Source organism: Lagenorhynchus albirostris, chromosome 8, assembly GCF_949774975.1.
Source record: "Lagenorhynchus albirostris chromosome 8, mLagAlb1.1, whole genome shotgun sequence".
NCBI lineage: Eukaryota > Metazoa > Chordata > Mammalia > Artiodactyla > Delphinidae > Lagenorhynchus > Lagenorhynchus albirostris.
Genome location: NC_083102.1, coordinates 22,118,340 through 22,245,488, shown reverse-complemented (window position 1 = coordinate 22,245,488; position 127,149 = coordinate 22,118,340). Strand labels below are relative to the sequence as shown.

Here is a 127,149-nt window from a genome sequence, read left to right as displayed (position 1 = left end):
GGGGACCCCTTCTAAGCACTCCAGGGTTGACTGATGATCCAAGGGAGTGGAATGCATCTCTGGAACAACTGGTGTCGAACTTCTCTCCAATCTAGGTGGGTGGGCTTGAGGTGGTTCTAGTTAATGTCAAGAACATGTTTTAAGTAATATAATTGGTGTCCTCGTTGTTGTTGAACAGTTCATACCTGCTACATATGTGGGAGGCTTAGTCTGGACACCTACCCCAAAGTGAGGACTTAAGGGAGGGCTTCCTGGAGGAGGCGACCCTTTACTAGAGACCTAAGAACAGATAAGTGAGCCAGCCAGGTTAAGGCATGATTTGGGGCATGGGAAGTGGTATTTGGGAAGAAGGAGAAGAAGAAGCACAATTAAAGTGCGGGGGGGGGAGGGATAAATTGGGAGATTGGGATTGACATATACTCACTACTATATATAAAACAGATAACTAATGGGGACCTACTGTATGGCACAGGGAACTCTACTCAATACTCTGTAATGACCTATATGGGAAAAGAATCCAAAAAAGAGTGGATACATGTATATGTATAACTGATTCACTTTGCTGTACAGCAGAAACTAACACAACATTGTAAATCAACTACACTCCAATAAACATTAGTTTTAAAAATATATATACACATTAAAAAAGGTGGGGGTGCAGGAGGGAGACCTAAAGAGCACAGCACGTTAGATGAATTCCTGATAGTTTGATGCGGCTGGAGTACAGGGAAGGAGGAGAGAGGAGGTTCCGCATCCCATATTCCAGCGTCTGCATGTAGGTCAGGTGACCTCAGGACTGCTGCCATAAGAGTATCTCAAAGTTCACTATGAGCTCTCTCTGTGAACTCAGACCCAAACCCTGACAGTCATTCTTTGTTGAATGAAGAAGGGTAAGAAAGTCCTCTGGACTTTTCCACCCTGGAAAATCCCAGCCCTGAAGCCAGGTGAGGTCTGCCCATGTGTCTCTGCTTCCGTCCCTCATTCTCCCTGTCTCTCTGTCTCTGTCTCTCTTAGGCTCCAGCCAAACAGTAGACAAGCTGGTATGGCTTTGGATCACTAGCAAGCTGAGAAAATAGGCAAACAGACACTCTGGACAGAGTCAGGAGCTAAGTCACACAGAGTAACCATATAATCTTATCTATTTAGAACCCCTTTATCTATCTGTAGAACTCTTGCCTTTCCAGTGCCCCAGATAATAATCACAATATCTCACGTTGTATAGGATTTTTCACACTTTACAAAGGGTTTTTACAAGTGTTTCCATATTTAATTTTCACAGGAATCCTGTAAAAAAAAATGCAGGACAGGTGTTATTTATTCTAATTTTTTAGAGGAGAGAAAGTGGATTGCCCACCACATACAGTGAGTGGGAGAGCTGATCTGAACCTCTATCTTCTCACTGTAGACCACCCCTGCTCAGCAAGGCAAGCAAGGCCATGACCCCAGATTTCCATCCACTTAGATGTTGAGGTTCCCATAGAGAGATGACTGTGTACCAGGCTCTTGAAATGTATTTAATTTAGACATATTACCTGTGTTCAAGGAGTTTCCAATCTAGTGATGACCAATCAAAGGAAGGCAGGTCATTATATGGTTTTAGAAACATGTGCAGAGATAAAATTCTGAAGTAGAATGTGACAGGGTCAAAAATATTAGAGCACTGGTATTTGAAACCCTACTCTTCTCCCACGCTCAATCTAAGAGCCTGTGTACTAGGAGCTGAATGTTTGTGTTCACCCCAAATTCATGTTGAAAACCTAACCCCCAATGTGATGGTGTTTGGAGGTGGGACCATTGGGTGGTAACTATGTTTAGATGAGGTCATGAGAGTAAAGCCCCCATGCTGGGATTAGTGCCCTTATAAGAAGATAAAGAGACCAGAGCCTTTTCTCCCCATCATGTGAGGACACAGCAAGAAGGGGACCAGGAAGAGGGCCCTCACCGACGCCTAATATGCCAGTGTCTTGATCTTGGACTTCCCAGCCTCTAAAACTGTGAGAAATGAATGTAGTTTAAACCACCTAGTCTATGTATCTTGTTATAGCAGCCTGAGCTGACTAAGACACCAACCTCTTCAGTTGTGTGGGATGGAGCTCTAGGGCCGGAAGAAGCTTAGAGAAGGCATGGAAAGAGGGGAGGATTAGGGAGGTGATGGGAGGAGGGGCGGTATCTGCCACAGGGAGGCACCAAAGGTAGAAGCAATAGAAGCAGAGACTTAATAGTTAGCGGGGGGGTGGGGGGGTGGGTGAGAGCAATACTTGTTTCCATCTCCCATACTTGACGGGAGAACCTGATCTAAGTGCCGCTATAACCTCTTTCCAGGTCCTGTGTGTGCGTGCGTGTGTGTGTGTGTGTGTGTGTGTGTGTGTGTGTGTGTGTATGTGAAATTCTTGGGGGCAGGGGAGGTGGTAGAGTAAAGCTTTCCAAGGTGGAACTTCTACCGAAGCATCAGAGACATCCCCACTATGGGCCTAAGGAAGGCAAGGGAATCCACATACATGTTTCAAGACCAGCTAGAGGGAGAGTAAAGCTGCGGCCACTCCCACTGCTACCCTCTACACCTGCTCCTTCCTTTCCTTTCTCCAGAGGGCTGAGAGAAACTCATCCTCTGGGCTCTTCACCCAGGCTGCAGGACTGTTACTGAAGAAAAGGGTCACAGAAAGGAGAGGCACTCAGGTAACTTGGAAGGATAAGAGGAAGTGCTATGAGTTGACTGAACAGAAAAAACTCAAATGTTGGGGTAGATTTTGAAGGATAAGATACAGAATCACAATCCCTCCTGGGCAGAGACCACAGTTCCAGATCCAGACATCAGCTTGAGTGAAGGATCTGAAGGACATCAAAACCAGCTGTGGTTATATTGATGGAGCACATAACTTTAACATGTTTACTGAACACGTAGAATAGATTGAAGTGGGGAGGGGGTGTGCAAAGGTGAAGACTTTTCTCTTGAACTCCAGGTCCACATTTTCAACTGCCTGTTAGAAATCTCCGGACAACATGCTCAAAACCTCATACAACCTCTTCCTCCCAAGCCTGCTCATTCTCCAGGGTCCCCTGTGTGTGTTCTAGCACCCTTCTCTTCCCACTCACCCAGGTTAGATGCCTCTTCTCTCTGCCTCACCCTCACCTCAGCAGTTATCAAGTGCCATGGGTCCCACCTGGAGAATGTCTCTCATGCCACACTCCCTCTCCTGCTAGCCTGGGTTAGGTCTTCCTTACCTATTGGTTGGATTTCGCCGATTAGAGCAGCTGCCTAACTGACCCCTCTTCTTCCAAGCTCCCCTCTAATCTAAGCCTTTACACTGCTACCGAACTTACTGTCTTCTTAAATATGGGGTGCCCATCCCTTGGGTCAAAAACCCCATGAAACCCCTGGATATCTACTAGAACCCCATTCACAATTGGAGACATGTATAGATATTTCTGGTGGGTTTGGGAGTGGGGGGACAGAAGGCCCCCATCACAAAAGAAAGACCATTCCCCCATGGGATAAGGAGCCCAGTGCAGTAGCCTTGATGTTGTATCAGAGCCCAACCATGGCAGGAAGTGGTGATCCTATGAGCAACCTGGAACCTACTTCCAGAAAACAATGGATCATGTTACCTCCCTGCTTAATAAACATACACTGGCTCCCATTGTCTATGGGATAAAACCCCAACTCCCTAGCTCAGTGTACATACAAAGTCATTTGCAGTCTGATCCCACCTGTCTTCCCAGCTTCGCTCCCATTTTTGCCACCCACTCTCACTCCAGTCTCCCTGCACTTGCCTCCGTGCTCTGAACAGGTCACGACCTTTGACAACAGCTTCCATTTGCCCATACATTCCTCCATCGGGAACGCCCTCCTTTCCATATTTCTCTGGCAAACCCCTGCTCCTCCTTCACGTGATCTTTTCCTCTGCAAAGCTTTCCCTGACTCTCAGGCCCGGGTTCACCTAGGCCTCGGCTCATTGTTTGGCACCAACTATAGTCTACTATAATTTATGTGTTTACTCGTTTACGTCTACACTTGGTATATTTGACGGACCCACCCTTCCATGTGGGTCTGGGAAGAAGCCTATTCTCATAGGCACTGAAGGGGCCATAATTCGTTCTTTTTTTTTTAATTGAAGTATAGTTGATTTACAATGTTGTGTTAGTTTCTTGTGTACAACAAAGTGATTCAATTATATATATATATTCTTTTTCATTATGATTTATTACAGGATATTGAATATAGTTCCCTGTGCTTTACAGTAGGACCTTGTTGTTTATCCATTCTATATTTAATAGTTTGTATCTGCTAATCCCAAACCCTTTTTTAAAAAATTTATTTATTTATCTTTGGCTACATTGGGTCTTTGTTGCTGTGTGCAGGCTTTCTCTAGCTGCGGCAAGCGGGGGCTAGTCTTCGTTTCAGTGCACGGGCTTCTCATTGCAGTGGCTTCTCTTGTTGTGGAGCATGGGCTCTAGGCACACAGGCTTCAGTAGTTGTGACACGCAGACTCAGTAGTTGTGGCTCCCGGGCTTAGTTGCTCCACGGCATGTGGGATCTTCCCAGACCAGGGCTTGAACCCATGTCCCCTGCATTGGCAGGCAGATTCTTAACCACTGCACCACCAGGGAAACCCCTAATCCCAAACTCTTAATTTATCCCTCCCCCTACCCTTTTCCCCTTTGGTAACCGTAAGTTTGTTTTCTATGTCTGTGAGCTGGTTTCTGTTTTGTAAATGAGTTCATTTGTATCATATTTTAGATTCCAGATGTAAGTGATATCATATGATATTTGTCTTTCTAACTTCGCGTGGTATGATAATCTCTAGGTTCATCCATGTTGCTGCAAATGGCATTATTTGCATACATATATATATATATATATATACACACACATGTGCCACATGTTCTTTATCCATTCATCTGTCGATGGACATTTAGGTTGCTTCCATGTCTTAGCTATTGTAAATAGTGCTGCTGTGCCTCATGGCACAGGGATATCGGCTCGGTGCTTTGTGACCACCTGGAGGGATGGGATAGGGAGGGTGGGAGGGAGGGAGACGCAAGAGGGAAGAGATATGGGAACATATGTATATGTATAACTGATTCACTTTGTTATAAAGCAGAAACTAACACACCATTGTAAAGCAATTATACCCCAATAAAGATGTTAAAAAAAATAGTGCTGCTGTGAACATTGGGGTGCATGTATCTTTTTGAATTAGAGTTTCTAAGAAGCCATATTTCGGACAAGACTCTGCTACCCGTGCCCACAATTAATTGGACTGGAGCTGCATACTGAACAATCCATAAGCTGCCCAGCAACTTGTCACTGGCAGCTGCCTCAAAAAGGTAAACTGAGCCACTCTGATTTCTTTGTTGGAAATTGGAAGTTGGAAAATTGAGAGACTGAGGCAGTTAGCAGCAGGGACAGAGATGAGACATGAAGACTGTGCCAAGAACTGCTGTCACGTAGAGCAGCTGTGGAGTGGGAGGGCCACTGCCGTCATGTTCAAGCCGGGACTGTGCAAAGGTGCAGGGCACTGGGCTGCGGGTGCGGCAAGAAAGAGCAGGCTGGCCGAGACACAGGGATGCCGTGAGATCTAGGAGAAAAAAAGAGGGCTCCGTCAGTTTCTGGCCTGGTCCAGTTTCTCCTGGGTTCCTCTTTCAGCAACACCCCACCTTTCCTCTCTCTTGAAAGAATCTCTGTCTCTTGTAACCAAAAGAACCTGGAACATTCTCCTCCTGCAGACTGTGAGAGCATCAGTTTTTTCTGCAGCACTGCACTGGAGTAGCAGTTATTATCTGGCGAGTTTTCTGTCTTGCTGGGCTGTCCCTTTCCTGGTCTTTTGGATAGGGAGAGCACGGTGTGCTGGGGCTTTTTTTGTCTGTGCCCATTCACGATTCTGGTTGCTGGCTCCTTTAGCTCCACCTCTGGGGTACAGGAGGCAACAGAAAATCCAGGGAGCACACGAGCGTGTCCTTCTTGGAGGTCTGATGTCCCCAACTGGCTGGGCTTCTTGCCTCCACCTTTCAAAGTCTTCTTATATTTCTCTTTATTTAATGTCCAGGCCTTTTAGTTATAGTGGTGGGAGGATAGGGAAAAGTTTGTCTACTCCATCTTTACAGAAGCAGAAGTTCCTTAAAGAACAATTTTACAAAATGACCACCAATGCACCTTCCATCCCACCTAATGAAGGGCACACCACCAATGTCTTTGTGCTCCTTTTCCTCCAACCAATGGGAACCTCTTCCCTCCACTTTCTTTAGTTTCCCATATATGTATGTATGCTTAAACATTACTTGATTTTTTTTTTTTTTTTTTTTTTTGCAGTACGCGGGCCTCTCACTGTTGTGGTCTCTCCCGTTGCGGAACACAGGCTCCAGACACGCAGGCTCAGCGGCCATGGTTCACGGGCCCAGCCGCTCCACGGCATGTGGGATCCTCCCGTACCGGGGCACGAACCCATGTCCCCTGCATCGGCAGGCGGACTCTCAACCACTGCGCCACGAGGGAAGCCCTACTTGATTGTTTTTGAACTTTATATAATTAGAACCATTGGAATCATGCTGTATTGTCGGACTAGTTTTATCACTCAATAGTGTTGTAAGTTTCACCCATGTTGATGAGTGCAGCTATCATTCATTCATTTTACTGAGGTATCGTAAACTTGGATATACCACCATTTACAGAGGTATTCTATTTTGGATGGCCTTTGCATGGTTGCCGGTTTTGCACTCCTACCAGCAACGCCACCACGAGCATCCTTGCACCCATCTTCTGGTGCAAGCACATGAGTTTCTCTGGGTATGTACCTAGGAGTGAGATTGCTGGGCCACGGGATATGGGCCTGACCAACTTGACGAGGTAAGGTTAATTCCAAAGTGGCTGTATCGATGTGCCCGTGGGACTTTACCTTTTTGACTCTATTTATGACTGCTTTCTGCTCACTGTTTAAGAATGAGAATATAAAAACATATTATTAAGTGAAAAAAGAAAAATAGTAGATGAAGCAGGCAGACAGATAATCCTGGACATCCCTTCCAGCCTGACATCCGGTGAGACCATACATTTTCCCTGATGCTGGATGCACCCTCCTGAGTTCTGAGAGACTGGGATCTGCTCTCTACACTCTCCCCGCCTCTCCCTGCCCAGGCAGAAGTGATGTGAATGAGTTGGAGGGGGATGTGGACAGTTGGCATGTGAAATTTACTTTCTCGGAGGACCTGCACACACGTTTCTCAAAGTATATGTCTTTTTCTTCATCAAACTGCAAATTCTGCCCCTGAAGGAAAGCTCAAAGCTCCAGGTACTTGCTCACCAGGACCCTTGGACTGACTTCCATTTGGAGTTTTCCCATCCTTCTTGGAAGAGAACACCTGCTTGGTTGTTCCAGGGCTTTCTGCCCTTGTGACATTGTTGTGGAAGCAGCCAGACTGGTGTCCACCCTGGTGATGGCTCAGGCACATGGAGATGCCTGACAACCTTCACTAAACCCCCTTTTCAGGTAGGTAGACTGAGGCAGAGAGGGAGGAGAGGAGGGAAGGGAAGGTCTTGTTGGAGGTAGTATAGTTCTACTTCTTTCTGACGCTGGAATACAGCCAGCTTGTTTCTACCTCCAGGCCTTTACAGTTCCACTGCCTGGAATGTTTTGAGCCCCAGTTTTTGCTTGCTGGCTCCTTCCTGTCAATCGGGGATCAGCTGAAACATCATCTCAGAGAGGCCTTGCCCGACCTCCTGGTCTAACCCTGTCAACTTCACCCCGCCTCTATCGCTCTTTATCACATCAGCCTGCATTTATTTTCTGCAGAACACTTCATAGCAGACACAGTTAGCTGCCTCCCCAAAGCCTGTTTCCCCTTCTGCCTTGCCCACAGAACTCTAATTTTGTTCAGGTGATGTTTCCTACACCCCCATTCATCTCAGGAGTGAATCCTAATTCATCTAACGTGCTTCCAGTCCCATTGCCAGTGCTTGGTTTGGGACTAAACACAGGATGACATTCTGGCAAATGAAATATAAGGAGAATCTATTGGGGGCCTGCTGGAAAAGGCTTTATTTTTCTGCAGAGGAGATACATGGCATGGAACGGTGCCTCTTTCCTTCCAGGGAGAGTGTTGTCCTGTCTGAGTTTGATGCCTGGAACTTTACCAGACAACTTATAGCCAAGTGAGGAGCTGAGGGCCAGGCAGAGGATGGCAGAGCAGAAGGGTGGAAGGAATGAAAGGGATGAAGCCCCTGAGCCCCTGAATTTCTCAAGCCGGGAGCCGTCTGACCTCAGCAGGTGTATTAGTCTGTCAGGGCTGCCATTACAAAGTAGCACAGATTGGATGGCTTAAACAACAGAAATTTATTTGTTCACCCTTCTGGAGACTTGAAGCCTGAGATCAAAGTGTCAGGGTTGCTTCCTTCTTAGGCCTCTCTCCTCGACGTGCAGATGATGTCTTCTCCCTGTGTCCTCACATGGTCTTCCCTCTGCACTTGTCTGTGTCATAACCTCCTCTTCTGAAAGGGACCCCAGTCACATTGGATCAGGGCCCACCCTGAAGACCTCACTTTAACTCAGTCACCTCTTTAAAGGCCCTGTCTCCAAATATAGTCATATTCTGAGGTACTGGGTGTTAGGACCGCAACATAAGGATTTGGGTCAGGGGCCAATTCAGTCCATAATGTAAGGTAAGAAATCACCCTTATCATTTAAGCCTGGTTAGTTGGGATCTTCTGTTACTTGTGCTGGAGATCAACCTGATTCAACTGCAGCCTGACATTGTCTTATTTATTTATTTGCTCATTTATTGACTGTCTCTCTCACTAGGATGTCAGCTTCATGAGGGTAGGGACCTGGTCTGGCCTGTTCAATGCTGGACCCCTAGTGCCTAGAATCATGTCTGGCTTACAATAACTGCTCAAGCAATACTTCTTGTATAAATGAACCAGATCAGGCCACCTCTCCTGACTCTGTTACTCTTGCTAATAACCCTCACGTTTTATATTTAAAAAGCAGAGTCTGATATTCAGAAAAAGCCAATCCTAGGCAGTTAGGAAGTTCTTCATGTTGGGGATCTGGTGTCTGCATAATTTCAACAGAAAACTTCACTTGTTAGAGAGGCAGAAATTACATGTGGCTCCAGTCCGAGCCTCAGGGGTTTCCAGTTTCAATCAAACAAGGAAGCGAGGATCAAAGAGAACCGGACTGATGAGGGCACTGACTCTGAGTCTGGTGTGAATCAGAATCACCTGGAACTTTGCTTAAGTAATTCAGACACCTGCCTCCACCACAGAGACTCTGATTTAATGGGTTTAACATGGGGCCCAGGCATCTGGATTGTTAACAAGCTGCCCAGGTGATTGATTTTAACAAGCCACCTGTGTTTTGAGAACGGCGTGACCAGGGCCTGCAGGAGGAATCTGAATTGAGGAAGGCCGGGAAGGGCCAGACTCAGCTGCTCTGAGGCCTGGACCTGTGAGGGGCAGAGGCTTGGGAGACTGTGGCCACTTCTCTGTTTGGGTATAGTTGGGCCAGATCAAGCATGAAGAGCAAACAGTCACCACAAGTCAAGACCTGTGCCCTCCAAGAGGCAGCTGGACATTTGACCTTCCACCCTGTACTGTAATCTTTATGTTTTTTGATTTCTGGTCATTTCTGGGGAAGAGACAGACATGGCCTGAGTTGCGGTAAGTTCTGCTGTGCCTTGGGAGTCTGTTCAGGACTGGAGATAATCCAACCTACTGTGTCTAAAAATAGAACCAAGCCAGTGAGAAGCCAGCTGGTTAGGGATCCGGAGGCCCTCCGGGGTGATGGAGAGGCCTCGAGGCATTGCAGCTCTCTGGGAGCCACAGCCTTCTTTCTAGCTCTGCCCCTGGCAGCTCCCACCGTGGCAGGTAGCTCTACCACCTGACCCCAAAACAAAGCCACTCTTCTTCGGAGCAGCTAGTCAGGCCGGCAGGATGCAGGGTTCCGTCTCACTGCCATGATGGGTCAGTTGGGCCCCAGTGGGCCTTGAGAGCCTGCCCTGGCCACCTGGAGGGCCCTATTTTAAATTGTGATGGGATGGTCCCCTTGGAACAGCTGAAGCAAGTGCTTAAAATAGAGGGCCCTGTTTCCTGCTCCCACCCCACCCCTGGCTCACCCTGCTTCCAGCCCCCCACTGCTGTCCACCTGCCAGGGAGCAGACAACTGACTGCACCTAGGCAGAAGGGGAGACATCAGAGGGAAAGTACCCAAGATGAAGGGAGCTTAAACAGATGTGTATGTCAGGACACGGAGCTCTTGGAAGTGTGTGTGTGTGTGTGTGTGTGTGTGTGTGTGTGTGTGTGTGTGTGCACTTTATCCTGGAATAAGTTTTTACTGACCATGTACCATATTGATAGCTCCATGGTAGGAACAGTGAGACCCAAAGAGCATGCCTGGTCCCTGCTCCCAAAGAACTAACATCATTGGAAATCACTCATTCACTTACTGAGCCTGACCGTGTGCCAGGCACTGTTCTCAATGCCTTACAATGTCCTAACTCATTTCATTTTCACAACTATCTTATGCAATTGGTACAAGGCAGTCCCAAATTTTTAAAAAATTTTATTTATTTTTGGCTGTGCTGGGTCTTCGTTGCTGTGCATGGGCTTTCTCTAGTTGAGGTGAGCAGGGGCTACTCTTCGTTGCAGTGCACAGGCTTCTCACTGCGGTGGCTTCTCTTAGTGTGGAGCACGGGCTCTAGGGTGTGTGGGCTTCAGTAGTTGTGGCACGGGGGCTTCAGTAGTTGCGGTGTGCAGGCTTCAGTAGTTGTGGCACGTGGGCTCAGTAGTTGTGGCTCGCAGGCTCTAGATCGCCGGCTCAGTAGTTGTGACCCATGGGCTTAGTTGCTCCGTGACATATGGGATCATCCCTGACCAGGGATTGAACCCGTGTCCCCTGCATTGGCAGGCAGATTCTTAACCACTGAGCCACCAGGGAAACCCGGTCCCAATTATTATTATTCCTATTCTAAAGATGACACTGGGGCAGAGAGAGGCTAAGCTATTTGCCTTAAGTCGCAACTAGCAAGGGACTGAGCTGAGATTTGAATCTGGCACCTGAGGCTGGGCCATCACCCTGGCACTAAACTGTCCTCAATGTGCTTGGCACAGACTGGGGGCTGGGAAGATGCTGCTTAAGGCCCCTTCCTCCTCCTGGGAGTTCATAACAACAAAATAATGAGATTGTTTTTGATACAAAAATAGAGCCATAGGCACTCAACTTTAAAAAGAACTCAAAGGTTGTGGAGTGAACAACCCAGCCATTCTCCGGAACTTCACATACAAATAACTGTCGCCCTTTTCACCTTTGGAGGGCCGAACAGTGATGCCATTGTGCCTCCAAACATGCTTGGCTTTCCAGCTTTGGAGATGCTTCCAGAGGCAGTTTTTGAGCATGACAAGAATCAGTCACCAGAGAGTTACATTTAAAACAAATTTGTTTTCTACCCACAATGTTATTACCTACTTTATCACACAAATTATTTGCCAGACTTAACTCTTCATGCCTTTTAACTATTTCTGAAAGTCAGATCTGCTGTAAACCATTTAGGCCTTTGCCACCACTGAGGTTATTCAAAAGAATACACCAGAGGCTCTAAAAGCTATTTCATGGGAAAAGTTAGACAAAAACCAAACAAAACAAAACCAACCAACCCTTCTGAGCAGCGGTAGCTTTGTTAGAGGTGGGCGGGAGGGGGCTCATCTCCTGCTGGGGCAGTTGGAAGAGAGCTGATGTCTCAATTCTGCATGTTGGTTAGAAAGTCAATCTCACAGCCTTATGGTCATCTTTTGTCCAGTAGGTTGTCTGCTCTGGAGGGCACATGTCTGTTTTGCCAACTATTGTATTTCTAGCACCTAGCACAGTGCCTGACGCATAGTAGATGCTCAATAAATGCTTGTTAAATGAGTGAATGAAATGATACACCAAGTAATAATAGGAGCTGTAATGAGTAAAGGAAGATTGTAGGCAGTGTATGTCTGTGGGGTATCCTCAGAATTTGGAGATGGTTACCTACCCAGAGAAATGAAAATGAACACATTCCCCAGATGCAAAGTATTTCCCTTCAAAATGGGTTGTGTTGCAGATGAAGACTTGGGAAACCCTCAAGGCCATTCAAAGGTGTCAGATCTAGAACTAAAAGGGTTTGTAAGTGAGTTAATGGTTTTGTAAACTTGGCTAAAGACAGACTGTCCTATCAGGGTGTAGGTGTGGGGAAATCTACCTGCAGTTTGGAAAAAAGGAAGTTGAAGGGCAAAAACACTAGTTGTTGTGATCTCTAGTGACAGGTCCCAGGGAGAGGGTGCCCTGAGCAATATAACTGGCAGCAAAAGCCATCCCTGCAGAGGGTGATGGAACCCTAAGCTACCAGTCCTAATGCCACCAGTGGTTAAATGCTCCTGACCCCTGATCTCTGATTCCACATGGTAAGGAATTTTTAGACAACAGATTGTTTTTCTAGGAGGCTTTCCTAGAATGTGCCTCTGAAGATCTAGTTGATCAGTTTCTAGGGAATTGACTTAACGAGTCAATTTTCCTGAGCCTGATCAACCCCAGAGGCACTGACAATGTCATACTTTTGGATCTGTGTGGTCCAGCCTTGGAGGACTGTGATCTCCAAACCACTCTCTTTGCCATCTATTAAGCTTTAACAAAGGCAGTAATATGAGAGATGATAATAATAGCTTACAACTATTAAACACTTATATATGCCAAGAATTGTTCTAAGCACTTTGTGTGTGTGTGGGGGGGGTTAAATTGTGGTAAAATATGCATAACAGAAAATTTTCTGGGACTTCCCTGGTGGCGCAGTGGTTAAGAATCCATCTGGCAGTGCAGGGGGACGTGGGTTCGAGCCCTGGTCCGGGAAGATCCCACATGCCACGGAGCAACTAAGCCCGAGCACCACAACTACTGAGCCTGCGCTCTAGAGCCGCAAGCCACAGCTACTGAAGCCCACGCACCTAGATCCCGTGCCCCGTAACAAGAGAAGCCACCGCGATGAGAAGCCCGCGCACCGCAATGAAGAGTAGCCTCCGCTCACCGCAACTAGAGAAAGCCCACGCACAGCAACAAAGACCGGATGCAGCCAAAAATGAATAAATAAAATAAATTTATAAAAAGAAATAAATAAAGGACATCATTGAGACTACTGACAAAATTAGGATATGGACTGTAGCTTAAATAAAAGTATTGCATCAATGTAAACTTTTCTGAATTTGATAACTGGACCGTAGCTATGTAGGGGAATATCCTTGTTCTTAGGAAATACACTGAAGAAGTACAGGTCTAATGTATAAAGGGACACAAGACATGTAGTTCACTCTAGTATAGTTCAGAAAACAAGTGTGTGTGTACACTCACACACACAATATTAAAAATTGGTGACTCTGGGCTTCCCTGGTGGCGCAGTGGTTGAGAGTCCGCCTGCCGATGCAGGGGACATGGGTTCGTGCCCGGGTCCGGGAAGATCCCACATGCTGCGGAGGGGCTGGGCCCGTGAGCCATGGCTGCTGAGGTTGCGCGTCCGGAGCCTGTGCTCAGCAACGGGAGAGGCCACAACAGTGAGAGGCCCGCGTACCGCAAAAAAAAAAAAAAAAAATTGGTGACTCTGGGGAAAGTATATGGGTGTTTTCTTTACTAATATTGCAACTTTTCTCTAAGTAATATTATCACAAAATAAAGTTAAAACAACAACCACCACCTGACTTGAGCCCGCTTAAACAATGATGTCGTTTACCATCTCATGTGACAGCAGGTCCTGGGGCAGGGCAAGCTGCAGGTTAGTGGTCCAGGGACCCCTCCACATGAGAGCATTTCGGTTCTTTTTATCTCTCTGGTCTCCAGTCTTCAGCACAGACTTCATCCTCAGGCAGCCGCAAATGGTCCCAGCAGCTCTAGGGCTCACAAGCAGACCCGAGCTCCATGAAGGAAGGAGAGAGCCGCTTGCCCCCTGCTGCTCTCTTTTGCTTGGACGCTGTTCCCTCCTTTCTACTCAAACACCTTGCTCCGGCACTTAACTCTCTCCCTTTTGTAGCAGCACTTTTCATCGTCAGTTTTTCCACCCCTACTGGATCATTCCTATCAGCATAAAGACATTCGGTAATGTCTTAATCTTGCAACAAAAAGCAAGCAGAGTCCTCTTCTGGCTACCGCTCCACTTCTCTTTACAGCAAAACCCCATCATGGTGTTACCTGTATCTGTCTCGCTTTCTCACCTCCCCCCATTGGTCTTTCTAATACTTTCCAGTCAGGACTTTGTCCCCATCACTCTGCTTGCCTAGGCCATGGCCAATTCTCAGTCCTCATCTTATTCAAATGGTCAGGAGCATTCGATATTGTTGATCATTCCCTCCTTAAGACTGCTTTGTCACCTGTCTTTCAGGACACACCCTCTTCATTTCTGTGTCCGTCCATCTCTTATCTTCTTGACTTTTAAATATCAGAGTTCCCAGGGCTTGATTCCTTAATTCTTCTAGGTGTCTTCCTGCAGGCCCATGATTAAATACTAAGTGTATTCAGATGACCTCCAAGTTTACATCGTCTTGTAAGAAGTTTCCAGCTCTTCCTGGAGTTCCAGACTCATATGCTGAACTGTTTTCTTTTTTATTGTTATGGAAAAATGCAAATATATAGAAAAGTAAGGAGAACAGAATGGTGAACCCCATGGTCCTAGGTGCTCTCACGCTGTCTTGCCATGGATTTCTAATGAGCATCTCAAAGTTACCTATGGTCAAATTAAAACTCTTGACTCCCCCTCAGATATGCTCGTTTCTCAGTCTTCTCCTCTCTGAGCTCAGACCCAAACTCTGATTGTCATCTTTGTTGAATGAAGAGTAAGCAAGGCCCAGACCATAAAGGTCCTCAGAGACCCACCTTGCAAAATCCCAGCCCTGAAGCCAGCAAGGTCTGCACATTCAGCTCTGCCCACAGGGTAAGTACACACCCTTAAAAGACATGAGGCTGTAGAGCCCTTACCTTCCAATGCCGGGGGGTAGACACACAAGCCAACCCCTGGATCCAAGAAAAGCTGAGTCCTTTTAGGAAGGAAGAAAGGGAAATGTGTTCTGGGTGGATGATGACTAGTCCACTATCCTGGAATACTAAGGGGAAATATGCACATCCCCAGCACCCCCTCCCCCATAAAACAAAATAAGATCAAAAGGCAAAAAACAGTTGTAGTTTTTATATCTATCTATAGTTATAGATATATAGATATATGCATACATATACATACAGACTGGGACAAGTCTTTCCTCATCTGTAAAACAACATTCCTGTAGTATCTTAACTCACTTAAATCTCATAATACTGTGATAAAGGTAACAGCATAATTAATATCTAAGTTTTATAGATGTAGAAACTGAAGTTCAGTGAGCCAAAATGACCTGTTTACTGGTGCAAAGCTAATAGGGGAAGAATTGGAACTAAACCCCCAGAGTCTGCGACTTCACATCCCTTACTACCTTCCCCCATATCCCAAAGATACATCATGTACTGCTGGGCAGGTTGTTCACCATACAAACAGCTCATACTCTGCTAGAAAGACTTCATATGGACCAGCAGTAGCCCTGATAATATGCTGTATTACAACTAAAAAAACATTTTGTGTATACATAAAGCTTTGTTTTACAAGGAGTTTTCAAAAAGATCTTTTTGTTTAATTGCCTTTCGTAGAGTTGTAATGCAATCAGTACAAAGTAAAATACATATAGTAGAAAGAGGACAGGGCTCTGAGCTGGATAGACCCTTTACTGACTCTGCAATTCTCACTTTTCTCATCTGTAAAAGGAAGGTGAGACTAATATATGCTTACCTAATTCTATGAAGTTTTTGTAGGGTCAGATGAGACAATTGTATGGGTTAGGGTTTTGTGAAAGGTAAAGTTCATTGCAAGGTTAGTTACCCTTATTTTAATTAAAACAAACAAACAAACAAAAACCCAAGCACTTCCACGTCAGTTCTCTCATTTACCTGTGCCATTTTGAACCTATTAAATGAGATGGTGAGGAGCTATAGAAGTGCACATTGCGTCAAATTTTTCCTAATGTTATCAAAGTCAGGCTGCGTACTTGGTGGTGCACATGGTTCCCCTCTTCATTTCTCAGCCTAAACATAGCCCCGAATTTCCCCTTTCCAGCCCTTGGGTAATTTCCCCTCCCACTTCGTAGACCAGTCTGACTTCTTCTCATCAGGAGGAGGGCAAATCATGTCTTCCAGACCCCTTTCAAAGTAGCTTCTTCAAGGGACCAGAATGGGACCCCTCAACCCACACCAGGGTTGCAATATAAAGTTCTGCCTTCAAATACCTACACCAACTATAAACGTTCATTTATGCAAAAAATCCTTCCTGAGCACTTTCTCTGTGCCAATCACTGGGAAGATAGCACTGGGGAAGATCCACGTGGCAGAGGGTGGATGAAACAGCTGAGAATTTCTGGGAGATCAGCATGATCTTACACATGGTTTCACATCTTTCAACACTCAATGCGTGCCTCGTCTTGTTTGTTCCTCCTACCATTATGTAATGTTGTGCCCTGCTGAAACTCAGTCCTGAGATTTTCAGAGCCCAGGGGAACAATCCAAACCAATTTCTCATTGGAAAGCTGTTCTTGTATACATTGAGGGCACCCAGATTTTGTTTCAGGAAAAAGCACTAAAATCAATCTTGTAGATATAGAAACATAAAGAACAGCTTCTTCTGAAATGGAGCTGTTTTTGTGTCCTGGCTCTAAGAAGCGACAACAGCCTTGGGGTGCCAAAGGAAGAGGGCAGAGGGAGGATCTCGGTGGAGAGAAGGAGGGCTGACCAGGTAGGTGTCCCCTCCCCGTCAGACCCTTGGTCTCGGATTAGGCCCTCATGTTTGAGGGCTAAGAGCCAGAAGCTAACCAAACCGATAACAAAGGGCTTTGAGATTGGACCGTGCACTGCAGCTTTGGGGTGCACTGACAATGTTGGCGCTGAATTGGGGAGGGGGTTATCGTCCCCACAAAGACAGGGAACTCAACTTCTTGGGGTGCCCGAAGCATGGCAGCTTTGGCTCCCTCAAGTGGCTTAGGGGTCTGTGAGGTTGGCCAGTGGGAGCCGAAGCCAGAGACAAAGATCTTGACGGAAGATGCCCCGTGACAGACTGGCTTGTGGACACGTGTGAAGCACCCCTTCGGGACTCCCCAAAAGATCTGAGGATCCTGGGTGGCACTAATTTCTGGCTTGGGCAGTCGAGGGGGCAAAAATCAGAATTTTCTCAAAGGCTTGTCTTACTTGCCTAGGATGGGCCCAAAACCTGGGCTTTGTGAGCTGTTCCGCAGAGGTGGTGTCAGTTCTGGCATTCACGGCAGTCTGTTGGCCTCTGCTGCTTGCTTCTGGCTCAGCAGGCAGCAACTCTGAGGCCCGCACGGCCTGGGACCCCAAATATCTTGTTCCTCAGTTGGCAGGCGGGGCCCTGACTGCAGGCCTGCAGGCACCCCAGAAGGTGCAGGAAAGAATGTCCTCTGCCCAGGCCACCACCTCATTCACTTCTTTCTTTCAACCCATAGCCCCAGGGCTGCTCGGTCTCGTTTCTCAGGGCTTTCTCCCTGGTCCTTGACTTTCCACCACCATCTCTCACTTCTGGTCTTTTCCTGTTCTTGACACAGCTGTCCCCCAGCTGCTGTCCCCTACCCCCTCCCATGGTAGCACTTCCCATGCCCAAATTAAGTCCTTATTTTTTAACAAACTTGCAACTAGTAGATATAAAAATTCTGGAGATCTAATGCACAGTGTAATGATTATAGTCGACAATACTGTATTATATACTTCAAAATTGCTGAGAGACTAGATCTTAATTATTCTCACCACAAAAAAAGTGCAAAGTAATGATAATTAGATAATTACGTGAAGTGATCGAGGTGTTAGCAAACTCAAAGGTGGTAATTGTATTGCAATATATAAATGTATCAAATCAACACATTCTACTGCTTAAACTTACACAGTGTTATGTCAATTATATATCAATTTTAAAAGTACTTTGGTTTGGGGCTTCCCTGGTGGCGCAGTGGTTGAGAATCTGCCTCCTAATGCAGGGGACACGGGTTCGAGCCCTGGTCTGGGAGGATCCCACATGCTGCGGAGCAACTAGGCCCCTGAGCCACAACTACTGAACCTGCGCGCCTGGAGCCTGTGCTCCGCAACAAGAGAGGCCGCAATAGTGAGAGGCCCGCGCACTGCGATGAAGAGTGGCCCCCGCTTGCCACAACTAGAGAAAGCCCTCGCATAGAAACGAAGACCCAACACAGCAAAAATAAATAAATTAATTAATAAACTCCTACCCTCAACATCTAAAAAAAAAGAAAAAAAAAGTACATTGGTTTTGATAAAGTTGATAATTATTGACTAAGAATTGGTGGAAATATATAGTATGAAGAAAAGAAAAAATATATAGATCAAATTTTTCTGAGGATTAAGAAATATTTCATAATTCTCTAATTCTTTCATTCTTAAGAATTCATGTGGCTTCCCTGGTGACTCAGCGGTTAAGAATCCGCCTGCTGGGCTTCCCTGGTGGCGCAGTGGTTGGGAGTCCGCCTGCCGATGCAGGGGACACGGGTTCTTGCCCCGGTCCGGGAAGATCCCACATGCCGCGGAGCGGCTGGGCTCGTGAGCCATGGCCGCTGAGCCTGCGCGTCCGGAGCCTGTGCTCCGCAACGGGAGAGGCCACAACAGTAAGAGGCCCGCGTAACGCAAAAAAAAAAAAAAAAAAAAAGAATCCGCCTGCCAATGCAGGGGACATGGGTTCGAGCCCTGGTCCGGGAAGATCCCACATGCTGCGGAGCAACTAAGCCCGTGCACCACAACTACTGAGCCTGCGCTCTAGAGTCCATGTGCCACAACTACTGAAGCCCACACTCCTAGAGCCCATGCTCCGCAGCAAGAGAAGCCACCACAATGAGAAGCCCGCGCACCGCAACAAAGAGTAGCCCCCACTCGTCGCAACTAGGGAAAACCCGCGCACAGCAACAAAGACCCAATGCAGCCAAAAATAAATAAATAAAATAAATAAATTTATTTTAAAAAATTCATAATTCTTTAGAAGAGTCAATATAGATTAAAATTTTGGACATATCAGAGAGAAGAAATAGAAAAGTTATTTAACGAGATATCAGAGGAAATCAAGGACCTATGTGGAGGAGATAGTTTTGAACAACAAAATAACAATATTTGAACCTGAGTTGGACAAGAGAAGTGGGTTTCAGTGTAGGATACAAGTCTCAATTTGAAAAAGAAGTGGAATGTGCACACACACTGCAGACGCACCCACACATAGAATGGGGACAGGAGGAGTTTAAGGTATATTCTACACAGCTCTTAGCATTTCAAATGTTTAATTACAGTTTTTAATTTTTATATAGTTTTAATTATCTAAAAAGCTATAATAAAAATAATATTACAAAAAATTTAAAATATCAAAAGACATGTCAATGTATATTCCCCAATTTAAATCTGCTGGAGATAATTGCTGCAGTACTATGTGCTACTGATTTAATTTTTTGGGGAGGACACCTTGGAATAAAATCTCTCTGCATACCTTTGTTAAATTGAAGTGTATTCTGAGATTGCAAGTTGAATTGTTAATTAAAAAAACGGCTATCGTTTGAAGCTAAAAAAGAAAGAAAAAGAAGTGGAGGTTGGTGTTGGTTTGGTATTTATCTATCTATCTCTCTATCTATATGTATATGTATATATTTATTTATGGGAAAGGGTACAATGACCTGATGCATCTGGGGCCCCATATATAGCTATAGCGACACTTCTTTTAACATGCACAAACATGTATGAACTTTTCTCAAGATTCGGGAAATATAACAGGATAACCACAACAGCACAAAGAGTACTAAATAAATTTAAGCCAATTGACAATGTAACCCATCCCCCAAAGACATGGAACTATGAAAGAAATGGTAAGAATGTCATATCATGGCTAGAAAATTCCTTTGTGTACATTATTCTGACCCAGATGTATTACCTTTCCCAACGTCCTGAGGCCAAAGTCTCTGGGAACAATTTTTATTTTTAGTTGTTGACTCAATTTTGTTTCCTTTGGACATAAACTGTTATTGGCTCCAACTCTAATTTTGAGTAGACAACTCCAGACCCAGTTTCTTAAATCATAGATGTCCTGTTTGGCATCTGATCTTTAAAAAGCTTGTGAGTGGACTTCCCTGGTGGCGCAGTGGTTGAGAGTCTGCCTGCCGACGCAGGGGACACGGGTTCGTGCCCCGGTCCGGAAAGATCCCACATGCCACGGAGCGGCTGGGCCCGTGAGCCATGGCCGCTGAGCCTGCGCGTCCAGAGCCTGTGCTTCGCGACGGGAGAGGCCACAACAGTGAGAGGCCCGTGTACTGCAAAAAAAAAAAAAAAAAAAAAGCTCGTGAGTGAGCCATGAGTTCAGTGCTTGTTTTATGGTGAGATATGTAGAATAAGAGACTCATCTGCTTTTTTTAAAAAAAAATTCTATTTGAAATAAAAAGCAAAACAGAAACAGTTCACCTGTTTCTCCCATCCCCCAAGCCCCACCTCTGGCAACCACCAATCTGTTCTCTGTGTCTATGAACTTCGTTTTTTAAGTTTTATTTATTTATATTCCACATGTAAGAGTGATAATATGGTATTTGTCTTTCACTGTCTGACTTATTTCACTTAGCATAAGGCCCTCAAGATCCATCCATGTTGTCACAAATGGCAAGATTTCATTATTTTTAATGGCTGAATAAGATTCTATTTTATATATATCCATTCATCCCTCTATGGACACAGGTTGTCTCCATACCTTGACTATTGTAAATAATGCTGCAATGAACATGGGAGTGCATATACCTTTTCAAATTAGTGTTTGTTTTCTTTGGATAAATACCCAGAAGTGGAATTGCTGGATAATATAGTAGTCCTAGTTTTTATTTTTTGAGAAACCTCCATACTAATTTCCATATTTTCCATAGTGGTGGCACCAATTTACACTCCCACCAACAGTGAACAAGGGTTCCCTTTTCTCCACACCCTTGCCATCACTTGCTGTTTCTTGTCTTTTTGATGATGGCCATTCTGACAGGTGTGAGGTGATACCTCACTGTGGTTTTGATTTGCATTTCCCTGATGATTAAGGATGTTGAGCATCTTTTCATGTACTTGTTGGCCATCTGTATGCCTTCTTTGGAAAAATGTCTATTCAGATCTACTGCCTATTTTTATTTATTTATTTATTTTTTGTGGTACGCAGACCTCTCACTACTGTGGCCTCTCGCGTTGCTGAGCACAGTCTCCGGACGCGCAGGCTCAGCGGCCATGGCTCACGGGCCCAGCCGCTCCATGGCATGTGGGATCTTCCCGGACCGGGGTACAAACCCGTGTCCCCTGCATCGGCAGGCGGACTCTCAACCACTGTGCCACCAGGGAAACCCTATTGCCTATTTTTTAATTGGATTATTTGGTTTTTTGCTATTGAGTTGTATAGGTTCTTTATATGTTTTAAATATTAATCCCTTATCAGATATATGATTTGCAAATATTCTCTCCCATTCAGTAGGTTGCCTTGGATGAATCTTGACTAAGTTGATGGTATTCAAGCCTGAGTTCTATCCTTGAGCTCCTTAGATGTCCTGTTTGAACTCACATAGATGATCCCACTGCATTCCAAGACTTCGCATATCCCTTTACCTTCAGGAAGTTGGCCTCTCTCTCTCATACCTTTGTTCTAATTGAAGGATTCACTTACATCCTTAACCTTTAAGGTTTTCATCCCAGAGAAGTTGACAAGGGAGGTGTAGTGTTTTAAAAGATGTCCTCAAATTGTGTGACATTTCTCTCTTTGAAAGGTGGGGATCCTTGTCTTTGGATTTGAGTTGACCTTCATGACTTGCTTGTAGCCAATACAATACAGAGGAAGTGATTCTATGTAATTTCTGGGGCTGGTTCCGAAAAGACCATGCAGCTTTCACTTGGTGTTCATGGCAAACTTGCTCTGGGGAAGGCCTCAATATTCTTTATAAGGGTGTCGAAAAGGTCAGGGCTGGGAGTCACCCTAGGTTGGCAGGTTAACCAGAAAGCCAGTTATTAGGAGACTGAGGTCATGTTCTAGGCCGCCAGGTCAGAACTAGGTCTTCCCCCTCCCTCCTGCCTCTCCCTTCCCTCAGGGGACAGTCAGTCAGCCTCACTTCCTGCCAAACTAGAAAGCTGAGGGGCAATGGGTAGCAATGGAAATGCGGAGGCTTTAAGTTCTCACGGATTGCACAGCAGGGGGCGCCACCACCAAGCCTCCAGTTTCTTGGGGAGAAGGAGCCCAGCAATAGCCACAGCTGTGGGGAGTGAGCCTGACGCAATCCCCACCTCAGGTCCCCCAGGGCCCAGGGAAGCTGGCCTCTTGACCAGTGCTTTGTTTTATGGGGTTTTTAGCTCTCCTTCCTGGAGGAGAGCCGCATACCTAGGCCCACGGGATTACTGCCTTCACGCATTACTTCCTGTGACTCCTGTCCCATCCATAGGTGTCTTCACTAGGCCGTTTCAGGTTTCCCTTCACCAGCTGTGCCACAGATGGTCCCCACTATGGAAATCACCTCAAGGCTGTAAACTTCTTCCTCCTGGTCCCACAGAAGGGGCCCACACCTTTTCTCCTTTGTCATGTCCTTCTTGTCTCCCCCACCCGCTGAGTCAGAGAGAGAACAGGGGACTTTCATTCTCATTTATCATACCTTCTGAAAAAGTATTATCTGATTCTATTGTAATTAAATGTGTGTGTGTGTGAAATATAGCTCCTATTTTCTTCCTCATTTTACTTTGCAAAAACCCCAGATTGAGCTAGTGGGAGGTGACTCAGATCACTGCGGATCTGTGGGGTTGGCCTGGGGAGTGCTGGGGCTTGGCAAGAGTGCCTGCCCGCCCCACTCCCCGCCCAGGGCCAGTGGAGCACAGAAGTGGCTCAGTGGTGTAAAGGGTGGCATGGAGGGAGGAGGAAGCTGCCGCCCCATCCGTTTTCTACTTTTTGGTTTCATCTCTGGTCCCTGGAAGTGATTTTCCGAAGGCTCTGAGGCCTCAGGTCTGGTTCTGCTCATCCCAGGATGGGTCCTGGGGCCTTTGGCATGTTGTCAAGGACCCTCTAGGCTCTTCGCTCAGTTTGAAGCTGTGTCTCTGAGGCCAAACTGCCTTGACTTGCTTTCTGAAGGGAGAACAAGCAGAAAGTGCTGGCACTCGCCAGCGCAGGAGGCAGAAGGTGTTCCAGCCTCCCAGCAGCCTGCTGGTCCAGCTCCAGGCCCAGGTGGCTACAGGCTACAGGATGGATGACTCAGGTAAGCTGCGCTGGACCAACAAGCTAGTATTCTTACCCCAGCACGGTGATGACTGTAATTAGCTCTCCTGTCATCACTGCACCACCACTTTCTGAGGGTGGGCTTGCCAGGCCCAGAGCTAGGACCCGAGGAGACTGGCAGGAATGTGGTTTTCTTGGTCTGTGTCTTCTTGCCCAAGATGCTTCCTGATGCGTCTAGAGCGGGGCTTGGAGCTGACTCACCAGCACCTGCATTGTCTGATGATGTCACAGAGGCTGCTGGGCTAAGAGCCCTACTCAGAGCAAGGACCGTGTGGTGCAGAGGCTCTGGTATGTCTCATCCTCTTGACCCCAACACCTGTTGTTTCAGTGCTCTCTGCCCTCAGGAGACCCAAGAGACCAGGCGAACTGGAGAAACTTCGCCAGAGAGAGCATTGAGCTGAAGCCAGTAGGGTGGCTGAGTGGCTAGGTGTGCAGCTAAGGATTGTCATGCCTGCCTTATCGAAATAATATTTTTTTAAAAAGCTAGTATTTACTGAGCACTTACCACATGCCAGACACTATTCTAAACACTTCACATATCTCACTTAATTCTCAAACATCCCTATGACATAGCAACTAGCATTATTACCTTTTTACAGATGAAGAAACTGAAGCACGGAGTCACTGGCGCAGAAGCACACAGGTAACCTGGGGGATCCAGGATTTGAACACAGCCTACTGTATCTGGAGCCAGTGCTCTTACACTCCATGTTACTGCCTCTTCTGCTGACAGTGGGGCTGTAGTGCAAGAGGACTGAGCATGGATCCTCAGGATTCCAGGCCTGGTGCAGCCACAACACCCAGTGTGCGACCTTGGCCCTCACCCCCCAACTCTGGCCTTCAAATTCCCCACTGTAGAAGCAGCAGGTGAGGCTCCTTGTTGTTTTACATAACACTGTCGAGTTGTATGGCTCTGCTCCACGTGGAAGTAGCTCGAAGAAAATGTCCCTCTCTCCTCCTCCTCCTCTGTACCGCCCTCTGGGAAGTATTTGCTCCTGATTTTCAAGGGCAGCTTCATGGGCATTTGATCAGGGCCTGGTGCCACTAATGGAGCAAAGCTGCTTCCCCACTCCACACCTCAGTTTCCCCACTCAATTCAGTGGAGACAATAACCTCGTTGTGCTCAGTGCTATAGCGAGCCAGGGTTAATTAGCAGAGTCACAGCCTTTGGAATCCTCACAAGGGTCATCTCCTGAGTCCAGCTGCTCTGTGGCCTTGGTGACACACCACTCTGGCCCGTGCTTCGAAGAACATGTCCTCAAAGCTTCATTAGTGGCTTGCCTAACTTTGTGGGTTGGCCCTGGGGTGACCCAGCCCCTAGTCCCAGTGCTGAGATGGGACACAAAGATGCCACCTCAGAAGGGCTGCCTCATGTGTGCCAATGTGCCCCGCCAATGGCTTATCTTGCCTTGGGTTTCCTCTTGCTGTTGAATTCTCATTCAATCAGCTTCTTGTCCTTGCTACTTGTTCCCCTAATCCTGGACACAGGGTCCTAACCCTGACCTTGGAACTTTTTTCCTTCTGTGGCTCCATTTTCTCCCTTTATCTCTGTCCCACCCATCTCAGTGCTTTCAGTCTGTCTCTCTCGCTCCACTATATAAGCCTACGGTAGAAACAAGGCAGCTTCAGCCTTCAAAGAAGTTTGGTTAGGAGAAGACCTGTAACCAAATAAGGACAAAGTAGGAATGATGCTGAAAATGAGAATAAGTCATTTGAAAAAGTAAGTGCTGTACTGTCCCCCACTGTTGATCTGCTAGTGATTAGCAATGAAGTGCGGAGGCCAGGTATCCCGTCTCTGCAATGTCACTCAGTAGGGAAGTCAGGTGTGGAGCACGGCAGCCACCTAGTGGCTCTGGTAGGTACTGCTGCGTTACTGCTCAGCATACCTGATCTTGACTCTGTGCAGCTACTTTGTGCGACTTACTCTTCCTTATGTGGCATGATAATTAGGGAGGGGAGATGGCTCCTAGTCACATCTCATTTCTTTGGATCTACAGAAGAAAGCTCTCACATCTGGTTTCACATCAATTTTCTTCCCATATTAGAGAAAGAGCAACTTCAAGCTCATGGAAAACCAGGACCATGGCACAGCTGGAGAGCCTCAAAGCAAAGACATACCCAAACATGTCAACAGAAGGAAAAGGGATGATGAACGATGCTGCCCAAACTTAGACTGGGAGGATGAAAGGGACAGAGTTCAAGTTGTGATCCTGCTCTGTACATATAAAAGGTTGGTGGCAGTAGAAGTGGCCATTTCTTTTTAATGTGGTTAAAAAAACACATAACAAAATTTACCATCTGAACCATTTTTGAGAGTAAGTAGTGTTAACTACATGCATATTGTTGTGTACAGATCTTTAGAACTTTTTCTTCTTGCAAAACTAAAACTCTAAACCCAATGGACAACTCTCCCTTTCCCCCTCCCTCCCAGCACCTGGTAACCACATTCCACTTTGTGTTTCTAGGAGTCTGACTCCTTTAGATACCTCTTTTAGATGTAAGTGGAACCTTGCAGTATTCATCTTTTCTCGACTGGCTTATTTCACTTAGGAGAATGTCCTCAAGGCTCATCCATGCTGTAGAGTATGACAGGATTTTCTTCTTTTAAATTTTTATTCATGCTGAATGTTCCATTACATATTTCCTATATTTTCTTTCTTTCATTTTTTATAACTTTATTTATTTATTTTTGGCTGCATTGGGTCTTTGTTGCTGCATGCGGCTTTCTCTAGTTGTGGCGAGCTGGGGCTGCTCTTCATTGTGGTGCTTGGACTTCTCATTGTGGTGGCTTCTCGTTGCAGAGCACGGGCTCTAGGTACGTGGGCTTCAATAGTTGTGGCACGTGGCTCAGTAGTTGTGGCACACGGGCTTAGTTGCTCCGTGGCATGTGGGATCTTCCCGGACCAGGGCTCGAACCCGTGTCCCCTGCATTGGCAGGCGGATCTTATCCACGGTGCCACCAGGGAAGCCCCACATTTTCTTTATCGACTCACCCTCCATGGACACTTAGGCTTCCACCTCTTTGCTATGGTGAATAATGCTGCATTGAACATGGGTGTGCCCCCATTTCTTTTTTAACAGCTATGAAGATACTCAGCTCAGAAAGGATTAACTAGATTCTGCACTCGAGAGAAGGTGGATTGAAGGTGAATAGAGGAAGGGAGGAAAGGAGGGCATGTCTCCTCTATTACTACAGTAAGTCCCCTACATACAAACCTTCAAGCTGCAAACTTTCAAAGATGCGAATGTGCATTCGCCTGTCCAATCACACAAGTTAGTTCACGTGTCCCGCGTACATTGTCACATGCGTGCATCCTCTACAAGTGGTTGTGCTTTTGTGTACTTTACTGTACAGTACTGTATAGAGAACAGAAGTACCCTTCTTTATTTCAAGCCCAGGATGTCCAGAAGCAAGTGTAAAAGCAGCAGTGATGTCGCTGGTACTGCTAAGGAGCGCCAAGCAATAACGATGGAAACATAAGTGAAAATAATTGAGAGAGTGGATCGAAGCAAAAAAATGGAATCGGAGGCCCAGAGAAAGGACAAAGAGAGACAAAAGGAAGAAGAAGTAACTGAAGAGCCAAAGAGATTCATGATGCAGGAAGTGGCAAGAGGATTTTCTTCTTTTGAGGAGGCAATGTTAGTTTTTGAGGCACAGGACCAGAACGTAGAATGGAACACGAAGGTTGCAGCAGCCATTCAGAATGCGATACAGTGCTACCGTGTAATCTATGGTGAGAAAAAAAGAGCTACTACCCAGATATCATTGGATCGTTCTTTTCGAGAGGGTAGATAGAATCGAATCTAGAAAGGAACCAGAACCTGTGCCATCAAAGTCAGGCGTGATTGAAATTGCAGCTCGCCCTCCGTCTCCTATTGCTGACGGTCCTTCAGCTCTACCATCTCCCGCCTTCTCTCCCTCCTCGTCAGTAACTCTTCTTGCTGTTCACTCGATGCCAGTTCCTGTATGCCAGCTGTTGTACTGTACGACTGTACTTTTCAAGGTAATGTACTGTAAGATTAAAAATGTGTTTATTTTTTGTTTGTTTTTTATGTATTATTTGTGTGAAAAGTATTATAAACCTATGACAGTACAGTACTATATAGCCAATTGTGTTAGTTGGGTACCTAGGCTAACTTTGTTGGACGTATGAACAAATTGGACTTACGAACGTGCTCTCAGAACTGAACTCGTTCATATGTAGGGGACTTACTCTATATGATATAGAACAGGTAGCTTTCCTGCCCAGTCTATAAACTGTGTAAAATGATATCCAGTATGAACTAATAAATTACCAAGAATGGTTTTTTTTTACTTGTTTGCATAAAAACATTTACCAAAACTAGGCAATATATTTGGCAGCTTTCAAGCTAAATTCAAGCTATTAGTTACTTCTATTGTTTCTCACCTATCCTATATCGAATGCATACAAAAAGTACAGAAGAGAGCTTCCCTGGTGGCGCAGTTGTTGAGTTGTTGCAGGGGACATGGGTTCGTGCACCGGTTTGGGAAGATCCCACATGCCGCGGAGCAGCTGGGCCCGTGAGCCATGGCCGCTGAGCCTGCGCGTCCGGATCCTGGGCTCCGCAACGGGAGAGGTCACAACAGTGAGAGGCCCGTGTACCGCAAAAAAAAAAAAAAAAAAAAAAGTACAGGAGAAACAAAATATAAAAACTTCTAGATTTGGATTAAGGAGGGAACAAAAACTTTACCAGAAATCTTTGCTAGGCCACAGACTACTGGTTATAGAATTAAAAAGATTAAGGACACAAAAAATTTTTCATTGCACTGAAGTCTGTATGACCAAAAAATCCAAAGAAAATTACATAATCCCATTTTAATAATTTGGCTTTTCATTTTCTCAAGTTGTCTTCTAGTCATGGGTATATAAATCACAGTGGAGATATATGCTCCGGCATTGTTTTTCCTGTGTATTGCAAACAACTTTCCACATCAACGGAATCATTACAATCACCATTTTAATAGCTTAAATTATATTCCACCAATTTAAACTCTATGTAGTTAATCACCCTCCAATTGTTAGATGTTTAGGTTATTGTCAACTTCTTATTATAAGTAACTATGTATCGAACATCTTTCATGTATGTAACTTTTTTTTTTTGGCTGTGTTGGGTCTTCGTTGCTGCCTGCAGGCTTTCTCTAGTTGTGGTGAGCGGGGGCTACACTTCAGTGCACAGGCTTCTCATTGTGGTGGCTTCTCTTGTTGTGGAGCACGGGCTCTAGGCGTGCAGGCTTCAGCAGTTGCAGCACGTGGGCTCAGTAGTTGTGGTGCATGGGTTTAGCTGCTCTGCAGCATGTGGGATCTTCCCGGACCAGGGATCGAACCCGTGTCCCCTGCATTGGCAGGCGGATTCTTAAACACTGTGCCACCAGGGAAGTCCAACTTTCCCTCTTTTGAACTAGGTTCCTGGTTAGGAGACAGACAGTACAGTGTTGGGAACACAGGCTTTAGAGGCAGTGTTAGAACAGTGCTTGGTTAAACACTAAGCAGTGTTTAATATATACTTGGAGTGACAGCTTTTTGTCGTAGTAGTAAAATCAATTTTCAGAGGTTCTCTAGACTGTTCCTCTCTCCTCTCTCAGGTCTAAGATGCAGACTCCACCTGCAGTATTTGCCTATCACTTCAAAATGGCTCAAAATCCATCCTGCCACCCAAGATTTCTTTCTCCTCCTTTGGTTTTGTTAAGCTGGACAAGACCAGCTAGGAAATGGATGGGGAGGCTAAAAATGATTTTGCCTTTGTGACCTTGGCTTCCTCATGAGAACAGTGAGGGACCTGGAAGTAAACCTAGAATTCCTTCCAGGTCTAACATTTTATGTCCTTACTTTAACTCTTTTGAGGGCTTTTATTGACCTACCTGGGAAATAGTCCATCTTTTCCCCATATCTCATCCTAGGATATTGCTAGGTAGCTGACAGAAGTAAGGACAAAAAGCTGAAAAGTATACTAAGGTGGTCTGAATCTTTGGATAATCTTCGGATACACGACCAATCTCCATGGCCTACCAGTCCTCCCCAGAGGCCTTCATACATGTTCCCCTTTCCCTCTCTTCCTAACTGGCTTCAGCAACACGACAGTCAAGTCAACCAGAGAGGCTCTGTGGAGAGAAAAATAGTAACCACCACCAACACTTCAGCCACGAAGCAATGAGAGTAAAGAGAGCGTGGGATAAAGATAGACTGATGGTCTCTAATTAAAGGGCTCGGGTGATGCATTCACTTCCAAGGGCATGGGTCACTCGACCCAGATAACAGCTATATAAAGCCAAAGAAAACCCAGAATAGGAATAAAACTAAAAATAGCAAGGAAAACTGAGGAGGAAGAAGTGTTTGTACTTTTGCCCTTGGTCAAGCTGTACATGCAGCTGTTTCTGTTCCAAAGATGGAAAAGGGTGCAAGGGATTTAAAAGCTGGCTCTGAAGCAGCCACAGCTGGTCTAGGAGTTTGATGAGTAAATGAGGAAAGCCCCCAAAGAGAATGTTCCCCCTGGTAAGTCTATTCAAGTTGGCTAAAATCTAAAAAGAGCCAGATAAGAAACTCATTCTGGATACTGGTGTCCTATGAATGGTTGTAAGAGATTCCTTTCTGCTGTGAGAGGCAGATCTCGACTTTATGTTCAGGAAAGGAAAATCTTAGACTCACTGTGCTGAAAGGTATTCCAAGCTGTATTATAATGGAAGGAACAGAAGGCTGGGGAACATGGGTTTAAGTGTGGCTCTGCCACATTCTATCTGTATGACAGAGCTTGTTATTAAATGTCTTTGAGCTCCAGTCTTAACCTCTGAGAAGACATAGTCTACTTGGATGGGAAATGCAACTTTTGTGAAAACAAAACATAGAATCCAAGAGGTCTCAGTAAAGAAAAATAATACATGGAGAATCTGAAGGTTGGCAGGACTGGATAGTCTTGAACAGCTGGGGGTCTTCAAGGCACCACCTGCCTTGATCCCTGGGACCAAGACTGCAAAAGGAGGTTCTGACCTGGGAGGTAGAAAGGAAGGCATTGGAAATTCTATTTACCAGCGAGAGAGCCAGCAGGAGACAGATTACACAGTATCCCCATAAGCTACCTGGTCTGGCTAGGTACAAGTGGGAAAATTCCTTATAATGATGATTTATAATGCTATCTTTAAGATAGTAAACTAGCAAAATAAAAATTTTAGGCAATTTCCTTCTTTAAAAGAGTCTGCCGAAAGAAAAAAAATATTTTTCAAATAATCAAATCAGGAAAAGTGGGTTACCAGAAAGGTCAAACCAAACACTTCTAGAGGAACAACCCACAAGAAGAATGAATAACAGCCTCGGGTTGAAGTGATGTCCTAGTGTGTGGAAGAGAACAAACACTTTGGGAAATGAAGCTCATGAGCTCAATCCCATCTGTATTAGTCAGGATTCTCCAGAGAAATAGAACCAGTAGGATACATATAAAGAAACGTGTATTATATGAATTGGCTCAAGTGATTACGAAGCTGAGAAGTCCCATTATCCACCATATGCAAGCTTGGAGGCCCAGGAAACCAATGGTTCAGTCCCAGTCCAACTCCAAAGGCCCAAAAACCAGGAGCTCCGATGTCCCAGGGCAGGAGAAGATGAAGGTCCCAGCTCAAGAAGAGAGCAAATTTGCCCTTCCTCAGCCTTTCTGTTCTATTCAGGCTCGCAGTGGATTGGATCATGCCCACTTGCATTGTTGAGGGTGATCTTTTTTTTTTTTTGTCTGCATTGGGTCTTCGTTGCTGCACATGGGCTTTCTCTAGTTGCGGCGAGCAGGGGCTGCTTTTCATTGCAGTGCGAGGGCTCCTCATTTTGGTGGCTTCTCTCCTTGCGGAGCACAGGCTGTATGCATGGAGGCTTCAATAGTTGTGGTGCATAGGCTCAGTAGTTGTGGCTCACGGGCTCTAGAGTGCAGGCTCAGTAGTTGTGGCACATGTGCTTAGTTGCTCCACAGCATGTGGGATCTTCCTGGACCAGGGCTTGAACCCACGTCTCCTGCATTGACAGGTGGGTTCTTAACCACTGTGCCACCAGGGAAGTCCAAGGGTGATCTTCTTTACTAAGTTTACCAACTCAAATGCTAATCTCTTCTGGAAACATGCTCACAGACATATCCAGAAATAATGTTTTACCAGCTATCTGGTCATATTTAACCCAGTTAAACTGACACACAAAGTTAATCATCACCCCATCTGAGACCACCCATTGCTATTTGAAAGTATACTCAGTCCAGCCTCGTAGTATATTCACCATAAACTTGACAGGTAGTGTGGAGCCCTCAGGTACACTGTTAAACAGGCTGGCATTAAGATCCTTGCGAGATGCTGAGGTTGACAGCATCACTCTCTGTGGCTTTAGATTCTATAGGTTCTCAGCATTTGAAACAATGATCCTTGACTTTAATGCAATGAACCCTCCTCTCCTGACCTCTAAAACACCATTTCTAGACAGATATTTTTACATAACTGAACTCAAAATGTTAAAAATAAAACTACTATCTTCCCTCCCCACCTGAGTTCTCAATTTTTTTTTTTTGCGGTACGCGGGCCTCTCACTGCTGTGGCCTCTCCCACTGCGGAGCACAGGCCCCGGACGCGCAGGCTCAGCGGCCATGGCTCACGGGCCCAGCTGCTCCGCGGCACGCGGGATCCTCCCAGACCGGGGCACGAACCCCCATCCCCTGCATCGGCAGGCGGACTCTCAACCACTGCGCCACCAGGGAAGCCCTGAGTTCTCTATCTTGATTGGGCAGGCCACAAACCTCAAGACCATCCATGACTCCTCCATTCTTCCTCACGCCCAAACTGACGTTGAAGTCACCACTGACATTTCTATCAAGGCATCCATTTTTCCTGCCATCACACCTCACTCAGACTCCTGTCTCCCCTACTGCATGCTATATAGACAGCAGGATTATCTTCCTGAGCCTGAATGTCATTTCCCTGCTCAAAAATTCTTCAACGGCTTCCCTTTTCCCACAGATTCAAGACCAAAGTCCTCAGACTCCAAAGTCGCCCAACTTGTATTCTTTTATCCTTTCTCTTCTACTCAATGGAAAGCTCTAGCCACAGCAGAATACCTGCTCTTTAAAGAACATACGAAATTCTGCTCATTTGCTCAATGTTCCTTCAGCCTCAAATATCCTTGTATTTAGTGTCTACCATGTGCAGGGCAGTTTTAAGTGTTGAGATGATGAACAAGACAGACAAGGTCCCTGTCCTCATGGAGCATATATCTCCAGCTCATCTCCAAGGCCCAGGCCAAATCCACACCTTCCCCCCAGTTCTCTACAATTCCTTATATTCAAAAGATGAGAATTCTTTTATACTCCTGGAGTATTTAGCACTGTTTGTCTTGTGTAACATTTATGTACAAACATATCTTCCAGCCTGGACTATAAACACTTTCTTTTTTTTTTTAACTTACTTTTGGCTGTGTTGGGTCTTCGTTGCTGCGTGTAGGCTTTCTCTAGTTGTGGTGAGCGGCGGCTACTCTTTGTTGCGGTGCATGGGCTTCTCAATGCGGAGCACAGCCTCTAGGCTTCACTAGCTGTGGAATGCGGGTTTAGTTGCTCTGCGGCATGTGGGATCTTCCCGGACCAGGGGTCAAACCCATGTCCCCTGCATTGGCAGGTGGTTTCTTAACCACTGCGCCACCAGGGAAACCCCTGGACTATATACTTCTTGAGGGTGAAAACCAGGTGGTCACTCAACTTTGCATTATATAAGGGCTTGGACAGTGCCACACACATGGAAGAAACTTAATGTTTCTTGAGTCACATCAAGTCTATCCCAATCTGCTTCCATTTATGATTGAAAAAACACAAAACCAAAAAAAGTGTGGAACTTTGCCTATTTTAAAGAAAAGTAAAAACATCTTTTGGAGGGAGGTCAAAATCAAAAATTGTAATGGAAAGACAAAAGAAACAACCCCACATTATTATAAACTGAAACTTAGGCTTGTAGTCCATTTGAATACCTTGTGTTAATGATTTTACACTACTCCTTAAGAAATCGTGATCTAGAGGCTATGAGCTTCTAGTGAGCAGACTTCTACATAGTCACTTGTCAGCAAATGGCTTCCCACCCTGGGCCAGAAGTCTCATTCCTGTAACATTAGAGAGCTGCCCATTAACCAGCCTCTAAGGGGACCATGGAGACTGGAGAATGAACAGTCAAGCCTTTCATTAGTGCCAAAGGCAAAAGAGCACCCCTAGAAAAATAACTTGGAAGCAGCCTCTAACAGGCTTATCCACGGAGGAAGGCTTGATTTAGGAAAGATATCAACACTATTTACCCTTTTAAAAAGTCAGGATTGAAAAATGACAAATTTAAAATCTGACATATATGAGAAAAAGGGACTGTCCTTTAGACTAAAGAGATTTATGCAACCCATGATCTTGAATTGGATCCTGGTTTGGACAAATCAAATGTAAAGGACAGGGGCTTCCCTGGTGGTGCAGTGGTTGAGAGTCCACCTGCCGATGCAGGGGACACAGGTTCGTGCCCCGGTTTGGGAAGATCCCACATGCCGCGGAGCGGCTGGGCCCACGAGCCATAGCCGCTGAGCCTGCGTGTCCGGAGCCTGTGCTCCGCAACAGGAGAGGCCCGCGTACCACAAAAAAAAAAAAAAAAGAAAAAAAAATGTAAAGGCTATTTTTGGAACAATTGGGAATTTTGTATATGGACTGGGTATGAGATGATATTAAGGGATTATTAATTTTTGTTGGCTGTAGTACATAGAAAAAATGGTCTGTTTTTTAGAGATATAACCTAAAGTTTAGCATGGGTGGAATATTATATTACCTATGTTCTTTAAAATACTTCAGTATAAAAGAAGTTATAAAACCAACCAACCACAGTCACTAAAAGAAAGTACAACATTCTGGAGAATAGCTAGTTTCCTTCATGCTCACTTTCTCAATGGGTAGTCTATTCAGTTGGGGCAGGTCAGGGTCAGCTTCTCCACCATGGACACCAATGCTCTCCACCAGCAGTGAAAGAGCCTTGGGGAGCCCCACTCAGGGGAGCCTTGCATTAGAAGGCACATGGAGAGGGGTCTCTTCTGAAGAGTCTCTTATTCTGTTATTATCAAAGTGAAGAGAGAAAATTATCAGCTTACCATTCACTATAACACATCAGGAGATCTCCTGGTGATATAATGAACAATGTCTTGCCTCTGGTTTAGGAATACTTCTTCGACTAGAATCACAAATAAATTCCAGGCTTTGCAGCCAATCTGAAAACTGAAATTTTGCCTTTGTTTACTGCTCCACTGTAGTTTTCTCAGTCTCAGCTTCCTTTATGTCAGCCCATTAGACAAGGAGGAAAACAGTTCTCCAGCTGTGAGAATCTTAACAAATATTTTATTAACACATACTGATGTATTCCTGGGATATAAGAGTCCTCAAAACACTGCCCCCACTAAAGACACTAAAAATGCTCAAGTCCTGGGTCCTCAGTTGAGTTTTGTAACCACGCACTCCTTGAACAGAGCCAGGGTCGCCCTACCTCTCCCAGCCCACATCCCTGTGTTGCAAACAGGTTTTCCCCTCAGTCAGATGCAGATGATGACATACATGCCTTTGCAAGGGCAGGGGCTCCTTATGATTAAACCAGAATGGAGAAAAACTTAGCATCAGCTGCTCAAAAGGGAATTCAGGCTTCATTTTTCAAAGCCACTCATTCCACTTCTCTGCAGGAAGGGCTGGAATATCTTCAGGATGAGGATAAAGATTCCCACTGCCGGAATATTCGGAACACCTTCCTTGATTTCTCAGAGAGACTCTATAAATAGAAAAGCTCATTATTAGAGATTAAATTCTTTTATAGAGACAAAGGATGGGTAATAGCTTTAAGGTGTGGTCTGTAAATTTCTCCCACAATGATCTACATATGTCTAGGAGTGAGTAAAACCAGTTAATCTTATATTGTGCTACATATAATATACACCTAAAGCCAGACTAAAAATCAAGAAGCTTGAGTCTACTGTTAGATTACTGCTAACATACTCTGGAGCCTCTAAAATACGGCTTATGTCCTCCTCCAAGCATCCCTATGTGTCCTAATCTTTGAATGTGAGGATGACACTTGTGACCCAGCATCAGTGCAGCACACATTTTGCACTGATTTCGCGTCCGTGATGCTGAATTGGCCCTATTCATCATCTCTTGTGAACAAGGATTCATATTTACAAGATGCCGAGCTGGTGCTAATAGTATAATCTAAGGCCAAGGAATGAAACAAAATTAAATGACCCTTAAGAGTTTAAACTATGACCTTGGCCTTCTCAGACTCATGACTTAGCCAGCAGAGCTAATAATAGGAAGAATCTCACTGCCACTTGATCACGTCTGTGAAGTGACCTGAGATTCTGAGAAATGGTGTTACAGGAAGACAAAACAGTTCACTAAAAGATAAAAGTTCTCAGTGAAGCAGAACATGTGGTTCTCTCTGCCTTTGAGAGTCATAGTGAAAAGCACAGGGTCTCAGTGAGAGCACAAACATATCTAGCAAGATAATCCATAAAGTTCACTCTAATTTCTAACAGAAGATGACATTTTCACTGTTTTCTTATACTCTTTGTGGCTGAATGTCTCAATAAAATAAAGTTCCAGGAGGGAAGTTTGAACTCTTACTTGTGACTGAGGGCAATTTAGTTAGTTAATACAGTGACACAATTGAGAGATTTAAGTTGAAAAATAGTATAAACTTTTTTCTAACTTCAAGATCCTTTACTGCAGAGCTTCTAAGTTTTGTACTTCCCAGTCACAGCAGCTGTGGGGAATCTTAAAAGACAAGTTGTTAAAATGGACCTTCAAAGGTCCCGCGTGCCACGCAGTACGGCCAAAAAATAAATAAATAAATAAATAAATAAAATTAAATTAATTAATTTATCTTTGGCTGCAATGGGTCTTCGTTGCTGCATGTGGGCTTTCTCTAGTTGCGGCGAGTGGGGGCTACTCTTCGTTGCGGTGTGTGGGCTTCTCATTGCGGGCTTCTCTTGTTGCAGCGCATGGGCTCTAGGCATGCGGGCTTCAGTAGTTGTGGCTTGCAGGCTCTAGACCGCAGGCTCAGTAGTTGTGGCGCACGGCCTTAGCTGCTCTGCAGCATGTGGGATCTTCCCAGACCAGGGCTTGAACCCATGTCCCCTGCATTGGCAGGCAGATTCTTAACCACTGAGCCACCAGGGAAGCCCCTGAATGCACATTCTTGGGCGTCTAGCATCACTATAGCTCCCTCCAGTGGAATTCTGTGACCCTACAAAACCATGAATCTGGGAATGCTTCTGATAAACATCTGCTGGCAAGTATTATTTTACTTTGTCCTTGGAGGGAACAGAGGTCAGAAATTATTATATTTACACTAAGCAAGTTACATGGCAAATTTGGGAATGAGCCAGTAAAGGAAAGAGAATGCAGTTTTTGTGATTCCTTAATGCCCACCCTCCTCTCACTTCCGTCCTTTGCACAGAGCAAACACTTGAGTTGTTTTCTCAGCTGTCATGACGGGTTTGCATTTACCCACAAGTGTCACCAGCAGCAGTCATTACTGTGATGGCAGCTGAGGGTCAGTGCACAGGGGGCCGCGGAACACAGCAAAGTAACGTGCCCACCATAAGGAATGAAATCAAGGTCGTGGTGGCGGAGCACAGTGCTCCATCCTGACAGCTAAGTTAACTGGCCAGGCTCCAAGTGCAAGTGACAGTAACTCAGATGGAAAAAGCAGCTGCTCTGCAACACTAGCAGCAGCCTGTTATCCCTTTCTGTTTCTGTATTCCTTTTCTACTTCGAGTCATTTGAGTGGAGAAGACAAAGAATTTATCAGAATTCGGTGGAATGCCATATGCTAAACTGCAGAAAGAATGAACCAGTCCCATGCCTGTTCTCTAGGATGAACCCAGACTGTGTCTACCTTGACTTATGAAAGCTGTGGGCAGGCAGGGTGCTAATTATAGGACCAGCCTCCTCTCCTCATCCCATAAACAGGAAGTGCTGCACATGGTCAGGGCAATGGCTTATCTCACCATGGAGTCGGTTTCAGTTGGCTGGTTAGACTCTTTGTGGGCCAAGAGGATGTTCAGCACTGCCTTCCAGCCTGGCTCTGCCGGGGTGCTGGCATCTACCTCAGTTCCACCATTCTCCCTGGTTTCTTTTCCAAATGTGATATTCACCCAAGGACACCAGTCTCTATGCTGAGAAGTGGGATCAAAGAAGCTTCGGGAAGATGTGTCCTGAGAGAGGAGGAAGAGGAATCCGTGTTAATGAAGGGCAGATACTATGTAAGTTCAGGGAGGCATTGCTATAAATTGTCAACTCTAGAATCTCACAATGCCCACGTTTCTAGTCTTACGTTCTCCTTTAAACTTCGCCTATGTATTTCCCTCTCACTTTTAAAATTCTTTTACTCCCTTTGTGTTAAACCATCCCTTATCAGGTCTATCCTCTTTTCTCACTACTGTCCCTTGGGCAAGACAAATTTATTACATTGCCAGAAGATGTCCCAAAGAAACAAATGGCAAAACCATTAAATTTTTTTTCCCTCTGGTCACCCAACTGTCCCACCTTTAAACTTATTCTCATGGCCTCCTTATAGCCACAGGACCAGTCTCAGCTCATGCCTGCTTCTCTGTGCTGCATGGTGAGGGCTTGGGTGCTGCTGTGCTCAGGGGCCTCCACACATGCAGGCAGACTCACCGAGCTGCTGGAAGAGCAGAGGCGAGCCCGCTTGGCTCTCCGAAGAGGACTAGATGGCACTTCTAGGCCAGTGGCGTCTCCTGTTCCCATGCTTCGTGTCACTGGGCGGGTTCTGGGGGTGGGGCTAGCGGCCTCTGGCTCAGGACGGTCAACAGGACTGGAAGAGTCCAAGCTTCGAGTTCTAGAGACAATGGGACCTGGGCTCCTTTCAGCCTGAAGGAAAGGGGAGATGATGGAAGTACCCTAATGACATTAATGACTATGGTCAGGAGAAATATTTCTAGAAGCATGTGAAAGCTAATATTTTTAAAACTATAAGAATTTAGTTTCTGAACTGTTTACATAACTAAACTCTTCAAAGAATATTAGATTTCTATACAAAATAATGAATTTAGCATCTCCATTGCAACTGGTGATAAAGCCACTCTGTAATATTCTTGTCAATGCGGTTATAAGTGAAGTTTAACCTAAGTTAATTATACAACCTAAGTTAATTTCCAACTTTTCTGCCAACAACACTTTTGGTAAGAATGCTGTTTTTAAAAAGTCCACCCTGAGCGCTTCCCTAGTGGCGCGGTGGTTGAAAGTCCGCCTGCCGATGCAGGTCACATGGGTTCGTGCCCCGGTTCGGGAAGATCCCACATGCCGTGGAGTGGTTAGGCCCGTGAGGCCGCTGAGCCTCCGCGTCCGGAGCCTGTGCTCCACAATGGGAGAGGCCACAACAGTGAAAGGCCTGTGTACTGCAAAAAAAAAAAAGTCCACCCTAGGACTTCCCTGGTGGTCCAGTGGTAGTGCTTAAGACTCCACGTTCCCAATGCAGGGGGCCCGGGTTTGCTCCCTGGTTAGGGAATTAGATCCCACATGCTGCAACTAAGAGCCCGCATGCCGCAACTAAAAGATCCCACACACCTCAACGAAGATCCCATGTGCTGCAACTAAGACCCGGCACAGCCAAATAAATAAATATTTTTTAAAAAACAGAATAAAATTTGAAAAAATAAATAAAAAGTCCCCCCCAAACAAGCCAACTAAGTCTATACCTGCTCTGATCCTGGGGAAAACGTGGCATCCTGGCTCCGAGTCATCATCCTCCGAGGAGACTCAGGCACCAGAGAGAAGCGCTCTGGCCGGCACTCAGAGCCTGGGATGGGGGAGCTGGTCAGACCAAAGGACGCATCCAGGTCGGTCATGGATGACTCGATCTGCTGGAAGCCCCAGAGCCCCACCTTCCTCATACACTGTGAACATGTTATCAGGGAGAGCTGCATGGGTTCCAGCGAAGAACTAGGTAGGAATAGAAAAAAAAGTGCGTTTTCTCAGAGGATAACATTTTCAAGGGACTAAGCATAATGATCTGTGAGTATGCTTCATCTCATCAAACAAATCTCTGAAACAGGCCAGGGGACTGGGAACCACCTCCTCTCAGGGCCCCGTCCTCCGATCCTAGGACCCAGCTTCATCATCTCTCACGTATTTCCTACAGAAAGATCTAGGGGTCTTAGCATGCTCTCTATGGCAAGCCTATTTTAAAGGTAAGTTTTATAAATTTCTCATGTCCCTTTTAAAGTTTTTCTGTGTAAATGAAAAGTATTGCTTAATCTACCAAAGAAAGCATATTTAAAGTAAATCAAAATTGGTCTGACAGTCTTCTGTCTCAGAGGGAGTCTGCTGAACTGAGCAGCTGGAATGCAGACACCAACTTGGGGCCTAGAGGATTCCAGCTGGTGCTTCCTTCCGTACTTCCTATCAATTAAACTGATTTTTCCTTTCTAAAACTAGAAAGGAGCTTCACTGTTTATAGGAACACGAATTCCCAGCTGGGAAGTGATAGTAAAAGAAACAAAGTTCAGGCGTGTTCAAGAATTCCTGAGTTCTAATTCTGGTTTTGTTGCTAATTCTTTCTATCCCTCCTCCACCCCCTTAGTTTTTCTTTGTCACTGTTTTTCTCACAGGAAACACAACGTGATCTCCAAATGCTAAGAGTAACTGCTGTGTGTGGGTATATAATGTTGTCACAGTTTATGTCCCCAGGCAAATTCACTAACCTACACGCCCAGCCACACATGGAGAGAATACAGGCAGTGACATGGATTTGGATGATGTCTGAACCTAGTTTGGTTGCAGTTTTTCTCTCATCAGTTCCGTGATCAAGTTCATCTTCAAGCAGGTTCAGGAGAAGACTGATCTTGTCTTCTGTCAAGCACTACAAAGGAATCAAGAGAAAAGACTTAAAGTTTCAACCACCATGAAAAGTCATAGATAATGATGTACCTAGGTGATACAAGGCAAAAATCATGAAAAAAATGACAAACACGAAGACAATTCTCTTCATTGGAGAAGACTTACTTCCAGCACAGGCTAAGGTATCACACAGGAGCTTTCTGAACTGCCCTGGATCTGCTGATTGAGAAAGGGAGCAGTGTTTCTGGAACTACCACATCTTCTCTTAGTACTAACTTGTTTTCAAATTACCAATTGCATATTTTCCCTGAAACCTGTAAACTTCAAACCCAAATAATCACAACAGACTACTACTAATTTCTTGGCCTGGCAATGAATTTACTTTTGACACCACAAAAGACCTTGCCACAGTCTTTACTTTTGTTCTAAGAATAAGAAAGCATTATGACAGGGTGAAAAAACTTTCATTGACTAGAGACAGGAGGACATTTATAATAGGCATCAGAGGCTAACAGTTTGGTGCTAAAATCCATAATAGCTTCTCAACTTGAAGAAGCAAAATAATAGCTTCTATTTCCTACAGTAAAGTCTGTCTTGACAGAATACCCACAGGATGATGAAATGGGACAGTAAATATTCAGTTTCAAAGTGCAGATAGGACAGAGCATTTCAAAATTTCTATTTACAAGGGAAAAGGGAGTTTATAACTTCTCCAGCGCTTTCTTTTGGAAAATAGTATGCGATAAACCATATGAAGCCACATTTCAGTATCTTCTGTTAAATGTTTCAGTAACAAATTGAGATAAAATTGAATTTACGCCACTTAAAGAATCATATCTAAAAGTTTAAATGGAACTCACTTATTTAAACCCTCAAGTCCTCTTTACGGTAGAGATTGAAAAAGGTCAGTTAAGAGACAAACAAGTAGTTCTCTTCTTAGCTATCTGTAGCCTCTTGTCATTAAAAGAAATGCTTCATACTGGCGACAACTGAAGGCCACTGTATGCTAGTCAAGAAAAACTCACCATAGTTTTTAAGTCCTCTGGCCTCAGGGAAGGAAGCTGGAAGTCCAAGTGACAAAGGCTTTGAAAACGATCTAGGAATTCACTAACAAGAACCGCAGGTTCATCCAATGGCAACATCCCAAATCGATCTGTGGAAAAAGTAAACTGGGAGATTATATTGGTACAAATTATAAAAAATAAAAAGCATGTATAGAACAACAGGGGAAATGTAAATTGATGATATTCAATGATATTAAGAAATTAACAATAACACCTAGACTTGTGATAATCAATTAAAATAATGTAACTGAAGTGCTAAAAATAGTTCCCAGTGTACAGTAAGTGCTATGTATCACAGTAACTTCATCATTATTAATCACTTGTTTTTTAGGATTGTTTTAGGTATTGTTTTTAGGTTTAATCTCAGTAATGTTTTATTTTCCTTAAGGGCAGAGACAATATCTCACATAATTTACAGATTTCTCATTACTCCTACCAATAGATATATATATATATATATTTAAATTTATTTATTCTTTTTGGCTGTGTTGGGTCTTCGTTTCTGTGCGAGGGCTTTCTCTAGTTGCGGCGAACGGGGGCCACTCTTCATTGCGGTGCGTGGGGCCTCTCACTGTCGCGGCCTCTCTTGTTGTGGAGCACAAGCTCCAGATGCGCAGGCTCAGTAGTTGTGGCTCACAGGCCTAGTTGCTCCGCGGCATGTGGGATCCTCCCAGACCAGGGCTCAAACCCGTGTCCCCTGCATTAGCAGGCAGACTCTCAACCACTGTGCCACCACGGAAGCACCCAACAGATATTTGCTATTATTAAATAATATTAATTTTCTGATGCTAAAAGATCAGTTATCAGAGTACTGATTTTTATTTCTCAACAACAAAATGATTACAGTATGGTTTTTAACATCATTTGATAGAGCTAAACTTCTAGTACTTTTGGTCTTAAAATGATTACAATTTCTTGGGTCCCAGAATCAAATGCCCTAATATTTAAAATCCTTATCATCTCACTCTAATACTACACTTTGGTTCCTAGAAGCCCCATAATGCAATTTTCAAAAAAGAATTAATTTACTTGATGGGGGCAGGGAAATCCTTTCACAGTGTATATGTATATCAGATCACCACATTGCATACTTTTTAATAAATAAATTAATTAATTTATTTATTTTTGGCTGCGTTGGGTCTTTGCTGCTGCGCGTGGGCTTTCTTTAGTTGCGGCAAGCGGGGGCTACTCTTCGTTGTGCCGTGCGAGCTTCTCATTGCAGTGGCTTCTGTTGTTGCAGAGCATAGGCTCTAGGCGCACAGGCTTCAGTAGTTGTGGCACACGGGCTTCAGCAGTTGTGGCGCACGGGCTTAGTTGCTCCGCGGCATGTGGGATCTTTCCCAACCAGGGCTCGAACCCGTGTCCCCTGCATTGGCAGGCAGATTCTTAACCGCTGTGCTACCAGGGAAGCCCCCTGCATACTTTAAATATCTTACAATTTTGTCAATTATACTTCAATAAAGCTGGAAAAATAAACAATAAAAGAAAAAGAAATTACTGATTTTTTTGGATAGAGCTGTGATAGTACTTTTGTGATTATGTTTATTTTTTGGCCACACTGTGCAGCATGCGGGATCTTAGTTCCCAGACCAGGGATCAAACCCGTGCCCCTGCATTGGGAGCATGGAGTCTTAATCACTGGACCACCAGGGAAGTCCCTGTGATTATGTTTAAAAAGCAGAGTCTCAGGAAAGGTTTCTCAGAAGAAGTCAGGTCTAAGCTGAATTGGAAAGACCAACAACAGTGTGTAAAAGTAAAGCCCTAGAGGATAGCACATGTGGGGAATTCTAAATAGTCTCACAGGGTTGGAACACAGTATTCCTGTGGGGAGACTAGTCGGAGAGAAGGTTAAAGTATAGACAGCAGCCAGACCATGATTTTATTAATGTATGTGATGAGAAACTACTGGAAGATTTTTTTAAAAGGAAGAAGTGAAAGTGATATTATAGACAATATGTATTAGTTTAGAGCAGAGACTAAGGGGTCAGTCTGGATGCAAAGAAATAAGCTTAGCAGACATGAAGGTGATTTAAAATAGTAATCCCTCTAAGATATGAATGGCATAAGGATGGAGAGAAGGAGCATCAATTTTGAATGAAGGAACACTATCAAGCACACCAACATCTGCATAATGGGAGACACAGAAGAAGGGCAGGGAAAGGGGCAGAAAGAGTATTTGAAGACATACTAACTGAAAACTTCCCAAATTTTATGAAAAACAGTAATCTATACATCTAAAAGCTCAAAATCTGTGTAAGCAGAGAAGGGAAGAGCGAATATGCTAAATAGAATCAGAGTAGGTAGGAAGTGTACCAAGTACAGGAAGGATTGATTAGCACTTGTGATGACACATAACTTGGGGAAAAGGGTGTTCGAGTTACAGTCACACACAACAATCATGTACAAAGATGGTTTGACAGGAGGTTCTAAAATGAATAAGCTAGTTTTCCCAAATGGAAAGTTAACTAGATAAACACTATCCCTCATCTCCTAGAAGACTAAAATTTTAGATGGCCCTACTTATTATAAAGCTTCAAACATGCTACATGTGACAACATGGATTAATTAAAAAAAAGTTGACTCCCCCTACAAAAGTAGGTTGCAGAATATATATAGAATGATAACATTCATAGAAAATTTTAAAACAAATAAATAGTGCCATATATATTGCTTCTAGATACATGTAAATGTTGTAGACATAGAAACCATGTAAGCAAATCATGGACACCAAATTCAGGATAGTAGTTATTACAGGACAGGGAGGCAGGGAATGAGATTGGGGAAGACTACACAGCTGTATCTGTAATTCTTCCTGATTAACAGAAAGAAAGCAGGGGGGGTGGTTTTGCAAGGATAGCAAAATGTTAGTATTAGGTGGGGTTGGGTGGTAGATACAGAGATGTTTCTTATATTATTATTATCTACAATTTTTTCTATACTTGAAACACTCCACAATCTTAGAAATTACTCAAGAAGTTAAAAATAAAACAAAGAGACACTTTCTATATTCAAGGGTAACAAAATATTCCTTAAGAGTTTATCAAATTATTTAAAGTTGGGACTTCCCTGGTGGTGCAGTGGTTAAGAATCCGCCTCCCAATGCAGGGGACACAGGTTCGATTCCTGGTCTGGGAAGATCCCACATGCCACAGAGCAACTAAGACCGTGTGCCACAACTACTGAGCCTGCGCTTTAGAGCCCGTGAGCCACAACTACTGAGCCCTCGTGCCACAACTACTGAAGCCCGCGTGCCTAGAGCCCGTGCTCTGCAACAAGACAAGACACCGTGATGAGAAGCCCGCGCACCACAACAAAGAGTAGCCCCCGCTCGCCGCAACTAGAGAACGCTTGCGCACAGCAATGAAGACCAAACGCAGACAAAAATAAACAAATAAATTTTAAAAAATTATTTAAAGTTGTTGCAAGCAACCAAATACGTCAAAAAAGTCATTAATTTTAAAAGATGCATCATTTTACTAGAAAAGTCAGGTAATAAAAAACTGAAATCAATGAGAAAGGTGTGGACTTTAAAAAAGTGAGGTTTAATAATAAAACGGAAACACGTCCTGATGACCAGTGGCTTTGGTTTAACAAAACTTGGGAGAAGAAACCAGGTCCCAACACCTATCTGATCATCTTCTAATTCAGGATTTGGTCTGATTGCTACAACCCTAAGAAAGTACCACTAAAAACCTATGAAGGGAAAAGAGTGAACAGAGAAGAAATTAATCCCATCATGAAAATGTCTTCACATAAGTTTAAATATGTGTTTTACAATTAATGTATGTGTGTATTTTGTCTACTTTAAAGTATATGATATGCTCAAAATAATCAGTCCTAATAAATTAGTAATTGCAATTTAAAATGTTTACAGTGATTTAATTTAGTTTGTAATTATTGGTAAATGTTAGAAAAAAATTACCTTCACAATTTTATTAGATATGCTTAATAAATGCAAGCATTAAAGTATAAATAGTTGAGGTTTTCTTTTCTCCACACAAAAGTCTCTTGAATGTTAAAAAAACAAATCAAGGGGGCTTCCCTGGTGGCGCAGTTGAGAGTCCACCTGCTGATGCAGGGGACACGGGTTCGTGCCCCAGTTCGGGAAGATCCCACATGCCGCGGAGCGGCTAGGCCTGTGAGCCATGGCCGCTGAGCCTGCGCGTCCGGAGCCTGTGCTCTGCAATGGGAGAGGCCACAACAGTGAGAGGCCCGCGTACCGCAAAAAAAAAAACAAAAAACAAATCAAGGGATGATATAATTGGAAGGTCATATTTGAGATCTATTTAGGAGGTAGAATGGATAGGACCAGCTGGTGATGATAAGGAGGGGCATCTAAGGTGACTTTCAGGTTTTTGGGTAGCATAACTGGAGGGGGAGGTAAGTAACATCTACCAAGATGGAGACAACATAAGAAGTGAATAAAGTTTTAAGCATAAGATGAAGAAATCAGTTTTGTATATTTTGAGTTCTAGGTACCTGTAAGATTTTAAGTGGAAATGTTTAGAAGGTAGTTGAAAATATGAGTCAAGTTCTAAAGAGAGATCTGAATAGAAGTCAGAAGTCTTCAAGTAGGTGGTAGCTGAAGTCACAAATGGGACCAAGAAAGTAGAGTGTATTGTACAACATGGGAAATACAGCCAATATTTTGTAATAACTATAAATGGAAAGTAACCTTTAAAAATTGTACAAAAAAATTAAAATGCAAAAAAAAAAAGAAAGTAGAGTGCATGGTAGCAAGAGTTCGCAACCACCAACATAGGCCTTAGCAGATAGAGAATCTATCTCTGCCCTGGGTGCACTGGACAGAGAAGATTCAAATACGCATAGGACTGAGTTTTGTTATACTACACCGTGAAACAGCTAGGCCAACAGCAGGAAATCCTTGTTATACAGTCATTTTCACTTTAAAAATTTTATTTCTTAATAATTCCTTTTCTATCACCTCTTCATATATCAGTAGATGGCACTCTACGGTCACTTCCCAACTATTTTTTCCTCTTAGTGGTCACTCATGGAATATTCCTGGGCATCAGTGACCCTGGAATTAGCCTGAGCTGTCCTACTGAAATAAAAAACATACCTACATGGAGCTGGTCCTGTCAAGCATGAAATATATGAATTAATAGTGCTGCACTGTAAACATGGGTCCAAAGAGTTTTGTCCCTGGTCTTGGTGAGCCCCCTGGCGGGCTCGGCTGTTGAAGCTGGTTACTCAGCAGGAATATGCCAACATGGCCAACAAAATAAAAGCAAATCCCACTTGAGACTACGTCTTGGGCTCCCTTGTTCTGAAGCATTTTGTGCACACATCAGTGGTTTCTGATTCGAGAGAGAGTGCGTACTGCCACAGCCCTTACACGAGAAGGACAAGAGGAGCCTGCACCTGGCCTCTCCAGACCCCTTACCATGGGGCAGTCTTTGGCTGTGATGATATCCTTACTTCAGTGCTACTGATATATTGTGCTGTTTTACTGTAATAAACTGTAGATTTGTAATCACTCTCATGTGGGGTCCTGTGAGTCTTCTTTAGCAACTGAACCATATTTAACTGCCACCGTTAGTGCCATTAGTGTACCAGGAAGCCTGGGTAGAACATGGGGCTGTTTGCTCTGGTGGGAAAAGCAGAGAGTCTGAGATCAGATAAAACCATGGTCATGGCTCCTCACTAGCTGGTTTTAAGACTTCTGATTCTTGGGACTTCCCTGGTGGCACAGTGGTTAAGAATCTGCCAGTCAATGCAGGGGACACGGGTTTGAGCCCTGGTCCGGGAAGATCCCACATGCCGTGGAGCAACTAAGCCCGTGCGCCACAGCTACTGAGCCTGTGCTCTAGAACCTGCGAGCCACAACTACTGAGCCTGCGCGCCTAGAACCCGTGCTCCACAACAAGAGAAGCCACCGCAATGAGAAGACTGCGTACCACAACACAGAGTAGCCCCTGCTTGCCACAACTAGAGAAAGCCCGCGCGCAGCAACTAAGACCCAATGCAGCAATAAGCAAGCAAACAAACAAATAAATAAATAAAATAGTAAAAAAAGAAAGATTTCTGATTCTCAGTTTCCTCACCTAAAAATCAGGTTGATATCTACCTCCCAGGGCCCCTGAGAGGATTAAATTGGATAATGTATGTATGATTAAACCTTTGGCATGTCAAATGCACTTAATAAATAACACAATAAGTGAATGAATATTAGTTCTCTTGTAAAGCACAAATAGACAGGAGGAAAAAGAAACTTCAAAGGCTAGATTTTCTCAAAGAAATAGACAATATGAGAAACGCAATGACCAGGGGTGGGGATGAACTGGGAGATTGGGATTGACATATATACACTAATATGTATAAAATAGATAACCAATGAGAACCTGCTGTATAGCACAGGGAACTCTACCCAATGCTCTGTGGTTACCTAAATGGGAAGGAAATCCAAAAGAGGGGATATATGTACACATATAGCTGATTCACTTCGCTGTACAGCAGAAACTAACACAACATTGTAAAGCAACTATACCCCAATTAAAAACAAATAAACAAACAAGCAAAAAAACAAAACAAAAGAACCCCGCATTGACCAAGAAGAGATGGTAAATGGGAAATTTTGTAAATAAGTACCTGGAGAGGGGCTGTCTGGCCAGAAACAGAACTTCTCATGGGCAGTACACAAGGCTTTCTTCAGCTCAGCACATCGTTCCTTATCTGAAACCCGAATAGATAACAATGCCTTAAAAACAATGTCTTATATAGATTCAAAATCCAATGACCAAAAGCCTTTAAGAGTATAGATACAACTAAGAATTAAAATAACTCAGAAAAATTTTAAAGATATGAAATATTAGCAACTGAATCATCTTAATATTTTTCACAAAACAAGTTCTAAATCAAGATTCTGAAAGCAATAACAAAGGAGATATCATGTATCTTATAAGGCAGGCATTCCAAAATGTGAGCCTTCATAAAAGTCCTGTGTCTCTTAGCCTAAGTATAAATTTCGGAACTATAAAATAAACATACTGCTGTTAGTTTCCCAGAATACACAAAGTCAGGTTCACTCTAAAGTAGCTGAGCTTTAAAAAAAAAAAAGTAATGACTAAAGCTAGTAATTAGGGTGAAGACAATCACAAATTCACCTTGTTATATACAGAAGTACACATTCTTTGATCAAACACAAGTGACTGGTCATTTCAGAAAAACTAGTATAGGGCTTCCCTGGTGGCGCAGTGGTTGAGAGTCCGCCTGCCGATGCAGGGGACACGGGTTCGTGCCCCGGTCCGGGAAGATCCCACATGCCGCAGAGCAGCTGGGCCCGTGAGCCATGGCCCCGAGCCTGTGCGTCCGGAGCCTGTGCTCCGCAACGGGAGAGGCCACAACAGTGAGAGGCCCGCGTACCACAAAAAAAAAAAAAAAAAGAACCTAGTATAGATGTCTTTTGAATATGGAGAAAAATGTAATTTGTACTTTATACTTACATCTGTCAAAATCAAAAGCTGGTTGTAAAGTGGCACAGAGAAAAGCTTGACAGCTGGAACACTTCAGCATATCACATTCAACTGTGATCCAGCCATATTTTGCACAGACCAGTGGAGACAGCTCAGGGGGCTTACCTGCCCATTTCAAAGAGTATTCACATTAAGAAAAACAACATGCATGTACATTAAAATGAACAAGTCAGAAATGAAAACTTTAACTCAATGTATATAGGAATAAACACATTAAGAGGAAAAGCAACAGGAAGCCCTATGTATTTTATATGTTTAAAATGTTTATTTTATTACTGGTTGTGGGGTACAGTAGAAAAGCCATTCGCTTTTGCTTAATATGAAATACTAGGGATTTGAAAACACTAGTGAAAGCACTGGGATTTGCCTAAGCAGTAAGGGATGGTGAAGGTCAAACAAGCTGAAATATTTTATCACTCATCTCTGCTCTCCTATTGTATCACATCCACTTTTGCCTTCTGAAGAATAAAGTCAGTAAAATTAATAATATTCATTATTCCTCCCTACCCCAAATTTGATTGTTATATACTAACGTGTGTGTGGTATGTGTGTTTTAAGTAAGCTGAGAGCATCAAGAGCATCTGTAAGTATGTGCATGGGAAATATGTCCTAAAATATTTATTGATCTTTAATATTCAACACTCAGCTTTTTCTATTTTACCTATAAAGCTCTTGTTTTACAGAGCACAGGAAAAAAAAAGGATAAAACATAAAAGATGCAGGAAAGTTCTATATTTTTACAAGGGATATAGGAACTTGAAAACATTCTAATAGCAGCAAAAGGAGGACTGAAGGCTAGAAACAGAATCTAAATATAAATGTTAAAGGAGTTTGGATTATGTAGAATAAAAGTAATAGAATCACTTAACTAGCTTAAGTTAAATAAATAATTATTATATCAAAGTGGCAATCAATTTATATCCAATGGGAACAAAAAAACAACAAAAGAAAATGATTTTAAATGCTTTGTCAATATCAGGAATTAATCCAAGGAACAGGAGTAGAAGCATGGTTAAAATACTTTCCCCTTCCTGAACAATTCAGTCCTAAAGCCACCAGGTGGTGAGCAAGGAAGAGGATTAAGCCAGGAGGTGGGAAGACAGCTCATCGCATGGTGTCAAAAGCCAAAAAAAAAAAAGCCAAGTCGGGTAAAGAGGGAGTCCATACAGAGGAGGGCCTACCTTGGGGTGCTGTAGCCAAGTGGGGTGTAAAGAGCATCTACATGGGGCTCCCACTCACCAAATCAGGGGCAACTGGAATCTCAAAATATATAATAGTAATGGATTATGACCCATTGAATAAAAAAGGAAATCATGAGCGCATGCTGCTACAATAAGTTACATAAAGTTTGATGAGGAATGTGATATTTACATGGTTTCAAAGCACATCCCCACAAAAGTTTAATTACAAAGGAGGAAAACGCTACTTTACAATGGAAAACACGACAGACACTCCCTTAATCAATTGATCAAAATGATGATCGAGGGTAAAGGGACAGATCAAAATCATGTGCCACCTGACAGGATGCAATGAGAACACAGCGTTACTTCTGTGATATTCCTACATAACCTGAATCTAATCATAATGAAACATCAGACAAATGCAAGTTGAGATACACTCTATAAAATAACTGGCCTATAATCTTCAAAAGTATCAAGGTCATGAAATTCAAGGAAAAACTGAGGATTCTCAACTGGATCCTTTTGCTATAAAGAACATTATTACTACAATTGATGGAATGATTATGATGTAAGGGTTATATGGCAGTAATTTATTATGTGAATTTCCCAATTTTGATGGTTTCATTGTGGTTATGTAAGAGAAAGTCCTTGTTTGTGGGAAATATTTGGGGGTAATGAGGTGTCACTTTGGCAACTTACTTTCAAGTACTCACATGGAAGTTCTTTGTAACCTGTGCAATCTTTCTATAAGTCTGTAATTGCTTTAAATTAAAAACACTCTAGCAAATAGAAAATGGCAAAAGTGATGTGATGTCAGTTGAGACCTAGCTTCTATCTTGCTCTCTCTTGCTTGCTCACTCTGACTGAAGCCCGCTGCCATGTTGTGAACTATCCCTGTGAAGAGCCCATGGAACTCCAGCCAAATTTCTTACCAAGTTTAATTCTAAAAATTAAAAACATCAGAGAAAGTGGTGTTACTCATAGAAGAATAATTCCAGAAGCAGGCAGAAAGTGCAACTCACTCAAACCAAAAAGGATATAGAAAAGGTTTCCACTCTGCTAAAGAAGGCTTCTTTGCTTCTAGATTCCAATGGAGGTTCTTCTGCTCGGGGTGATCCATTAACTGACTGGAGTGTGGCAGATGTGTCCTTCCTAAAATAAAGTGGCAGAACTATTGGTAATCCTTTCAAGGTATCACTTTGCCTAAACGTTTTTTATCTAGCTTCTCTGCACATTGCATCATCAATCACGCCACTGTGGATTTTAACGTTTCTAAATATCATTTCAGTCAGGTAATTTTTCTGTTTAACACTGTCAATAGTTTCACAATACTTACTAAGCAGAATCCAAATTCTTCAGACTGGCATTCAAATCTCTACAGTTTGGCCATAACTAAGTTTCAAGCAATTTCTACCTTGACCATGCTCCACTAATCCTATACTGGCAAACTATGCTACCTCACTCATTGCTCTCCAACAGTATTTTGCATAATTTTTGTAAACACAAAACAAGACTCAAGGCTTCTGTGCATTATCCAATTTGAACCATTTAGAAATTTAACTATTTTAACAGCAGAAAATGACAATTTTGATATTTCTACCTGGATTGATCCTTGCTATGCACTTCTTCCCCAAAGGAACTAATTTGAAAATTTAAATCAAAGTAAAGAATTTTAGCTATTTCATGAAAAAATTCAAGGAGAAAAAAAGCAGCAAAACAATTCTTTTATATTCAGTGAAAGGCATTTCAACAGCACCTGGGAAGTTTAGAGGGAGGAACTGCTGAAGACAAAAGTAATTTTAATAAAAGTAAGATTACACCAAGTATTATAACTCAAAATAAAGTAATTTATTCTAAGAATCCTTCTGAGAGTGACAGCCTCAGGGAGGTGTGGATCTTGCAAAAAATTCAAAGCTTCCATAAACTTGGATAGAAAAAAATGACATTTATTTTGGTAACCTCTAACTGAAATGTAGCATTTCCCTCCATTATGAATGAAGATAATTTAAAAAACCACACTAGCATCAGCAGTACCTGTAAATTTGTCATCAATGGAAATCACAGGTATTTTGTCACCACATTATGGTTGTTGCACATGTTTTGAAATACCGTTTATGCTCTCGCTACTTCAAAATTATGGTAGATAACAGACCTATTACTAGATATTATTTAACTCTTAAATAATGAAGCGTTTTACTGCATCACTTTTTTCTTTTACTTCTTGATAACTGCATTCCAACGTAATTGGTATCCTTTATAATCCTATGTAATTTACCTTATGCATTTAAAAATATAATTCTCAGAAGGTGTTCATAAACTTTACCAGGCTGCCAAAGGTGTCCAGGACTTAAAAAGGTTAAGAAGTCTAAGAGAAATCAGGTGCGCATATTCAGTTCGCGGTCCTGTCTTTTTCCTTCCTCCCAAAACCTGTCTTAAGGCAAAATTGCGCCCAGTACCTCCCGAGCAGAAGATTAAAGCCGACTGAGCGAAGGAACCCCAGTCTCTTCAAGATCCCGAGTCGCAGCCATTCCCATCGTCCGAGTTACAGACCCAGGGTATCCTACCCTGGCCTGAGTCCCCCAAACCCTGTCCAATCCGCCGTCGCTAGACCCAGGGTGGACTCGCGGACTCACGTTTCGGCGCCTCCCTCTTCCGGGGCAATCCCCTCATCTATCAGCTGCCGGACTTTCTGGGGAGTCTCTTCTGGAGAGCGAACAACCGCACTACAATTCTTTTCGACCCCCGCGGCAAACGTTGGCCCCTCAGTGGGCGCCGCCATCTTGGTCCGTTTCCGAGTTGCTTCCCCGCGCGTATGAAGGCTCAGGAACTTCCGTTCTGAGCTGTTAGGATCCTCTTTTGGCTTCCCACGCGTTGGCCCAAGCAACCTGCCGGGCGTCAGCGCCGGGCCCAGCCCTTCCTGGCCATTTTAGAACGAGGTAGGGACTTCCCTGGCGGTCCAGTGATTAAGACTTGCATTGCAGGGGGTGTGGGTTCCATCCCCTGGTCGGGGAGCTTAGATCCCGCATGCCCTGCGGCGTGGCCCAAACAAACAAACCCGAGGTAGACCCTCGCGGGAGGGCTCTGGTTAAACACCAAGATTAGTCGTTTCCTTTATGTACGAGCATACTTGGCTTGATAAGAGGTTTTTAGAGCGCTGTCTCTCCGAGTTCAGCAGGGTTGAGGGGCCCAATTTAGTCTTAAAGTAATTAACTGATAAGACTCTGCTAAGTTTATCTTTTTACATGTGAGGGAATGGCGACAGTCACTTGAGAGTAAATAATTTAGAATCCTTAGAAACCGTGTTACGGGTGGGTTTAGAAGTCTGGCGTTTGCCGTTATCGAACACTTCTTCCCTGCTTTGTCCAAAAATTATTTATTGAGGGTGTCCTACTGACGCTGTCCTCGGCGCTGGCAATGACAGCAGTGAATAAAGGAGACGTAATTTTTAGTGGAGTTAGACATTAAAAAAATACGTTTTCCTGAACTTTTGAAATTACAAGTGCTCCAAAGAAATCCCAAGGGTTAGGGTTAGGGTAAAGGAGGACCTAATTCAGTCTACAGATTCTCCTGAGAGCATCTGTGCTGGAGTTAAAATAGATGAGATTGTGGGAAAGAGATCTACACAGACTCTAACAGCATCCCAAACTGGAAGGAGTTTGCCTCATATAATAAACAGAAAAAAGAGACTGATGTGACTGAGCAATGGGCAAAGGTAAAAGTGGGGCCACCCCCCCAACCCCCCCCACACACACCCCGCCAGCTCACTCTCTGTGGGCTCCTAACTTCAGTAGTTGTTCCCGCCCACCAGGACTTTCAGCCTATTGATCTCAGCCTTTCCATTGTTCCGAACAACACCACCTTATTTCTTCTCTCCTTAGCCAGCTTCAGTTCGATGCCAATCATTATCATCATTCCTTTGCAAAATTTGCATATGGACAGAGAATTAGTTAATATTAAAGACTTATTTAGTTTTGTTATATGTGATAATGGCACTGTGATTATGGTTTTTAAAAGTCCTTACTTTTAGGGGTTAGGACTGGTGGTTTAGGGGTTAGGACTCGGTACTGTTACTGCTGAGGACTCGGTACTGTTACTGCTGGTGGACCCAGGTTCCATCCCTGGTTGTGTAACTAAGATCCCACAAGCCTCTTGTCATGGCCAAAAAAAATCCTTACTTATAAGAGATACGTCTTGAGGTGTTTATGGGTGAACTAGTATGATGTCTGGGATTTGCTTTAAAGTTCTGGAGGAAAAGAAAATGTGAGGAGAATAGATGAAAAAAAAATTTTTTAATGTTTATTTATTTACTTATTTGGCTGCTCCAGGTCTTAGTTGCAGCACTTGGGATCTTTACTTGCGGCATGCATGCAGGATCTAGTTCCCTGAACGGGGATCCAACCTGTGCCCCCTGCATTGGGAACGTGGAGTCTTAACCATTGGACCACAGGGGAAATCCCATGATGAAAAATGTTTTTAATTGTTGGATTTGGGTGATAGACTCATGGGGGTTCATTATATTATTCTTTCTATTACTGAGTATTTTTGACAATGTCATAAAAAAGCAAAATATATAGCTGAAAATAATACATCCTCTAGAATGTACTCTCAATTTCTTTGGACCTTTCTTGCTTTGTAGTACTCGTTTGGCAAAACCTCAATCACAGTAGAGTTCAGCGTTCCACCACTCTGCTCCTGCACCCTGTCAGCTGAATACGGTTAAAGAAAAAATGCATGGCATTCTGACTTGTCTCTCTTTGTACTGTCGACCTCAAGTGGGCCCTTAATTCTGCCCAGTAATCATACTACATTTCCCTAGTGTACCTCCTCTCCTACTTTCATAGATGACTTTCATATTTCTCTCCTCAAATCTTCAGTGTCTCTTCGAATCCATCCTCCCTGTCTGCTGATGTCCTTGTTTCCTATTTCACTTAAAAAATTTAAGCAATCAGAAGAAAACTTCCACAAATTAACACCACCGCATCTACCCACTAGCATGTGGAATACTGAGAATTTTTTAAGTTCCCACATTCCCATGGTAGTAGCCAGAAATCAGAGCCAGTTTTTTTTTTTTTTTTTTTTTTTTTCTCCGTACGCGGGCCTCTCACTGTTGTGGCCTCTCCCATTGCGGAGCACAGGCTCCGGACGCTCAGGCTCAGCGGCCATGGCTCACAAGCCTAGCTGCTCCGCGGCATGTGGGATCTTCCGGGACCGGGGCACGAACCCGTGTCCCCTGCATCGGCAGGCGGACTCTCAACCACTGCGCCACCAGGGAAGCCCCAGAGCCAGTTTTAAGTTCAGTCTATTGATAACTCACCCCAGTGAACATGCTTTTGCAAGACCAGAGACAACCCATTGATTCTGAAAATCAGCCAATCACAGACTCATTTCAGTACACACACCTCCAAGTGCCAACCAATCAACAATATTCTCATGCAAGTTATCACTTCTGCAGAGAATGTCAACACACTTAGACCTCTGAAAGGTCACCAATCCCTGAACTCCCCACTTTCTCTAAATCCAATATAAGATTAGCAGTTTGGTCTTCTCTAAACATGTGCCTGACAAGTATGACTCTCACTGCCTATAGTAAGCAATAAATGCAGCTTTGTCTTTTCATTTCATATATTGAGTGGTTGTCTTATCCTCTGATAGTACTTTACCTTTCCTCCTGTTACTATAGATCAGTGGCTCTCAAATAGGTGCAGTTTTGCCTCCCAGGGGACATTTGGCAATTTCTAGAGACATTTTTGGTTATTACAGATGGGGTGATGGTAGAGGCTGATGTTGCTGCTAAACATCTTACAGTGCACAGGACAGCCCCTCACAACAAAGAATTAGCTCACCCAAAAATGTCAAACGTGTAGAGATTGAGAAAACTTGCTGTAGTCTGTGCTCCTACATAAGGCCAACCTTGTACACTCGGCCTAGTCCCCTCTTGCCTACTCAAGGACATTGCCCAGTGATTCTCCCCTCTACTGAACATTCACGTCAGCATTAAGATATTATTTCTCCCGTCTTCAAAATGAGACAAAACAAAAACCTCTGATTGCAGTTCCTCGTCCAGATACCACTCCATTGTTCTGCTCTTCTTTACAGCAAAACTCCTTGAAAAAAATTACCTATTCTCACTGATTCCAATATCTTCCATTCTCCCCCTCATTCCCTCTGCTTCAGCTACACTGGCCTCCTTACTAGGCCTTGAACTTACCAGATGTAGTCCTGCCTTGAGACATTTGCACTCCCTGTTCCCTCTGCCTGGAAGGCTCTTCCAGACACCCACGTGACTTTCTTCCTTGCCTCCTTCAATTCTTTGTGACTTCTTTATTCAAATGTCACCTTCTCAGTGAGACCTACCCACATCACTCTATAGACACTTGCAACTCCTCCCCTCCCAAAACAGACACCTGGAATTCCTCTTCCACTTACCCTGCTCTGTTCTTCTCTATAGTGCTTATCTTCTTATAGCATATGTAATTTTCTTATTATATTTACTTCTGTCTTTCCCCATCCCCACTAGAGTATAATCTTTATAATTCTCACAAGAGTAGGAGTTTTTGTGGGTTTTTGTTGTTGTTCATTGCTGTATTCCCATTGTTTACAACAGTGCCTGGACCAGAGTACTCAATTAATAATTGTTAAGTAAATGTATGTTAACCTTCTAAAGGATTTAGACTTTATCCTAAAAGCCAAATGTAGCCATTGAAAGACTTTAAGCAACAAAGTAGCATGCACAGTTGTGCATTTTGGGAAAAATCACTCTGAAGACTAGGTGATGAATGGATTGGAGCCAAGAGAGGATACAGAAAGACCATTAGGGTGTTGCTAAAGAAACCCCAGCAAAAGATGATGATGGGCAAAAAAAAAAAAAAAAAAAAAAGATGATGATGGGCAAAGATAGCTGAAAGTGGGCAGATTCAAGGTACATTTTGGAGCTAGAAACAACAGGACGTGGTGATGGGTTATACATAGCATATGAGGAAATAGATTTCAAGGAGGACTCCAAGATTTTGGGCTGAACAAGTATGTGTGTATATATATACATATATATATACGCATATATATATGTATGTATATATACACACACACATATATGTTTACATATTTACATGTGTATTTCCACACATACATATATATGTATATTTGTGTGCATGTTTGTGTATGGCAGACATTTTGTCTTTTTTCTATAATTTCCCAGTGCCTGGACATAATAGATGCTCAGAAAATGCCAATTTTAAGTCATGAGTCAATAAATACTTTTGAAACTTACAATTGTCAAAGAGTCACTTGGAAAATGTGATGTGGAAGAAAGAGTTTTAGAATCAGAGATGGCCCCTCCTCCCACTTCCATCACTCACCTTGTGACCTTGTGTTTGAGGGACCTGTGGTTATGAGATTAAATGGGATAACGTCTATGAAAGTGGTTGGCACATATCAGTAGGTTCTTGGTAAGTCCTAGTTTTCTTCTCAAGCATTTTAGTATAGGTGGTGGAGGCAGTGATGCACCACCCAGATCCCCCTTCAGGAATGAGGAACTATTTCCTCCAGCCACTGGGAGTACCACCAACAGGAAACCCTTGGCTATCAGTTCCCTTAGGAGTTATTGACTGGAGAGGGCCATTTTGCCTGAGGTCGCCACCCCGCTTTCTCAAGGATATCCTTCATCCAGTGATTGATCAAGACAGAGGTATAAAAGGCCTAGCCCCTTGCCCCAACTCTGGACAATGCTAAAGGGCCATTAGCTTTAGAGTTTCCAGTAGGGTCTCCTGGGGCCTTCCTTGAGACTGCATCACAGTCCAGCCTCTCCACCTGCCCAATCCTGCTTCCTTCCCCTCCTTTCCATGGTCTTGGTCCCATGTGCCCTCCCCCAAAACTTTCATCATGTTAATCGCCCTCTCAGGGTCACCTTATCCATTTTGTTTGTCCCTGTGAAGCAGACAGCTCTGCTGATAGCTCCAGTTGTCAGACTGTCTTTATTGTGTTTTTTTTCAGGTGAGAATATAAAAAAATGTATGTGGATAAGCTTTTTATGCTATGTAGGACCTCTCCTCTTAAGTCAAACATACGATGTTTGCTAGTATAATCCCTTCATGAAGTAGAAAAATTATCAAACAGCAAAATTTATATTTGTAGTGAAAATTTAGTTTCTATAAAACATGATACTTAATAGGCTTTTAATTGGGCACACATTTATCAAACATTTTGAATTCTTATGGGCTACTTTTTATTGATATATAACTAAAATAACATAAAATTCACCCTTTAATAAAGTGTACCTGTCAGTGACTTTTAGGATATTCACAGGTTTGTGCGACCATTATCACTATCCGATTCCAGGACATTTCATCACTTCAAAAAGAAACCCTGTCTGTACCCATTAGCAGTCACTCTCCATTCCTCCCTTCCCCCAGCCCTTGGCAACCACTAATCTTTTAATCACTATGGATTTGCCTGTTCTGAACATTTCATATAAATGGAGTCATACAATATGTGGCTTTTTGTGTCTGGCTGCTTTCACTGAGCACGATGTTTTCAAGGTTCATCTATGTTGTAGCATGTATTTGTACTTCATTCTTTTTCATGACTGAATAATATCACATTGTATGGATATATCATATTTTGTTTATCTTTTCATCTGTTGATGGACATTTGGGTTGTTTACACTTTTGGGCTATTGTGAATAATGCTGCTATGAATGTGTACAAGTTTTTTGTGTAGACATATGTTTTCAGTTCTCTTACATATAAATCAAGGAGTAAAATTTCTGGGTCATATAGTAACTATGTTGTTTTTTGTTTTTTGGGTTTTTTTTGACCGTGCTGCGTGGCATGTGGGATCACAGTTCCCAGGCCAGGGGTCGAACCCACGCCCCCTGCATTGGAGGTGTGGAGTCTTAACCACTGGACCACCAGGGAAGCCCAGTAACTCTATGTTTCACTCTCAAACTATTTTCCAAAGTGGCTGTACCATTTTACAATCCCATTAGCAATGTATGAGTGTTCTAAACTCTCTGCATCCTCACTGATATTTATTATTGTCTATCTTTCTGATTTTAGATATCCTAGGGAATGTGGAGTGGTATCTCAGGTGTTTTTTTTTTTATTTATTTATTTTTGGCTGTGTTGGGTCTTTGTTGCTGCCCGTGGGCTTTCTCTAGTTGCGTCGAGTGGGGACTCCTCTTCGTTGTTGTGCGCGGGCTTCTCATTGAGGTGGCTTCTCTTGTTGCAGAACACGGGCTCTAGGCGCGCGAGCTTCAGTAGTTGTGGTGCGTGGGTTCTAGAGCACAGGCTCAGTAGTTATGGTGCATGGGCTTCGTAGCTCCGCGGCATGTGGGATCTTCCCGGACCAGGGCTCGAACCCGTGTCCCCTGCATTGGCAGACGGATTCTTAACCACTGTGCCACCAGGGAAGCCCCTCAGGTGGTTTTGATTTGCATTTCCCTAATGACTAATGATGTTGAACGTCTTTTCATGTGCTTATTGGCCATTTGTATACCTCCTTTGGAGAAATGTCTATTCAAATCCTTTGCCCATTTTTAAATTGGGTTTTTTTTGTTGTTGTTGCTGAGTTTTAGGAGTTCTTTATGTATTCTTGATATTAAACCCTTATCAAATGTATGATTTGCAAATATGTTCTTCTATTCTGTAGGTTGTCTTTTCACTTTTCTGATAATGTCCTTTGATTCATAAAATTTTAAAATTTTGATGAAATCCTATTTATCTATTTTTTCTTTTGTTGCTCATGCTTTTGGTGTCATATCTGAGAATCTATTGCCAAATCCAAGATAATGAAGATTCACCTCTATGTTTTCTTCTAATAGTTTTATGGTTTTAGCACTTATATGTAGGTCATTGATACACTGAGGATTAATTTTTATATATGGTGTGAGTTAGGGGTCTAGCTTCATTCTGGAAATCCAGTTATTGCAGCACCATTTGTTGAAGAGATTATTTCCCCATTCAATGTACTTGACACACATGTCAAAAGTTCATTGGCCAGGGCTTCCCCGGTGGCGCAGTGGTTGAGAGTCCACTTGCCGATGCAGGGGACACAGGTTCGTGCCCCGGTCCGGGAGGATCCCACATTCCGCGGAGCGGCTGGGCCCGTGAGCCATGGCCGCTGGGCCTGCGCGTCAGGAGCCTGTGCTCTGCAACGCGAGAGGCCACAGCAGTGAGAGGCCCGCGTACCGAAAAAAAAAAAAAAAAAAAAAGTTGGCATGCTATAAAGCACAGGAAGCTCAGCTCGGTGCTCTGCTTCAACCTAGATAGGTGGGATGGGGGGTGTGGGGTGGGAGGGAGGTCCAAGAGGGAGGAGATATAGTATACATATAGCTGATTCACTTCATTGTACAGCAGAAACTAACACAACATTATAAAGCAACTATACTCCAATAAAAAAAAATTTGGCTTATTCTAATCAAAATGCAAACAAGGCTCAAACACTACGTTTGGTTGATATGTCTCTTAAAACTCTGTTAATCTGTGGGTTTCCTTTTTCTCCTTCTCCTTGAAATGTAATGGTGAAGAAAACAGGCTATTTGTTCTGTAGAGTTTTCCACATTATATATTTTCCAGGTTACATCCCTAAGATATCATTTAACATATTCTCTGTCCTTTTATTTCCTGTGAACTGGTAGTTAGAGCTAAAACTTTGACTTTATTCAGATTCTGGGTTTTTTTTGTTTTTTTTTTTGTAAGAATACTTCATCGACATAATGTCTGCTGGTTTCTTTTTGCTGTGCTAGCAGCCATTGATTATCATTGCTTAGATCTATTATGTCATTAGGGGTTACCACCCTCGCATTTTGTTTTTGTGTTATTTCATTTTGTTTTTTATGACATTGACTTATTGGCAAGATCAGTCTAGCTATTATGGAGACTGTCCCTCTGGATTTGTTAGATCATTTCACATGCCTTTGTCCCCTGAAAGTTCCTATAAACTGGACATTAGCACTTATATCTTCATTAATTCAAGTTAATGTTTTTGGCATAATTACTCCATAGGTGATATTGTGTACTTCATATTATATCATGTTAGTGGGTATATATTGTCTGCATGCACTTATTTTGAAGGCCCCTCTCCAAAGCATGTTGATACCCATCAGTGTACCCACACTGCATGTTAAAAATCAGCTGTAACCTTTTTAAAAGGATTTAAAAAAAAATTTATTTATTTATTTACTTTTGGCTGCATTGGGTCTTCATTGCTGCGCAAGGGCTTTCTCTAGTTGCGTCAAGCGGGGGCTACTCTTCGTTGTGGTGCGCAGTCTTCTCATTGTGGTGGCTTCTCTTGTTGTGGAGCACGGCCTTTAGGCACGCGGGCTTCAATAGTTGTGGCTTGCGGGCTCTAGAGTGCAGGCTCAGTAGTTGTGGCGCATGGGTTTAGTTGCTCCGCAGCATGTGGAATCTTCCTGGACCAGGGCTCGAACCCGTGTCCCCTGCATTGGCAGACAGATTCTTAACCACTGGGCCACCAGGAAGTCCTAAAAGGCTTTTAAAATAATTTAATAATTTTAAATTTAGTTCAGAATAAATCTTTCATTTTGTTCTTGGAATTTAAAATGGTTATATATTTATGTAACTATATGAGATGGTTTTCAGTTGATTGGTTAATATCATCTTATTTTTGTAGATTTTTTTCCTTCTTATTATGAAGAATTTTTAACATATACAAAGGTGGGCTAGCTCCCCATCCACTTCTCCCTCCTTACCAAAAGGATTGATAAAGATTGTGTTATCAAAAATTGTTTTTAATGAGATATAATTCATGTACCATAAAATTCACTTTTCCAAGTGTACAATTCAGTGGTTTTTAATATATTCACAAAATTGTGTAACCATCACCACTATCTAATTTCAGAATATTTTCGTCACCCTAAAAAGAATCCCTGGGCTTCCCTGGTGGTGCAGTGGTTGAGGGTCTGCCTGCTGATGCAGGGGACACGGGTTCGTGCCGCGGTCCGGGAAGATCCCACATGCGGCGGAGCGGCTGGGCCCGTGAGCCATGGCCGCTGAGCCTGCGCATCTGGAGCCTGTGCTCTGCAGCAGGAGAGGCCACAGCAGTGAGAGACCCACGTACCGCACACACAGAAAAAGAATCCCTGTACTCCTCCTTCTCTCCCCCAGCTCCTGGCAACCACCAATCTCCTTCTCTATGGATTTGTCTATTCTGGACATTTTTGAATAAACAGAATCATATAATATGTGGTCTTTTGTGATTGGCTTCTTTCACGTAGCATAATTTTTCAACATTTATCCATGTATCAGTATTCCACTTTTTTATTGCCAAATAATATTCCGTTGTATGGACATACCATATTTTGTTTATTCGTCAGCCCATGGACATTTGGGTTTTTTCTATTTTTGGGCTGTTGTGAATAATACTGCTATAAGCAGCAATGTACACATCTTTGTGTGGACGTATGTTTTCATTTCTCTTGGGTATACACTTAGGAGTGGAATTGCTGGTTCCTATATTATTTTGAAGCAAATAAGTGACTTATATAATTTTATCCACACATATTTCAGTATGTATATCTAAAAGATAAGGACTCTTGGGGAGTTCCCTGGTCCAGTGGTTAGGACTTGGTGCTTTCACTGTCATGGCTGGGGTTCAATCCCTGGTCGGGGAACTAAGATTCCACAAGCCATGTGGCATGGCCAAAAAAAAAAAGAAAAGAAAAGGATTCTTGTTAACATAGCCACAATAATATTATTCCACCTAAAAATTAACAATTCTTTATGCCATAAAATATTCAGTGTTCAGATTTCTAGTGGTCTCATCCATGCTTTTTGCCCCAGTTTTTATGAATCAGTATTCACATAAGGCTTACTATTGCACCCTAGGGGTCTTCCCAGGACAGACCCCCCTGACCCCCACACCATGTCCTCTGCCTGCTGCTTGTTTGTAGAAAAGCTTTAGTCTCTCAGGCCTCCCCTAAGTCACAAAAGGCTGGCTCAAGAGTTAATATCTGGAAGAATGTGAACATGTAACAAAAGATAGCAGTTGGGCCAGGAGAACTGGTGACAACTTAAACAATAGATCAGCCATATAGTGTAGTCACAGAACCTTTAGTTCCTCCCTGAAGGACATAGACGACAGTGTCTGATGTGCATTCCTGAGTTGTTTTACAGATACTGTAAACCCCACCAGATGGAAGAAGCTAACTGCATGATGACCATGAACACTTAGCCCCCAGACAGGCTGGAGCCTGAAGACTGATGATGTTAACCCCTGTGACATCCCCCTGTTACCTCACCATCAACCAATCAGAGAATTATGCACAAGCTGATCACACACCCTGTGACTCTCCCTCACCTTGCCTTTAAAAACCCTTATCTAAAATCCATCTGGGAGTTCAGGTCTTTTGAGCATTAGCTGCCCCTACTCCTTGTTCGGCATCTGCAGTAAACGCTGCACATTCCTTCCTTGGCTTTACTGTGCATGGGTGAGTGGACCCAAGTTTGGTTTGGTAATGCTACTAAAGAGTGAATGTTATTGCAATTCGTTGGTATACCTCTTAAGTTGCTCTCTTTTAAAACAGCTTTATTGAGATATAATTCACATAACATATAATTTACTGATTTAAGATGAAGTCAGTGTTGTTTCATCTATCTCACCATCCACTCCTCCCATGTTATTTAAATTTTTTTGAGATATAATTCACATAACATAAAATTCTCCCTTTTCAAGTGTACAATTCAGTGGTTTTTAATATGTTAACAAAGTTGTGTAACCAATGCCAGTCAAGATTTTTAATATATTCACAGAGTTATACAATCATCACAAGTCTCTTTTTAATCTATAGATTTTATTTCCCTTCAAATCTTTTTCCTCTGGAATTTTTGTTGAAGAAATTTGCTTGTTTATCCTGTAGAATATCCATAGTCTGGATTTTGCTTTTTGCATCTCTGTAGTATTTTTTAATGTTCCTCTGTCCTCCATATTTCCTATAAATTGGTGGTTAGATATAGACCTCTGATGGGATTCAGGTTCAATTTTTTTCCTACAAGACTACTTCATAGTCATGTTTACATTCTAGAGGCATGTATGTTTCAACTTTCTTTTTGTGATAACAGCACTGGTTGATGCTCAGTGGGTTGATCTCTGAATTCATTAGAGATTGCAAAATGGTGATAGTCTATCACTCATTATTTATTACTTGGAATACTCCTATAAAAAGAAAATTTTCTTCATCTATTATTTGGTTAATGCTACAGTTTCTTTATAAAAATTAATATTGATTAATTTTGATTTTCATATTTTAGAGCCATAGACTTTTTTTTTCAGGTCTCAAACATTTTTGTAAGCAGTGCTTTCTAATGCTTCATGGGTAAAATACCTGCTCACAGGGCCTGAAAGTAGCAAAATAAGGAGGCGGGGCCAGTGGGACATGAAATTTGCACCAAGAGGATACGCATCCTCAGCTCCAGCAGATTTTCTTTTTTCTTTTCATCACGTAAGGTTCTCCTACATGAAACGTCACGCAAAAAAAAAAAAAAAAAAAAAATCCACCAGATCTAAGAATCTTGAAAAGTTTTGTTTCCCTTGAGGAATTAATATGGTTTTCCCTTACCACTCATAAACGTCAGTGAACAATCTATTTTCCCACTTTGCACTGTGCCCAGTAAGTTCAAAGCCAAATTTTCTGTTTAATTTTGGAACAATAGGAATTCCTGATCTGTACATCTACATTTTTCTTTGATCTTGATCCTCCGTACCTGTTCCTGTCTTCCACCTAATTCAAATTTTCTATGAGCAAAAAGGAATTTGAACAAAAACATTTACATAGCCATCAGTCATCTATGAAAGAACATTTTTCTTGGGACTCTTAATTCACTGCTGGGTGTTATTTTAACAATCCTTCTAACGTAATAAGCCTGAAACGGCTTCTCATTGGGGTCTTAATTTGTAGTCTATGATTACTGGTGAGCTTGAACATCTTCCCATGTTTGTTAACCAGGTTTAAAACTGTTTGCCTGGGACGTGGCTTATATTGAATTAGGGAGGAGTTCCGCCAGTCGACTGAAAGACAAATGAAACCTCATTCTTACAGTTAAGCTTTGACTCCGTCCCCTGTTTTTTTCCCCTCGAAGAGAGCTCTTTGTGTAGTGTGGGAAAGGGATCTCAACCTGTAAAGCTGGCAGAACACAGTACTGCCTCAAAATATCTGTATTATGTGCGCGTCCCGTTCCTGAATCCTGACACGCCTGGAGTCGCCACTGGGACTGTCTGCAGGCGTGGCCTCTCTCACTCGGCCTTCGATTGGCTCGCCTGATCCCGCAGGAGTCACCACGACGCGGTCTTGCTTAGCGCGGTGGATGCGAGTGATGAGTGGCTGCTTCTGCCTTTCTCTCCCCCCACTTTTTTTTTAGCCATAGCTATGGTTACCACGTCTCTCCCCGCCTCCCTCCACCTACCAAGAAGACGACTGGCCATTGGTTCTCTGTCACCAAGTCCGTCAGTCATTGGCCGCTGGTGAGACAGGGCGCTCCCCCTTCCCCTGTCTCCCGGGTCTCTTGAGGAGCCCAGGAAGGAGCCTCAGCTAGTGCCGCCGGGCCACGGGCTGCCGCGATCGGATTGCAGCCGTCGTTAGCGGGTCATGTCGGCCGCCCAGGGCTGGGACAGGAACCGCCGGAGGGGAGGAGGCGCCGCAGGCGGTGGCGGCGGCGGCGGAGGTAGCGGGGCCGGCGGGGGCAGTGGGGGCAGCGGGGGTCGGGGGACCGGCCAGCTCAACCGCTTCGTGCAACTCTCCGGGCGGCCGCACCTGCCAGGTGAGTCGTAGGGCACGATCCTGACAGCTCGCGGGCGCGGCGGGAAGGTGATTGCTACCTTTCCTTTTCTCCCTGTCTTTCTTTTCCTTGGGAGGAGGAAAGGCAGGCCCCACGCATAGCAAAGCGACTGGGGCTTAGAGAAAAGGAAAGGTGTCTTTGAGGTCGGGGAGGGAACAGGAACACAGCGGAAAATAAAAAGTATTTTTGCTCTGTTGAAAGGTCTGTGCTGAGAGTTGTGTTTTCTTTTCAAAGGAGAGGCCGCTGTCTCATTGACATTCTCAGATGTTTCGCTTACTCGATTCCCAGTCTCGTCCTCTTCCGCAGTTTGATCTTGTAAAAGAAAGACATTGGCGCCTAGCTGTGGGAAATATTTTTAAGGAGAGAAAAGGGAAGAGCATCCCAAAGAGTGATTTTTGTAAAAAAAAAAACCACCTCGAGTGTGTAAGAGTTAGGCATTCTGAAACAAGAAAGGAGGAGGAAGTGGGGTGGGTGGGAGGTGGGTGGGAAACAGAACCAAGAGAATTAGGGAAAACTAGTTGAATTATTAATATTTTGGAAGGTACAGAGACAGAATAGATAGTGTGTATGGATTTTAATGGGAGAAAATGAAGATCAGGAATATACTCAGTGACAAAATTATGCAGTGTCTACCATATGAAAACAGCTGATTGAGAACTGGAAAAATGTACCCAGTGTGATTATTTCACGTTTTTGCCTACGATTTCCTATCCTTGTGTCCTTGTGTTCAAATGACTTGAAAGACAGACAAATCAAATCGATGTGTGTGTGCAGCAAATTTAAAGAACTACATTTGTAAGTGAATATTCAGTATAGTAGAATAAAGGTGTACTGCCCAGAATGTCAGGTATTATATTGGGCAAGCTTATTTTTACCATGACGAGAACTATCAAGAATGTGTGTTAATCTTTCACCATGTTTTTTGTGAATAAGATTGAAGTTGATTTTACCAGTGATATATTTGTTTAGTTGATGAGTTTTGAGAATATGAGGGTTTTTGAATTGTGTTTACTACCATGCCTTGTACTTCCAAGTAGTAAAAAATTATTATTTGATTAATTTGAAGATAAAGAGAATTTTGCATATTCAATGAGACAATTGCTTGTGTTTGTGATAAGGTTATTGATGTATACTAGAAATGCACCATTTATATGTGCCATTAAAATTAACAGTGAAGCAGTTTTAGTCAAATATATAATACACCAAGAGTTGGATTTGAGATGATAGTATCAGACTGGGTATTCTTAAAATTGCTAAATATATGCTCTTTAACATGAAAAAAAGGAGAAATCTTTTTTTCTTACCCCAAATTAATAGCAAAAAATTTCATTTTTGTGTATTGACAGGTTAGAAGATAAATCTGTTACCAAAGACTATAACCAGTTTGTCCTCTACTACTGCAATCTTAGGTCTTTGATCTTAGATTAATTATACCATATAGGCATTCATATAGGCTCGAAGAAACTGGTTGGTGCACTTCCTCACTGCCACCACCTGATGGCAGTGGAGGCCATAATTTCTGAAAAGGGGGTTAGGTGTGGAGCTATCTCTGCATTCTCTTAGCACACAAGGCCAAGAACACCCATTTGCCCAGAGGTAAAGATAAATGTGTTTAAACTGTGAAAATTCATGCACTGGAACCATCAGCTCTTCTTTTCTGCTTTCTTTTCTCCTTGACTGGCACTTAATTCTTCCTTTCCCAAGTAGGAAGCCTCTGTCTTCTCTTCACTCTCAGAATTAAGAACATCTGATGTTTAAGTATATACTTTGAAATTCTTTCACACCAATTCTTTATTTTTACAAGTATTGCAGTTTAAGCCTTACCTCTCCCCTTGATTGAAAGATTTTATTTTGATATGTTTAAAAAGATTTTAGGTGATGGGGAGGGGTAGAAATCTCTAGGCCTGTTTTATGGTTGACCATGGAGGTTAAAAAATAATAAGTTTTTGAGCTAACTTTCTCCCGCCTTTGAATTCTAATCCCATTTTCCATTTTTCATCCTTCTCTAGCAAGATTTTCAGATACTGGGCACTCAGAACCCTTTCTTACTTTTTTGCACATCTACCCTCTCTCTAGCCCCCAAAGAAACAAAACAATAAAATCAAAACAACCTGGTCTTGGAGTGTTCTCTCTTTCAGTGATAGCATCTTTATTCCTGCAGTTATACACACCTGAAACTTGGGCATCCTCCTTAAGGGTTTCCTCTTCCTTGCATTTCAGGTGTAATCAGTCACCAAGTCCTATTTATTTTATTTGTGGCAGTCCATGCTGCCATCATCCCTGATTTAGGTCTCCTGCACCAGCTTTCTAAGCAGTCTTCCTGCTTCTACTCTTACCCTGCAGTGTGTACAGCACACTAATCTTTTGCAAGCACAAGTCTGTTCTCATCTCAGCTTACAACCCTTTACTAGCTTTTCATCGCTCTTAAGATGAGGCAAAAGTCCTTAACATGGCCCAAAAGCCACCGCATGGTCTGGCCCCTCTATAGCTCTCCAGATAACCCTACATCATGTTGTCTTGCTCTTTGATCTTTTTCTGCCTCCTTAGATCATGCTCCCTTCTGCCACAGTGCCATTGTACTTACTATTCCATCATCCAGCAACCCTCTTACTCCTCCTGTTCTTTTTTTTTTTTTTTTTGCGGTACGCTGGCCTCTCACTGTTGTGGCCTCTCCCGTTGCAGAGGACAGGCTCCGGACGCGCAGGCTCAGCAGCCATGGCTCACGGGCCCAGCCGCTCCGCGGCATGTGGGATCTTCCCGGACCAGGGCACGAACCCGTGTCCCCTGCATCGGCAGGCGGACTCTCAACCACTGTGCCACCAGGGAAGCCCTCTCCTGTTCTTTTTTTAAACTTATTTTCCGTTGGATCTCAGCTTGATCACACTGTTTTTCAGGGAAGTCTTCTCTGACCTTCTATTTGTTCTTTTCTCCCTATACACACTCATGCTATCATGTGGTTCTCCTTGGGCATGTATTACCATTTGTGTGTGATTCCTTGATATGCATGATTTACTACTCTTTATATATACACATATACATCAAATATATATGTATATATACATGTATACATACACACACATATATATTCTTAAATTCTAAATTAATACATTGGCATTATGTGTAAGCAACTAAGTTCTTGTGAATGTGATTGGTTAGTGTGGTTCAATTCCCTGTAGCCCCATTGACTCTGGACAAATGGATACAATCAATTTCTTAAACATAAAAATAGTGGACTAGACTCTGCATCCACGGTGACAGCACAAATAATGTTTCGTGAAACCTTGTTTGAGCAGCTTCTTACTTTTTTTCTGTCTCCTAAAATACAGTAGTGATTATGTGTTTGCCCCATAGGCCAAGAAATTCATAGCTTCTTAGTCCTGGATTTCTCCTAACTCATAATCTCCATATACACAGTAAAGAACAGGGACAGTGCTCTCTGTAGAATAAGTATGCAGGTGTAGAGCTCAGGGGCAAGGAGATCATGGGGACAATGAACCCACATTACTATTGTGATTTAACTGTGTGAATTTGAGTAAATGCCATGTGTTTCTTGGGGAAACAGTTAAACATTGTTGCTAATGTAGGAACTGGAAAACTGACAAAGAGGAGGAAAAATATAACAATTGGTAAAGCTGGGTAAAAATAATACTGAAAATCTTAACTTAAAAATTTTCAATGTGATATATGTTCATGATATAAGATACAAATGGTACAAATGGTAAAAGGCAGATTTTCCTTCTTCCTTTGACCCAAGCTAATTGGCTTGTGTGTGTGTGTGTGTGTGTGTGTGTGTGTGTGTGTGTGTGTGTGAGTGTAGGAGGGGAGAAAAATGGTAGCATTTCTTTGTTTGGATGGGCATTTAAAACGTTTACAGTCTTGCTAATCCAAAGGATGATACAGTTAATATCCCTTTAGAGTAAATTGCTAGACGTACAATTGCTGGGTCAAAGGATATGTGCTATTTAAATTTTGATAGATATTGTCAAATTGCCCTTCAGAGACGTTGTACCAGTTTGTGTTCCACTATTGGTGCTGGAGTTCTGGCTTTCCATACCTTTGGTAACGGTGTGGGTTATTAAACTTTTTTTACATTGCCAATTTAAAAGGTATATTTTTCTTCATCTTTTGTATAAGAACCATACAGCCATATTTGTTTCCTTTATTTATAACATCTGCTTATCATTCTTATTCATCTGGTTATATTTTTTGTTCATTTTTCTACTGGGATGTTTAATATTGTTTATAGGAGCTCTGTTTTACGGAAATTAGTTGCCTTGGTTATGTGTTGCAGATATTTGTCACAGTTTCATTTAGCTTTTAACCTTGTTTATGGTATATTTTTTCAGCAGAAATTAAAGTTTTTTTGTAGTTGTAATTATTAATCTTTTTTTGGATTTTAGGGTTTTTTGTCATAAGAAAGGCCTTTCCTATTTCAATATTATTTCTAATTAAAATTCTTGTGTTTTTCCTGGTAATTTTATAATTTATTTTTAAGTTAAGTTATTCATACAAAATTTAAGTTATGTAAAGTATTCAGGTAGGAATTTACTATTCTTCTAGGTGGCTACCCAGTTATCACAGTATTGAAATATTATCTATAGGTGTACTTAGTTCCTACATATAATTTGGCACTCTTACTGGACTTTTTATTGTGTTTCATTGATCAGTTTACCTATTTATACCTAGTGACCCCATTCTTTGATTATAGTCCTCTCTCATTCTACTTCTTGGAGTTTTCCTGAATATTCTTTGCTTGTTCTGTAAAACTTAGAATTAGTTTATCGAGCTCCCCTCCCCCATCTTTTGGTATTTTTATTGATACTGCATTATATTTGTAGACTGATTTAGAGATCATTGACATCTTTTTGAGGTTCAGTCTCCTGTTCAGGAACAGGGTGTACATTCATTTCTTGTTGTTCAAGAGTTCTTTTGTAGCCCTCATAACATTTTAAAGTTTTTTTCATGTAGACCTTTCACATTTCTTTTATGTTTATTCCTGGTGTTTTATCTTTTTTGTTGCTATTGTAAATGGGGTTTCTATTGCTATTATGTCTTTTATCTTGTTGTTTGAATATGGTAATGCTATTAATTTCTGAGTATTAATTTTGTACCTGGCCACCTTTGGAATTCTCATACTATCTGTAATGGTTTCCCAGTTGTTTTTCTAGGGTTTTGCAGCTAAATAATCATATCATTACCAAGTAAAGATAATTTTATCTCCTCCTTTCCAGCTTTTATACTTATTTCTTTCTTTTGTCAAATTGATTTGGCTAGTACTTTCCAAAAATATTAAACAATAAGATAGTAGTGGATCTTTGCCTTATTCCTGACATCAATTCGAGTTTTTTTTTTTTTTTTGCGGTATGCGGGCCTCTCACTGATGTGGCCTCTCCCGTTGCGGAGCACAGGCTCTGGACGCGCAGGCCTAGTGGCCATGGCTCACGGGCCCATACGCTCCGCGGCACGTGGGATCTCCCCGGACCGGGACATGAACCCGTGTCCCCTGCATCGGCTTTCCTGTTAAGATTAGACCTGACTTTAGGTTGAAGTACACATATTATGTTAAAGTAGTCAGCTCTTACCATTTTATTAAGATTTTTTAAAATATGGAAGGAAAATTTAGCCTCTGTGGGAATTATGTAATTTTTTTCCTTTGGTTACTATTGTGGTGAATTGTACTAGTAGATTTACTATTACTGGACCATCCTTGCTTTCCTGAATCAATTCACTTTGTTATTGTGCATTATTATTTTAAAATGTGCTGCTGGGTTCTATTTGCTAAACTTTATCTAGAAATTTTGCATCATTCTTCTTAAGCTAAATTGCTTTGTAGTTTTCTTTTATGTATTTTATCTTTGTTAGATTATGCCACTTTCATAAAAGTAATTTCAAACTTTTCTTTCTTTTTCTATGCTTTTGTCTTTCCCTGTCCAGTTAAATGGCATTGACGTTAAAGATTTGGTTGAATTGCCTGTGAAATTACTTGGACCTTGAATATTTTGGGGGGAGAATTGCTCTTTGACAATTATCTCCTTACTTCTATGATAATTCGACTGCTTATAGTTTATATCTTTGAGAGGAAGATTTGCTAGCTTATATTATCCTAGAAAATAATCCGTTTCATCTGAGTTTTCAAAATTATTTGTGTGAAGTAGGCAAGATACTCTTTAACGATTAAAAAAAAATTTCCTGTGTCTGTGACTACATTATCACTTTACTCATTATCACTTCTTATTTTGTACATGTGAGGCCTTGCCCTTTTTTTGGTTTGTTTTTGTTTAGAACCAGCTCTTGGATTTTTTTTTTTAATAAATTTATTTATTTATTTACTTTTGGCTGTGTTGGGTCTTCGTTGCTGTGCACGGGCTTTCTCTAGTTGCAGTGAGTGGGGGCTACTCTTGGTTGTGGTGCAGGGGCTTCTCTTGTTGCGGAGCACGGGCTTTAGGCACGCAGGCTTCAGTAGCTGTGGCTTGCGGGCTCAGTAGTTGTGGCTTGTGGGCTCTAGAGCACAGGCTCAGTAGTTCTGGTGCATGGGCTTAGTTGCTCCATGGCATGTGGGATCTTCCCAGACCGGGGCTCGAACCCGCGTCTCCTGCATTGGCAGGTGGATTCTTAACCACTGAGCCACCAGGGAAGCCCACTCTTGGATTTTTAAAAAAATTAGTTCTATTATTTTTCTCTCTTTTCTTATTTATTTATTTTTTCTTTCATGTTTTAAATCCTTCCTTTAGGTTTCCTTCGGTTTATTTTGTGGTTGTTTTTCTGTCTTCTTATGTTAGTTGCTTAATGTTCTTTTCATTCTTTCTAAGTGTTTAAATTATGAGTTTTTTCCTGAATACTACTTGAGTTGTGTCTTGTAGGTTGTAGGCTTCTTGTAGTTATTTTCTAAATATTTTGCAGTTCAATTATTTATTTATTTTCTTTGGCACAATAGTGGTTAATCCTTTTAAACTTTAACATTTTCATTCCTGTGGTTTTAGTAGCTTTATTGAGATGCACTTCACATACTATACAATTCACCATTTAAAGTGTTCAATTCAGTGGGTTTTAGTATATTCAGATTTGTGGAATTATTACCACAGTCAATTTTAGAACATTTTCATCACTTCAAGAAGAAGCCCCATGTCCTTTAAGCTGTCACTCCCTTATCCTCCTGTCCCATCCTCCCCTACCCACTATCCCAGCTCTAAGCAACCATAGTCTACTGTCTCTATAGATTTCCTTATTAGGGACTTTTTCATATAAATGGAATCATAGAGTCTTTTGTGACTGCCTTCTTTCACTTTCCATACTATTTTCAAAGTTTATTCATTTGATGCAGGTATCAGTACTTCATTCCTTTTTCTGGTTAAATAATATTCCATTGTATGGATATATACCACATTTTGTTTATCAATTGATGGAAATATAGATTGTTTTCGCTTTGCTGCTGTAAACATTTGTGTACAGATCTGTGTGTGGAGATACGTTTTCGTTTCTCTTAGGTATATACCGAGGTATAGAGTTGTTGGGTCATTTAGTAACTCTGTGCTATATGTTTAATCATTTCAGGGACTGTCAAACTGTTTTCCAAAGTGGCTGGAATTTTACATCCCTACCAGTGGTATAAGAGGGTTCCAGTTTCTTCACATCTTTGTCAACACTTGTTGTTATCTGACTTTTTGATTTCAGTCATCCTAGTGGGAATGAAGTGGCATCCCATTGTAGTTTTTGATTTGCATTTCCCTGATGTCTAATGATGTCAAGCACTTTTTCTTTTTCTTTCCTTTCCTTTCCTTTCCTGCTTTCTTCCTTTCTTTCTGTTTTTTTTTTTTTTGAGGTATGGTTGACATTGAGTATCTTTTCATGTGCTTGTTGACTAATTGTATGTCTTTGGAGAAATGTCTATTAGATCCTTTGCTCAATTTTTAATTGGATTATTTGTCTTTATTATTGAATTGTAAGAGCTCTTTGTATATTTTAGGTACGAGTCCCTTATCAGGTATATGATTTGCAAATATTTTTCCTGTTCTTTGGTTGTCTTTTCACTTTCTTAATTGTGTTCTTTGAAGCATGAAAGTTTTAAATTTTGATGAAGTCCAATTTATCTTATTTTTTTTCTTTTGTTGCTCTTGCTTTTGGTGTCATATCTAAGAATCCTTTGCCAAATCCAAGGTCATGAAGAACTCACCCCTTTGTTTTTTTCTAAGAGTTTTATAGTTTTGCTCTAACACTTATGTTTTGATTCATTTTGAGTTAGTTTTTATGTTTGGTTTGTGGTAAAGGTTATCCTAACTGACTGTCCTGTTGTGCCAGCACCATTGTTGAAAAGACTGTTCTTTCCCCCATTGAATGGTCTTGGCATTCTTGTTGAAAATCAGTTGACTTTAAACATGTTTATTTCTGGATTCTTGATTCCATTAATCTATAATATCTGTCCATGTGCCAGTACCACACTGCTTCTGTTACTGTTGCTTTGGAACAAGTTTTGAAACCAGAAAATGTGAGTTCTCCTACTTTATTCTTTTTGTTTTTTTAATATTTATTTTTTATTTGGTTGCACCAGGTCTTAGTTGCGGCTCGCTGGCTCCTTAGTTGTGGCTCCAGGGCTCCTTAGTTGTGGCATGTGAATTCTTAGTTGCAACATGCATGTGGGATCTAGTTCCCTGGCCAGGGATTGAGCCCCAGCCCCCTGCATTGGGAGCACAGAGTCTTATCCATTGCGCCACCAGGGAAGTCCCTCTCCTACTTTATTCTTTTTCAGGTTTGTTTTGGCTATTTTGGGTCCCTTGCAATTCCATATAAATTTGAGAATCAGCTTGTCAATTTGTATGAAGAACTCAGCTGGCGTTCTCATAGGAATTGTGTTGAATCTGTACATCAGTTTGGAGATACCACCATCTTAATAATGTTAAGTCCTCTAATCCCTGAACATGGGATTTTTCCCATTTATTTGGATCTTCTTTAATTCTTTCAACAATATTTTATGGTTTTCAGAGTTTGTTTATATCTTTTTTTGGGGGGGTGAAAACAGTATTTAAAGAAAAATTTTTATTGGAGTATAGTTGTTTTACAATGTTGTGTTAGTTTCTACTGTACAGCAAAGAGAATTGGCTATACTTATACATATATCCCCTCTTTTTTGGATTTCCTTCCCATTTAGGTTATATCTTGCTTGCCTTTCTCAGTCCTGTTGTCCAGGTCCTTTACTGTGTTTTCAACAGTATTTGTACTCCTTTGTGCTACTTACAATGAAGATTTCATTTCTGCATTGGTTTTATTTTTTTCCTTCCATTTCTTTTCTGCTCTCTGCCTGCTAATATTTCATCTTTCTCTATTATCTATCTTCCTCAAGTTAGAATCACTTAAGTCTTTTCTGCCCCTGAAGTATCATTAATTTTGGTAAAGCTTATTGTCTTCCACCTCCTACCACCACCGCTATAAAAGGAATACAAGCTCTCATAGCAGCACTATTTACAATACCCAAGATAAGGAAACAACCCAAGTGTCCATCAACAGATGAATGGATAAAGAAGTTGTGGCTTATATATACAATGGATTACTACTCAGCCATAAAAAAGAATGAAATTTGGCCATTTGCAGCAACATGCATGGACTTGGAGGGCACTGTGCTAGGTGAAATAAGTCAGACAGAGAAAGGCAAATACTGTATGATATCACTTATATGTGGAATCTAAAAAAACACCTCAAACTAGTGAATAAAGCAAAAAAAGAAGCAGATACAGAGAACAAACTAGTGGGTACCAGTGGGGAGAAGTAAGTGGGGAAGGGCAATATAGGGGTAGGAGATTAAGAAACTATTAGGTAGAAAATAAGCTACAAGGATATATAGTACAACATGGGGAATATAGCAAATGTTTTATAATAATTATAAATGGATTATAATCTTTAAAAATTGTGAGTCACTATATTGTACATCTGTAAAATATATAATATTGTATATCAACTATACTTTGATTAAAAAAAGGAATACAAGCTCATTATTAAAATTTGGAAAATATTGAAAACTTGAAACAAGGGGAAAATTATCTATAGCAATTCCACATAAAGACAACTGTGTCAACATTTTGATATTTTGCTTTCCTTTTAGTTCTTTATCAGTGAATTGTGTTTTATTTAATACAATATAAATAAGTACATATTACTAGTAGCAACTTGGGATTCTCCTAAAGCTGTTCTATATTTAAATGTTTTACTCATAAACATTTATGTTTTCTGTTATTTTATCAAGTAGAATCTGTTTCTTCTCAATTTATCATATTAATAACCTTTTAGGCTTTTTTCTAGTTGATGTGCTATTTTACTTCTTTCCTTCACAGCCAAGCTTTCAGAAAGAATAGACTCTTGTTTAATTTCTTTTTTTCCTCTTCAGTCTGTTGCAGTCTCACTTCTACCTGCATCATTCTACTCAATTGCTCTTGGTAAGGTAATAACTTCCTAACTGACAAATCCATTAGTATCTCTTAGTCTTCATCCTACCCAGTTTCTCTAGATTTTGATTTTGACTACCTCCTGTACTAAAGCCTGGGAATACATAACCAGACACGTCTGTATTCCTCTTAGTTACTAAAGAGCTCTTAGTTATCCTTTTTATTGCTTGAATTTCTCATTAGTTTTTCTTTATCTGTCCCTTAGTATTGACATCCAAGAGTATATGTTAGTTTGTTTGTTTCCCTCCTTATTCTTACGTTTTCCCCTGGGTGATATCATTACTATCCTGACAACATCCAAATCTGTCTCCAATCCAGACCTCTTTTCCTAGCCTGTTTGCCATTGCCACCCAAGTGACTGATGAGTGCCTTGAATTCAGCATGTCTGAAAACAATTTCATTATCTTTCCTGCCAAACCTGTTCTTCCCTTTATGCTCCTTATTCTAATTTAATGGCTACCTCAACAATTTAGTGAATCAAGCCAGAAATCTGAGAATCACATTAGATTCCTTTCTTTTGTTCACTCCTTATCCAATTGGTCATAAAGTCGTGTCAATTTTTCCTCTAACTTTTCTGTCTGTCCTTTTCTACCTCTCCAGCCTCGCCATTTATGTCTTTCATTTTATATTTCAGCTATAGATCTATTTGCCGTTAGTTGCCATAAATTCTTGGAAGAAGTTAGGTTGGGAGAGATTTTGAGTTGCAGTTTCCTGCAGTACCACACTGTGTCATGATTCTGCACATAACGGTTTTTCTTCCTAGATTGCCATTCTCCTACTGTCTTCTAAGACCCACCCAAGTATACTTTATACAGCTTTTTTTCTATTCTCTCTTTTAATACAAATAAGTTACTTGTACTGAGTAGTTACTGTGTATCTGCCTCTGTTCAAGGTGTTTTGCAGGTATTAATTTATTTAATTCTCATAACTTTATGAGGTAATTAACTTTCTCATCCCCTTCTGTGATGAGGAACTGAGGCTTAGAGAGAAGCTACACAACTTGCACAAAGTTTATACAGCTAATAAATGTCAGAGTTAGGATTCAGACCCAGTCTGTTGGACTTCACAGTCCATGCTATTGTGCCTCTTCTTTGTGTCACCACCTTCCTTTCTATATACAAAAGATTACAGTAATTATACTGAATTGCAAGTATTTGTTTTCACACTTATCTGCTTACTAACAATGGGCTTCTTAAAGACAAAAATAATGTCTTATTCTCTGTCACCTTCCACAGAGACTAGAACACTGCCCCACTTATAGCAGACTTTTACTAAATGTTTATTGAATGAGTTAGTAATTGTCAATGTCTATAGTTATTCATGCAAAAGAGTTGAGTTTAGATTATTTTACATTACATTACATAAGTCTAATACACTTTTTTAATCTAGGAATTTAGCACATACAATTTTTGTATGGTTTTTCCAAATACTTTTTTTCCAAGTACAATTTTATGTTTAGTATTATCAGAATAGTTGTTGCATCCTTCCATCTGTGCCTTGATTCCATCCCTTCCTGCCTTTTCAGAAAATTTACATTTTTATCACTTACCTGTGTCTTCAACTTCATTCTCTCCATCAAATCATCCCTATAGAATTTGAGCTTTCTCAAGCTTTATATCTCTGGTCTCTCCCTTTTCTTTCATAACCAAGTTCGTGACAGCATTGACTGAGAGTTGCTGTCTTCATTGCCATATCTTCCCATTGTCTTTGAAGTAGCTCTTGCTAAAGTCACAAATGACTTATATGTTGTCAAGTAAAGTGGTTGATTTTCAGTCTCCATCTTACCTGATCTCTCTTCATTTTGAAACGTCCTTTTTCCTTGGCTTCCTTGGCATCAGGTCTGGTTTTCTTTTTACGTGTCTGGCCTCTCATACTTAGTCTTCTTTGTTGATCCCTTTTCTTTTACCAGACCTTTAAGTTATTGGAGTTCTCAAGTCTTGGTCCCTTGCCTCTGCCCTTCTTTTTTCAACTTATTTTAGGTATTCTCTTCCAAATCCATGGTTTTCATTTTTTCATTCATATGCTAATAAGTAGGGTCACTTTGTAACTTCTGCCCGGATCTCTCTTGAGGGCCAAATACTTGCTTTCTCCATGTCTGCGCTTATATGGCTTTTACCCCTCAAGTTTATCATGTCTAAAACTTAATTTGTGACCTTTCTTTATTCTAAGAAGGAGAGCTATTGGACAGTTTTAAGCAGGGGAGTATGTGATGTGATTTACATTTTTTAAAGCTCTCTCTGATTGCCGGGTGGAGAATGGATTGTGGGAATTGGTAAAAGTGAAGCATCAAGGCCATTTAGAAAAGTATTGCAGTAGCCTCCTAAAAAGATGATGGTGGTTTGGAGTAGGGTACAGTGGTATAGGTGGTGAGAAGTCACTGAGTATGAGATATATTTTGAAAGTAGCATTAACAGGATTTACTGTGAAATATGAAGGAAAGAGAGGAATCAGGATGACTCCGAAGTTTTTGTCTTGAGCAACTTGATGGATGATGGTGTCATTAAATGTGATGGAGCAGACTGAGAGAAGCAGGATTGTGAGGGGTCAATCGAGAGTTCTGTTTTGGCTGTGTTAAGCTTGAGATGCCTGTTTGACCTCCAAGTAGAGGACATAGGGAGGCAGTCTTCATATATAAATCAAACTCAAGGGAGAGGTGGAGGCTCAGGATATAAAGTTTGGAATTCTTAGCATACAGATGGTATTTAAAGTCACTGAATTAGGTGAGATCACCAAGAAAGATTAAATAGAAATAGCGGCAGAAGACTATAACTCTTGAAGGTGAGAAGGAAAGGAGAAGCAAGTGAGGAAGGTCAGTAAAATAGGAGGAAAAGCAGGGATGCTTGGTTTCACAAAGGCCAAGAGAAGAAATTGTTCCAAGGAGGGAGAGCTCACCTTGTCAGATGTGCCTGAGAACTTGAGTAAAATAAGATTTTAAAATGGTGGACTCTGTACTGCTATTACTGCAGTACTGTAGTTATCATTGTCGGTATAGTAGGCTTTTGTGGGGTGGCCTAGAGACTTACTAACTATATGTAACATGGGAAACCATATTCAGAATTTCAAATCACAAACTGACATAAAAATTTAGAATTTTGAAATGCAGCCTAGTTTTTAATAGCCTGTATACTTTTTTTTTTTTTTTTTTTTTTTTTTGCGGTACGTGGGCCTCTCACTGTTGCGGCCTCTACCGTTGCGGAGCACAGGTTCCGGACGCGCAGGCCCAGCGGCCATGGCTCACGGGCCCAGCCGCTCTGCGGCATGTGGGATCCTCCCGGACCGGGGCACGAACCCGTGTCCCCTGCATCGGCAGGCAGACTCTCAACCACTGCGCCACCAGGGAAGCCCCAGCCTGTATACTTTTTAAGGTTCATTTTGTTTATTCTCCCTGAGCTATTTTTAAGACCATCTTTTTTAAAAAAAGCCTTTAGTGTCTTTGAACCCCCAGATCATTAGACTGTTACCAGAATCTATACTGGGCAAACTTGTAGAACACATAAAATTATGTTCACTTAAATATGTAAATATGATTTCTTACTATTGAACTCAACCTTCCCTGCCTGTCATTGTTTTTTCATTAATATTTTTTAAACTAAAAAACACTGCATACACATGATAAAATCAAATAGTATACAAGGGAGACAAAAATCTCTTTTCTCCCTAGATCCTTGATTCTCTAGTCTCTCCCCAGAGGTATCATCTGTTAGTTTCTGGTGTATCTTGCCAGAATTAGAATTCGCATATACATGCATATAGGTGTATGTTAACTTTATTTTTAAACGAATTAGAGTAGAACATAAAGTATTCTTTCTGCACCTGCCCTTTTTTCCTCTTTTTTTTCTTTTTACTGAAAATATATTCTGGGGACTGTTCTATATTAGCGCATTTAGATTGATCTGATTCTTCTTAATGGCTGAAAGTATTGCATTGTATGGATGTACACTAATTTACCAGCCACACAAATTAAAAAAAAAAATTTATTGGTGTATAGTTGATTCACAATGATGTGTTAGTTTCAGGTGTACAGCAAGGTGCCAGCCACACAATTGATAGATATTTAAATTGTCTCTGGTCTTTTACTCTTTAAAAGCATTGTGCAATGCATAGTGATAAATATTGCCAACTTACCCTTTAGTATCTGTGTTTTCTGGTTTTTTTGTTTTTTTTTTTTGCGGTACATGGGCTTCTCACTGTTGTGGCCTCTCTCGTTGCGGAGCACAGGCTCCAGACGCGCAGGCTCAGTGGCCATCGCTCACGGGCCTAGCCGCTCTGCAGCATGTGGGATCTTCCCGGACCGGGGCATGAACCCGTGTCCCCTGCATTGGCAGGCGGACTCTCAACCATTGCGCCACTGGGGAAGCCCATAGTATCTGTGTTTTTAAAATTTTCTTTAAGTTACAGAATTAAAAAACTCACACTTATAGTTTATCTCTTTATGTTACTCAGCTTTCCCATCCAGCTAGTCTTTAAGTCCTTGTGCTTTATCCCCAAATAATATTCTTAGCTAAGCACTTTTATAAACATTTATTCATAACCTAATGAGGAGTAGGTAATGTTATCGTCCCCTTTTCATAGAGAAAGAAGCTGAGACCCAGAGGATAAGACATTGTCCAAGGCCATATAGCTAGCAAGGGACAGAGCCAGGATTTGGATACAGGATTTGGATACAGCAAGATGGTTCCAAAGTCCATGCTTTTAACCACTGTGCCATCCTCGTCTCTGTTGCCTGTCTTTCCCAGTTCTGCTGTAGTTCAGGCCTTCAGTGCCTCAAATAGGACTATATTAATACAGGTATCCCCTGCTTTTACAAAGTTTGCTTTATGCCACTTCATTTCTTTCTTTCTTTTTTTTTTTTTGTTGGTACGCGGGCTTCTCACTGTTGTGGCCTCTCCCGTTGCGGAGCACAGGCTCAGTGGCCATGGCTCACAGGCCCAGCCGCTCCGCCGCATGTGGGATCTTCCCGAACCGGGGCACGAACCCACGTCCCCTGCATCGGCAGGTGGACTCTCAACCACTGCACCACCAGGGAAGCCCACGCCACTTCATTTTTAAGAGAGTATCTGTTTTCACTAACTGAAAGAAATCTGAAGAGGGTTTTCACTTTTATAAAAAAAAGGTGAAAAGCAAAACTTGGTTCAGCATTTGTTTTGCAGCTAGCTGTTATAGAGGCAGGGTGCACCCCAAGCAGCATGAGTGGCCTTGCCAAGCTCCTTCCCTGGGAACTGTACTCATCGTCTCAGCATCGAGCCGTATAGCTTTGCACTGTGTTTGCGAGCATCTGTGCTTTTTCAGGGTTTATTTTGTGCATCGGTTAGCACAAAGGTAATTAAGGTAATTGCTTCTGTGCATTACACCATTTCGACTTAGGAAATGTTTCATTAGGAACACTCTACTTTAGAATAACAGGGGAAACCTGTAATGTTTTTATCATTCTCAGTCTTCCTATTTCATTCTATATACGGAAACAAGATTAATCTCCCCAAAGCATAACTATTATTGCTTCCAAGATCAGAATCCTTAGTGGCTTCCTGTTGCATTTAGAATTCAGCTCGATCTAATACTCTTCCTTTTTATATATGCTATACTGTCAGTGAACTTGCTCCAAGCTTTATCTAAAGTGTGATCATTGAGTTTGTCTATAAGACTAGATAGTGAAATTAGAAGTAATTAAGCCAAAAAAAAAATGAGGTAGATAGTCATTGGAGTTGAAAGGTACTTTTTGAAAAAGTTGTTTCCCTTTTTACCCACAGTAGTTCTTGCTATATGGTTTCATCAGCAAACTGTCAACTCAGTTAATTTGAATCAGATGTGTAATTGATCAAACCAAAGCCAACCGCAAATATCTGGGTGTCACATAAAATAAATTCCTTAAAACACACACAAACACACAAACTTGATGCAGGAATATGAATTTTATAATGTGAACTGTGTACCTTAGAAAGAGGTAATGTATTTAGCTTTAATAACGTGCATATAAAAAGAAAACACTGAGAAAACCATTCAGGGAGAGAAATAACTTCTTAAAGCTACATCAAAATCTTTTCAATTATGATTTTAAGTCCAAAACTGATCTGTGCACTTATAGAAAAAATGCTTCAATGTAAATGTTCTTGTGAAATGTTATCTTTTGATATTTTTGTTTCTGAGTAAAGAATAGTTGTTATTTCCAGGGGCTTCCCTGGTGGCGCAGTGGTTGAGAGTCCGCCTGCCAATACAGGGGACATGGGTTTGTGCCCTGGTCTGGGAAGATCCCACATGCCGCGGAGCAGCTAGGCCCTTGAGCCATGGCTGCTGAGCCTGTGCGTCTGGAGCCTGTGCTCCGCAATGGGAGAGGCCACAACAGTGAGAGGCCCGTGTACCACAAAAAAAAAAAAAAAAAGAATAGCTGTTATTTCTGAATATAATGCTTCATGCAAATGTCTTACTAGAAATCATGTGTACTTTGGCTGTATTCATATCTGGCATCTTTTGTTTTGCATTTAAGATGTTCTTATTGGCTCCTCTGCTTTTTACATAACAGGATTATTATCAGTTTCTCAGGATAGCTTGTTTCTAAATATTGGACTTTTAAAAACAGTTCTTAAAAATATCTGGTATTAAAATTTTGTTATTTAGTGAATGTTTTGTTGCTTTTTGCCAGATTTAGTCCAACACAAGTTCTCATTGCCTTTGGTCAAGTCTAGGTATTTTTTTAGGAAAACACTGCAATTGCCAACAGAAAATGGCTACCTGAGAGAAGGGAAAGTGAGTTCATATAGTAACAGCTGTGTCTTCACTTTCAAAACGGATCACTTTTCTAGTCTTAAGGAACAGAATGCATAGTAAAAGTAATAAATGACATTTCTGAATACATTCATTTAACTATTAGAATTTGTGGATTTCCTTCTCTCTAGTTTCTCAGTTTCACTTGCAGAAAGAGCGTGGACTCTGTACCTCTAAAGAGCTACCCATCTTTGGTGCTCCTTAAAGGAGGGAGGTTGCAAAATTTTAGATCAGTAGGCTTTGCCAAAATGTATTGATTTAAAAATCTATTTTTCATATTTAATCTCCTACATCTATACTCACCCAGTATATAGTCTTTTTTTTTTTCTGTCTCTCAGGGATGTTTTTGGGGAGAGGGGTTATTCTCTGGAAACTCAAGTTATAGAGTACAAGAAATCCAGGAACAAGAAAAGATCAAATAATGTAGTCTGGCTCTTTGAGTGAATTATTACTATAAATTTTTATTTCAGTATAATTAAGATTCAAATACATAGTTGTTAGTAAAGAAACTGATTGGGTTATTTTCTAGGGTTGTAGGATATATTCTATAGGCTTTTTTTGTTTGCTTGTTAATGAAGTTCTGCTTGAGATAAAAAGGAAGGAGGCAATATTGAATTAAGAAAAACAGATCCTTTGGCTGTGGTTTACATTTCAAGACAGGCACACATTAACACAACATTGTGAATCAACTATACTTCAGTTAAAAAATAAAGAAGACAGGCACATCGACACAGGTAACATAGAGCGCAAATGCAGACTTTTTCTTTTAATCTTAAATGTGGAAAACAACCTATAAGGAGTAAAAAAAAAGTTTTAAGATTGACTTTTTATTTTTCCCTTTTCCCCTCTTCTAAAATTCCTTAGAATCATAAAATTGAAAAAGACATTGGAAGTCATCTTGCCTTATCTTCTACCCAGTGTGGGAATCCTTTCCACAATACCTCTAATCTTTTTAACCTCTATTTTAAAGAGGTCTACTTATTTTGACCTCTTAAATTAATGGGCTGCCTATTTGTGGAGAGAGCTGTCAGATTATTTGTTGGCTCTAATTGTTGCCTTAAATTCAGCTGCAACTTTATGAGTTTCTCCCAGTTGTGTCTTCTGCTAGAATATGGAATAAGTTTATTCCTTCTTCCATTTAACTACCCTTTGAAAACAATTGTAACATTCTGGGTTAAATTCTTTTAATTTTTTAACTTGGAGTCCCTCAATTCACAAGTCTGTGAATAGTCTTCAGAGGATTATATCGTATGTAAAATTGTGAGCATATATGTGCATTTTTCTGGGAAGAGAGCCAATAATTCTTATTAGTCTCAATAGAACCCGATTCCCTACCAAAGTTAATATACCAGACCTGGGATGGACCTGGTAATCTGCTTTTTTTGTTTTTGTTTTTATTTTTATATTTTTTAATAAGCTTGCAACGAGCCGTCTAGTCAGCATCTCAGGAACCATTGCACTGGGTAAGTTCTAAGATTCTTAGAGCATTTTTGATTCCACTGAAAATTGTAGAATTTTTAGAGCTTTAGAGACCATCTAGTATACATATAGTTTGTGGTGTGCTTATAGTTAATTCTTCCTATCAAAAGATGAAACTGGTCCCAAAGGGTGGGGTTTTTATTTAAAACTTTATTTCAAAGTCTTGGCAGCCATTCATAAACATTAGGAATGTGATGGCGCTATTTTAAGTCAGGAGTATTCCTAGAATTTTTGTTTGTTAGTCCCGATTTAATATTTTAATCTAACATAGGTTTATGAATTATAATACTTTTTGATTAATTTTTAATCTGTAAAATTTTTAGCCTCTTTCGTTTTTACTATTTCTAAGGAAGGATAGTATAACTTAGAATTCAGTCATTTATGAACAGTGGTTTCAGTATCACATCTGCCTTTTGGAACAGTTTGAGCCTGATACAACTCCTCCTGTGCTCTCTCCCTCCCCCAAAGACAAAACTACTCACCCTACAAGGCTGTTTTTTCAGTAAAGTCATACTTTAATAACTAATGATATAAACCAAAATGACAAAGAATATCTTAAGGTTTGAAGATGTCTCTCAGTGTGCTGTGATTACTTCATTTTTATAGGAGGAAAGAAGTCTGTGATAGGCTATGACTTACTATGGTTTTTATTCCTTTTTTAAAAAATATTTATTTGGTTGCACCAGGTCTTAGTTGTGGCTTACGGGCTCCTTAGTTGTGGCACATGGGCTCCTTAGTTGAGGCTTGTCAGCTCCTTAGCTGCAGCTTGCCAGCTCCTTAGTCGTAGCACACAGGCTCCTTAGTTGTAGCATGCAAACTCTTAGTTGTGGCATGCATGTGGGATCTAGTTCCCTGACTAGGGATCGAACCCGGGGCCCCTGATTTGGGAGCGTGGAGTCCTATCCACTGTGCCACCAGGGAAGTCCCAGGTTTTTATTCTTAATTAAGTGGCAGTATAATGATACCGTTGGCTCTTTGTATCCGCGGGTTCCGTATTCATGGATTCAGCCAACCTCGGATCAAAAATATTTGGGGAAAATAAAAGTTCCAAATAGCAAAAATTGAATTTGCTGCACTCCAGCAGCTATTTACAGATCATTTACATTGTATTTACAACTACTTACATAGCATTTACATTGTATTAGGTATTATAAGTAATCTAGAGAGGATTTAAAGTATACTGGAGAATGTGCGAGTAGGTTGTGTGGAAACACTTAGCTATGTTATAGAAGAAGGGACTTGAGCATCCTAGGATTTTGGTATCCTCGGGGGTCCTGGAACCAATCCCCAGTGGATACCAAGGAATGACTGTATAATGGAGAATAATACCAGAATCCTGGGAGAGGAGAGCAACTTCTTTAGGGAGTTGGGAGATTGTACCTTTGGTTGAGAATTACTGCCATAGTATTCATTCATTCATTCATTTAATAAGTATTTATCAAGTGCCTCTGTCAGACATACTTTTTCAGGTGCCAAATTGAATTGTGACTATGAGCATTATTGTGAGTGGTTAAGAGTGATTTGGAACCAAACTGCATGGGTTTGAATCCCAGAGTTTTTACTTGCTTACTTAGCGAAGTGACCTTGGTCAAATTACTTAATCTCTCTATGTCTTAGTTTTCTCATCTGTAAATTGGGGATCATAATTTTATCTAAGAGTTGTGGTGAGGATTTAAATGAGTTCTTGGAACAGTATTTTTATTAAGGAATGCAGCTGTTTTCACACACATAAACATACATATATATAATGCCATGACTAATTAAGCCATAACAGTACAATATTGTACTGTAATTCATATTTTGGTTTGTATTAATTTATACACCACTTTGTTTCAAAAAGGATTTGAGACAGAACCGAAGCCTCCTGAGGAATACTCTATACCCGAGCAGCACAGAAGAACTCAGATATGGGTTCAGATCTTATTTTGAAAGGCAAAGGCAGAAATTTAAAAATGAGTGTATATAAGTGCTAGGAATAGATACTCAATAAATGTTATTTCTCTTATGTTTAAAAGAAAGTCATTCACTTAACAAGTTGGTCACTGCCAGCGCAAAGTGTGCCATGGTGCATGTAGACATAGTTCTGTGAGTACATTGGGCAGCAAAGTGCAGGCTGGATTTTAGTCCCAATTTAGCCACTTGGCATGGAGCTCTCGTGCAGTAAGCAGTCTGTACAACTGTGCAGTGATTCTGAATACAGTGTTAATTTGCTTCTCTTTTGAAATTCTTTATAGATACTGAATTGTATAATGCAGTAGGACCATATCACCTAAACCAGAATTCTTAGATCATGTTCTCTATCAATAGTTCTAATTGTTAAAATATTCATAATTGTTTCAGATATATCATTTTGAATGCAATCTGCCCCATATCAACATAGTCAGGTTTTTTTCCTCTGCATTTTGGTTTTTATTTATTTAATTTTTCATACTTTTTACTTTGAGGTATTGTAGATTTATAATGCAATTGTAAGAAATAATACAGAGAGATTCATACACCCTTCATCCAGTTTCCCAGATGATATCTTGTTACTACTGCACAGTAACACAATCAGGAAATTGACATTGATACCATCAACTTACTTTACTCAGATTTCATTAGTTTTACGTGCATTAATTTGTGTGTGTGTCTGTGCATGTGTTTGTATTGAGTTCTGTGTAATTTTATCACATGTATAGATTTGCATGGCCACCTAGACAAGATATGGAACAGACCCATTTACAAGGGCCCCTCATGTGCCCTTGTTTAGGCATAGCCACCTCCCCCTGGCAAGCCCCTGGGAACCACTAATCTGTTCTCCGTCTCTATAATTTTGTGATTTCAATAATGTTATATAAGTGGAATCATGTAACCTTTTGACATTGGCTTTCTTTATTCAGCATAATTCCCTTGAGAGCCATTCAAGTTATTGCCCCCATCAACTGTTAGTTCATTGGTAACTGAGTAGTCTGCCATGGTATGGATGAACCACAGTTCATTTACCCATTCTGATTCATTGGAAGGTTGTTGCCAGGTTTTGGCTATTATGAATGAACTTTCTATGAACATTTATTTATTTATTTATCTTTTTAAAAAAATTAATTTATTTTTGGGTGTGTTGTGTCTTCGTTGCTGCGCGTGGTCTTTCTCTAGTTGCGGTGAGCGGGGGCTACTCTTCGTTGCGGTGCGTAGGCTTCTCATTGCTGTGGCTTCTCTTGTTGTGGAGCACGGGCTGTAGAGCGCGGGCTCAGTAGTTGTGGCGCACGGGCTTAGGTGCTCTGCAGCATGTGGGATCTTCCTGGACCAGGGCTCGAACCTGTGTCCCCTGCATTGGCAGGCGGATTCTTAACCACTGCGCCACCAGGGAAGTCCCTCTATGAACATTTACGTACAAGGTTTTGTGTAAGCATAAATTTCTTTTTTCCCCCAGTTGGCTTGGTGTTGGTGTTGAATTTTATCAAATGCTTTTTCTGCATTTATTGAGATGATTGCATAGTTTTTCTCTTTATTCTGTTTTTGTGGTGAATTATACTGATTTTTGAACGTTATAACAGCCTCACAATTTTGGAACAAATTTCACTTGGCCATGATGTATTATTCTTTTTATGTAACTTTGATTTGATAATATTTTGTTTAGAATTTCTGTGCCTGTGTTTATAAAGGATGTTGACCTGTAATGATCTTTAATGTCTTTATCAGACTTTGCTATCAGGGTTCTACTAGTTTCATAAATGAGTTTCTCTATTCTCTGAAAGAATTTGTGTCTTCTTTAAATGTTTGGAGTGAAGCCATCTTAAATTTTTTACATAATACTTAAATTTATATTTTCTATCAGTATCTGTATTAATCACTTTCTGGATCTTTCTTCTGAACAAGACAAGGACTTTACCATTCACCTGGTTTCCCTTCTCCAGCCCTTGTTCTTACCCTCATAATTACTCCTGTCGGTATCACTGAGATTACGGTTTTGAATGTTAGTAAGCTTTTGTGTTTTGTTTTGTTTTCCAGTCAGCACTTATTTAAACTTACTTTACTGATTTCTCTGCTTACTCTTTTCTTATACCTTGATTATTATTCTTGGATTATTTTTTTAAATTCCAGGTGTATATCTTTGAGTAATTCGTTCACTAGAACTCTGAGGGAAGCAAAAATTTTGTGTCCTTGTACATTCAAAAATGTCTTGGGAATTCCCTGGCCGTCCACTGATTAGGACTGTGCACTTCCACTGCAGGGGGCACAGATTTGATCCCTGGTCGGGGAACTAAGATCCTGCAAGCCATGTAGCACAGCCAAAAAAAAAAATTCTTAATTTCACTCCCACAATTGACTGAGAGTTTGAGTAGATACAGAATTCTAGGTTTTAAAGTATATCTAGTTGTCCCAGGGCCATCTGTTGAAGACTATGCTTTCCCCGTTGAGTAATCTTGTCACCCTTGTCAAAAATCAATTGACCATAAGTCTATTCTATGGGGTATATGTATATGTATAGCTGATTCACTTTGTTTTAAAGCAGAAGCTAACACACCATTGTAAAGCAATTATACTCCAATAAAGATGTTAAAAAAAATCAATTGACCATAGATACATGGGTTTACTTGTAGACCCTTCAATTTCTGTCCCATTAATATACATGTCTATCCTTATGTCAGGACTACAGTTTTGAATACTATATCTTTTTAGTAAGTTTTGACACCAGGAAATGTGAGTCTTCCAATTTAGTTCTTTTTCAAGATTGTTTTGGTTTTCTGGTTTCCTTGTGTTTCTGTATGAAGTTTCAGATTAGCTTGTCCGTTTCTACAAAAAAGGCAGGTGGCATTTTGATAGTAGTTGCTCAATCCCCTTTTATATCTTAACTTCTTAAAATGCTTCCCACCTCTTTTTCCTTCTATACCATATTCTGGTGCATTTCTTGGCTCCATTTTTTAGATTACTAATTTAATTTGTTCTTTATTTTTTTCAGTCCTTAATTAGTTTTTTTATTTAAATGATCAAAATTTAACTTCTAAGAGTTCCAATTTATTTCTTTTAAAATAAATGTATTATCATCTTGCATATCTCAGGGCAGTAATTGTACCTAGTCTAAGGTTTTATTCTATTTAATTTGTCAACTCTCTTTCTTTGGGTACGAGTTCTGCTTGTCACATTAATAACTTTTTCATGTTTGGGTCTTGGTTTTGTGCTCATTCACCTTTATTTGAGAGCCCTTGTTAGCCTTCCTGTGAATGTTACATATGTTTATTGCAGCAGGTCTCCACTGACTGTGGGTAGAGATGGAATGTGCAATGAGATAGAGCGTACCAATTGCCAGACTTCTTTAGTGTCTGTCCCCTCTTTTTCCTGGGATTTAATATCCACCCAGGGCTCTGTCCTGTCTTTCTGATCCAAGGGTTTATACTCATTGTTCCTACCTGGGGAGTGACACCTTTCTTGTTTGATGCCACTGTTCCCATCTAGGAGCAAATTATGTACCTCTATTCTATAATGCTTGAACCAAAATGGTAAATGGTGGGAGAGGTTGACCTGCTTTGTAACTTCCATGCCACTCCCTAACCAGTTATGCTGTAAATTCTATAAATTATTTCAGTTCTTTCTGCTGTCTTCCACCTCTGGGCTTAGTTTACTCTGAGGGCTGTTCAGAGCACTTGCAGTAGCCCTCTACTCTGGGTGTATAGCACTGTGGTTTCCTTCTTTAAGCTGATTCTGTCAGCCTTACATCTTTCAGTGATTGACTAAGACCATTTCTTGCTTTCTTTTGATTATAGTTTTTTTGGGGTTTTTTTTGGGTTTTTTTTTTTTGCGGTACACGGGCCTCTCACTGTTGTGGACTGTCCCCTTGCGGAGCACAGGCTCTGGACGTGCAGGCTCAGCGGCCATGGCTCACGGGACCAGCCGCTCCGCGGCATGTAGGATCTTCCTGAACCGGGGCACGAACCCGCGTCCCCTGCATCGGCAGGCGGACTCTCAACCACTGCGCCACCAGGGAAGCCCTAGGTGTTTTTTTTTTTTTAAATGGCTTTTGTGTTACTTGTGGGGCTTTGGGGAGAGGGGAGCTTGCTTGCAGTGTGCTCAGCCTACCATCTTGACTGTCAATGACTATGTCATATTTATAGTGAAATAAAAAGGAAAAATTGAAAAGCTAGCAAAAAATAAAATATTGATGAAATGATTGAAAAAATTATGGTTTTTGTTTTGAAGAGTATAAGCAATCACAAATGAACATTGGCATTCAAATATATAAAAATTAAAGCTTCAAGAACAAATATAGTTTTCAGGAATATATTTACATGAAATTGGAGAGGCATATGTATGCTATGTTGCTGGTTTCTCTTGTTTTCTGCTCTTTGGCTGAAGGAAGAAAATATGGATTCTGAACTTAGTGCCTACTTTGGGTGAATAACCTCTGTAGAGTCAACATTAGCCTGTGCCTGTGACAGACTTATGTTGGTTGCTGAGAGAAAAGCAGGCCAAAGATGTCTGACAGAGCTCTGAGAAAACATCAAAAAGGATTTTTGATTACAACTTTGGTTCAATAATTTTCAGTATTACTCCCTCACTGTTATCTAAATTTGTTTTATATTTTTCCATTATAAAACAATATGTCTTAGAATTTTTGGATAATATAAAAGGGGTGATAATCCTCAACCTGAATCATAACCACTGTTAATACTTTGGTATGTTTCTTTATAGTATTTTCTTATCATAGCTTCAAAAAAAAATTAAAGTAATATGGTATTGTTTTTTTTTTCCAGTCCAAAAGTAATGCCTACTCAATGAGAAAGCTTGGAAAATAAACACCAGCACTAAGGAGAAAAAACCAAAATCACTCATAATAACTGCCCAAAGATAACCACAATTAAAATTTGATGTATATCCTGCCTGTATTTTTCATGAATATATACTTTTTTCTTTGTTGATATGGTATCATGCACTGCTACTATTTTGTACCTTGCACCTTTCATTTGCAATATATTGTGAATGTTTTCTCATGTTAGTAAATATTCTTGTATGTACTTTTTTTAGTGGTACATAGAATATGAATATATTTAAATATGTTTATTTAGCATACTTAACCATCTCCCTATCATTGGACACTGAAAGTGTTTCTAATTTTTTACCATTATAAATAATATCATAGTGTGTATCTTTGTCCATACATCTTTCCATGCATCTATGATTATTTCTTTAGGAATAAATTCCTAGAAGTGGAATAGCTGGGTCAAAGGGTATGTACATTTTAATGCTTTTGATACATAAAAATGTCAAATTTTAAGCTAATCACTTGTTATATTCTGTCTTGTATTGCTATCTAATTGTTTTATGTGTTTGTCTTGTCTCCCTAATTAGAATATAAACTTCTTGAGGGCAAGGAAAGTTTCTTATACATCTTATGTATCCTTTGATAGTGTGATTGACAATGTTGGACTTATGAGTGATCAACAAATATTGTATTGATTTAAAGCTGTGCTTCTCCAGTCTTTGGATGTCATAAACCTATAAATTTAAATATATGTATATTTTGGGGATACATATAGGCTTGCAAGTTTTTTATTTTTCCGAGAAAGAATATTAAAAAACAAAATCAAGTACCATTTTCTATCTTCTTCATCTCTTAAAATAAAAGAATATTTAATAAAAAGTTTCTAATTTCTGAAAAAAGGACAGACTTTTAAATGGAACATTTTAGCATTTTTAAAAACTCATTGCCTTGTCCATATTTTTCTCATTTTGTGTTGGACTGGTGAATCTTCACCTTAGCCCACCAGTGGTCTGTAGACCAGCATTTGGGAACTACTGATTTAAAAGACTTGGAGGATTAATAGATAAACCTGTTTGCAACTCTTTTGCAAAATAATTCTTTCCCTTGCTCATGAGTCTGTCTCCACCACAATATTAAGTATACATGTGCAGGTAATGCTATTTCATTACACTGAATTTATGTATCTCTATGTACAAGTGCTCTAGTAAACAGACCAGACCTTGCTGATGAACATCTCAGATATTTCCAATTGCCAAAACCAAAAACTATATGCTTTCCAAGGAATTTGAGACAGGTTAAGTGTGGTATAGTAGAAAGAAGGCAGGTGTTAGAGTCAAACTGCCCAGGCTTGACTCCTGGCTTTGGCATTAAGTCACTTAATTTTTTTTTAGCTTCCTTACTTGTAAAATTAAGATGATAATATCTTCCTCAAAGTGTTTTTATAGCCCCTGTTATAGCAATTACTTCACTGTAATGTAATTATTAGTTTAGGCATCTGCCTTCCTCACATGAGTTCTTGAGGCTAGGAGTCATAGCCTCCTTTGGCTACCGTGGAGCCTAGCAGGGCTCAAGGCATAGCAGGTGCTTAATGAAATGACTATTGAATCCATACAGGATTGTTGTGAGGATCAAATGATATAACACTTGTAGAAGCTGTTTTAAACTTTAAATTCTATACCAGTGTTAATTGTTTTTATTGCTTGTAAGAGCTGTCTTTGGGAGCTATCAAACCTTTGGGAAGAGACAAAATTATTCCATTTAACACTTCTACTATGCTTTGCACTTTTCTTCTATGTTATAAGAAAACAAGTTTTAATTGGGGTTAATGTGCAGTTAATTTGCTTCCTGTGAAGGCAGAGGAATTTCCTTTTTTTTCTCCCCCCACGGTGGAAGTGTCACGATATTAAATGTTTGTTTTATTTGGTTGCTACCACACAATTTTAATTATAGCAAGATCAGCTTATTTCATATTTAAAGAATGGTGCCCATTGCTTTATCCTCTTAACCATATAACTGATAAAAGAATACCAACCCTGGAAGAGAACAGGAGCCTACGTTATGCCAAAATAATTTTAGTCAGAGCTCTCTTTTTAACATTCACTGACTTGTAAAAATGTCATCGTTTCTAATCTGTTTATAAAGCTCCTGGTGAATTTTTGCCACAAGATGGCATTGGTGATTATTGAATGCATGTCTGTTGAACCAGAATTCTGAAAAATGGTGCACACAATTGTTCTTATTCTTTTGGGGATGAGTTGAAAACCTTCATCACTTCTTATGTATTAATTAAATTTTGTTTTGACTTCTGAAACAGGGTTAAATGCTACTTTACATCACTTCTTTCTGTATTCAAGTATTGTTTTGTTTCCTGTTTTTCTGTCTTTATAACTACAGTTACTATGTATTATTTGCCATGTGTTGTATGTGTCTGACTTATTGCTGATAATTGTGGTAACAGGTAAGAAGAAAATACGATGGGACCCAGTTAGGAGGCGCTTCATTCAGTCCTGTCCCATCATAAGGATCCCTAACAGGTTTTTGAGAGGTGGGTGATAACTAGCAAGAGAACTGTGCTTCGTATGGGTTAAAGGGAACTTTGAATGAATTTTCTAAACTCAAAACTCTGGTTTTAAAAAATTGTCTAAACAGCTAAAATTGGATGAAAGAAAATCTAGAATTTAATTTTAAACCTGTGTTTCATAGTGACCACTGTTGGAATTGTAATTATAAGTTTTAGGAAGTTAGAATCACTTAATGTGTATTAGGTCGTAGAAATAAATCATCTCATTGATGTCAGTATTATTCCACTGTAAACATATTAAAAAGAACTTTGAATAATTTATAAAATATGGGGTATGGGAAATAATTTTCTAAATATGATTTTAAGAAAGAAATAAAATTTATGTGACTATAAAACTAAAAACCTCTTATGTCAGAAACCATAAATAAAAAGATAAAAGGGGGAAATATTTGTAACAAATGGTTAATATCATGAATATATAAAGAGCTCTTATAAATCAATAGTTTAAAAGCAAATACCCACTAGAAAAATAGGTAAAAGAACATGAATAATCAATTTGTAAAAAAGAAAGCTCAATAAATATGAACAAATGTTTATTTTCACTATTGTTATAAACATAATTAAAATAATAAGGTTATCATTTTTACCTATTAGATTGGCAAGACTAAAAATAAGAATACTCAGTGTTGCAAGGGTATGGGGAAATGAAGCTCATATATTGAAGGAAGTGTAAATTTGACACAGCCTTTCTGGATTTAATTTGGCAATATGTATCAAAAGCCTTGAAAATGTTCACATCCTTTGACCTAGTAATTCTTACTTTTAGAAATGTTTCATTCTTTCTATTTTTTACTTCTTCTAGTAAAACATACTCCCTACTGAAAAAAGAAAATCTCAGAAGAAGGTTGAAAACTCTGGTTCATACTGTTTTTCTAGATATAATAAATTGTCAGACAAGCGTTTTTATTGTTATAGTTTAGACCTTATTATTTATAAGCCAGTGTATCTAATTTTTTTTTTTTTTTTTTTTTTTTTGCGGTACGCGGGCCTCTCACTGTTGTGGCCTCTCCCGTTGCGGAGCACAGGCTCCGGATGCGCAGGCTCAGGGGCAATGGCTCACGGGCCCAGCCGCTTCACGGCATGTAGGATCCTCCCGGACCGGGGCACGAACCCATGTCCCCTGCATCGGCAGGCGGACTCTCAACCACTGCGCCACCAGGGAAGGCCCCCAGTGTATCTAATTTTGACTGAAGAGATTATTTAAAAAAAAAACAAAAAGACTAGAAAAAAGACCTGCAGCAGCTAAAGATGTTTCTATATCTAGTGCCTAACCTATTTTTAGTGGCCAAGGTCCAGATCATGAAAAAAAAAAAAATCTAGCCTAAATGGGTCAAGATAACATACTTAGGGTGCTATGCTACCTTTTATTTTGTTTTATTTTATCATTTGGCCGCGCCGTGTGGCTTGTGGGATCTTAGTTCCCGGACCAGGGATTGAACCCGGGCCATGGAAGTGAAGAGACCAAGTACTAACCACTGGACCGCCATGGAATTCCTGCTATGCTACCTTTTAGCATAAATAATTTTATTGATAGAAACTAATAGGTAATTTTAGTGTTATGTGACCAAAAAAACCATTGTGCACACGTAGCCAAGCAGTACATCTAATTTGATAAAATTTTTCTTTTTTCTATTTAAAAATTAGAATACTAATTTTTTGATTTACAATGAGAAGGCTAACTTGGGGGCTGACTAAATTTAAGTATAATTAAGAAATTGTTTAATTAGGATGTAAAATTCAATATAATATCAGTTTTATACAAATATAAACATAAAAAACAAAGGAAATAGTGAAATAACATTATATCTGGATGGTGGGATTTTATTTTCTTTATATTCTCTGTTTTTCAATATTTTAATCATGGAAAAAAGAGATTAGCACAGGTAAGTTTCATATCTTTGGTTATTTTCGTAAGCCCTAAATTGCCTCAAAAAATTTCTGAGGAAGATGGTCTCTGACAGTGCTGAGAAGAGTGAGGCGGGAGTAAACTCAGCATTAGCAACAGCAAGATCACCAGTGACCGCTTTTAAATCAGTGGCCTTGTCTTAGTCCTCACCTTCTTTGACCTGTTTGTAGTGTTTGATCTGTTGACCACCTGTACCTTCTTAACGTTTTCTCTTCTTTTGGGTTATACTTTGCTGTACAATCTGAGATGTTTTCTTCCTGCCTCTTTGATTGTTCATTCTGTTTCCTTTACTGGCTTCTTTCTTCCTACTCACTAGAGATGGGTATTGCTCCAACGTTCTGTCCTCTCCATTATCTCCTTTGGTTATCTCATCAGATTTCACAGACTTAACTAACCTCGTTCGTTCGTTTGTTCATGCTTTCATTCTTTCAGTATTTTTTGATTGCCTCCTGTGTAACAGGCTTTGTGCTAGTTCAATCATCTAGATTATAGAGAATCAAGTAAAGAAACAATTACAGAATAATTTGAGTGTAATTCTTTGTGATAAGTGTCCTGATGAGTTAGTGTGATATGGGAGCACACAGAAGAGGTACCTGACTCAGCATGTGGGAAGGACAGGGGAAGATAAGTAGCCATCAGGATGACTTCTCAGAAGAGATGTATTGAGTAGTCTGAGTATGTGTTAACAGGGGAAGGTTGGAACATCTCAAACAAGGACCAAAACAAGGACCAAACAGCTTAAATAAAGGCAGTTAGGCAAAACAGAGCACGGTCTTTCAGAGAACTGTAGGAAGTTTGGCAGAGTGGGAAAGAGTGTCGAAAGAAGAAGCTGGAGAGGGCCCATATCAAGTGGAGCACCACCCAAGGGGAGTTTTCAGGATCAGTTTATTTAATTAATGAAGAGATTTAATTGGAAGACCAGTTAGGGTTATTAGAGTTATCAAGGTGAGAAATGATAAGAGGCTGCAACTAAGGTAGTTATATTTAGTAGGAATAGAGAGTAGCTAATTGATTTGAAATATAAGGAAGTGGAATTAGATGAGACTTGATGACCAATTCAAGAGGAGGAGGGAAAAGTCAAGAAAGCTTCCAGCTTTCTGTGTGGACCATTTTCTCTTTACCAGGTATTATATAGATGGCTGGAAGAGCAGATTGAGAGAAAAGATGATAAATTCAGTTTAATCTCCCCAAGCCAATAATAGCATATCCTTGAACACTCAGTCTATGAGTTATTTCTAGAGAAACCTCCTTGGAAGGCTTGTCTCTTTGTTTTGATTGCACCCTCTGTGTATCTGCCTGTATCATAACACTTACCACACTGAATTATAGTCATTTGTTTACTTGTTCCTGCCTGCCATAGACTGTAAGCTCTGTAAGGGCAGGGACAGTGGGACAGTGCCTTTCATTTCTTTATCTCCAGTTTGTAGCTCAGTGCATGTAGTAGGTATATCATATGTATTTGAGTTGAACTGAATTATTTGTAAGGCTGCTGTCAGGGAATAGGATGGGACTAAAATTTTAGTACATTCTCAACTTCTCTCTGGTGGTGGTGACAGTAAACTAATAAGTTGCTGAGAATATGAAAATGCTACTTAGTGTTTCCTTAGATTTTTAAAACAACTTATCTATACTTTTGATATTGCCACTTTTTCAAGCCTTTCGTTTTGGGACTCCTACTACACATTATCTCTTTTGATTCTGATTAAACAGTTTCATAGGGCTCATTTTCTGTCGCTAGATTCCTTCACTAGATCCTGCATATTCTCTAAAAGATGTTGCTACCCATTATAAGTGGTGTGAAAACAGTATCAGTGTAGTGAAAACAGTGTGTTTTCATTACAAAATGATAGACCGATTACACCCATTTACCCTCCCATACTTCTCACTTATTACTGAAAATGACAAAGCAGACCTACAAAAAAGAATGAATCATAACTATATTGAAAAACAGAAAAGGGAGGCTTTGAAGCCAGATTACCTATGTCTGAATCCAGGCTCTGCCATTTACCAACTGTGTGACTTTAGACAAGTTGCTTATTCTTTTTTTTTTTTGCCTCAGTTTCCTCATCTGTAAAATTAGGATGATGATAATAGTATCAACCTCCTAAGTTTGTTGTATCAAGAGAGGTAATATGTGCAAAGCACTAAGAAGAGTTTTTACATTTAGCCAATGTTTTTTTTTCCATAATTGAAAACTTTTATTTATCAGAAACAAAGTCAGCGTAACAAGCCAAATTAATTGCCTTAACTCTAGCTTGTCAACTAGCTAAAGACCAGGATAACAAATATTTATACTGACAGTCTGTTTAGCCAACGTTGACTTAATGTTAGCTGCTGTCATTCTTGCTATTGTTATAATACCAGCAAATTTGAGGAATTTCAGGGTAACAGAAAGCAGTTGGAATTCTAGTGATTGAGAAACCAGAACAGAATAAAATGCAACCCCAAATAGGTACTCCTGCTGCACGCTGGAAATCAGATAATTTCCTAAAGAGCTCCTTTCCTGAAACTCAAGCCTAGAATCAGCAAGTGTAGGAGGAGGGAGCAGGTAGGGGTAAGATGGAACAGCAGGGCAAGTAATTAAGGGACTGCCTTCAGAACTGTTATTTCTCCTACTTTTCTCCCTCCCTCCCTGGCAATGGCATTAGTTCTAAGATAAAGCTCTAAGAACAGTTCTTCAAGCAAAGTAGGGGATTTGTTTAGGGGAGGGTTGAACAGGCAGTGCTTTCATGGACTGGGATTGGAAAGAGTGTGCGCACAAAGCAGAGCTTTAGGTAATGGACCTCCACAATAGATTGGATGAGGAGGGTGGAATAGGGGGAGGAGAAGAAAGCAAACTCCACCAAGGACTGATGTACATTAAACGACCATGCTAGCAAAATGCAGCCTTCCTTATTTTAGAAAAACTGCTTTTTCTCCACTTCTAAAGAGAAACCTGTCTGTGAATGTACCACTTACCTGAAGACACCCATAATCAAACACATCTCCCATTTGGAGGTTTGGAGACAGAGTAATACAACTGTGGAGGAAATTCATTATCTCTTAGAATACTAATCAATGTAGTCCTTCACTTATTAATATGAATCAGTGATCAAGGCTTACCAGACATTTTAGGGAAACTAAACTTGTTCTGATCACAGCAGGTTTCCTCAGAGTCAAGAGAGAATTGGGTCCACAAATAAAAAGACAACTGCCATGCAAAAAAAAGGAATGGTTAAGGAATTAGTTCCATATTGAAACTTGCTGAAATAAAGATGCAGTTGGAGGATTAAATAATACACAGGCTTAAGACCAATTTTTACAAAAATAAAGTAGAGGAAATTTACAGACTGTAAAGCAAGAGGACAAAAAGAGAAAGTACATGAGGAAAATTATACTTTGAGGATAGATCTAAGTGATCCAGTATCCATTTTATAATGTTACATAAGGAAAGACAGTGGAAAAGAGAAAATAAAGAAATAAAGAATATTTCCCTATGCTGAAGAAAGACTCTCGAGTTTTCAAGTATAAAGGGCCCACCAAGGAACAAGCTAGAAAAATATAAAAGCAAAAAGCATCTATCTGTACATTACTGAACTACTTATGATTCCAGAGATAGAAAACAGGCTACATAGAAAGACTCAAGACTGAGATTTCTCACCTGCAACATAGTTTGCTAGAAGATAAGTGCCTTCAGTGTTCTGAGGGAAAATTATTTTGAACACAGAACTGTACCCAGCCTCACTAATATTTAAATGTCTAAATGGAGGTCAAAATAAATAAGAACTCTGAAAGTTTATGAACACACCCTTTTTGAGAAAATTACTTGAAGAGGTGTTCCCAGTAAAATGAAAAACAAATCCAAGAAAGAGGAAGGTTTGGGCATAAGAAGCAGTAGTGTATAAAAAAAGCAGAAAAACTTAAGAGTTGTGTCTAAATACAGGGACTGTGAAGCCTGGTATAATTGATAAGAAAAGTTTTCTAAATATATAGAAGAATAATGTAAATCTAGTATATGTGTATGTATGTGTATGTATATATATATATATATAAAACATTCTGTAACTAACATTTTAGATGATTTAAACAAACTGGGGATAGGAAGAAAGTAAAACTCTGCTAAAGATCTTATAATTTTTCATTTTAGAATTTCTAGGTGTAATATATGCTTATTAAAATTCAAATAATATGGAAATATATAGGGTGAAAAATGAATGTCCTTATCTCAAGCATATATAACAAATTTGTATAAATCAATAAGAAAAAGACATCTCAGTACAAGAATGTATAAAAGGCTTGAGCAGCCACTTCCCAAAAGGATCAATCCAGTTGGCCAACAAGCGTGAGAATGTGCTCAACCTCACTAGTAATGAGATAGATGCATGTTAAAACCACAGTGAGCTAGGTCTACAAACTCACAGGAATTGCTAAACTAAAAAGAATGATGATACTAATACTAAATATTTTGTAACCAGTTTGGCCTTTATCTGGTAAAGATAAAGATTTCCATACATTATGACTCAGGAATTCCATTTCTACATTTATAGCCAACAAATATGGGCCCCTGTACACCTGAAAACATGTACAAAAATGTTTATAGCAGCATTAAGAGCCACCGATCTAAACAACCCAAATGTCCATTCACGCAACATAGACTGGATAAATTGTGGTATATATTCATACAAAGAAATACTATTTGGCAATGGAAATGAACAGACTACCTCTAACCCCAGCAATGTGGATGAATCTCAGAAACATGATTTTGAATGAAAGATCCCATAAAGGAAACATACTATACCATTCTATACAAATACACTTCAAAACTAGGCCCAAATAAACAATATTGTTTAGGGATGCATACTTAGGTATAATAAAGCTATTAAAAGAAAGCAGGTTTTATGATTGCCATAAAAATGAGGAAATAGGTTTCCTCTGGAAGTGAAGGAGGTGGGTTGGAGAGGGTTGTGATCAAAAGGGGCAGGTAAGAGGGCATCTGTGTGCTGGCAGTATTCTATGTTTTGACCTGGATGATGACAACATGTTACTTTTCTGATAATTTGTTAAACTATACATTTATAATTATGTTCCTATACATGTGTTGTATTTCACAATGAAAGAGGTTAAATTAAAAAAGCAAGGTCCCATTTCGCATCTTTACTCCTCACCTTATTCCCTTATCCAGAAGTAACCACTGTTAATAGCCAAAGTTCTTTCCAGACGTGGTTTACTCTGTTGTTAGAGAAATACCAATTTATGGGTTTTTAAAAAATATTAGGGGTAATACTATGTAGATCTCCCTAGGGAAAAAGGAAAGGAAAAAAGAAAGCTTGATTATTTCAGTAAAATTAGAAAAGTGGGAAAATGAAATCATAAGAAAGAATGGTTAAAAATATATATATATATATATGATGGCAGGGATAAATCTAAATAAAAATAAAGATCAAATTGGGTTTATCTGTGGAATGTATTTAGTACTTTAAAAGGTTAAAAGAAACAGTTTGATTTTTCCGTTATCAAAAGCATTTAATAAAATTTGATACTCAGTGTGTTCATTTTATTAAAATGCATCAAGCTATACTCTTATGATATATGTACTTTTCTATACATACATTTTAATAAAGACTTTATTTTAAACCATTCCTGGTTAAGAAAAAAATTTGCATCCAGAAATGAAAGAAATTTTATTTTACTGATAGACTATCTACAAGAAACCAATAGCAAATATCATGTATAATAGTGAAACATTACCAGTATCGTCATTAAAAATGTAAAAAACAAGACAAAAATGCCCATTATCATCTCCACTATTCAACCTTGTTCTGGAGGTTTCAGCCAATACAATGAAGAAAAAATTAAAAGGTACATATATTGGAAAGAAATAACTGAAAGTTGTCTTTAATAACAGGATGATATGATTGTCTGATGTAAAATTCAAGATAATTAACTAATGATAACTAATATTAGAGTTTAGAAAATTGGCTGGATAAAATTTAAACTTGCAAAGATAAATTACTTTCCTGTATATTAACAACAAGAAATTAAAAAATAAAAGAGATATCTATTCACAATTATATAGAAAATTATGAGGTACTTAGGAATAAAAAACAAGAAGAAAACAATGAAACTATACTGATGATATCAAAAAGATGAGGATAAATGGCTAGAGACTATATTTCTTCATGGGTCATCTCAAGTAAAATCCTCAAGGGACGTGCTTAAAATTTAGTTTTAAATTTTAGTCTGACATAATTTCAGACTTACAGAGAAGTTACAAGAATGGTAAAAAAATTGTCCTGTATTCACCCAGGTCCCCCAGATGTTAACATTTGATCACATTTGCTTTATCCTGCTCCCTCTCTCTCTCCTGTCCTCTTCCCTTTCTCCCCTCGCTATCTGTAATACATATGCATATACATATTGTTTTTCTGTTTGAACCACTTGAGATTAAGCTGCAGACACTATGCTCCTTTACCCCTAAATATTTTGGTGTTTGTTCCTGGAAAACAGATATTCTCTTATGTAACTGCAGAGCAAGTACCAAAATTGGGAAATTAACACTATTAACACTATAAATAATGGATTAAATTAACATTATCATCAGATTTACAGACCTCATTTCAGATTTTGCCAATTATTCCAATAATGTCCTTTATAGTAAAATAAAGTCCCAGAATCATGTGTTGCATTCAGTTCTCATGTATCTTTAGCCTTAATATTTTTGAACAGTAGGGACTTAGTCATATTGTAGAATTTCTTTTAGTTTGGGTTTGTCTTGTGTTTTTTCATGTTTACGTTCAACTTATACATTTTTGGCTGGAATACTACGGAAGTAATGCTGTGTTCATTTCACTGCACATGATGTTGATTTGTCCCTTTACTGGTGATGTTAACTTTGATCACCTGGATAAGATGGTGTCTGCCCAAGGGGCCTCTTACAGATTTTAACAAACTGATTCTAAAACCTAATGCAAGAGTAAATAGGGGAAAATAGCTAAGAAGTTTTTGTAAAAGAGTAACAAAGGGGAATTTGTCCTACTAGATGTTGATAGATACTTCAGAGCTTTCGTAATTAAAACGGTGTGGTAATGGTACAGGAATCAATAAATAAACAGTGGGACTGAACAGAGCCCAGAAGCCCAGGCTGATATGTAGTGACAGCTGTCTCCAGTATGCTTTGCTCAGCACTTGAAACTAACTCATGGTAACACCAAAGTCTGTCAAAGCAAGTTTCTTTTACTGCTGCCAACTTAGACTTAAGATGACTCTGCCCTAAGAAGCCAGATCTTTATATATGAATCTCATACAGTGTATGGAGTCTCTGTGGCAGGAGATGCTTACATAACCAAGAATATTGTGTGCTGCTGTGGATGGATGGCCTTTGCCTGAGCAGCTTGGACTCTGGGAGTAGTAAAACGGTCTACGTACCAGTCAGGGATAGGAACCAGCTGGCCCAGTCTTCCCCAGCTTTCCTGTCCAGGCTTCCAGGTGTACAATAGAAGACCTGTCTTCTCAGGTAGAGGTAATGCTGGGCTTTATATTTGGAAAGAAGGGACCAGTTAAGTTAAACTGAATTTATCATTTAGGCTGTATGATATATATAACTAGTTAATACTTTTAGCAATAAAGGTTTTAATTTTTTTTTTACAATGGCTTTATCACAAATGTTTGATAGCACATCTAGAGGTGGCTACATCTTGTGATAGGCTTATTAAGCAAAAATGTTATATGTTACTTTATTTGCAAGCTTTCGCATTTAAGATTGTGTGATGTGTCTTAATTGTGTGCCTTCTTAAAGAGCAATAGATTTTGTGTCCAAGGTGATTAGACCTGGATATTGGGATTTTATTAATTCTACTCTAGAACATGTCAATTTAGTACACAATAAAGATGGCATTTCATTTCGGTGTAGAAGGGATGACTTTCCATAAGGGGTTTAGGGACAATAGCCTATCCATTTTGCAGGAAATATTAGAGCCCTACTACCTCATAAAATACACAAAAATATGTTCTGAATGTATTCAGGTTCTGAATATTAAAAATCAAAACTAAAAAATTGTTAGAAATAAATAAGAATAGTAATTTTATAATGATGCAGAGCTAAATGAGATGTAAAGCAAATGAGCCTTTTGTTGTTGTTGCAAAGGAGCCTTAAAAGAAAAGATTGAGAGATTCAGTTACACAAAAACTTCCATGTAGTAAAGGGTACCATAAACAAAATTAAAAGCCCAATAGCAGGCTGGAAGAAAGAAATAGAATAAATAAATAATTTCTACAAATCTGTGAGAAGGCAACACAATAGATAGGAAAGTGGACAGGGGATATGATCAGGCAATTCCCCAAAGAAGAAATACAAATGGGCCAATAAACATGTGAACTAGTAAAAATCAGGGAAATACAAAGTAACCTGACACCCATCAGATTGGCACAAACTAAAAAGGTTGAAGAGGGCATAAAGGAATAGGCACTACCATACACTATTGCTGGGGGTATAAATTGTTGCAGTCTTTTTGGAAAGCAATATGGCTCTATAACAATATTATATCTGTAACAATTTTTGGGGGGGGCTGCATTGGGTCTTCATTGCTGTGCGTGAGCTTTCTCTAGTTGCGGTGAGCGGGGGCTACTCTTCCTTGTGGTACACAGATTTCTCATTGCGGTGGCTTCTCTTGTTGTGGAGCACGAGCTCTAGGTGCGCGGGCTCAGTAGTTGCAGCACGTGGGCCCTAGAGCGCAGGCTTAGTCGTTGTGGCGCACGGGCTTAGTTGCTCCACGGCATGTGGGATCTTCCTGGACCAGGGATCGAACCCGTGTCCCCTGCATTGGCAGGCAGATTCTTAACCACTGCGCCACCGGGGAAGTCCCCTATCTGTGTCAATTTTAAGTGTATATTCCTTTGACCCCAGAAATTATGTTTCCAGAAATTTTTAGACATTTGCATATAAATCTACATAAAGAAAGCTTTGTTACAAAATTATTTGTAACAGTAATAACATTGGCGCAACCTCATCATTGCCTTATCTCGGACAGCTTCTTCCTTTGGGCTGCAAACTAAAGCCCATGTCCCTGGTTACAGTAAACTCTGGCTTACTCCCTGGGGTAAAGAGCAAGTGTGCTCATCATTGTCACATGATGAGCACACTGAAGCAAAAAGATGGCTCAGTTACCACAGGTACATACTCCCTCAGCTGCATGTTCCCTTCTGGGTATTGAGTTCACCTCTGCATACAGGTTCAGTTTTTGTTTTGTTTTGTTTTGTTTGCGGTACACGGGCCTCTCACTGTTGTGGCCTCTCCCATTGCGGAGCACAGGCTCCAGACGCACAGGCTCCGGACGCACAGGCTCAGCGGCCCTGGCTCATGGGCCTAGCCGCTCCGCGGCATGTGGGATCTTCCCGGACTGGGGCACGAACCCGTGTCCCCTGCATCGGCAGGTGGACTCTCAACCACTGCGCCACCAGGCAAGCCCACAGGTTCAGTTTTAATTTTTGACTTCTGCATTTTCTAATTGGAGTTCCTCAATCAGGTAACCTAATTCTGTGGCTGATTTTATTAGTAGCAAGTACTTTTTAGGAAAGTGGGGTTTGCACATGGAGAATTTGGGACAAGATTCAGAGAACTACTTTAAGAATCTAAAACCCAGTTAAGTTTTGGTCAAGGTTGAGGAGCCTATGCTATATTCTTTATAATGAAAATTAATGTGTAGTCTCCGTGACATTGACCCTGATAAATCCCCATGATTTATTCAAAATAAAATATGGCTTTCTAATATGTTAGTCACTCTTGGACTATAAATATGTACAAAGAAATCTTTAGTTACTGACTAAAGAGAAAGAATAGTTACCTCTTTACTCCTAGCTATAAGACTTCTTGACAGGATGTATAATATTTATCATACGTTGATCAGATGCTCTTTACCCAGCAGTTTAATTTGCATAGATAATGACATTATTTACAGAAGCCAGCAATTGAGCTAGACAGGCACTTTTGATAGACATATTATGTGAGCCACAAAACTTTAAATTTTCTAGTAGCCACATGAAAAAAGTAAAAAATAGGTGACATTAATCTTAATTTTTATTTGACTCAAGAGATCAAAAATGTCATTTCAACCTATATTCAGATATAAAAATCAGTAACTTTACATTTATTTTTGGATACTAAGTGTTTGAAATCCAGGGGATATTTTACATTTAAAGCATAGCTCAGTTTGAACCAGCCTTAGTTCAGATGCTTAGGAGTCATATGTGGCTAGTGGCCACTGTGTTGGACAGCGCAGGACTAGACTGTAAGCTGCAGAGGACAGAAAGAGTAATGGTCTTACCATTGTATCCTCAGCAACTAGTACAGTACCTGGTATGTAGAGGCGTCCAGTAATATTTTTGGCTTAATGAATGAATGAATGAGTGGGTAAATATAAAATCATCTTTCATTGACTCCTCAACCTTTAATCCATGTGAGTTACATTTGTCTCAAAAATAGTTGGCAGTAAACTTAGAATGGAATGTCTTCTCCGTTGTACAGTCGTTTAGAGAAAATCCTGGAATATACTGTATGTCTTTTCATATTTGCCCAAAAGCAGTTTCAAAAAGTATCTTTTGTCTCCAGGTAATAAAGCAAATGACATTATAGAGATTCTTAGAGTTCCTGTCTGTTGACCATAGCAACTCTGTTTTTTTTTCTTAAAATTTGTCTTGCTAATTCTTAGAAACATTTGTGTTTTGAGAAGACCATTGCATAATCCAACCCCTATCCCCAAAATTGTATCTCTCTTAAGCACAATATCAAAGTCCACTGAGAGCTCTACACTGTTTTGATCATCCCTGTTACTGTTAACTTTGACCTGAAGTTAGTATCAGTGAAACTTCTAGTGTCTGTTATATATCCCTGTTTTAGGTGTTGTGGGTGATACAGGCTAATTGCTATACATGATTTTTGCCCTTTAGAAACTTAGAATTATTTGGAGAAGAAAAATAAATATTAACTAAATGAGTAGAGAAAAATTAAATTTGTAAATTTGTTCAGTGTTTTCTGTGTGCCTTAGGTTTGGTAATAGAAAGGTGAATGCAAATAATTCCTCTTCCCTCAAATAGCTTATAGCCTCCTGGGAAGATACATATATTATTAACCAATAAACATTTTAACATAATAGCAAGTATAATAAATCTGTAAAGTACAGGAATAATAATCCATTCATACAAATGAAGAAGCTGAGACTCAGTGAGGGTCAGTGACTTGCTCAAGGAAGCAGTTAGAAAGAACCTGGATTCAAATCTAGATATTTGTAGAAGTTATTGCTCTTTCTTCCACACCACGTTTTCTGTGTTTCAAGATTTTTAGAAAGAGAAATTGAGTTCACTTGAGGTAAATCACAGCTTGTGAGTAAATTTCCTCAGTGATTATAGTTTACCTAAAATTATATTTATTATGTATTTACATAGTTATGGTGTAATCGTCTTATTAATTGTCCATGTCTGTCTTATTATTTGAGTGGTATGGTACTGAATTGTAAGGGCTGTAGGTTTTTTCTTTTTTTGGCCGCACTGCGCGGCTTACAGGATCTCAGTTTCCCGACCAGGGATTGAACCCAGGCCATGGCAGTTAAAGCCTAGAGTCCTAACCACTAGGCCACCAGGGAACTTCCAGGCATTGAAGGCTAGGTAGACCAGGCCAAGAGCTAAGGGAAGGACTCGACTTTCTAAGCAGAGAGACAGACGTAAACAGGCAGGAATGTGAGGGATCAGGATCAGGAAAGGCTCTGAATTGTTGTTTGAAGACTTCAAGCTTGAGCAGTAAGGAGCCATCAAAGATTCTCAGGACCAACAGGTTGGAATTAAGTGATTGGGTGATTCGTGGTTTGTTCGTTTGGTTTTTAGTTTTTCTAGCTCTGTGCAATTTCTTTTCAGTTCTTGTTTAAAAGCATACCGTAGGAAGTGGGATTTTGATTTAAAGTATAAATATGTGAGGCCTATATTAGGCTGGTAATAAATGTTTATATAACAAATGTTTATTAGGTGTCCAGCATTGTCATAAATATTAATATTATACTAGTATCTATTCCTAATATATGAAAGTAGATAAATCTGTAGGATAACAGATGACCATAGTAGCTTATTCCATCCAGTGTGTATTTAAGCATCTTTGGTTTGTAGCTATATAAGGGTTTGTGTAGACTGGTGTAAAAATTGTAAGGATAATAGAAGTAATATAAATTCCGGGGTTTTTTACTCTAAAATAATCTTGAAGTAACTTTTAGTAAACTAGTTGACATAATTTAAACTTCAGAAAGCTTATAAATACAAATTGTAGAAATAGCTTTTTTTTTTTCCTTTCTTTTGGCTGTGCAGCTTGTGGGATCTTTAGTTCCCCGACCAGGGATTGAACCCGGGGCCCCAGCATTGGAAGCACCGAGTCCTAACCACTGGACCACCAGGAAATTCCCTGAAATAGCTTTTCTCAGTAAAGTTCTTAATAGGATGAAAGATGCTCTTTGAGATAAATACAGGGATATTCTTTGTTAACTACCATAATGTCTGGAGTGGTATTTAAATTCCAGACATTGCTATAACTCTTTGAAAGCCAGTTTTCTTTTTAAGTGTGTAATTATATATTGTGGAAAAATCACAGGTTTTATGTATGTGTATTTTTATTTATACATGACTCATTCACATTTGTGATTATATTTATGTAGTTCTCTAATATTTTCAGTTTAATTTCGTTGGCCTGTGTTTTCTTCTCCTCTAAGAAAATAGAAAATCTGTCCTTTTAGCTTTTGGATTATTAAACCCCTCCGCCTTCTTTTCTTGAAAACTCCAAGTTACCAGCCATTTTCTCAAGTTTATGATGCTATTTTGCCTCCCTTGGGAAAAATCTTTTTACAGTTATCAAAATCTGAAAATAGTCCTATGAAATAGAAATGGAGACTAGCTCCTTAAAATCCTAAGTAGTATGTGTGAATGTATAAAATAACCTAAGTAAATAAAAAGTACATCCACATTATAAATTTTCCCTGATTTCCTTTTAAAGATGAAATGTTTGTTGCCAAATTTTGTTTGTGCTTTTAATGTGCTGGGTCATCTGCGGAAAGCTGTCCTCTTCTCTCCTAGGCCACAGACCTCCACCAGCACGAAGCGGACATCGTTGTGTGGCAGATAATACCAATCTGTATGTGTTTGGAGGTTATAACCCAGATTATGATGAATCAGGAGGGCCAGATAATGAAGACTATCCTCTCTTCAGGGAGCTTTGGAGGTATCATTTTGCTACAGGAGTATGGCACCAGATGGGCACAGATGGCTACATGCCCCGAGAGTTGGCATCTATGTCACGTGAGTGCCAGCAGTTCTGAACTTTTGACTTTATGAAATGTCTGAGAGGTCTGGCTCAGTGTCACATGTTTTCCTTGTTAATAGTGTTTAATAATACTAAATCATAATAGTAATATAATTAAACCCTGTTAATGGATAGACTCTTCCTGTGATAATACTGTGTCAGTACTATAGCATGGTGATTCAGAATCAATTGTGAGCTGGATAGTCCTGAGTTTGAACTTAGCTGTATGTCATTTACTTGACAGATGATTTTTAGCTTCTAGTTCCTTACCTATAAAATGGAATTAATAATATCTCAGAGGGTTCAACATAAAGTATCATATATATGCTAGGCAAAATGTAGTAGAAGATCAACAAATGGGATTTGCAGCTCTTGAGCAAAGTACTTCACATGTGGTATCTGTTTAATCCTCACAACATCTCTATGATGCCAACACTGGAATTATCGTCATTGTACAGATGAGGAAACTGAGGCTTTAGAGAGGCCCGAAGGGCAGTGGCTGTGAGTGCAAGCTCTGGAGCCAGACTGCCTGGGATTGAACCCTAGCTTGGCAAGGTTCTTTTTAGGAAACCTTCAACAAATTATTTAAACCTCTCACCACTTCTATTTTATTATCTATAAAAATGGAAAAGATAATAATAGTTCCTACCTCATAGGGTTGTTGGGAAGATTAATTTAGAGAGATTAAATAACTTTCCTGAGGTCACACGAGACTTTAAACCCAGCTCTCACGGGCACCAGAGCTCATGCTGTTGACTCTTACACTACATCAATTGAATAATTGGTTTAAAAAAAAAAAGTCACTGAAATAATACAGTAGCAGTATTTTCAGAATATTTGCCATCAGAGAGAGAAAAAGTATATACAAGTGTGTGTGATGACAGGAGCAGAAAGTTACTAGCAGGATATTCGTGTTCTTTTTATCTGGTGGAGGATTAAGATGACAGAAACTATAATTTAAAATGTAGAGATCATTCCCCTGGCAAAAACCGAATGGTCCTTTTATCCCTTCATCCTGAGTCCCACTGGGTCTTTGCTAAGGCAGCGATGATCCTTCATTTTCTTTTGCTTTACTGTGTACTTGAACTGTGTTAAGCAGCAGTGGTGGATTGTAGTTCATATCATTCTGTATTGTTATATACAGTGTTTCATGCATTTCACAATACATGTCACATATCAGACAGTGAGCTATGTGAAATAGTGTGAATTAGATCTTTTTCTGTAAAACTTTGTAGTAGTTGTATGTCAGTGGTTTGAGCTATCTTCTGAAAGTATTAAAGCGGACATTTTTGAGTTTCTCAGATTTTCTGGGTTAATGTGGGAACACATTGCAGGTAGCCAGTACAAAAATGAAATTTGTGCTTCTCCTTTCCCAGTTGTGCTGCATGGAAACAACCTGTTGGTGTTTGGAGGAACAGGCATCCCATTTGGTGAGAGCAACGGCAATGACGTCCATGTCTGTAACGTGAAGTATAAGAGATGGGCTTTACTCAGCTGTCGGGGGAAGAAACCCAGTCGTATATATGGACAGGTACCAATCTATAGCCAGTCATTGTGGATGTATTTGTTCAGATTTTCTAGTTCCAGGAACAATGTCAGAATATTTATATTGCCACCAATTTTTGTTAACGGAGAATAAATTCATTGTGGTTACTATTTGATATTTCAGTTCTGATGTGAAATTGTAGTTTGTAAATCTGGTTGCTTGCCTTCTTTCCTTTTTTTCCCCTTACTCTTTGTTTCTGATTAAGATCAATGATCTAGACCTGTATGGAGGTTTCTGTAAATGTCAGGACCTCACCCACCCCCAATGAGAGATTTGGCTATTTATGGCCCAGGTCCTATCCTCTTTAGAGTGTTATGATGCTTTGAAGAGCTTTCTAACCTAAGTAATAGGGTAGATGATCCCTATCTACTGAGTCCCACTGGGTCTTTGCTAAGGCAGTGATGTTAAGAGACTTTTATACAGATCTGAGCTAAAACACAGATTATGTAGAAATTAGTTTCCAGTTAGGTTCTAGTGCTTCAAACCTTAGGTTTGAAAAGTTTTATCTAAAAAGGTAGGAAAACAACTCACCATACTTCAGGGACCCTTTGAGAGTAATGGGCTAAGCTTAAAACAACCAAAGCTGTGGCTTCTTTCTCAACTAGCACTGGCTGGCACTGGTGCTGATACATAGCTTCTGAACTATGTGTGAGGCACATACTGGATGACCATATCCCACCACAGGAGGCATTTAAACTCTAAGAAATTACCATAACAATAGCAAAACTTACACTGAGAAGAGTCTGGTGGAAAATGTCAAGTTTGGGGGACTGCCACCTCTAGACTTCTTACTTAAGGGATTCTGGTGCCTTATTTTCATATTTGCTCCTTCTCCTTAAGGGCATTTTTCTTCAGACTGCTTAGAAAGTGAAGCAGCTTTCAGTGGAAATGCTCATGTCCATGATCTATAAATTCTTTGGTTGGCTAGGACCCCTAAGGATCATCTGACGCCCTTTGCCTATCTAGATAGAACTTTCTTTCCAGTTGAGCAAAGGTAACTTTTCTAAAAATAATCTCTGTTTCTCTAAGATCTTTAGTCCTTTTTAAGGGTCTGATTTTTAGAAAGTTAAAAAATACAAGAAAATTTCATAAAAGCTGATTTGGGGATATCTAATAAGGTTACATTCTTCTTCAATCAAGTGTTAACGAGGAAGTCTCGTTCACCTTTCCTCATTATCCAGGCCATGGCTATCATCAATGGCTCACTTTATGTCTTTGGAGGGACAACTGGCTATATTTACAGCACAGACCTGCACAAATTAGATCTCAATACCAGAGAGTGGACACAACTGAAACCAAACAACCTATCCTGTGATCTACCAGAAGAGAGGTGAGATTCTAGGATTAAAGCATATTTATTCTTTCTTGCTAAGATTTTACTTTTTTTTCAGAATATTGGCAGTATGGTTTGAAGAAGACCCTTTGGCCTGGTTAAAATAGCTAACTGGCTGTTAGATCCCAGTTCAGCATTAAAGAAGGATCTTCTGGTGAGGGAATGATATCTCCCTCTGAATTAAAGAATTTTTTTCCTGTTATTTCCTCTTGTACTTCAGTTTTCCTGCATTAGGAAAATAGTGAAACCAATGGTAACAATTGTAACTAAATTTCATATTACAGGCAAAATAATTACATTCTAGTTACTTTTTGATTTCCCTTCTTAACTTGCATATTAGGATTCTTTGGCTTATTTGCTTACAACCGTATCCCCAGTAAGAACACAGTGCCTTGCCCATAGTGGTACTCAGTGAGTGTTGGTTGGATGGATGGAAGAAAGGAAGGGAAGGTCATTTATTTTAAGTGCTCTGTTAAACACTCAAACATCACATGATTCTCTTTAGTTGCCTTCTAGTAGCAGTCGTAGATCTTTCACTTTTTTTTTTTCCTAATAGCAGTTGCCTCTTCTTAGAATTAAACTCACTGGAAAACTTAAAGAGGTTTTTTTGCCCTCTAGTTTAAAAGCAAAGACAGTAAATAATTTTTTATTCACTGTTTAGACTATTATGTCTTTGTTGCCTTTAAAAAAACGACATATGGGTGCCAAGGAAGACTTATTTCTATTGTAGTATCTTAGTGGGCTGATTATTGCAGAACTACCATGAGAGGACTTGGGAGCTGGCTTCGTATGGGGAGCAATTTTGATGTAATTTATTTTATCAGCACCAGGGCCTCCAGGGAAAGGAGGAAATAGATTGTTTTCAAAGCATTTTCACATGGTTGCCTTCTTTGAATCATCTTATGGACATATTATAACTTGTTTCAGCTTTTAGCTAGACTGCTTGGATAAAAGTTCTGGTAGGTGTTTCATATTATACTCACAGTTTTATGTAGCATAATTTTTCTGATATTTTTATATCTGTTAAATAAGTGTCTTAATTTGAAAGCCCATAGTCTAAGCTTTCTAATTAAATGTAGGCAAATCACTTTTTAAAACTGTAATAATTTCCCCCCTTATACAAAGTTATCACAAAAAGATTATAGAAAATCTAGAAAATACCAATAAGCAAAATGAAGAAAATAAAAAGCAAAATCTAAACTCAGGGATAACCAGGGTTAACATTTTGCATGTATCCTTATAGTCATTTTCTGTGCATATTTGTATATATATAAATTCTTAGTAGGATTATAGCCTATCTGCTCTTATATAACTGATTTTTTTTTTCAGTTAATGACATGAAAAGAAGTTCTCAGTATATTAACCATCCTCTGTTCCTACATTCTTATTGGTTGCATGCTAATCCATTTTTTATATATTGTTTAATTTATTTAACCAATTCACTATTATTAAACATTTGGGTTATTTCCAATAATTTATTATTATAAATAATGATGCAATAAAAAGTCTTGCAGCCAAATCTTAGGTAGATCATTTTTCCCATAATTATAAATGTATTTTATTGTATATTTTCAGATACAGACATGAAATTGCACATGATGGGCAGAGGATTTACATCTTGGGAGGTGGTACTTCTTGGACAGCTTATTCCTTAAACAAGGTATATTAAAAAAGAGAGAGAGAGGAAGAAGGCTAGAGAGAGGCATGTGTTATACTAAGCATAATAAGTAACAATTCTGTTACTGTAGATATTGTAATTTTCAAGCAGTTTCTTCATCAACACCTATTTTGTGTTAGACGCTCTTTATAAGGTTGAACTCTGTGCCCCTGATATGCTTTCCAGTTGACAGTTGCATAATTACGCACTGAAAATACTTTATTAGAATTATCTCTTTATGCTAGATGAGAAAAGACATTAAAAGAAAGATAATAGTAGGTTAAATGGAGCAACTAATTAGATTTGGAACCAGGATTCTCAGAATGTCACATCCCTCTCATTGTCAGTGCTGTGTATCTAAAAAGAACAGGCATGTTTAGGACTGCACATCACTACCTTTAGAAAGCTGCGTTCTGAAGGGCTTTGATTCATCTGTCTCTGTGGCATTTCTAAATCCATATGTCCCAGGGGAAATCTGTAGGCCTCAGAGCTCCTGATTGGGAACCTTAATGGTCTTTTTCAAGTTTTGTCAAAACTGCAGTTCCGTGTTTTCTTACCAACACTTGCTTTCTTCTGTTATAAAAATGATACATGTTCATTGTAGAAAATGTGCAAGTTGCAGAATTCCAACTTTTTTCTTCATTCTTTTCTATGATTTAAAAATAATAAAATTATGTATGTGCTTAATTTTCAATTGCTTCATTTAATGTTTTGCCTTATATTAGAATTAGGAAAGATCAGAGAATAGCAAAGGAAAAGAAGGCTTTTCAACCAAGAATATGTTTGTACAGGCTGTTATGAAAAATCCAGTTTTCAGGCTAGCTAAAATTTTTTGTGTATCCTCTTTTTTTCTTTTCTCTCCAAGATTCACGCATATAACCTTGAAACGAATGCATGGGAGGAAATTGCAACAAAACCCCATGAAAAAATAGGTAAATTTAAAATATTGATTCATTTATCTTTAATAAATGTATTTTATAGTTTTACTTGTTCTGAAAGAGAAAAAGGAATTTTATTGCATTATATGAGAAGAAAAATATCTGTTAAATTGGTATTAGAAATTACTTGTGGGACTTCTCTGGCGATCCAGTGGTTAAGACTCCAAGCTTCCACTGCAGGACACACAGGTTCGATCCCTGGTCTGGGAACTAGGACCCCGCGTGCTGTGCGGCGTGGCCAAGAAAAAAAGAAAAGAAATTACTTGTATTCCTTAGCCCAATTATTATTCTTCCTCAGCAACTGAGCAGAGACTTTTATTTTTTTTATTTCATTTTTTTAAATTTTATTTATTTATTTATTTTTGGCTGCATTGGGTCTTCATTGCTGGGCACAGGCTTTCTCTAGTTGCAGTGAGCGGGGGCTACTCTTCGTTGCGGTGTGCGGGCTTCTCATTGCAGTGGCTTCTTTTGTTGCGGAGCACAGGCTCTAGGCACGTGGGCTCAGTAGTTGTGGCTCACGGGTTCTAGAGCGCAGGCTCAGTAGTTGTGGCGCACAGGCTTAGTTGCTCCTCGGCATGTGGGATCTTCCCGGACCAGGGCTTGAACCCGTGTCCCCTGCATTGGCAGGCGGATTCTTAACCACTGTACCGCCAGTGAAGCCCATGAGCACAGACTTTTAATGGGGATTGGTGAATTCTGTGGAAGAGGGGAAATCTGGGTAGGATAAAAGTAGGCCCTTAAATCAAGATCTACCTGTCTCTTTGTGGGTAAAAGGGCTTGGGAAAGCCACTAGTAACCCCTGCCCACTGCCACCTCACTTTGTTTTCCTGACACCTTAACATTATATCATTATGATGAAACTTATGATGGCTTTATTCTAGTGTGAAATAAGGCAGGATTGGAAGGACTAGTCAATGTTTGCTTTAATGCAACAAAGGGATTGTTTTAAGCAAGTTGTTCATAGTATGTCTTTTGCTGTGTCGGATCACCATTACTCCCAGTCTTTCTGTGAATAATGGAATTTCTGTATTTATGTGTTTGGCAGGTTTTCCTGCAGCCCGAAGGTGTCACAGTTGTGTTCAGATAAAAAATGGTAAGGATTTTAAATAACAGGCTGGTTCCGTTTTTGTAATTGTACATACTGAGATTATTTTATTTCTTAATGATAACTCTTTAAAAGAGGCATAACTTTGGGGAGAGTCTATTTCTTTTAGTTTAGACTTAAAGGGAAATCCATAAAGTTCTGCGTCTCTCAGCAATTTTCATAAAGTAAACGAATGTATTGTTTGGGTTCCCTCAGTTATCACAGAACTCAAAAATAAGTGATAAATAAGCTTTTACTCTACCACCTAATCGTTCAGCACCCCACCTCAACAGATGTCTCTGGTTTTGGTGGGTAACACTAATAATCCTGACATACAGTAGAAACCTTGGTAGACATTGTATTAAAATTGTAATGGCTCCTTCAGAGTGTTATTTCATTAAGTTTATTCTCTTCTCTATCTGATACCAGATAGAACTCTTAGCGCATTCTTTGGCCATATTACAACACAAGCATTGTATGGCTTCAGAAAGCAGCTGCAGCTACTTTATCTGAGTGTGATAAATGACTCCTCTTTGGACAACCGTCCTGTCTTTTAATTTACAGCTTATTTTATAGTTGGATATACCACCTTAAATTTTTGGAGGGGAGGAAGGTGTGTGTAAATGAGTTTGATAGCCTGTATCCTTTCAGCAGCTTAGTTCAGATTTTACTAGGATTATGCTGCCATCTCTAGTACAGAGGCGCTTTTTATTATGCTTCTGCTCTTTGGACAAGATTTATAGATAGTGGCGTTGTTCAGCTTTGCCTCTCTAAGAACGGATCCATACTTTTTTTAAATCCTAGCCAGAAAAGTTTCCAGTGTATTTTATAGTTTAATTGTATTGACTTAAACTTGATCTAGATTTGAGTTAACACGTGTATTCATTTGGTTCTTTGAGTCCAGGCACCATACAAATGGAATTCAGCTATAGTTGTGGGCATTTAGCTTGAAGGTTCACATAGCCTTTGTTACATGTTGTCTACTTAGTTATAACTAACTGACTTTATAAAAACAAAAAGAACAACAAGAACAATAATTTAAAAAAAACCTTTGATTTTGGGAAGGTTTTGTTCCTGACATAAATAACTGGTACAGGTCAAATGGGACTTCAAACTGTCCTCTTTGGGCTGAAGAAAGCTTGGAAAAACCTCTTTTGTGCCCCCAGACTGAACATTGCAGGTTAATTGTCTAAGTAGAGAATGTTTGTCTCTATGGGCAGAAAAATGTCTATCCTTTTCAGGATGTTATTTAAAAGGAGAGTTTGCAGCCTGGTGGCCTGCAGATGTGTTCTCTTTGGCTCATGTGTGTATTACAGTTTTTGAATTAGTGGCCAATATTTAAAAATCAAAATGTTTCACTTTTCAAAAAATCTGGATTTCCAGCGTCTTTTAAATAATTGGAAGATCTGGCAGTTGCTGACCCTAAGTCCTGCATGGCATCAATGAGCTGGAGCTGCATCGCCATCTTCCTCGTTAGAGCATGTGCACTCCTGTTTGTTCCCTGGACCTATTTGTTTATTTTCCCTGAACCTTCTTGCTCATTCACTTCCTATGCCTGGCACCTGTAGTTGAGAACCTAGACATGAAGCTTCCTCAGAGGCTTGCATTCTTAGCCCTAGCAAAGATCCCAACTTTAGTGAGGGACAGGACAGCAGCATGAGCGGCCCGCCAGCTGGAGTCCTGTATGGTATGGGGACTGAACTGGTCCCGTGTCACCTAGCCGTGAGAGCTACTACAGGACATGCTGTCACCGTGGCCCTTTTCCTTTGTGTGATTTTGGCTTTCTCTTTTCCTGATAGATGTGTTCATTTGCGGGGGCTATAATGGAGAAGTGATCCTGGGAGATATCTGGAAGCTGAATCTGCAGACTTTTCAATGGGTAAAGCTCCCAGCTACCATGCCAGAGCCAGTTTATTTTCACTGTGCAGCTGTTACACCAGTAAGCTTTCATTTTCGTATCTTTTTTATGTAGTTGCAGATGATAAGGAGATATTTTTAGAGATATAGCAAGAAAAGAAGATTCTGATATTAGCAAAGCTTGGATTAAGAATGTGTTTTTAAAACCTTTCTTCCAAAGCTAGCTCTTCCTCTGAGAAAAGGGGAGAAAAACCATCATAATACAAGCTTAAAAGAGCAACATAAATGTAAAAGCAATGCTACATGTGGCATTCAGGCCCTGACAGTGACATCAAAGGTGTTTCCTGGGAAGGCAGAACAGTTTTACCCCCAAGATGCCATGTTATTGAAGATTCTACTAGTTTCTTGAATGCAAAGACCTTTATTTTCACCTTGTACCCTAGTACTGGGCACAGGGGATGCCTAATATAGTCTTAGTTTACCGTTGTTGGAGTTGTTGTTGAAGTAAAACCAGCCTCTTGCTTTTCCCTTAGTAACTCCTTCAGTATCTAAGCCTTTCTTGATCTCTGCACTGTGTTGGGATCAGTGAGAAACTTTTCTGTTTCCTGTTGTCTAATTCAGCCTACTATGAACTTTTTGGCTGAATCTTCAGCGTAAGTACCTGTTTCTCTCCCATGTGAATTTATCCTCTTTTGACTGCCATTTGTTCATAGGCTGGTTGCATGTACATTCATGGAGGAGTGGTGAACATCCACGAAAATAAACGGACTGGGTCGTTGTTTAAGATCTGGCTGGTGGTTCCTAGCCTGCTGGAACTGGCGTGGGAGAAGCTGCTTGCGGCCTTCCCCAACCTAGCAAACCTCTCCCGGACACAGCTTCTGCACCTTGGACTCACACAGGGACTCATCGAGCGCTTGAAATGAGGATTTCTGGACTGTTCATTGATACTGGAAATGTTAATTTAAAGAGACTCCTTTATTTATGGGCAGTGTAGAATGTGCTACAGAGAGGACTGGTTACCCTGATCAAGGCCTTATTCAGAAAATACATCAGATGCCTTTCTGTAAATTGTTTTAAGTTTATGGAATCTCACTTTCCCTCGTGCTTTTTTCTTTGCTTCTCTCCCTTCTGCCCCAGTACACACACACATACTCACATACTCCCTCTTCCTTGATGGAGTTGAGGGAAAGTCTGAAAGTACCTTAATAATGTTATGAATTAAGATAAGATAAAGAAAATTTTAGAGGAACTCTAGGGGTATGACCCTGTCAGGCAGTGCTCTATAAATTAAAGCAACGTCATCGATAAAAACAAAAATAAAATTTAAAAAATTAAATCCAGCAACAACAACAAGAAGTTTTGGGGATAGAACAAGAAGGCTAACCTTGAGACTCTTGCATATTATAGGGAAAGCTAGATGTTTAACTTCCTGTTTTCAAAGGTACATCTAACTGAGTAGCTGGATCTAATGGCAGCGGTGGTTGATGTCTTGCTGCCTAGGTACCCAAACCGATCCTTTGACTTTGGAGAAAAGTTAAGCAGCTCAGCAGCTCTTGATTAGTGATTTCTTTTCTCATCCTTATGGTGCCAGCAGTGATTAGAGTTGACTTGTCTAAAGACTTTACTGTGTGTTGTAATTGTGCTGTTTGTCGTTGCTCTTAGAAATTATGGCACCAAGAACATGTCAAATCAAGAAATTTATGGTGGTCACAGTTCTTCGTTCTGGGCAGTTTTGAAATTCTCCTATGCTTATTAATGGTTTCAAGTATCTTTTTGACTTCACTGTGGGGAATTGCAGACCCTAAGTGTGTGGCATAAATGCTGTGGGACATAAATGTAAGTTCGTGAGAGGCCTGAATAGAGCAGGGCAGGGAGGGCTTCTGCTCTGGGCTGTGAACTTTGACTGTCATATCGGCCATTTCCTTTCAGAACTGTTTCTTTTTTTTCTTTCTTTATTGGAGTATAATTGCTTTACAATGGTGTGTTAGTTTCTGCTTTATAACAAAATGAATCAGTTATACATATACATATGTTCCCATATCTCTTCCAGAACTGTTTTCTTTTCTCACTCTGGGCCGTGCACCTGCCGTATTCTCAGGCAATGGGTTTTATCTCTAGAAAACCAGTTGGCCCTTGATTTTTCTCTTAGCTTTTTGCCTCATTTTCTGTCTGCTTTAATGTGCATGGTGCTGTAATTGCCTAGTAACTGGATAAAAGGTCTTGGGGAAAAGCCACAGGTCATTCTTCCTGAAGAACTAAATATCATTTTTAAAACTAGCATGAGGAAGGAATGAAACTGAGGATCATTCACTTTTTGGTGTGAAATTTTAGTTCTGGTTTGTTTTGTGTTGTATTTTAATTCTAAAAAAGAAATGACCTAAGTTTTTACTTGCTTTGCCATCAGGCTGCTAGAGTGGTCACTGAGACATGAGCAGTTGGAAGTCCTTCGGTGTATGAAAGGTGCTAAAGGTGTGCAAGAGGGCACAGTGCTGATCATTCCGTTGGTTACGTCATAACAGGAGACTCAGATGGGAGACTAGGGACATGTTTTTGCTTTAAGTGCCTCTTTTTCGCTTAGCTTTTAAAATTATTCTTCTCCCTTCGTCCCAGAAGGGAATCTCTTAGGCTCATGTGTGGATTGAAAATCACCTTTGAGTTATGGCTAAAAAGTTACCATCTAGTGTTCAATTCTGGGGAAGAGAAGAATGTGGCTTCTAGACTTGGACTCCTAACCTCCAGGCCTTATTATAACCTCCCATCCATGTGGGGTTGAGTTCATAGAGCCTGTGTTCTGCAAGGTCTTGTAACAACGTTTCATCTGTGAGTTTGGGTCCTTTTGGGGAATGAGGGGGTAGGGGGGAAGCAGGGAAAGCAGCAACTCCTCCAGAGGCCCCATCCCCCTCTTGCCATGACCAGTCTGGCCTTTAACTTCTTGCCACCCACTGCTAGGCTTGTTCCAATGAGGAGCTCTCTCCAGAGCAGGTCAGTCTGAGCAGCTCCATTAGTTCAAAACAAAGCTTTGCTGCATGACTCCAATCTAGTCTCTGGATGTTTGGGCAGAAACTATCCATAATTAAACAAGTCACACTACCCAGGGTGGCAAAAGGATCTTTGTCCTGGATTTTTTTTTTTTTAACATCTTTATTGGAGTATAATTGCTTTACAATGGTGTGTTAGTTTCTGCTTTATAACAAAGTGAATCAGTTATACATATACATATGTTCCCATATCTCTTCCCTCTTGTGTCTCCCTCCCTCCCACCCTCCCTATCCCACGCCTCTAGGTGGTCACAAAGCACCGAGCTGATCTCCCTGTGCTATGCGGCTGCTTCCTACTAGCTATCTATTTTACGTTTGGTAGTGTATATATGTCCATGCCACTTTCTCACTTTGTCACAGCTACCCTTCCCCCTCCCCATATCCTCAAGTCCATTCTCTAGTAGGTCTATGTCTTTATTCCCGTCTTACCCCTAGGTTCTCCGTGACTTTTTTTTTTTCTTAGATTCTATATATATGTGTTAGCATATGGTATTTGTTTTTCTTTTTCTGACTTAACTTCACTCTGTATGACAGACTCTAGGTCCATCCACCTCACTACAAATAACTCAATTTCGTTTCTTTTTATGGCTGAGTAATATTCCATTGTATATATGTGCCACATCTTCTTTATCCATTCGTCTGTTGATGGACACTTAGGTTGCTTCCATGTCCCAGCAATCCCACTACTGGGCATATACCCTGAGAAAACCATAATGCAAAAAGAGTTATGTACCAAAATGTTCATTGCAGCTCTATTTACAATGTCCTGGATTTATAGGGATCAAAGACTGAATGTTCAGCCTCTGTGCTTATCCTTCCATAGTCCTTGGGATATAAGCAGGTCTCTAATTCTGTGACACAGAGAGCTGAAAGAGAGACTGGTTCAATCCACACTTGCTAGCATCTTTTTTTTTTTTTTTTTTTTTTTTTGCGGTGCAGGGGCCTCTCACCGCTGTGGCCCCTCCCGCTGCGGAGCACAGGCTCCGGACGCGCAGGCTCAGCGGCCATAGCTCAGGGCCCAACTGCTCCGTGGCATGTGGGATCTTCCCGGACCGGGGCACAAACCCCTGTCCCCTGCATCGGCAGGCGGACTCTCAACCACTGTGCCACCAGGGAAGCCCCTAGCATCCTTTTTAAAACCTTTTGAAGGCGGTATTCTTTGAGGTAGACTTTGGAGGCCTGACATCCAAGACCTTGTGTGTGACGTTTTCATAAAAGTACATATCTTTGGTCTAAAGTGTCTTCTTTTAATATAACACTAGTGAAAATGATGTAGTATGATCAGCTCTGAGTGCTATAGAACCACACATGTGCACGTGTTCTGAATGCCAAATGAGACTGTGTGTATGATGACTTAAATGTAGATGACTAGAATTTTATATAGGGAGTCACCAGGCATTTTAGTATATCCAAAACCAGCACTCTGAATTCCTGACACTGTTACTTGACTTAGGAAAGTTTATGCCTGCTGCTTCTCTGCCTCTTTGAGGTACTCCCAGCTATCTTACTGCAGTCCTGTAAGTTTAAGTGCAATATATAGAAACACATATGGATATATACAGATTATATATAAGGTGTGACTATAAAGCAGGTAGACTACTATTTTGTATCTGTCTTGGGGAAGCCAGCTCATTACTTTAGAGTCAAATTATACCAAAAATTTGAGATGTGATTGGCTGGCTTAGGCCAACTCTTGGTAAAGCTGGACTTTCAAGTCCAGTGCCTCCTTACTCCAACTCTTTAGAGACTTGTTGTTTCTCGGGTTTGTTAGAATTGAGACTTTTCCCCAGTCATATTTGTACTATCTCATGTTTGCATATCTTCTTACATTTCTTTGCCTAGGAACAAGGAAGTCTACCTGTAAGGAGTTTTCTAAATGGAGAATTAAAACCTAATATTTAATACTATGAGTTCTCCCATGTATATACTAATTTATCTGTGAAAGTAATACTTTATTAAATGAAGAAAATGATGCTTTCTTCATTTAATAAGGTATTTTCCATATTCTGGAAAATCTATAAACCAATATAGAATAGATTGAAATTTTAACTGTTCAGGGGCCAAACTGAAACCCTTTCTACTGGCAAATCTTCTTTTTTCAGGGCCCTGGTGACATGATGTAAAAATTTGCTCTAAGCTATTCGTGTCCATTACATAGCTAGATTTAAAAATATAATAATAAACATTAACATTTCTAAGCAAAAGGTATATTAACAGTGACCTTTCATTACCCAGAGTAAAGCACAGATAATTGAAATCCATAGATAATCAGTGTTTCAACTTTTCTATCAAACAATTGATTGATTTATAGTTCTTCCTTCTCCCTACCCTTTCCCACAAGCATCTCCTTTTCAGTGGAGTGGGGCTAATGTGTAGTCAGAAATTGAAAAGCAGGAATCATGGAGGGGCTAGAAACCAGCAAACATATAGGCAGCCCAGTTAGCTGTAGGTGGTCAACCTGATGACAGTGGTTAATGGTGAGTTTAGATGTCACTCGTCACTCTTCTGCTTTGGCATAGTCTCCTGCCCTGAGTTCTAGGCTGTCTCTCCTATAACCACCAAATAACTCTTAGCACATATTGGAAGAAAAAAGCTGTGTATGATGCAGAGGAAATCCCATCATTTGAATACATTTCTTTGGATCTTTGCAAATACTTGCTTTTCCACTATTCTTGAAGGAGCCTCAACCTTTCCTACAACCCATAGCTTGGCTTGTAGGAAAGGTTGAATTATCCTCTAAGACTACGTTGGTCTTAATTCTGTAAAACCAGTTTGTTTTTATGTGGTCTTAAAGATGTTTAGAAGGTGGCATAGGTTACTGAATTGTCCACCTGCCAGCACTCTGATATAGCACAAAAAGTCAATTTCCTCATTCTTCATTGTTCTAGCATTGAGCTCCAGGATGGATGAGGGTTTATGGTCCTATGATCATAAGCTTCCAAAGCTGGTCACCATTCGCTTAAATTGCTTACGTTCCCCAAATGCCTCGGGGCTCTAGGAGCGTTGGCAGGGCCTGAGGTAGGCTTGGTAGAGTTCTGTAACCTCTGTGTGCATCGCCACCAGATCATGCCCAGCAGTGGCGTTTCCCTTCTAAGGTCGTTAGATTTGGTGGAAAGCGACCTCTTCCCTCATCTGGTGTTATGGAAAGAAGTTTTGAGTTGTGCTTCAAAAGTGGTACCATCTTTTTAACATAACTTTCATGTTTTTATCTTTTATTTTTTTCACTTTTTAGAAGTTTTTAAAAGGCCCTGCTTAGTCACTGTACAGGGTGAGTCAGAGGCAGTTTCACCAAGCTGTAGTAATTGCTGTTTTACTAGTTGCACATTTAGAATACAAAGGAGGCATCAGAAACACACTGATTTTCTCTAAAGCCACTTCCTTGTACACAGAGTCTGAGCAGGGACAGCGCCAGGCATCTCCCTGTAAAGGCACCTGCCAATGAGGATATTTCTGGAAGAACTAGGCAAGAAAGGGAAACCTCACTCACATGCAGTCTCTGAGGCGAGCCTGGGCTTGGCTCTTGGTACAGGGTATGCTTAGGCCACACACGATGCTTGCCTTACTTTCAAGCTGTTTGCCACAGTCCTGTTAAATAGTGTGGAAGTCCTTTTGCAGTCTGGTGTGCATGCCATATGATCAGGACAGCTTTTCCCACCTTACCTGGTTTCCTACAAGCAGGTAGGAAATATAGTGAATTTACCCTAAAATGTCCAGTCTGTATTTATGTATCTTGTCAGTGTTTTGCTGTTGGTTTTCTAAAACAATCTGATCAATAAATCTTATCCAGATCTATTTGGTTCAAGGCCACCTTGATTGTCTGACAGTAACTTGTGTATGTGAGCTCACCTCTATGACCCAAGCGTCAGTCCAACCTACCTCCGCCACTCCCTTTACCACCCCACAGGGTCCAGTTTTCTCTCTGTGTCGTCTACCTTTCACACCCACCCACTGTGGGCGCCTTCTCTCTGCTCCCCCTCTGCAACTCCTGGACACACGTAATCCACTCAACGCAACGTGGCTCCCTCCAGGACATCAGCAAGGGAGTAACTGTGGGGCAAGGCATACTCCCTTTTACTGCCCCCTCCCATATATTCCCCAGACCACCTCCACACAAGTTTATATGGATGTATCAAGACTTCTGAAGGGTTGGAGGAGCTACAGGGAATTCAGAGGAAGAATGTGAACCTTTACATACAGAGTCACGACTATCTGTATGATTCAAGGGAAAAGCCCCAGGAGGATCTGAGCCCTTCGCCAAGGTCCTTTGGGGATGAAACCACAGTTCCTAGTTCTGGAACTGGTCTTCCAGATGCTTCCTTCTCCAAGACCTCTGCTTTGTGTAGTTTCACTTCTAATGAGATCCCCTCTCCCAGTAGTACTTTTCTTCATGTCTCTTTAAGTGTGAAGTAGGGTGGACACTTGCAAGTCTGGTCACTTTTAAGGTCTCCCATCCAGAATTGCACATGCACCTTTCGTTTCCCAGTGTTTCCATTGACAAACTTTTGGATCAAATACACCTTCCCGGGATGAATAATCTTAGATATTATAAATCCACAAGGAGGAAAAGATATAATTTCTGCCCCTTAATTAATTCATAAACCTTCCCAGCCCACCTTACAGTTAACATTTTACAGTTATTATGCAGAGCAATTTTATTTCCTTTGGTTTATTTTTCCTGTCTCTTCAAAAGTATACTCCCCTCAGACCTCCCAGGAATAAGAAATGGACCTTACACCTTTTAAACCAGCCAGAGCTTCAAAATGAACTCATGTTAGTATCTGATTTGGTTCTTAGATGAGACCTATTGTAGCTTAGGAGGAGTTTTCAGTGGCTTAGTTGGTTCGGGTGGGTTTGTTCTGCCAGTTTCATGCATAAAATTCTAGTTTGTCAAAATGCTATCACTAAACTACTGTTAACTGAATAGTACAACCACATTCTCTTGAGTTACTCTTCTGCAGTAATTGTTTGAGGGGAGAAGACATTGATAAAACTATCCAGTTCCCATACTACCTTCAGATGAAAGGCCCAGGTTCCAGACCAGCCCTAGACTATAGAATTTTCCATGATGATGGAAATGTTCTGTGTTTGCACTGTCCAATATGTAGTAGCCACTAGCTGCTGGCTCTTGAGCACTTCAAATGTGGTTTTTGTGACTGAGAAACTAAATTTTAAATTTGATTTAGGGCATCCCTGGTGGCGCAGTGGTTGAGAATCTGCCTGCCAATGCAGGGGACACAGGTTCGAGCCCTGGTCCGGGAAGATCCCACATGCCGCGGAGCAACTAAGCCCGTGCACCACAACTACTGAGCCTGCACTCTAGAGCCCGCGAGCCACAACTACTGAGCCCACGTGCTGCAACTACTGAAGCCTGTGTGCCTAGAGCCCGTGCTCCGCAACAAGAGAAGCCACTGCAATAAGAAGCCCACGCACCACAACAAAGAGTAGCCCCTGCTCGCCACAACTAGAGAAAGCCCGCGCGCAGCAACAAAGACGCAATGCAGCCAGAAATAAAATAAAAAAAAAAACAAATCTAAAAAAAACTTTTTTTTAAAATTTTTGATTTAAATTTATTTAAATGTAAATAGTCACACGTGGCTAGTGGCTACCTAGACAGTACAGTTCTAGAAAAAGACATCCTGGAGAATTGGGAGACCAGGGCTTGGCTCTTGGCTCAGTCCATAATAGTTCTGTATGCAATTTGCTTTCCTTTGGGCCTTGGTTTACTCATCTGTCAAGTGAGGAGTTTGGCTAGATAATCTCCAAGGTCCCTTTCAGATCTAACATTCTGTGATTATGACCAAAGGCCTGGAGCATAATGGTGAACATCATACGTGAGAATCCACACTAGGACTGGACTTGCATTAGCTCTTCACCTTGATCTTCATATTAAAATCGTTGATCCTACTTTGATAGGAGGTCTACTGCAAAAGCCAGGTAGTTCCTTAGTGAGTGACACAGTAAAGGGTACCCACTTGCTCATTGCAGGCTCCGAGGAAGAGTGCTGAAAATGGAGTATGGAATAGAACAAGGCCAGCTGCCAGACTCACCTATGACCCACTGGTTTCCAAGCACGAGGCCTGTTTGTTAAAAACAGATTCCCGGGCCCAAATCCCACGGATTCTGTTCTTGTAGGTGGGTTATTTTAACATACTCCTCAGTTGATTACAATTTAGCTGGTTTACAACATTTGGGAATCCTTGTCCCACAGCTGAGCTAACTGTCTGGTACTGGCTGAGATGACCAGGAGACCTCCCTACCTTACTTGTCACTGTCACACTTCATTGCCCAACAGGGAACTAGAGCAAAGGTCAGAATAAGTGCTTCCCAAAACTTGCTCTGTTAGAACTCAGTGTGAAGATGGCAGACTGGCCACCCACATTCTCCTCCTCTCCCCCTTGGAAAACCACTAGTAATGATAGTAAAATGGCCTTAGTTTTCTTTTCCCTAAAATGGGGCTAATAACAATAACCTGTCTCTTGACATTATTGTGTGCCTTAAATGAGCAGATACATGTAAAGTGCTCAGAACGATGTTTGGCACATAGTAAGCATTATTAGGTTGCTCTCTGGAGTTGAAAGAATAAGAAATAAAGGTGAAGTACTTTTACTTACTAAAATTATAAAAATAACCAATAAAGAAACTAAATATGAGAGGATGAGACAGGAGAGGTGGAGTGATGGAAGTGAGATAAATCCTCATCTTCCATACCAGGAAGGAAAAATACAGAATGTCTCAAATAACCAGGAAACACATTAATT

At 40.6% G+C, this 127,149-nt stretch overlaps 2 protein-coding genes and 1 long non-coding RNA gene across 5 annotated transcripts; 1 reads left to right on the top strand and 2 right to left on the bottom strand.

The window, feature by feature from the left end:
* Nucleotides 1-30,764: 30,764 nt before the first annotated feature.
* On the bottom strand, nt 30,765-33,509 carry LOC132524131 (uncharacterized). Its single transcript, XR_009541800.1, has 2 exons — nt 32,763-33,509; nt 30,765-31,331 (listed from the first exon to the last, which is right to left on the bottom strand). It is a non-coding gene; the product is annotated as an uncharacterized LOC132524131 (long non-coding RNA).
* A 1,170-nt stretch (nt 33,510-34,679) lies between these two features.
* ZC3HC1 (zinc finger C3HC-type containing 1) lies at nt 34,680-52,758 on the bottom strand. 2 transcript variants are annotated; one of them, XM_060155967.1, is made up of 10 exons: nt 52,587-52,758; nt 50,994-51,105; nt 48,743-48,893; nt 47,889-47,972; nt 41,238-41,365; nt 40,077-40,234; nt 39,072-39,315; nt 38,032-38,274; nt 37,362-37,568; nt 34,680-35,122 (listed from the first exon to the last, which is right to left on the bottom strand). In XM_060155967.1, exons 1-10 carry the CDS (start codon nt 52,730-52,732, stop codon nt 35,054-35,056), a joined length of 1,542 nt encoding a protein of 513 aa, XP_060011950.1. In that variant the 5' UTR covers nt 52,733-52,758; the 3' UTR covers nt 34,680-35,053. The 2 variants fall into 2 exon arrangements, with proteins under 2 accessions (XP_060011950.1, XP_060011951.1); XM_060155968.1 differs by having other exon boundaries at nt 38,032-38,244.
* Nucleotides 52,759-65,465: 12,707 nt separating this feature from the next.
* Nucleotides 65,466-125,903, top strand: KLHDC10 (kelch domain containing 10). Of its 2 annotated transcripts, XM_060156686.1 has the most exons (11): nt 65,466-65,723; nt 93,604-93,690; nt 108,713-108,934; nt 110,315-110,469; nt 111,666-111,814; nt 113,393-113,477; nt 114,340-114,406; nt 115,458-115,505; nt 117,296-117,435; nt 118,067-119,189; nt 125,575-125,688. In XM_060156686.1, the coding sequence occupies exons 1-10, from the start codon at nt 65,552-65,554 to the stop codon at nt 118,274-118,276; spliced, it is 1,335 nt and encodes a 444-aa protein (XP_060012669.1). In that variant the 5' UTR covers nt 65,466-65,551; the 3' UTR covers nt 118,277-119,189; nt 125,575-125,688. The 2 variants fall into 2 exon arrangements, with proteins under 2 accessions (XP_060012669.1, XP_060012670.1); XM_060156687.1 differs by lacking the exon at nt 118,067-119,189 and having other exon boundaries at nt 65,466-65,627; nt 125,575-125,903.
* Nucleotides 125,904-127,149: the final 1,246 nt, after the last annotated feature.

Coding starts and splice junctions, on each gene's coding strand:
- ZC3HC1 (XM_060155967.1), bottom strand. CDS start 52,732: ATGGCGGCGCCCACTGAGGGGCCAACGTTTGCCGCGGGGGTCGAAAAG. Junction 48,894..50,993: donor GCAGAGTGGAAACCTTTTCT/ATATCCTTTTTG, acceptor TAATGTGAATAC/TCTTTGAAATGGGCAGGTAA. Junction 37,569..38,031: donor TCTGCTCTTCCAGCAGCTCG/GTGAGTCTGCCT, acceptor CTCCTCTCTCAG/GACACATCTTCCCGAAGCTT.
- KLHDC10 (XM_060156686.1), top strand. CDS start 65,552: ATGTCGGCCGCCCAGGGCTGGGACAGGAACCGCCGGAGGGGAGGAGGC. Junction 93,691..108,712: donor CCCTAACAGGTTTTTGAGAG/GTGGGTGATAAC, acceptor CTTCTCTCCTAG/GCCACAGACCTCCACCAGCA. Junction 111,815..113,392: donor TGTGATCTACCAGAAGAGAG/GTGAGATTCTAG, acceptor GTATATTTTCAG/ATACAGACATGAAATTGCAC.